The following is a 140,579-nucleotide window of genomic DNA, read 5'->3' as shown; positions in this document are numbered from 1 at the left end:
CCTTAATCTAAAGTTTTTGCCTGACATTCGTCTACAGCTCCTGGAATGAGAGATATAAAGACTGTACTGTCCTTACTTCTGTTTCAGGGCTACAGAGCGGACCATTGTCCTTTTCTAAAGTTGCCCCATTTCTCTTCCTAAGGTGAACTTGAAACTTGTCTGCGGATAATTGTAGGACCTAAACGTACTGATTAGAGATCTAAACTGAGAACGTTTTACTGACGATAAAGGTTCATCAAAGCACAGCCTTGAAAATGTCCAAGATTTGAATCAGAGCCAGGAGGAGCTTTGCATACCCAGCTTGTGTATCCCTCGGGGTCTGTACTTAAACTATCAAAAAAAAATATGTGTACTTTTTAAGGATTGGGATTTTTGACACCACTCAGTAGCTGGCTTCGGTGTGAAAAAGTTAAAAGTTTTGGTTCTGTAGGCACCTAAAATTTTGAAAGAGTGAGTTTAAGTGTCTTATTTTTTGGTGGTTTCAAGTCCCAATATGGTTTTTTTTTTTCCTTCTCAAGGGAAAAAAACCAGCTTTTGATATTTGCATTCAGATCATATCTCCCAAACTCTGGCCTTAAAAAGCGTTTCTATCTGGATCCTCTGTATTGTGGCCATTGTTTTTAATATGTAGGGGTGTCTAGACTGAGGAAGAAGCTACTCTTGTTCTTGTACAGTGGTGTTTCTAAACCACTGTAATAAAAGGTGTAACTCGAATGGAATGTCTAAACTTTAATGTTTATTTATTTTTAAGAGAGAGAGAAGGAGATAGAGCACGAACAGAGGAGGGACAGAGAGCGAGGGAGACACAGAATCTGAAGCAGGCTCCAGACCCCGAACTGTCAGCACAGAGCCTGATGCGGGGCTTGAACCCACGAACCGTGAGATCATGACCTGAGCCAAAGTCGGACGCTTAACCGACTGAGCCACCCAGGTGCCCCTCGTATGGAACGTCTAAAAGAGAGTACAAAGTGAACTCACTGATCCGGAAGCCCTTTGCTAACTAAGGATACACGATGATGAGACATCACAGGAGCATTTTCTGAGACTTCCCTAGCCCCGCCATGTTTCTCACTGTGAGCTGACAAAATGCTTTTGGTCAAAGCAGGTTCAGAAAATAGAACTCTCAGAATAGAAGTCCTAAAGTAGCGCTTCGAGGTAGGGAGAGAGCACACTGGCCAAGTGGCTGGAATCCCAGCGGCTCCGTGTTCTCTCACGGCTCTAAAACTTCCGAACGTGCCACACAATCTGTAGGGCTAATTAACGTGACCACTTCGTTGGTAGGAGGAAAATACACGGAACAGCTGTTCTGTGTGTTTTGCTATTGATTTTCTGGGTGGGACCTGGAGATAAAGGTTACCTGCAGCGTGGATTTCCTTCAGAGGGACGCTTTAGAAGTTAGAGTTCCGTGGCAGAAAGGATGGGTGGAGAGCGTGCCGTCGGGGTTCTGTTTCTACACGTTTTGTAACTGGAGAGGTTTTGTGCCCGAGGGAGAGGGAGAGAAAATCGTATTTTCACTGGGAGAGCGGAGGTAACTTGCAATCCGGTCGGTTGACTAGAAATGGGCCCTCAGTCGGTCACACGCGAGGTGGACCTCCTTGGGCAGTGGTAGCAGTTGCTCACTGATCACCTGCTGGGTGCCAGCCAGCAATTTGGACGTGGTGGTACAAAGCCAGGGAACACACATTGGCATTGGCTCTTGAGCGTGGTGGTAGGACGAACGTGTGTGCCCAGAATCCACCCTTAGTCCAGAGAGGCCGGGGCCTGGAAGAGTGGCCAGGAATGAGACCAGCAAGGAGGCCAGGTGCATGGGGTGGGGCTGCAAGTTGTACCTTGAAGGCTGCAGCCAGGGGTCTAAGTGGAGACAGTACTCATCGTCAGGTTTAAAGCGGGAAGTTACGTGGTCCCGTCTGTTGCGTTGGAGCTGAGTGGCGGCAGGAGACTACTTACAAAGTTATTTCAGTGGTTTTTATGAGACCTAACGAGAAGCACAGAGGAGGGGAAAGGTTTGTGAAAGACGTAGGTGATCAACACACAGGAGCGGCAGATCCGGAAGGGCCACTTGGGGCCGACGGGGTGGCAACATCATTCTTTGCGACCTTAAAAATACCAAGATCCTTAGGCCTGACAGCCAACTCATAGACGAATAGGACGTAAGGTGTTGGCAGTAGGGAGAGAAAGTGGCAATGCCGACCAAGGTAAGTTAGACCCGTTTGCGTGGGTGTGCTGTTGACGTCATGGCCCTCCCCTTCCATCCCGATGTATGACTTCATCTCCAGTTTGACAGAAAAAGTAGCGGCCATCAAATGGGAACTCCTCCGCCTTGCTGATAACAAGCCCATCCTTGTGTTTGTTCCCTTCCCCTCCTTCCCTGGTCTGTGGAGGGGCTCTCCTCCCTCCTCCAGGTAGCTTTTCACCCACGCCTGGAGCCCGTGCCCTCTTGCTTCCTCAGCACCCTGTTCGCATCCTCTCCTGCACTCCTTCCTGTTGGTTTGCACCCCTACCCCTCTTTTAGCCCCTTCCACTTGGCCCTCCCGCCTCGAGGGGTCGCCCTGACACTGGAGCACATCACAGCCGGCGCTCAGGGGTCATCTTTACTTTCTCACTTGTCGCTCTTCAGGCACCTTCATCCCACTGAAGAGTTCTTACGAAGTTAACCGGATGTAAGTCAATCCCGCTGGCCTTTTTCCTGTCTCCTTACTTGCCTTCCCGGCAGACCAAATGCTCTGCATTGCTTTCTGGCTTTCTTCCTCTCTCTCTGGTCCGTCTCCTGTCTCCTGTAGCTGATGAATGGCTGGTTATGGGCTCAGTCACGTGTCCTCTCCTTGCCCCAGGTGGCCCTTCATGCAGCTTTAGTGACCAGCTGTAGGCAGGGGAGGCAGATGCCTCTTTCTGGCCCAGATGTCCCCTGAGCTCCAAACCTATGTACTGCATTTGTTGTCTCTTCTTGGATGTCTCTGTGGTCCCTCAAACTTACCATGTTCGAAACTGAATTGGTGAGCACCTCCTCCCCTGAAAGCCAGCTTTCTTGTCCTATTGCCCGTCTCAGAACATGCTCTACCATGCATCGAGTTGTAAGTCAGCAAACCGGAAGTCCCCTCCTCCCTCTGTCGCCTTTCCAAAATCCAGTCTGTTACCAAGTCCCGTGGATTTCGCTTCCTGAATACCTCTTGAATCCGTCTACTCTCCATCTTTTCGCGTACCTTCACGGTGCTGTCTGGCCATCACACCATCAAGGCCTCTTACCTGGTCTCCTTGCACCCGTCCTCGCCTGTTTCTAGTCCCTCCTCTACACTACAGGCAGAGCGCTCTTTTCGAAACCCGTATCTGGTCTCTTGTAACAGGTGGCTGGTTAGTCCACAGGCTCATGAGGAAACATTTCCGAAACATTTGAACCTATTTCAAAGAGGCTCATTCCCCCGCGGGATAGTTTTGATTGGCAGGCAGTGTAGTGCGTTTCTATGCTGAGCCAGTCTGCTGCTTCTGAACTGTATCAGTTCCTTTCCTGCACCCCCAGCGCATCGTGGCTTTGTTGGCACCCTGGGTAGGCACACAGTACCTTTTTAATGAGAAGCGCCATCAGGAACCCTCTTTATGGTGACTGTAAGCATCTACAAGAGAATACGGATCTAGGGGGTGAGTCACTGAGGCTCCTCCCTGATTGTAATTGGGTGAATTGGGGATATTGAAGCAGGAAGTGTGTCAAGGGTGGTCCTGTTCTCAAGGAGCGTGTATTCTAATGGGGAAATAGAAAAGGGAAGAATGACCAGCTGCTCAGATCTTGTATTTTGCTGGTTGAGTGGCTGTGACCTGGAGACGTGGGTCCCACTTTCAGCCCTGCTGTCCATTGGCCTGTGACTTGGGACCGATCACTTGCCTCTGGGCTTCGGTTTCCGCAGTATCTGCATAATCTCTGCAGCCTCTTCCAGCCCTTGACATTCATGCTTCTGTGAAAGAAGGACGGTAATCACTTTTTCTGGTTCGAAGACAAGGAAACTGAGGCCTGGGGTGTCATGACTTCCCCTAAAGTCACACAGTTATTTGGGGGCACATCACGGGCCTTATCTCCTGACCCCCATGCTTCAGTCTTGGGAAATAATACTGTATAACATGTTCCTTTCCAGAGGCCACAGGTGGGAACTTTGGGAAGTGGGATAATCGGAATATTGAGAACAGCCCAGAAGATGGCACAGAGTCTGAATGCCTGCATTCCACCAGTACGGAAGAGATCGAGGGCTGCCTCCTATTTTAGAAGAAATTCTGACAAGGCTGGTGATCTGGACTCTTGGCCTGTAGCTTAGGTACAGTAGATGAGACGAGAGGGAAAAAGGTGGCCTGTTCGAGGTGGACTTCGTGACGGCACCTAGAAACTGACAGAGCAACTGACAGAGAAGGAAAAGAGGAAAGTGGCGAAACGCAGACAGTCTGAAAGCGGGTCCGCGGCCGATGCCCAGTGACCTCCACCCCGGGGAGGGCCTTCATCTCACAGGAGCTGAGCGCTCTACCTTGTAGGTTCTTGGTTTGATGCCACGTCTCGATGAAAAGATTCCTTTCTCTTCCGCATCAGTTTGAGACATCATAATATTTTTGAGACTGACTGCCACAAAAAAATTGGGATTAGCCACATCTAGAACTTAGGTTACATTTCATTTTCATAGAAAAGTTTACTGATGTGAACTACTTTGGACGATAGGTAAGTGACATTGGACAAAGTTTATTTGATTGGCACTTTTGCAAGACGAGGTTCTTGCAAAAAGAAGTGGTTTTTTGGTTGTCCTTGCTTTTGATTTTCATCTTTTTTTTTTTTTTATGTGAGCAGTCCTCTGATTTATAAAAAGATCCAACAAAATTTAAAATGATACAAAACGTCAGTTTCAAAACAACATCAGAAAGCGAGTATTTAACCGTACGCCGCTCGTAACAGAGCAAGTGGGTAAGTAGGAGAGTTCATGCTGTGGCATATTGCTGTACAAAATGGAAACAAAAGTTGGTAAAGGAAGGCTCAGGAACCCTCTCTTTTAAGAAATAGAACTGAGGGGCTCCGTAATCATCGGGCATCCGCTCAACACGGTGCCTGTGGTTAGAAATGTACGTGATGGGAACTCCAGGGATCTTCCAGATCCTTCCTCTAAGGTCTGGGTCCACTGAGGCCACAGTGTCAAACTTGCACTGAATTAATTACTCCCTGGACGAAGCAGTCCTCTGCATGGGTCCCTTTGTGTGTGCGTGGTCGTCATTCACATCTTGGATCCTTGGCAGTCCTTAGAGCCGCTCGTTCTGCCCGAATTCCTCAGTTTCAGCCATTACACAGTGCGTTCTACAGGGGATACACTTGGCATACACGCAGTCCATCACTGATTGTACTAAGCCAGGTTTGGCTTTCGTGGAAGAGTTGGTAACATTGGCATCAGCCAGGATGTGGTTGCATCACAAGAATAAGCAGGAAGGGTGTTGGGGGACTTCTCCTTGAGTGCACTGAGATCTTTCTTTTCTTTCTTTTTAGGTTTTAATCCTTCTCTTCAAGCCTCTGATCTCAGAGACTGAGCATTCGCTTCATGGTCACGTACTTTCTTGCTTTTGCTTCCCCGTGTTCACGCTGCAGTCTTATTTTCCTTGCTTTTGATTTTCGAATCCACTCTTTGTAATCCTGTTATAAAGTTTCTCATTTGAATAAAATGTTGCACTTCTAGCCTACCGAGTTCTTGATTATTAGTACTATTCAAAATTTGAGAGCAAGAAGATCTTTTTGTTATTTAACTAGTTTGATAGCATTTAGCATCAAATTTCTTAAAACATTTAAACAGATTAATCACAAACTGGGATGTGGGCTCTTTTTTTTTCTTTTTTTTTTTTTTTAAGATTTTGTTTTTAAGTAGTCTCTACACCCAACGTGGGACTCGAACTCACGCCCCTGAGACCAAGAGTCATACGCTGCACCGACTGAGCCAGCCAGGTGCTCCTTGGGCTTGGGCTTTTTTTTTTTTTAAGTTCCTCAAGCGATTCTAACGTACGACCGATGTTGAGAACGTTGGAACTAGGTAATTCCACTAAGTAGCTCAAGAAATTAAGTTGAAAAAGTAAACTAAAACCCAACATAGATTATGATTAGTGTTAAATTGAGGGGAAAAGGAGAGAGAAAGAGAGGAAATCAGCTGGAACAGAGCATAATTAGGTGCTCAAATACTTGTTAGATGGGTGAATAAATTTACAGAATATAGATTTCCTTTGGTTTCTCGTAAGTATGTCAAACGAGTGTGTATATATATATGTGTGTATATATGTGTATATATGTGTGTGTGTATATATATATAGATATATATATACACACACACATATATATATGGAACGAAGGAGTTAGATATAAAATTGATTAAAATAATGTTGGAACAGCAGCAACAAAATGTTAGAACAGTTGTTGCTTAGAATTTAAGTGTTACTATTTCATGATACTTTTAAGATGATCTGTCTATAGATGGTGGAAAGAACTCATTAGCGTATGTTTTTAAACTTCTCAAGCTTGAATAGCTTAGTAACCAAATAAAGTTGTGTTTTGGAGACACAAGTCCTAGGCTATGTCATGTGCCCGTCACCCTGCCACAGTGAGAGATTAGAGGACAGGGATGCGAGGGAAGAGCTCCAGGGACCTTCTTGCATACATGCTGTTCCCTCGGGCAGGAACACTGTTCCCACACTTTCCCCAGGCCAGCTCCGTCGTGTCATTTGGATCTCAACTCAGATGTCTTTGTTCTGTGTCTTTCCTGGTCATGCAAGTTCAGGTACCTCCCTGTCTCATCACTCACCTTCACGGTGTCCCATTTTCTTTGTAACTTTGATCACTATTCATTAGTATCACATTTATTTGTTTACATGTTTGTTTTCTCATTTCTGCATTAGAATATATGTTCCTTAAGAGCGGAGACCTTCTCATGGCTGTGTCCCCAGGTTTTAGAGCAGAGCTCGAGTTGCGTGGTCAATATTTAAGTAATGTTTGGGGGATATACAAGGACTTGTATTCGTCTCTGTTGTCCTCTGGGCTTCGAGAAGGTTGGAAACACACACATGGGCTCACACTAATTTCTTAGGTCTTTTGAGCTGTATTTTATGTAATGTGTGGGTTAGCATTTATTTTGTATTTGTGTCTCGATGAAATGGAATCTGTTTCAGGGCAGAGATCGTACATTTTGTGTGCCTTTGTACCTCCCATGATTTGTAGATGCGGAATGGTAGTGCCTGGGGCGGGCTGGGGGGCGGGGCGGGGTCTCTGGTTCTGTTGTGGATGTGGAGGTAGTGACTTTACACTTCCATGTATTTGGGGGAATGTTCTACTGCTTGGCAGCTTAGAGCATTTTGATCTTTCCACAGTCTTGCACAGTTATCACCGCGTTAAGGATACTGATATTTGGGTCTTTGGTAAGTTTTAAATGCTTAATTCCCTGGTTATTTTGTATTCGTCTTTGTTTGCCGTCCCGGAATGCAAAGGCATTAAAGTAGCTCAACTTATGGGGCGCCTGGGTGGCGCAGTCGGTTAAGCGTCCGACTTCAGCCAGGTCACGATCTCGCGGTCCGTGAGTTTGAGCCCCGCGTCGGGCTCTGGGCTGATGGCTCAGAGCCTGGAGCCTGTTTCCGATTCTGTGTCTCCCTCTCTCTCTGCCCCTCCCCCGTTCATGCTCTGTCTCTCTCTGTCCCAAAAATAAATAAACGTTGAAAAAAAAAATTAAAAAAAAAAAAAAAAAAATAAAGTAGCTCAACTTTTAAACTCTGTTTGGTTTTAAATTTGAGTGATGTCACCGCTACTCTAGTGGCTAATGGTTTTTAAATTGTCTGCAATTGGTCTGTTTTGCTGACTTAATATCCTGTGTTCTAGCACCTCTTGTGATTTCACAACTTCCGGCCTTTTGGGGCATTTGTACTTTACCTGGGTTCAAGTAGGAAATACCGCTGAGTATAAAGAGAAACTATTTTTCTTCTTATTTCAGGGCTTACAGACCACAAGTCTTGACTCCTTCCAGCTTTTCAGACATGGGAGGTTTTAATGTTTATTTACTTTTTTTTTTTTTTAATTTTTTTTTCAACGTTTATTTATTTTTGGGACAGAGAGAGACAGAGCATGAACGGGGGAGGGGCAGAGAGAGAGGGAGACACAGAATCGGAAACAGGCTCCAGGCTCCGAGCCATCAGCCCAGAGCCCGACGAGGGGCTCGAACTCCCGGACCGCGAGATCGTGACCTGGCTGAAGTCGGACGCTTAACCGACTGCGCCACCCAGGCGCCCCTGTTTATTTACTTTTGAGAGAGAGAGAGAGAGTGCGAGCGCGAGCATAAGCTGGGGAGGGACAAAGAGAGCGAGACACAGAATCGGAAGCAGGCTCCAGGCTCTGAGCTGTCAGCACAGAGCCCGACGTGGGGCTAGAACTCATGAATCATATGAGATCATGACCTGAGTCGAAGTCAGACGCTCAGCCGACTGAGCCACCCAGGCGCCCCTAAATTAGTGTTACTTTAGATTTTTTAAAGTATCTGCACATTTGACTTGTTGATGCTTAAGTTGTTTCATTTTTCCTTGAGATGTAATTCACGTGATATAAAATTTACCGTTTTAAACTGTATTCTTCACTGGTTTTTAGTACATTACTCCACGGTGCATCCGTCACCACTGTCTAATTCTAGAACATGTCCTTCCCCCAAAAAAGAAACCTATCAGCTCTGATTCTCCCCTCCCCCCGTTCCTTGGCAACCACTAATCTACTTTCTGTTTTTATGGATTTGCCTGTTCTAGAACATCTCCTATAAATGGAATCATATGATATGCAACCTTTTGTATCTGGCTTCCTTTAACCTTAGAGTAGAACGTTTTCAGGGTTCATCGATGTTGCAGCACGTAACAGTACTTTATTCACCCCCCCCCCCTTTTTTTTTTTGGCTGCGTGATAGGCTTCGCCACCTTTAAAGTATCCTCATCAATGGATGGACATTGGGTTGTTGATACTTTTTGGCTGTTATGAATGATGCTGTGAGTGTTTTTTGTGTGTGAGCATCTGTCGTCAGTTCTATCAGGTATATGCCTAGATGTAGAATCACTGGGTAGTTGTATGTTTCACTTTTTGAGGAATTGCTGAGCTGTTTTCCACATTAGCTGCACCATTTTACATTCTCGCCCTCAATACAGGAGGTTCCAGTTCCTTTGCCTTCTTACCAACACTTGTCTTCTGGGTTTTTTTGGGTTTTTTTTTGTTTTTCTTATTTTATTGGATCCTGGTGGGTGGGAAGTGGTAGGTCAGTGTGGTTTTGATTTGCATTTTCCCTAAAGACTAATGATGTTGAACATCTTTACATGTGCTATTGGCCATCTGTGCGTCTTCTTTGGGAAAATATCAGTTTGAAGTCTGTTGCTTGTTTTTAAATTAGGTTATTTCTCTTTTTATTGTTGAGCTATAAGGGCTTTTGCATATTCAGGTCATTAGATCCTTGTCAGATATACGATTTGCAGATATTTTCTCCCATTCTGTGGATTGTCTTTTTCACTCTCTCAGTAGTATCCTTTGACACACAAAAGTTTTTATTTTGATCAAGTTCAGTTTACCGATTATTTTTTATGCTTTTTGTGTCATGTCTAAGAAAGCATTATGTAATTCAGAGTCGCACAGATTTTCACCTCTGTTTTCTCTAAGAGTGTTACAGTCTTTGCTCTTTTATTTAAGCTTTTGATCCACTTTGAGTTACTTTTTTGTGCATGTGTGAGGTTGGTGTTCCAAATTCATTCTTTTGTGTGTAGATATTGTCCCTGCAGTGGGCACTTGAAAAGACTGTTTCTTCCCCCAGCCATTGGTCTTGGCATCCTTTGAAAAATCAATTGACCATAAGTCTATGGGTTGCAAAGTCTTCCTTTTAAATGTTTAGCAGATTTACACTATAGAGTAAAACCATTCCTGGTAAGTGAAATGTGTCTGTTGCTCGATGCCGCTGTGAGTTTGGGCTTGTTGTCACAGCAAAAGCTGCCTAATTCAGTATTCACAGATTACTGGGAAGTGATTTAGTCTTGTGTTGAGCAACATTTGTTTATCTGAGAACAAATACATAAATGGCAGGTTGAGAACGGATGCTACCTAGTAGCATTTGTTCAAGGGTCTGAGTTACATGATTTAGAATGCCATCGTCAAGTTCAGAACTTCAGAGAATACGTAATGAGGCAGGAAAAATGATCTACCTAAAGGCATACAGCTGGTTAGTAGCACGGCCAGGATTCTGAGCTGAGTTCTGCCTCTGCGTTCCTTCACTGATGTGCTTCATAGCCATGAACGTAAGGTGTTGTCTGAGGTCTCAAGAGGCAAAAGTCCAGGCTGATTCTGGCCCCAGTTTAAGAAGCAGGTGGTTTTTCAGTAGATGGCTGTGAAATTATGGTTTGGTATGAATTCCTCTTCTCTGACACTATCAGGGTAGGTGTTTGGCTGATTAAGAAAGTCAGTTGAAACAAGTAACTCTTAAGGAATGGTGCATATGGTTCTTAGCATTTATGTTAACATTTATGCCAGGGGCACCGAAATGTAATAAAGGGGAAACAAGAGTGTAACTAATCTGTGAGACCAGTACTTGGAAACTGATTATGAAAGATTCTGAACATCTGTTCAATGGAACACTTAACATCCATGTAAAATATTAATACAAATGTATACGTTTTATGAAAAGACACTGAAGTTACATTTTTAAATGGGAAATAACAGTTGAGAAGAACATGAATATTAAGCTGCCGTGTGTGTGTGTGTGTGTGTGTGTGTGTGTGTGTGTGCGCGCGCACAGACGCATAAAGAAGGTCTGGGTTTCAGTTCAAGATGGCGGTGTAGGAGGATCTTGAACTCCTCTCCTCCCACGGATACCCTGAACCTACAGCTACATATGGAACAGTTTCCTCCGAAAAGTACCCAAAACTAGCTGAGTGACTCCTACACATTAGGTGAATAAAGAAACAACCTACACTGAAGTGAGATGCAGTCTTGCCATAAATCCCACCCCTGGCACAGTGACCCACAATTGGGAGGGAGCTCACAATCCAGACTTCGCCCCTAGGAGCAATGGTTTGAACCCCACATCCGGCACCCCAACTTTTAAGACCTGCACTTCAGACACAAGCCCCCAGAACATCTAGCTTTGAAAGCCAACAAGGCTTGCATCCGTGAGACCCACAAGGCTGTGGGGAACAGAGAAACAGTTCTTAAAGCAGTCACGTGAGTGGAGTCCCCCAACTCCAGGACTCAGCACAGAAGTAGCCGATTGAAAAAGGTTCAGATTTTCTGTAAAAGAGGCCCATTTGCTTATCATAGAGCACTGAGGGGCCGGCATCTAATTTAACACTCATCTGGGGCCCACTCTGTAGTCTGCAAAGACGGAACTGGCAGGTGTTACCTTTGTGCCGTCTCTCTGCCTCACCCCTGCCCACTGTATCTCCGGAAAAGGGGCTTGGATGCTCATCTGGTGTCCATGTTTGGAGTCGCCACTAAGGGATTCCTCTAGGTCATGTGGCTCCAGTGACCAGCAAGGCTTACGCTCACAGGCCCCTCATGTTTATTGCAGTATTTACAACAGCCAAGACTTGGAAACAACTTAAGTGTCCATCAGCGAGTGAATGGATGAAGAAAATGTGTGTATATACAGTGGAATAGTATTCAGCCATAAAAAGAAGGAAGTCTTGCCATTTGCAACAACATGGATGGACCTTGAGGATATTATGCTAAGTGAAATAAGTCAGGGAAAGACACATGTCATATCATCTCCCTTATGTGTGGAATCTATAAACAAAAACAAAAAATGAAGTCCTAGAGAACCGATTGGTGGTTGCCAGACGTGGTGGGGAGGCGTGTGGGGAGGGAATGGATGAAGGGGTCAAATGGTACAAACTTCCAGTTAGTAAGATAAGTTTGGGGGATGTGATATACAGCATGTACTTCTAGGAAATACCATATGGTACATTTGAAGGTTGCTAAGAGTAACTCCGAAATGTTCTTGTCACAAGAAAAAATGTGTGTGTGGTGATGGATGTTAACTAGTCTTGGGGTGATCATTTCACAATAGACGAAACCATGAAATCATTATCTTGTACACCTGAAAGATTATGTGTCCGTTGTATCTCAACTTTTGAAAAAGTAACTTAACATTTTAAAGAGAAAAGACCAAAATACAACAAGTCTGGGAGGATGTGAATCACAATGTTAAATAGTAGGTGGGCGGGGGGGGGGGGGGGTGCCGTGAACAGTGCTTATCCGTAGAGCTTCAGAGAGCAGATGATTTTTTACACTCTTTATTTATTATTTCCTTATTGGTTGAAAGTTTGCCATTGAGCATTTGTTACATTTAAAATAAAGAAGCAAAGGCTGTTTCTGTTTTGAGACGAGCCTCTGAAATGTATAATAAAAAAAAAAATCCCTTGTGGAACTTAGGCAGCAGGAGAGAATGCTCTTGGTGGGGCCCCCTTTCCCGCACCTCTGTGACGTGAGCAGGCGCCCTGGTGTCACCGTGTGTCCCTAGACACTACCCCCCCGCCCCCCGCCCCGCGCAGCCGCAGAGCCCCTTCTAAATGAGTAGAATGGCGTTTCTCTCTCTGTCTCCGATTTGATTTTTATACGTAAAATGTGATATCATTGGCGATCATTTTTTCTTTGTGGTTTGATTTTTCAGGAAGATTTCGATGTGGATCACTTTGTGTCCGACTGCCGGAAGCGCGTGCAGCTGGAGGAACTGAGAGGTGACCTGGAACTCTATTACCGACTCCTCAAAACAGCCATGGTGGAGCTCATCAACAAAGATTACGCGGATTTTGTCAACCTGTCCACAAACTTGGTAAGCCTGAAATCCGCAAGGCCCTCTCATCCATATTTATTCTTCAGAGTGGAGTGTAAATTTCTAAAAGAAAGCTTTCATCTCTCTGTCCGAAAAATAAATAAATGTTGAAAAAAAAATTTTTTTTAAAAATAAAAGAAAGCTTTCAGAAAGTCGATTCCCCCTGCGCCACCCCCCCCCCACCAAAAAAAAAACCTAAAGAGATTACTAAGCTCACGAGTAAAATAACTAAACTGTTTGGTGTGCATTTGTTTGGTTTTAGTGTTTAAATTCATTTCAGGCCGCTCTAGCTTGATTATTTTTTTGAAATCGTTAGTAAAGAAGTCAACAGCAGAGGATAAGAATATCGGAGTCGTTGTTTTTGGTAGTTGCTAAGTGATTACCCTGAAGTCTTACTTGGTTGAGGCTGATTTGCAAGAGCAGATACCAACTATTCTGAAGGAAGTGTTGAATTTACTTTCAGGTGGATGCGTTAGCCAGAGCTAGGTTGAGGGGACGTGGGCCAGTATTGATATTTAGAAGGCATGGTTTTATAAAAACATAAGAATGATTTGTAGTGAGCATGTCAAGTGTTTGTGAAAGCTGTTTAGAAATGCTTGGGTTATAATATTTTCAGAAAAGTCTCCTGGTTCTTACTTCATTTTGTTTAAAATCTGCTGAAAGTCGGCGGCTCCGTGAGGATTTCAAGAAGCATTAAAATAATGAGGCATATTTGCTTTTGGGAAATATACCCCTAACATAAATGTTCCAGTGGGATTAGAAACCCAGAAAATTTGATTTCTGTTCTGTTTAATTTCGATTTTTCTCAAGGGTTATAATGATGTTTAGGAGAGACATAGCCCATTGGCCTTTCACATCAACTGGCTGGGTATCATAAATTACGGACAGATAGCTGTGCCCCTTCCGTTACAATTTTTCACATTCATTTAAAATGGCATCTAAAGGCAAATTGTTTGAAGGTTTCATTTATTAGGACATCCCTTGTTTGTATAGTTTCATGTATACCAACAGATTTTTTTCGTATTCTATGAACAACATTGATGGCACAGTAACATTTCTGTTATTTAACTAGTTACTCAGCAAAATACAGTCATACCAAAAAAATAACTTAAGTGTAGTACTGCTTTGATCATTAAAAGATACTTCACTGTTATTCCTGATTGTGATGTGTGTGTGCCAACGTGATTTTGCCTTTAGGTTGGCATGGACAAGGCCCTCAATCAGCTTTCTGTGCCTTTGGGACAGTTACGAGAAGAAGTTCTGGTAAGTCCCTACATGGTATAAAACAAGCTGCTGGAAAGCATGTGGTCCTCGTTTGCCTTCTCCAAGAAGAATTCCTTTCATCTGTCAGTTCGTGGTGCGGTGGTTGTTTTCTCATGGTTTCATGATTATTGTATTTGCCTTCAGAAAAGTTGTAAATGATTTTCTATTTTTGCATGTGGTATTATGACCTAAAAAACATGTTCGATCTGAAGAAGACAGATTCTCAGAGTAGACAGCCTTAAAATGTCAGGGGAGAGGAAGAATATTTCCAAATTCAACTTATTAATGCCACCTTACTCCCATGTAAATGGTTTCCAGCTTCTGAATGGCTCATTTGAACAGTTCCTAATTTGTAAGTATCCCCTCCCCGCCCAGACAGTAATGTACATGTGCTCAGGCTCCCAGACTGGTCCACAAAAGCTATGAAATCCTTCATGTAACCGAAGGATGATATAGATGTAATATCTAATAATGTTTCTCTGAGAAAATCCCTGCTGTGGGAATAGAACTCCCCACTCCCAGACGTTGGGAATGGGAACTCCGCCTGGTGAACAGCGGAGGGGAACTTAGGGCATCACTTCCAACAGAAAACTGTGCCGTCCTGTCCTCCCCCACCCCCCAGTCTGTGTCGATGCCCTGACTCACCCCCCCCCACCCCCCCAACCCCTCTGTTTGGATGCACTGTTGTGAACTTGGTGCTCTGCACCGTCCTGTCCTGGGTATGTCACCCCTAGCTTGAGTGGCCTCGTGCATCAGCCCATAAGACAGCACCTGGAACCTGAGGAGATACTAGAAGTGGAAGATGATCTGGAAAAAACGTGGAGTCCCAGCCAATGTCAGTGCTGAGAAGCCCAGAGGAGGGGTAGGCAGGAAAGAATTCATAGAAGAGGGAAATTTGGAGCCGTGCCTCGAGCTAGCTAATACTCTTCCTTGTTTATGTCTCGTTTGAATGTTACAAAATCTTATTGAGATGCTTTCCCCCGGAAGGGAAGAGCGATTTTTGTGGTCCACTATTGGATTCCACGCCTGCTGCCGCGTGTCTCTCCTGCCTCCTCCCTGGTGTGCGCCTTCCTCCCCCAGCCCCATAGCCGTGGTGTCCCCCGAGCCCAGCCTTCGTTTGGCTTTCCGCTCCTCTCTGAAACCCCTCTCCCCAAAGGTAGATTTGCTCTGCCGACTACTGCTCTCGCCTCGCACACAGGTTCCCGTCCTGCCTCGTCGCCGCGAGCACCGTGTCCCCTTCCTTTTCCACAGCCGTCTTTATAGCTGCTTTTGTCCTAATGAGCCACAGACCTGACCTTCCTTTCTGGTCCCGACTCAGAGACCAGATCTAAGATTCTAAGAGATTCTAAGATCTTTAACGGATAAGACTGTTTCTGTCTTCGTTGTTGTATCCTCATGTGCTGTCACGACAGCTGACATCTAGTAGGTATTTCGTGATGTTTTCTGAGTGAAATAATTCACCTTTCTGTAGAATTTTTGTGATGTGTCCAGTTTATCCCAGCTGTTTCCATGAGCCTTTGTTTTGGCTCTAATTCCTGTCTTCTACTTGGTTTCATCCTCAGCTTCCGGCCCTCTTTCTCCACCTGTGAGCTCTCCCTTTTCCTGGCCATTCTGTTCTTACTCCTTGATTCCTAATATTTCCAAAACATTTCCTACGATAGGTCAGTGCTTCAACAGTCTCTAGTTCTCCAGAATGTGTGGAATCCCGTCTAAAGCCCTCATCTGAGTGAAGTCCTCCTGAGTTGACCCCTCCCTTATTTCTACTTCTCTCCAGAACGAAGCCAACAGCGCACCCGGGTGCATGGCTGCGACCCTGAGTGTGGACGCGTCTACACCTTCTTACCTCTTGTCTTCTGAAGATCCTCTCTCCGCCCATGCACGGCTTCAGAGCCGGGTTTGAGTCCCACCCCTTTTCCAGACTCTTCTGTACTTTGCTTCAGACTACCTGTTCTCCACTCTGACCACCCATGACATTCACTGTATATGTATTATTATTCTTCTGGCCGTTAATACAGTGCGACCCTGGCTTTATGTCATTTTGCCCCTAAATCATGAGTACCCTCAACAACATTTGTGTCTGATATTTCGTGTTATTGTCAGTGTCTGCATAATACTGGTCTGCAGGTATTAAGTTCTGTGAGGTTGAATTAAATGTATAAACCTGATCATGTTACAGAACAGTTTCTGCAGTATACTTTGTTTATGCTTTTAAAGAGCCTCAGGTCATCTGTCAGTGAAGGCATTCGGGCAGTGGATGAACGGATGTGTAAGCAAGAGGACATCAGGAAGAAAAAGGTATCCCTCAGTAGATTTCCCACGTTACGTGCCGGTTACATGTCCCCTCCTCGTGTCCCTTCATGCTTGTCAGTACTATGCAGCTTTGTTTTCAAAGCTCTTTTGCATGTGCATATTTCACATTATAATGTCACGTTATCTACTTGAAATAGTAAGACGGAATTTTAGAGGTACCCACATGGTCTCAAGGTCCCTCACTTTTTCCAGAACAAGAAATAATAACTGATGTCAGTGGAGCACTTGGTGGTTTAACAGCCATGTAAGTGTTCTCCACCCCTGTATTCTACTGCAGGTTAGTTGTTCTAGAAAAGGCGGAGTGTTGCTGTCTCATGCTCGGCCATGTTTGTTTCTTTTTTCGTTTCCCTTCTTTAAATCACATCTGCGTGCACTGCCTTTACTGTTTAGTGGCCCTGGATTTTAATTTTATTTTCTGATTTTTTTCTTTATGCTCTGGTTTTCGCTCTTATTATTGGTTTTTGAATCCCAGTTAGTCAACATACAGGGTTATATTAGTTTCAAGTGTACAATGTAGTCATTCAGCACCTCCGTACGTCAGCCGGTGCTCATCACAGCAAGGGCACACCTTCATCCTCGACACCTGTTCCACACAGCCCTGGTTTTATTCGTGATCGTAAGGATGTCAGGGCAGAGTTGGAATTGGGATTCCAGACTTCTGACTCTATCCAGTGTTTTGTACATGTATTTATTAGCATATTTTATTATTATTATTTTTAGTATTTTTTGAGAGAGAGAGGGAGCAAGTGAGGGAGAGAGAGAGAAGTGGGGCTTACCCGAAGTGGGTCTCGAGCTTACCCAAAGTAGGGCTCGTGCTCACCCGATGTGGGGCTCGAACTCACGAACCGTGAGATGCTTAACTGACTGAGCCACCCAGGTGCCCCCTTATTAGCATATTTTCTTAAATCTCACGGGGGAGAAAGAAGCTTATTTTAGAGACTGTCTATTTCTCCTTTACATCTTCTCCCAGCTTTTGTCCGAAGAATTCATGTGGTGTGTTTCTAGACAAGACTGTAAGCTTCATGAAAGCAGGCATTTTTCTAGTTTTATTCACTGCTGTCCCCACTGTCTGGAAGAATGTCTAGCTCCCAGGAAGGGTTCTCAGGTACTCTTTGTTTAACGGGTGACTTTGTATTTTTCATTCTTTTAAGGATAAGAGTTCTTATAACGTCCCTCAACCTCTTGGCAATATTTGTAGCATAAAATGTCTTCAATGAATTGACACTAGGACATATAGGTGTATCGTGCACATGTAAACCGAGAGGATAAGTACGATCAGAAACTGAAAAGGTGAAGAAAGGGCCATAAGAAAATAAATGGACTGCCCATAGAGAGATTCAGGATGGGAAAAAGAAGAAATAAGAGTACAGAGCGTGAGAAAGCAAAAGTCTAGGGGTTTTTCGTTTGTGTGTGTGTGTGTTTTTTTTTTTTTACTACTAATTTGCAGTAGAATATTGAAATATGCTTGTTCCAGAAAGCCAAAATTAAGATTTCCATTCTTGGCAATTCAGTGTTTTATAGAAATATTCAAAATGTAGGATGCTCTATATATTCAAACTTGACTTTCGGTTTTATATTCTCTGGCACTTAGCATGGAAAACAAGATGATTAAGGTTAAACATTATAATAACTTTTTTTGTTTGCTTAATTTTTATCTTTATAGATGTGCGTGTTGAGGCTTATACAAGTTATTCGATCAGTTGAAAAAATTGAAAAAATCTTAAATTCTCAAAGCTCTAAAGAAACATCTGTACTAGAAGCAAGCAGGTAAGTATTTTTTTTTACTAAATAGCACGTAAATTAATACTTCACCTCCAGTTTAAATATTGTTTTGTTTCGTTTTAGTTAGAATTCATTTCTGAATAAGGAGAAAATCCACGTCTGTAGCTTAGCGTTTTCGAACAAAGCTCCGGGAGAGTAGAGTGCATGAAATGGTAAAGTTTATTATACGTCATTTTAAACCCTTTGTGGCCCTAGGCCATCTAGTTCCAACACTGGGGGTCAGAGGCAGTGTGCCTCCCGTGGAAAGTTTTTACATTTGGAATCCCCTTCCCTAAAGGGCTAGCAAAATCCTTGTTGATCTTCAAGGTATAGCCTTCATCTTTCTCAGATTTTCTCTAGACCTGCCCAGAGTATTAACCATTGATATGTTTTGCACCAGCATTATATCGTTAACGGAAACAGTATAGGGCACGTCTAGGTGAAATGCACAAACGAGGAAGAAAAAGCTTCTGAAATCAGAAAAAGATGACCGCTCTCTGTGTTACGCTGCGACTTACCGCCTGCTTAGTGTGAATTTTCAATCAGCCGGGTAGATGAGGGACTCGGAAAATGAGTTGTCAGAGCACGGCGGCACCAGCGGGACGCGCTGTGGAACAGTGGGAAGAACGCAGGCTTGGGGAGCCCGAGTCCAGGTCCTTTGGTGCCCTGTGTCCCCTGGAGTGTAAGGCTGACAGCAACCCCACGTGCAAGGTTGTCTCAGCCAGTGAGGGACTGTCAGCCATACCTGGCATACACAGGCCCTCCCCCTTAGGCAATCTGGGTTTAACGTGAGCTGTCTTTTTGAAATCACCCTGATAGCTATAACGTTTTTCCACGAGGAATACTGGATCATTGAGGCAGCACCACCCACAGCCAAACTGAATATACCTAGAGTTCAAAGGCTTGGTCCCACCAAAAAGGCATGGGGGATTTCTTAGTTTTAGGAACTAATGTTTTAGATTCGGAAGGGTCCCCAGAGACCCCACGCTCCACATCTCTCGTTATGGAGTAAAGAAAGGAGACATCCCAAAGGAAGGGGGTTCTCGGGTCCTCCGTCTCTGCCTCCTTTCGTGATCCAGACATGGAAATGGGGACTCGCCGCCTGCCGGGTGTGTTTCTTCGGCCCACTGCCCTTGTGCCCCTGACCCCTTCGTCACTTATCAGAGACCCCGGGAACGTCCGTTCCCATCCGTCTAGTGGAACCAGCTCGTCTTCAGCTGCTCTGCTCTGCTGACGGCCCCTCTAGCCGCATCCTCATTCGGCCTCTCTGTTGCTCCGATGCGCGCCTTCCAGTTTTCTTTGTTTTTGCCCGTTCCTGCTGTGTTCCTTTGATAGAAGTCCCTCAGTGGTTTCTGTTTCTGTAATACTGTTCCTTTGGCAACTCTGCCTTTAATGTAATAGATATTATGCTCTTTCTTGCTCAGAATCACCTTTGAGGCTTTTTTCTTTCCTTTTGAACAGCAGCTTTGAGCTGTAGACAAAGGAAAGCCAGAGCCATGTTGGCGAATAGTAAATAGATCGTGCTTCCTAGGCCAGGAGACGTTGAGATAATTGGTAAACAACACGTCCACGCTAGGTTATTCAAGTCAGAGGTTAAGCTTCGGGGTTGGTCACGCTGGGCACTTTCCCGCCACGCTCGTTCGGATGCTGCGGAAACAGGGCCGGGTGGATCACTGCTGGTCTGCATATAGCGTTTTGTATTTCCTGATGGTGTGGGTTTTCCCCTCACTGCCTGCTTGTGCCTCGTCGGATGTGGGATGCCTTAGAAAAGCCCAGCAGGTACTTTCAGTGCCTTTATGGTTTTCATCTTTCACTATTCAGCTTCCTCTTAAGTGATGTTGATGCTTTGTAATGTGTTTGGAGGGAGGGGGAGTACATTTATTACACGTGGTAGCCGATACAAATGCATGTTTTCTCGGTAGGACCCGGAGCATGTAGATTGCTCTTTCTGCTCTTTGGTACACGCAAATTTAAAGTAAGCTACTTTGAGGTGTTTCATTTATTGCTGCTGGAGGGCCAATTTTATTTTATTGAAGGGACAACAGGATTTGGTGCCTGAGACGTATTAGAGGTCTTTTGGAAGGAGGGAGAATGAGGCAGGTAGAGAAGAGGAGGATTCAGCTATGAATGATGGGAAAGGGCAAGAGAGAGAAGGGGGTTAGAGATGAAGACCTCATGAATGGGAGAGCCTGGGGAACGTGGTGGAAACACGCAGTTGCACCCACACTCCCCCGGTCCAGCTCCTGCTGCTCGTGTGGGCCCTGTGGCTGGGGCCAGGCAGTGTCAGTGGCTTGCTTATACGTGACGACCTCCCCACCACACCTAGAACATGCTATGCTTACGGCTTGTAGTGAAAATCCACGGCACGGAAGGTACGTTAGCTTTCACCTTGTGACAAGGGGTCTGTGGGAGAAAACACCCTGAAGAAAAGTTACGACACCGTGGGTGCTAAAGCCTCCCTGTTGCTAATTGGGTGATATCGTCTCTTGGAAGTTAAATAACTCTGGGAACTAAATTTCTGTAACTGTCTCTACTAGCCCACTTTTGACTGGACAGATTTTGGAGAGAATTGCCACAGAATTTAACCAGTTACAGTTTCACGCTGTTCAAAGCAAAGGCATGCCTCTTTTGGACAAAGTAAGACCGGTGAGTGTTGGTTTAGATTTTCACAGTTTGCTGTTTGGGAATTTGCTGAATGATTTTAGTTAAATCTCGTATTGCCCCTGATAATTGTTGCCGTAGAGGACTTTGAAACCAACGTTGAGTTTTTTCTTTCAGTTTTTGTTTCTGGGGACCCTGCTTCTCTCATGTCATGTTAGAGAGATTTTGCATAAAGTCACAAGCATATTCTCCAAATTACGCGAGTAAAATGAATTCTGAATTTCATGTCACTCGACACATTGTACGAGGTAGTCAGAATTAATTTACCCAAAGCCCTTGGCTGGGTTTAAACACATTTGTCGGATTTACTCTGTAGCTTAAGAAGAAAATAACTTTCTTTGTCATTTCTTAGATGAAGCAAAGATTTACTTGTAAAGAAATCGTGGGGAGAAGAGATTTCACTGTTAACTCTCCAGAAAATGTTAATCTTTTAATCTTACGTATATTCTAGTAGAATAGGAGGTCTGTTATATACATATTTGAATTTTTAGCAATTGGTCTACCTGGAACTTTCCTTACAGCTGTTTTTGCTTGCAGCGGATAGCTGGCATTACAGCCATGTTACAGCAGTCACTGGAAGGCCTGCTCTTAGAAGGTCTCCAGACTTCCAACGTTGATATAATACGGCACTGCCTACGGACCTACGCCACAATTGACAAGACACGGGATGCCGAGGCCTTAGTCGGTCAAGTTCTAGTGAAACCCTACGTGGATGAGGTGTGTGCACTCGTGTCTTCGTTCAGATGCTCCTAGAGCATCTACTCGGACTTGGATTCTTCACTGGCTGTGGGGGGATAGATCAGAGATCTTTCTGTACAGTCTCATAGTTACCACACTCTCAGTTGTAGGTAAAGCTCGGTCCCCCCATTGGTTACAGTCAGAGTGCCAGGAACCGAGCATGCTCTCCAGTATTCTCTAGTGATGTCATAACCCAGGGATCATCCTAATACCATAGGGGTGAGGGTCTTGCCTAGGGAGAAGGTCCAGATCCGAACATTTGCAGGTCAGTTTTAAGTTGTGTCAATTCTACGTCAGTGAGGCTGTGAAAAAGCATTTTTGCACTGCCAGGGTAGAGGAGTAGAACAGTTAGGCCGATGACCGCTCCGCAGCACGTGCCTGGTGGCGGAGTGTGTGGACGGCCCCGTGAGCTTGGAAAGTCCGTGAGGGAGGTGTCTTCCCAGAATAGATTGGACCTAAGTGTTGAAAACCATGGGGGAGTCTGCCAGGCCAGGAAGTGGGAAGGAGGGAATGTTCAAAGATGAAGGGCTTTTCTGGGCAGATTAGTACCTTAAACCCGAACGTGGTTGTCCAGGACCCTTCACCTATCGGGGTACAGTTAAGTTACAGGCGGGGAGTATATCCTGCCTTTGAGGAGCCAGAATATAGGTCGTATCATACAAGGTTGCCAACACTCAACAATTTCCGGCTTAGAAAATGGCAGTTCCGTCTGGTTCAAACCGATAGAAGCCATAAAGCCAGTCCTCAGTGTTTGAAGACCCTCTTGCAGTCACCTGTCAGTGTGAATGTTCTTCCTGTCCCAGTAAGTACAAAGCTTCCAAGCCCTGTGACTTCAGGGTGAAAGCCTTCCATTTTTAAAATGGGACAGTGAATCCTGTTGGTAAAAGTGAAATTTAAGGCTTAATTTCAGTAAGCCTCTCAACTTCATTAGGATCACTAAAAATAAATGATCTGCCAGTTCCCTGTGTGTATCCTGTTCTATTTCATGGCTATTTCTGTGGGGATGAAAAAGACCGATTAACTACGTTATGCTTTATCCGTAAGTGAAAGTAGGGTAGTTCCTAATGTATGCCTTTTTCATTGAGCCGCATCTAATGTGCCAAATTAAGAAAATATTTTAAGTTTCAGTGGCATATTAAAGGGACGATGGCCACGTTTGTATTTTAAGTTTGTGTGCTTGTCCTTTCTTTACCTCTTGACTCTCAACCTTCCCACAAAAAATAAAATAATAAAGTAAAATAAAATGTGTTTTCTTCCGTCGTTCTCTGTCCCAACCCTTTCCCTGATCTGGTGGTGGCCGGCTAGGCCAAGGTCAAGGCAGTACGAGCTGTTGTCAGGACACACATATTTTGCTTTCAAGCTCAAGACGGGAAGCAGATGAGTGTGTGTGGTGTTTCGGCTCTAGGCCAGTCTCTGTCACCCAGCCTGTGTCTCCCCCGGATCAGAGCTGTGTCCCCTAACCCTAGGAGCCGATGTTGAGTGAAGGTGTGCTTTACCTTCTGTTTCGAAGGCATGTCAGCTGGGGAGGAGGGTGGGCAGAGAGGAATTGTGTTTTTAAGGTTTTCTCTGTTCTTTCCTCTGTAGTATATAGTTCATACTTCTCTTTTAGGTGCTTTAAAACAAATGATGCTCCTTTTGATAGGTGATTGTAGAGCAGATTGTTGAGTCTGATCCGAACGGCCTTCAGATCATGTATGATAAGCTCCTGGAGTTTGTTCCTCACCATTGCCGCCTTCTTCGAGAAGTCACAGGAGGGGCCATCTCCAGGTAACTGAAACCGCTGAGCTTCCCGGTCAGCTCAGCTCCGCGATTGCACTTGGTGGCTCCCAGTGCGTACTGCTTACTGGCTGTCTTGTCTGAACTGGGAACGAGTGCGCTTTCCTATTTAATTGTTACCAATGCCGTGAGGCGGGTGTTGTTAGCCCGGGTTTCTAGCTAATGGAACTAATAGTAGGAGCCAATCTACTCTTTATTTTCAATACCCAATTTCATATCGCAATGTAGCTACAAATCAAAATTGGTTTCCTTCCATTATTCTGATGTCTATAAATATCAATTCAGCTTTAAATCAACAAGTTGGGTTTTTGTTTTTTTTTTTAAGTTTATTTTAAGGGAGGGAGAGAGGGGGAGAACGAGCGAGCGAGCGAGCATGAGCAGAGGCAGAGAGAGAGAGAATCCCAAGCAGGCTCCGCTCTGTGCTCTGTCAGAGCAAGCCCCACGCGGGGCTTGAACTCCGGAATTGCGAGATCATGACCTGAGCTGAAACCGAGAGTCTGACGCTTAACTGACTGAGCCACCCAGGCGCCCCTCAGCTTGATTCAATAAGTTTTATGCTAATAGTGATTAAGGTTATCTTCAGTTTCCCCACCTTCTTTTACTTAATTTCCATGACTTTCCAGTTCTGCTTCATAAATATCCCATTCCACTTCACCATCGCCCTGGTCCAGGCCTTTGTCATGTTTTCTCTGGAATAACAGGCTCTCCCCTCCTGGCCTCCCTGGCTCCACCTGTCCCTCTTCATTGCAGCCCTTGGCTGTCATATCTGCCCAGAGCTCTGCCACCTTCGTAAGTCTTTAATGGCTTCTCGTTGCTTCTAGAGGAACATCCAGTCTTCTTGGCACAGCCCGTGAGGTCCTTGATGCTCTGGTCCTGGTGGTTCTCCACTGTAGACCTTTCTACTGTGGAACTCCACCCCCACCCCCGCCCCCGCAACCCCACCTCGTACCACTATGGTCCCTGGCCAAACTGTAGCACTTGACCTTCCCTAACACAACTTGTACAGAAGATCTCTGATTTCACAGCGGTTCGACTTAGGACTTTTTGGCTTTACGATGGTGCAAAAGCGATACGCATTCAGCGGAAACCATATCGCAGACTTCGAATCTGGATCTTTTCCCGGGCTAGCAATACGCAGTAGGATCCCCTCTTGTGATGCCGCGCAGTGGCAGCGAGCGCAGCTCCCAGGCACCCACGCCATCACGAGGGTCCGCAACCGACACACTGAAACCCTCCGGATTCTCACTTTGAGTATAGGCTTCAGCAAGTTGCGTGAGGTGGCCAACACCGTGTTGTAAAATAGGCTTTGTGTTAGGTGATGTTGCCCGCCTGCAGGCTGCTGTGAGCAGTTCTGAGCACATTTTAGGTAGGGTGTGCCGAGCTCTGATGTTCAGTAGGTTGGGTATATTTTCATTTTCAGCTCATGATATACTTACGAGGGGTTTATTGGGATGTAACTCCGTCATAAGTCAAGGAAGATCTGTACTGGGGGCTTCTGTGGTTTTCCTCGTTGCCTCCTGCACTTCCCGTTGCCTGCGGCTTTTGGTTAACCTGTCAACTCCCTCTGAGCTCCCGCTCAGATACCACTTCCTTCAAGAGACCGCTTTCCCCTGGTGTTCAGCATTCACCGTGTCCTCGGTTCCAGTACATGCTGGCTCTTAACCTCTGTGGAGGGGTCATTCCCGGAGGCTGAGGGTGTGCTCTCCTTCCGCGCTGCCCACACCTTCCTCACCTGTCACTGTGTCTTGAAGATAGCGACTTCCCCATGTTTGCAGAATGAAAGACTTGGTCCATTTTCATCGTCAGAAAGGCAGAGGAGGTCTCAGATCTTTATGAAGTAGGCAATCAGTGCATTTGGTCTTGAATTTTTGTTCTTTGGAAAGAAAAGGAATTTTTGTTCTTTGGAAAGAAAAGAAAAAGAAAAACTATATGCCACCTGACCTTTGAAGTACCCTCTCTATTCCCACCGCATGATTTCGGCCTGGTTTTGCCGCTTGTGTTTAGTCATCATGAAGACTTAGTTGAATTTGGATTTGGGGTAAGAATTCAGTAGAAGTCGTGATGTAAAACTAAGGAAGCCGCAATTCCGAAGCAAAACAGTCATTAGATTCGACAAGGCCAGTCTTGGTCCTGAAAATGCCGAGTTTCAAAGCTTTGCGAAGGCCTTTCCATAGTTTTCAGCGTGGCAGAATTCACGTCGAAGCCTCGGGGGGTTGGGGAATCTAATCCGTGCGTTGGTAGGTCGTCACTTGCTTCAGGCACCTTTGTCCTGCTGGCCCTGACCTGCCCTCGCTCGGCTCCGGCCTCCAGGATTCCCCACGCTCGGTGCTTCCCTCGCACGTTCTGTTCTTTTTCCCTCGTGTCGCCCTCTGTATGTGCCTTTTATATCTGTAGTGCTGCCAGCAGCATGCAGGATCTGTCTTCCAGAGAATGTGGATTCGCTTTTCTCATTAGCCGTCTGTTTCAGCTGTTAATCTTGTAGATGTAAGTTTTCTCTTTGGGGCTTTAAGTAGATATTTGCTTTGGGGACGAGGGGATCTTGTCATTTGATATTGCTTATATTCTGTGCATCTGTAGTTTTCAAATTCCCAGTTTTATTCTTCTCTTCTCCAGGTACCTTAATAGAGCTCGTTCTTAGCGTGGCTGAAAGTATAGACTGCGAGGTGTGGAATTGGGTATGTGGGAAATAGACATGTTGTCGGCCCTCCCCAGCCCTCCTCCAACCGGCCAGTGATTTCTTACCAGTACTTAACTATAGTAAGATTGTTTGGTAGCCAGTACCAAACTGGCTTCCTGGATAATCTATCTTTCCTGGCAATTTTTGCTAAGGAGGAAAATTAGGAAAGCTTTTATCTCTGTTTTCATTTTTTTTTTTTTAATATTTTAAGTGTTTGTTTATTTTTGAGAGAGTGGGAGGCACAGAATCCGAAGCAGGCTCCAGGCTCTGAGCTGTCAGCACAGCGCCCGACGCAGGGCTCGAACTCACAAACCGCAGGATCATGACCTGAGCCAAAATCGGACGCTTAAGCGATGGAGCCGCCCGGGCGCCCCTTTTTTCTTTATTTTCAATACCCAATTTCATATCGCAATGTAGCTACAAAACTCCCAGTTTTGCCGAAATAAGATCGTATATTGGGGCACCTGGCTGGCTCACTCGGAGGAGCGTGTGACTCTTGGTCTCGGGGTCATGAGTTTGAGCCCCTCATTGGTTGTGAAGATTACCTAAATAAAGACTTAAAAAAAGACCATATATTGAATTGCTGGCCATTGTTAAAGAAAGTTATCTTAAAACTGAGCATTCAGTGAGATGGTATTTACCTAGAAGTTATTTCTGTGTCTTTAAGTGCAAGAGAAAACTTGAGCAATCTGCCTTATTTATTTACTTCTATATTTAAGCCCTACTATCACAGCACTTCCTGTATGCTAGGCACAAGCCTAAATGCTTTACAAATATTAACCCATTTGAAGATGCTCTGATCTCCATCCTGTCATCTCAATTTAAAGATGAAGAAAACAAAACAGAGGGTAAAAGGCCCACCGTTTGAACCCAGGTACTCTGGCTCCTGAGTGAATGCTTTCATCTCAGTGTTGCCTCTCATCTGAGTCTGTGAATTAGAAATCCAGAGTCTAGACTTTTGCTTAAAAAAAAAAAAAAGGCGAAATAAAGCATGGATACACAAAAAAACACGACTGTGACAAGTTTTTTTGCATCAGGATTTGGAATCAAGATTTTACATGGAATAGTCATAGAATTTGAGAACTGAAGGTAATCTTAGAGATAGCTTAATCTTCACAAAGCTGTTAGTAACTGGCAAATTAGCATGATTTACAGGGCTTTAGAGCTTAGTGGTATTAAGATTCAATGCAAAGAGGGGCGCCTGGGTGGCTCAGTTAAGTGTCTGACTTCAGCACAGGTCATGATCTCGTACTTTGAGGGTCCAAGCCCATGTCAGGCTCTGTGCTGACAGCTCAGAGCCTGGAGCCTGCTTTGGATTCCGTGTCTCCCTCTCTCTCTCTCTCTGCGCACCCCCCCCCCCCCCCCCACTCATGTTCTGTCTCTGTTTCTCTCAAAAAAAAAAAAAAGATGAAGAAACATTAAAAAAAGACTGCACGCGAAGATCGCTTTTCTTGTGTTATTAGACTACTTCTTTTCCAAGATAGAGTGTAAATACGATAGCCTGCTTCCAGGGAGAAATCCTGCCAAGGCAATTCGATGTAGTAGTTTTGCCTTATCCTTGACACTAGCTTGCTCTCCTATGTGATAAATACAGGAGTCAGAATACAGAGGGCGTTCAGGTTCAAGGTGAGACTGGGATCAAGGAGTGAAATAGAAGTTGAAGGCTATAAACAAGCTAACTGACGTACAGTTTTTTAAAAAGGTGGAAGTAAGTTTTAGGCTGAGGAACTTTGAGTTAAAATACCACTGTAGAATTTTGCCCTTTGTAAATAGGAGGGTGCCATGTATCTGACTGAAGTGTTGCTGTTTCTTACAGTGAAAAAGGCAACAGTGTTCCTGGATATGATTTTTTGGTGAATTCTGTCTGGCCGGAAATAGTACGAGGATTAGAAGAAAAACTGCCTTCGCTTTTTAATCCTGGAAATCCCGATGCATTTCACGAGGTACTTTTCCTCCATCATCCTGATTCTCGAAGATATTAACCAGAGGCTTGAGAAAAATCATGCTTTCTGCACAGACTTCGTTCTGTGCTTTGTTAAAAATAAAAATCTGAGTTTGTGAGTGAGCATTTCCTTAAAATACACAAAATGTTTCATCCAAGTAGTAGTCCCTGATACTGTTGGGACTATATACTATAATTCTAAAATGCAGGGTAAGATTCAGCCTAGGTACCAATGTGACAAGATGTGTTTGCACGTCATTTTCTCACTTTTTCAAAAAGATCCTCGAGACCATTAAAAGCCAGTCCCTTTGCAGTGGTTTTCTATGGAAAATCAGGTTTGCAAATGTGTACGGTATAATTTTAAAGGAAAACAGGGTATCGATTGGATTTTAAAATCCTCATTAATTTGTAGTGTATAGAGGCAGACGGTAAGGTGTGGTGAGCCTGGGGCCTGCCGGCCTTCAACACAGACGAGAAGACACATTTGGAGCCATAGTGTCACAGAAATACCACTTCCCTGTTCCGACTAATTGTGCGACGTGACAGTATGCTGAATCATGTGATCACGTGGTATCGTTTTCAGTGAATCGTGTGACAGTGATTTTTATTATTTGCAAACAGTAGGGCTTTTAAAAATAGACCCCAGAAGCAGAATGATACAGTGGTCTCAAGCATTCACCATTTAAGACCCTTTACGTTTTGCTGTCCTCTGGAGTTGTGCTGGTCACGTTATGCTCAGGAGATGTTTCAGCTCAGAAAGGAAACTTTCTCGCAGAACTTTGACTTCAGAATTCTAAGCTAGTCCTTAACGTGGCTGGGTCTGTTTCCAGTGAGCACAGCGTCGGTCAGTTCCTTTCACAAAATGCTTTCAGCTTTCAGTCTGGCTGTGACGTGCTTCTCGTGAGGAGAGAAATATCTCGTGTTCTTTTAGCGTCTCGTCGTGTGCAGAGGTCTGTCTACTTCTATCCCCAGAGGATGAGTAATACCTTGGTCTCAACTCCTCAACACCTCGCCCAACCAGTTGAAAGAAATGAAAAGCCTGTAGTGTTGAGTGAACTAAAATTCCTGCCCAAGCGCAGACGTGAGGAAGTTTCGGTGAATGGTTGGGTGACCCAGAAGGATATGGAGTGTCCACACATGTTCCCTGTAGAGCCTGGGCCCTGGGGGGGGGGGGGGGGGGGGGGGGCAGAGGACCCACGGAGGAATGCGCATTTCCGACAGCTGCGGTTCTGCTCTGCTCACCAACCAGGGTGCTGTTTGCTCTATTTCTCAGCTTTGTCTTTGGGTAAATTCTCTGTGAGCCTGAATAGAAGAGGAAGCGTCATCCTCCAAATGATAATAACAGTAGTTAACCTGGGAGGGTACTTTTGTGGGTCACGTTAAAGAATACAGTTTTAGGCACAGCACGCGGGTGATGAATGTTAAGTAAGTTTCAGCCACGGCTCTTCATGGTGTCGGTAGCTCCCCGTCCGTTTTTGTGCTGTCTGGTCTATGGAGATCATGTGATGGCTCACCTGCCTTTTAAAAATGTTCTACTCCTTCCTCTGGAGTGGCAGTGACAATTATACCACTTAATTTACTGGCTCTTCCAGTTCCAGTGGACGAGGTTAGGGGTGCCGAGAATACGAGAGCTGTCGTTTGCAGAGCACCGGGTTTCCAGGGAGGCTTGCCGCGTAAAACCTCGAGCGCGTCACCGACCCGCTTTGGGCAGTACCGAATGTTCAAGTCAGGACCTCGGACGGGCGACCCCTTTCAGGTCACTGTCAGTTCCGGAAGCTACGACTCAGAGTGTTCTCCTTCTTTATCTTGATTACAGTTTTTCCTGTATGTGCTCGTTCCTGGTTAGTTTGCTCACAGTGAAAATTCCGCCTGTTCTTATTTTAGAAATACACCGTAAGCATGGATTTTGTAAGAGCATTTGAACAGCAGTGTGGAACACAGGCCAGCGTGAGGAGATTAAGAGCACATCCCGCCTATCACAGCTTCAGTAATAAGTGGAACTTGCCTGTTTATTTTCAAATAAGGTCAGTGATTTATTCCTCCCCCCCCCCCCCCCCCCCCACCTCCAGCCTTCTGAAATGGGACCAGAATACCAGGTCAGGGTGTTGCCTCCAGGAAACAGTCCTCGGAGATGATCGTGCCGTTCCTTGGGAAACGAGATCGAAAGCGGGAACGTGCAAGAGGTGTCGTCATTGCCGGCGTTCCGGTTGGCATGACAGAAAAACCATTTGGTAATTAAAGGGCTGAGGACCCCGGCCTCGGACCGAGGTGGGCCCCGCGCCCAGCTCCGTCCTCCTGCGCTCCGTCCGCGGCAGCCTGTCCGTTTTGCCCTCCTCCCCACCCGCCTTCGTCAGGCAGCAGGCCCGGCCCACGTGGGTCTGTTGTTGGCTCCTCTGGGCTGGTTTTTCCCTGAGGGTGGGGAGAAGCGTATTCTTCGCCACTGGTTCCGTCAGTCGGTTTATGAGAATCCTAGTTCTTATTTTGGCCGTCTCTGACATCCTTTGGATGTCTTTGACATCTGTGACATTTGTTCTCTCTGTTCTGGAAAATGGTGACACTTCTAACAGATGTCGTGACGATACCACGTACGTAAATGAGTGCTTTCATAAACTGGGGACATTTAGGATAAACTCTTAGCGACATATGTTCTGTTAGAAAAACAGACGAAAACAGCCATTTTTGCAGAGTGTCTTGAACGAGGTCGTGGTGAGTTCCTTCATCGAATGACATTAACTAGAGCGTTTTAGTTAGGAAGGTCTGGAAAGAGTTGCAGGCTTTTTGTTGAAATCGCTGAGTGCTTTCATTCATTACGATGCAGTCCTTTTCCCTAGAGTTCTGGGGGGAAATTACAGAGGGGGAAATACGTTAAGGATTAGGTCCCTTGATTGTAATTGCTTGCCGTGATTGAGAATGTATGTAATCATCTTCTGATAATGAAATCACAGCCACCAGAATGTCAGTGAGGCGCCCTTGCTGGTACCACACTGTATGTTATGCTTAATTTTGCCAGCGTGACATCACCACGGAGCTTGTCTCTCAGTAGGAAATGAAGGATTTGTTCTTCTGAGGTGTTCATGGACTGCACTGGGAGTGGTTGTTGCAGGGTAATGAAGATCAACCCAGGGCAGGAAGCCCTTTTGATGCAGGAGCGGAATTTAAAACAGTGAAGTATTCTTTCATAGTATAAGACTGCAATAGAGGGGCGCCTGCGTGGCTTAGTCGGTTCAGGCCCAACTTTTTTTTTTTTTTAATGTTTATTTATTTTTGAGACAGAGAGAGACAGAGCATGAACGGGGGAGGGTCAGAGAGAGAGGGAGACACAGAATCTGAAGCAGGCTCCAGGCTCTGAGCTGTCAGCACAGAGCCCGACGCGGGGCTCGAACTCATGGACCGTGAGATCATGACCTGAGCCGAAGTCGGACGCCCAACCGACTGAGCCACCCAGGCGCCCCCAGGCCTAACTTTTAATACCAGCTTAGGTCGTGATTCCAGGGTCATGGGATAGAGCCCCGCATCAGGCTCAGCAGTGAGCATGGAGCCTGCTTAAGATTCTCTCTCGCTCTCTCTCGCTCTCTCTCGCTCTCTCTCGCTCTCTCTCGCTCTCTCGCTCTCTGCCTCTCTGCCCTTCTCTCCTGCTTGTGCCCTTTCTCTCTCTCTAAAAATAAAAATAAAATTGGGGACTAACGTGTATGTATATATGTATGTATGTACGTGTGTGTATATATATGGCCGCAGTGGAGAAGAAATGTCTAGCATTTCTTCTGTGGTCCGGGTTTGGAGTTAGATTGCTTTAGATGTCCAATACTGTCACATCACGTAGTTCCGCCCGCTGCCTCCAAACTCCTCTTCCTAGTCATTTCCCCAGATCCCGTGACCCCACCCTTGGGGATCCTGCACTGTCGTCCCCCTCCCCTCCCTGCCCCTCCCCCCCCGGACTTGCCTCCCTGGAGCTCTGGTGGCTGTTTCGGGGCGTGCTCTGGGCTCGCCAGGCCGGACGCCACAGCGACAGCACAGCCTCCCCTCAGCCGCCTCTCACGGGGCCGGCAGCCGAGCTGGGTTTAAAGTCAGCCACTTCCCTGCATGATTTTGTACGTCCACCAGATTTTAACAGTAAGCAATCAAAAGGATCGGTGAGCCTTTCTCTGTAAACCATTTTACTTAAAATTTGTGAAATTTGTAAAACATCACATCTGAGTTGCGAAGTGTGGAACTTGTATTCACTTATGTTTGTTTTTCCGTTAAAAAAAAAGTAAGTTCAAGTAATACTTTGTGGGACTGCCCTATTGATTTTTACCAGGCGTCACATTGTTTACTCTGAGTGACGACCAGAAGTTCCACAAACATGACTAGGGTCAGAGTTACATTGTGAGGGGATTCACTTCAGGGCCATTTAAAGGAGGCCCAAAACCCGTGGGGTGGCATACTTTGACATGTTCGTAGGGAGGAACATGAACATTGCTCTCTTGGGAACAGGCTTACGCCACTGGTCTGACGGTAAACCTGCATCCCGCCATCCTAGGAACCGAGGTGGCCCTTCCAGCCAGCGCCATCCGGCGGTGCACTGGAACCCCTCACTGTTCCCGATGCCCTGCCTGGCCTTCATGTCACTTGTTCCCGTAGGCGTAGTAGAAAGCAGGTTTAGGGGCGCTTGGTGGGGGGCTCCGTCGGTTAAGCGTCCCACTATTGATTTAAGCTCAAGTCATGATCTCGCCGTTCATGAGATGACAGCATGGAGCCTGCTTGGGATTCTCTCTCTTCCTCTCTCTCTGCCCCTCCTCTGCTCACGCTCGCTCTCAGAATGAATGAACAAACTCCAAAAACAAGAAAAAAGGTTTACGATTCAGTTTCTCACAGGAAGAAAGTAAATGCAAATATGACCCAGGGGTCTCCAGTGCAGTGAGCCGGTGGCTCCGCAGAGACTGGGCTCAGTCCCTGAAATGCCGTAGGCTAAGTTCTCCGCCATCTTTAATTGAAGTCTTTCTAGAATATTGTATACTCCCGGAACATTCACTGTAGATGTATTGCATTCAGTACATGCTGAACATAATATATCTCCTCCTAGCGATGTGGGCTTTCTGCAGCATCGACGTGCTTTCCCTTTGCCCCGAGTACGCGTGTGTGTGGAGTAGACGTGTGCCCCGCGACGCTTCGGATACTACAGGGCAGAGATTGCAACGCCCGGCAGTGTTACCTTCACCGCTTTTATTTTTACGGAAGCGCTTTGCGGTGATTGCGTACCTGTGGCATGCGTGGAGGGATAGGTCTAGAGGCCTCCCCCAAACCCAGATTTCAGAACGTAGAAACATCCTGTCTGGGGTCGCCTCTGTTACAGATACCCTAGCAAGCGCCGTGGGCATCACACGTGCGTGGACGAACTCCAGCGCGGCTTCTCAAGGGTCCCCAAGGTGGCCTCTCCCTTTTTGCCATTTTCCGAGAACGACAGCACCTCACCTCAGTCCTGGAAGTTAACTGCCCAGCAGAGCTGCGCGAGGGGCTGCTGCTGGGCTCCCGGCTGGGGAGGCACAGCTCTGCCAAGTGACCTGGGCAGTTTTACTTTCATGGGTCTTTCGGCGTGGTTGCACGGTCAGATGGCTGTGTCGAGCCCGCGACATAGCACCCGTGCCTCTCACTGGCAGGTTCCCCTGGGCAGTAGGAGGGGGCTTCCTTTCCCACGGGAAAGCAGCCAGCTCTCGAGGTTCGGGGCGGTCCGGGGTCTGGGGCTCTGGGCCGTGTTGCACGTTCATGGAGGGCACGGCCGCTGCTCTTGGTCTGACGTGCTGTTCCTTTCACCCTCCAGACAGATTCCTTAAGCTCAGTCTCTGAACTGCTTTGAAAAAAATGTGTACTCTGAAAAACCCAAAAGGCTCAGGGTAATTAATCTTGAGCGGGTGTCAGCATGTATTGCCAGCAAGGGAACTAGCAGGTGACGGGTGTGCTGGGGAAGGTCCGACGGTGGAGGTTCCGTAGTTGGGACCCGATGCCACGTACGCAGCTTGTTTCCAAAACACAGCGTTTTCATGTCACACAGCCCTGAAAACGTGCCCACGCAGTTACTAAAACGGAATTCTGTGACGGGAGAAGGCGCTGCCTGGTGGGCCAGCTGACAACCCAGGAGGACTGACCCGGGAGGCGGGGGCCGGACAGCACGGGAGGCTGGGCAGCAGTGTGAACAGCACACGCAGCAGGCTTTTGTACTGTTCACCGGCTGCTTGCGGTGACTTTTCTCAAACTGCAAACAGATCCGGAGACCAGCCTTCCCATTCCTTGCTTTAGGGACGTTTCCTTTTTTCCCTACGGCAGCGTGAGTCGAGGTGGATCGGAGATCCCGCGGTCCTGTGGCCGCAAGGCGACGACACCGAGTACAGCCACGTGGGACTGGCCTGACACAGGCTCCTTGATGGCGGTCTAACCGGGTGGTTTGTTTAGTTCAAAAAACACGGGGTTGGTTGTGATTCCAATCAGCCGCAGATAACGGAGAAGCCCTACGTGACGGTGGCTTAATCGGGAGAAATTTATTCCTTGCTCAGTTGAAAACAGTGGGAGAATGGGCCTCCTGGGGCTGGCCGGGCATCTGTAAGGGTGTCTTTGGGACGCTCTTCGGGACAAGCCAGCGGAGGAAGTTCCTGCGGCTCAGAAGGAAGGGAGAACGGGGAGGTAAAGGCATGCAGCAGCAGCATAAACCCTAATCTGTGCTCTTGTTTTTCTCTCAGATTTAGAGAGATCGCAGGATCCTTAGAAGCAGCACTTACAGCTGGGTTGGAGGACGCTCCAGGTAATTTCCGTAAAGCGATCAATGGCGGATGTCACGCAAGGGCTTAGTTAAGCTCAGCGCTTACCTAAGCCTTCGTTTTCTGAGGGTACTTTCACCTTCTTCTGTCGCACAGTAGGTGAAAACGTAGCTTAAAAACACGGCTCAACCTCTTTTTTTTTTTTTTCTAAAAGGCTAAAAGTATATTTTTTGGTCCATAGAGCTTCTTTCCTTATAGAGAGGATCAAAAGAACGGACTATTACGCAGCCATAAAAAAAGAACAAAATCTTGCCGTTTGCAACGACACGGAGGGAGCCAGAGAGCGTAATCCTAAGTGAAATAAGGCACTTGGACAAAGAGAAATACAATGTAATTTCACTCATAGGGTGGAATTTTAGAAACGAGACAAATGGACAAAGAAAAAAACGAAACAAACCAAAAAACACAAGACTCTCAGATAGAACAAACTGGTGGTCACCGCAGGGGAGGGGGGTGGGGCGGAGCAGGGGTGAAGTAGGGGATGGAGACAAAGAGCACACGTATCTCGAGCACCGAGCGATGTATGGAAGTGTTGAATCACTATGTTGTACTCCTGAGACTAGGACAACCCTGTATGTTGACTCCACTGGAATTAAAATAAGATTGAAAATAAATGCTTTAAGAACGTAAGAAGCAGACCTCAGTTTTGTCTCTGAATATAACCTGTCATGGGGGATTAGCCCCTGGTGATCAGCGCTTTTTATAGAAAACTGGATTCCGTCTGTTTTCCTCCCAGGCTAAGGTAAAGCGTCAGGATGGCCCTTCCTTCCTGGGGGATGATTTACAACTGGGGCTCCTGCCTCAGGCCTCCTGAGCCCTCGGCCCCAGTCCTGGGACACTGGGCAGGTGACGGTGGGTCGTGGGTTGCAGACAGGTTTGGTTTCCTTCACAGCCTCATTGATCTTGTGTCATGTAGTCACTCCCGGTGGCCACTCACGTAACGCATGGCTGTTTCGATGGCCACACGGGTCTCTAGGCCACTCCCACTTAAGTTTCTGCTCCCTTCTGTGTAGCTAAGTCAGCCTGACTGCACCGTTTTAGGCTCCGAGGTGGTTTTCCGTCTGTCTTTGCAAAACATGGTCCTGTGTGATCGACTTCCTGTATGTAGCGAGTTCCGGTAGAGGAACGGAAGAGCAGACAAACGAAACCGGACAAACTCGGAATTGTAGTTGAGACGCTTGCAGGGGACCACTCCAGCTTGGGTTTGTGGACTTGGTACAAAATACCTGTTGACAAGTGATTGTCGAATGCCATAGATGTTCAATCTCAAACATCCGGGAGGGGGAATCGTGTAAAATTATAAAAACGCACTGCCTCAAAAGATGAAACAGCATGGATTGTGGCCGCGTTCTTCACTCTTGAATTAAGCATCGGAACTATTAGAATTTAGCTGGGAATTGCCTGAGATTCTTTACGTGTCTGTCTATTTCTCTAGCTGGCAGTTCGTTTTGCCTTTTGGCTTCTCACAGAACATGGAGCAGCCTTCAGAGGTGCTGGTCAGACGAGATGTTCTTGCCGGTGCTGGCGCATCGTCTGTGGAGGCTCACACTGCAGATTTTGGCTCGGTACTCCGTGTTTGTCAGCGAGGTGAGGGCTGGCCGCGTAGCTCGTCCAGAATCACGACCGTTGGGAATTAAGGGGGGGGCGCATCTCGGTGGCTCATTCGGTGGAGCGTCCGACTCCGGCTCAGGTCACCATCTCGCGCTTTGTGGGTCCGAGCCCCACATCGGGCTCCGTGCTGACAACTCAGAGCCTGGAACCTGCTTCGGATTCTGTGTCTCCCTCTCTCTCTGCCCCTCCCCCCCTTGCACTCTGTCTCCCTTTTAAAAATAAGTAAACATTGTTAAAAAATATTAAAGAATTAAAGAGGGACACGTGGGTGGCGCAGTTAGGTAAGCATCTGACCCTTGATTTCGGCTCAGGTCATGATCTCACAGTTGGTGGGTTCAAGCCCCGTCAGTCAGGCTCTGCTCTGATGGCACAGAGCCTGCTTGAGATTCTCTCTCCCTCTCTCTCTCTGGCCGCCCTCGCTCATGTGCACACTTTCTCTCAAAAATAAATATTAAAAAAAAAAAAAAATTAAAGATACCTTAAGCTAAATACGCTAAGACTCTTAAAGGCCAGGCTGTCATGAGAGGTCATTTGAAGGACAACAGTCGACTCATTTCTCAAGTCTGTATCCAGTATTTGTTCCCCTTTTCTTGCCGCCGTTGCCTGTGTGGGTGTCTATTATCCCACTGTCCGTGCTTCCTCTTGTGGAAAAGCACTGTCCCGACAAGCTCATTTTCCCGTCTCAAAGCCAGAATCTTCGAGATGCGTCGAAATTAAGACAGAGATGCTCATTTTAATGAAAATGAGTAGAAATAAAAACATACGCGTTTTCATCGTATTTGGAAGTTTTAAAAAATCGTATGATCGTCTGGACTAAAAGGTAATAAAATTAATTAACCTTCCCTTCATTTCAGAATACCCTCCCTTTCTCCTTGTCGAGTAGTTGACTCTCTTAAGTATCCGCATGCCTGTGAAGATGGATTAGGTGTCGCGCACACAGCCGTAGCGGTGATCGTACGGGTCAGCCCTGAGCACCCAGGCAGGCCCCGCGCCAGCGTCTCGTGCTCGGAGAGGCCCTGCCCCCTCCTGGACAGTCGCAGGGGACAGACAGACATGCAGCCTGTTCACTGTGCGTGATGGGCCTAGGCGTGCGGAAGGTGTCAGGAAGGACTGCGTGACGAAGCCTCAGCTATCAGAAGGAATGCAATCTTGAGTTGGAGAGGAGAGCCCGGTTTGTCTTGCAGGGTCTTCTAACGGAAGGAGCACAGGCTTTCACGGCAGACAGACTGAGGTTCTGCCACTTTTTTTTTTTTTTTTTTTTAAGTTTATTCTGAGAAAGAACGCAAGTAGGGGAGGGGCAGAGAGAGAGAGAGAATCCCAAGCAGGCTCTGCACCGACACGGGGCTCGAACTCATGAACCGTGAGATCAGGACCTGAGCCGAAATCGAGGTGGCCGCCTAACCTCCTGAGCCACCCAGGCGCCCCCAGGTTCTGCCACTTTGAAATTTTGTGGCCTTGGGAGACTTAGCTCTAGGGGTCCCAGATGCTTCACCTCTGAAATGGCAAAACGGTTTCCATAGGTGAGCAGTAAAAAGGGGTCTGTTGACCAGCAGATTGTTGACGGAAGTGCCTGGTGGATTCTGGGAGCTCGGTGGAAGCTAGTTCTCTTTTTCCCTTCTGCCTTCCTCTGCTCAGAAGGGTTCTTTTTTTTTTTTTTTTTTTTTTTTTAATTTTTTTAAGTTTATTTACTTATTTTGAGAGAGACAGAGACAGCACAAGTGGGGGAGGAGGCGGGGCAGAGAGAGAGCGAGAGAGAAACCCAAGCGGGCTCCGTGGTGTCAGCTTAGAGCCCAATGTGGGGCTGAAACTCAACGAAATGTGAGGTCATGACCTGAGCTGAAACTGAGAGTCGGACGCTCAACCGAATGAGCCACCCAGGCGCCCCCCCCCCTTTTTTTTTTAATTTTTTAAGTTTATTTACTTTGAGAGCAGAAGGGTTCTTAACAGACCACCCTGTCCACCAAGCGGTTTCTGAAGACCCCTGTGCAGTTGATTCCGGGGAGGCAGCGGGGTTGATGTGATTCTTCAGTTAGGCCTGAGTAGGCTGGGTCCTACATTCTTACCAGCCAGTAATTCTCAGGTCTCTAATAAATTATGTTGCCTCACATGTTCATTATTCCGTTTTTTCCTTATGCCGGGGGTACTTCTCTTTGATTTTTCCCTTGTAACAAATCAGTATGCAAGTAACACTTTTGCTGATACTATTTGAAACATGGTAAAGTTTGGATCGTGCTTTTTTTAGCCTTATTAATTAATTATAATTAACATTAGGTAAATTTACTGAGCAAACCTGGTAAATGATTTACCTAGTTGAGCTAATGAATTTTTTTGTAACTGTGATATTCCAGAAATTAATTTTCGTTTCGTTTAGGGACCTGTTTTGTTTTCTGCCTGTTACTTTTAATCACCAGAAAGCAGACACGAGCTTAAGGAGGACAAATGTCCGTGGGGTTGTAGTTTGGCTTTGTTTCTCCTTGTTGTTCTTTCGTTGGTAAACTTTTACTGAATACTTTGCAGATGGTGGGCCACAAAACTTAATGCTCAGGTATGTGGCAGGTGGAAAAGTAGTGAATCGTTGAAACGGTTTTTCAGCTTTTACTCAGGCCCATCTCTAATGAAAGTGCCAAGGATATGAAAAAGCCTTTGGTAACTGGTGGCAAAGACCCTTCAGTTACCCACGGAAACAGTGAAGACCAAGCAAGTGGCCCCGCGGAAACAAAGCCCGTGGCTTCCATTTCCAGTACGCAGCTTATATATGTGGTCGCCGACCTGGACAAGCTTCAGGAGCAGGTAGGCCTGTGTCCCAGGAGAAGTCCAGGGGCTCGGTTCGGTGTTTTCGTAGAAAGTGACATGTGCGAGTGTCTGACCCCATATGGCCGCATGGGGCTTGGAATCGTGGGGCCCAGGGCCTCCCGGAGAGCACAGGTTCGCCCGTGCTCCGAGCGGTCTCTCCAGCTTTCCCCCGCGGGGGGGCTCTCTGCCTCCTTGCCTGTCAGTCTAGTCTCCTATTTTGTGAACCGGGCGGGGGGGTGGGGAGGGGTCTCTCCTGCCTTTTCAGTGTTCCCGTCACAAGTGACGAGTGAGCCATGCCCCACTGTTCACTAGCTCCGCGTTTTGGCACGATCGCTGGCGGGTTGGATTTTAATGGGTTGTACCCCCACTTGACCACGTATTTCCTGGCAACAGTTAACCTTCGCGTGTACTTTGAAAGTGAACTGTGAAAACGTCTCCCCCTGTTTTCTCTGGGGATGTCCATGTTTGGGGCCTTTATCATTAACAGGGCTTTGTGGGCCGAATTTGTGTTTGAGTGCTCTGATACGTGAGTCTGTTTTCCGCTGGTCTTTGTTTGGTATCGGGGAAAGCCACAGAATAGAAAATGGTTTTGCTTCTTCCCTGGGCCTGTTAATAGCCGGGGACTGCTGTTTCCCGTGTTGCTGGATTCTGTTTTAGTGAAAGCGTTAAGAATTTTGCTTTCTTCTGATGAAAACTGTAGGAAGTCTTGAGTTTAGTTTCATTTTTCATTGATAGTATTTTAGAGTTTATAGGTGCAAGTTCAATTGCCTCTTCCTTTGATTTATAAAAAGTACCTGAATATATAAAGTGCATATATTTATTTCAGCTTCCAGAACTCTTGGAAACAATCAAGCCAAAACTTGAAATGATTGGCTTTAAGAATTTTTCTTCTATCTCAGGTAAAAATGAATCTTTAGACTCAGCACATCTCTGAATAAGAAATAATTTAAAATAAAACTTTAGAGCCTGTAGCATATATTTAAACTACCATTTTCTTTTCTAGTTGTCAATCCTTGGTTGTTTCTATATTCTGTTCTGTGATGATAATTTCTCTAGATGAGATATTTTGTTTAATTCTAATAAGTTGATTTGATTTGGCTTATTGTTGTACACTCTGTAAATACTGTGACAGTGTCTAAAATAAAATTCGCACCCGGGCTTCAGTAAGTGGCTAAACTCAGTCTCTGTGTCTGGACAGCAGCCCTGGAGGACTCCCAGACGTCTCTGTCCGCCTGTGCTCCTGCCTTGAGTGACAGGATCATCCAAGACTTAAGTGAGTCTTGCTTCGGCTACCTGAAGAGTGCCCTAGAGGTCCCCAGGCTCTACCGAAGAACCAATAAGGTCAGCACTGTTCCCTGGAAAGCCTTTTGAGGTGGGGAAATACATGACAGGAAAGCCACAGAGGCAGGGGGTTGTTGAGCGAGACCCAGAAATGAGTCCACAGGGGTAGCCCAAGGCGGGCCTGCCCAGCCTCCTCCCGAGAAGCCTTATTTGTGAGAAGGGGACTCTGCAGGTGGATGGTCAGCTGCTTTGGTAATTGGACTCAGACAGCACGGCCTCTTCCCGGATTCCCTTGGCCTTAAGGAAAGATGGTAGTAATTTGAAAAGAACGTGTTTTAACAGATATATATTTTTAATGTTTTTTATTTATTTCTGAGACAGAGAGAGAGAGCGTGAGCAGGGGAGGGGCAGAGAGAGAGAGGGAGACACAGAATCCGAAGCAGGCCCCAGGCTCCGAGCTGTCAGCACAGAGCCCGACGCGGGGCTCAAACTCACAAACCAAGAGATCATGACCTGAGCCGAACTCGGACGCTCAAGCGACTGAGTCACCCAGACACCCCTTAACAAAATATTTTTAACTCCTATACTTTGATTCTTGTATTTGGAAAAAATTGAATCGACCTTGCTCCCTTCATATCGTCCTAGCAAGTACCTGCTTTCTGCTGTTCTGTAACTCGAAAAGATTCCAAAAGCTGCATCAGGAACATGAAAAGCATCTCTGAGATGAAAAGGGTGCGGGCACACTGGGGTTTAAAATCGAATTCCCCCGTTGTCTCATTTGGCGGAAAGGCGACTTGGGGAATTCGTTTCGACCAGAGCTGTCGTTTCCGTTCCTGAGCCCTTCTTTCTGTGCATTTATACGCACCTTTCCTTCTGGCTACATCTCGCTTAATTTTCCATCGAATTTTCTTTTTTCTCCAGTTGTAGAATTGGGTGTCAGGCAGTTTAGCACCAAAGTGATTTTCAGGACCTGTCGTTTTGGGGCGGTCTCTGTGTGCCGAGCATGGGCGTCTTGCCCCCACCCCCCACCCCCGCCTGCGTGACTCGGTGCTCTGGAGGCAGTGAGTGCTCATCAGAGGTGGACAGAGTCTCCCTTGTGGCTCTTCTTTTCCTTTTCCCAAAATCTGGGGCGTGCAGTAGGATTACCGCTTCCAGCAAGAGGACTTTGCCACCTGATTTTCCCTTTCTGGTCTGCCTTGAAGCTCCCACTTCAGAGCGGGAGAGAGAGACCTCCTCTGTGTTCCTAGATACATTCCTTTTCTTTGCGGAAGCTACTGGCTTTCCCGTCTGGGGTATTGACCAAGTGCTTGCGGGTCAGATCCGGTGCGCTGGCGGTCATATGCTGTCGTTTGCTCTTCTCCAGAGTAGGCACCAGTGTCCTTGTGTGCAGACGAAGAAGCAAAAACAGAACAAATTACTCGCCGTAGATCCTTGCGTCTCACTCTGTCGACCAGCAGCATTAGCATGACCTGGTGGGAGCCCGTTAGAAATGCACGGCCTCAAACACAGCTCTCCCGGCCCCCGTAACTGCGCACTGCAGTACTTGTTCTCTCTGTCCTTTTCTCTCTCTCTCCCTCTCTCTCTCTCTGGCTCTAAACATTATTTTCCCTTGCTGTATTCTTCCTGACCCCTGCTGTTCTCAGATATCTTCCGGGAGACAACCTTACTGTCACTATTGGGGAGGGATGGGGTTCGTTCATGTCTCCAAACTGGCACATTAGTAACATCCTTCCGAAGTTGGAATAACTCTTTTTTTTTTTTTCCTATACATTTTTTTTCAACCCCTACCATCATTACTCCAGGAAGTGCCAACCACGGCCTCCTCTTACGTGGACAGTGCCCTGAAGCCATTTCGCCAGCTTCAGAGTGGGCACAAGGATAAGCTGAGACAGGCAGTAATCCGACAATGGTTAGAAGGCGCCCTCTCTGAGAGCACTCATAAGTAAGTACCTTAGAAGTAGGCCATCCCGGACTTGCTTAGGGAAGCCCCGAGTCAGAGACCGCAGAGGCCATCGGAGGGTGGCACGTGGCTTGTTGACGACGTCAGATGGCCGCGTCGCTGGACGGGTCGGGTGCAGGCGCTCACACCTGAGTTGGTGGCTGAGCTGCTCTGGCCCCCCCCCCCCCCCCCCAGAGTGCGATGGGCCACCTGCCCCCCAGCCGCCCGGGGTTCCCCTGGCCCCGCACCTCCTGGGTCAAGGACTTCTTGGGGGTGCAGGCACATCCCCCGGCACGCCCAGCTTTTGGTGCGCAGGGTGCGTTTCACGCGGCCCTCTTTCTGCAAGGCCAGGCACACGTTTTCCCGTAAGATCCGCTCTCTCCTGTGTCCACAGTGGCTCTGCTCGCGCCAGATAATTGAAAGCACAGACTGGCGAGACCACTGCGGCCAAGGAAGAGAAAACACATGTTCTGAAGCCTGATTGTAACTGATAAGCGTTCAGTATCTAAAACCCTGCCACCCGTGAAAATCTCAGGAGGTCTTCGGAATCCCTTTGGTCGAATGTCTCTTCGTTTCTCATTCAATAGACTTTTCCCCAAATGCCGGGATTGAGTTATGTCAAAAGCATCTTACTCAATTTTGCTATTGGATTTTGTTTATTTTCTGATGGTACTTGATTTATTTCAATTACTTCTGAGTTCAGGAACATTTGTGGGTTAATTTAGAACATAACAGTGAATTAGAGTCTTGTTTTTGTGGGCAAATATATACCAAGTGCCAAGTAGCCAGCTTGTAAACAAAGTTTTGAAATACAACTCCTTTATAATTTGCAAATTATATTGAGAGCACAGTGAAGGTAATTAGTGTTATTTAAAAATTTGAAAGCTTTCTATTCTTAAGATGAACTGTTCCTAGAACCGACCGTAAATGAATCTGTTACTTGCACTTGGGGAATGAGCTCCAGCTGTTGCCCCCTTCGAGTAGGAAATATCATTTGGCCTTCGATGTTCTCTTGTTGGTGTCCGGGACGAAAATTGTAAACAGAGTCCACATGTGTATTTCATGAGTTCTGAGGGATTGTGATGCTAGGGTGTCAAGGCTCCTTTTTTTCAGTCTTAAGAAACATTGGTAAGTTCACCATGGCCGATTTCTTTTATTGGAAATGAGTGTGGGTCTCACGAATCTCTTGTGTTGGCCCACCAAGCCAGTCGGTCTGGGGATGCACGCTAGCCCCTCGGTCTCACCAGTAAGCGTATCTTGTGCCCAAGGTACTACGAAACCGTGTCCGACGTTCTGAACTCGGTGAAGAAAATGGAGGAGAGCCTGAAGCGGCTGAAACAAGCCAGGAAAACCACTCCCGCCAACCCCATCGGTCCCGGTGGCGGCATGAGTGACGACGACAAAATCAGGCTGCAGCTGGCCTTGGACGTTGAGTACTTGGGAGAGCAGGTAACCGCCGAGCTGTCGTCAGGTGCCTCACCTGAGCCCGGGGGGTGCTGCCGAGGGCGGGCGTGTCCTCCCGGGGCTGGAGGGAGGGGTCAGGGCCCCAGAATACTTGAGGGGAAAGGATGTGTGTAACGAATACCGGAAATTGACCAACTGGTCTTTGGTGCAGTTGGCATCCACTTGGCTCACGGAGCCCACTGGAGGGGCAGCTCCCAGACGGAGGCGGCGTCCTTTCTGTCCACCGCCGGGGAAGTGCCTGACACGTAGTCAGGCGGTTAGAATAAGTAGAGAAGCATTAGCCCGTGGATCTCTCAGTGTGGCCCCTGAGAGGTCGTCTAAGCCTGACCTCTTTGCTTCCCTGGCCGAGTCTCCTCTGTTCCCATAAAACACAGGTTTTGGAGTCCCAGCAGGTGCAGGAGCATTGCTGGACATGGTGTCACTTAGGAGGCAGACGTGGGTTGCGTGCCAGGCCTCTCTTCACACAGGTGACTCATTCAAGGATCAGGAAACTTCTCTCGTTCTTGAGAAGCTGGCTTTCTAAACTGTTTAGGGTCCCTGTATAGCACACACCCTCCAGGAAAATCTTGCAGCTGGAGGAGAATTTCCATCCGGAAGTGCTTGCTTTTCTAGCTGACTGAGGACTCTTGCACGTCAGGGTCCTCCCTGGAGATCTAAATTCTGCTGCTTTGATGTGACTTTAGAGATCTATCCCGGTGGAAGTCCGTTGCCCTATTTCTCTCTCTCATAAGAGAAACCTGCAGTCCTTTTACAAACCAGACAATCTGGTAAAGAAATATGAAGAACAAAGAAGCCAGAGAAAGCGGGGGGGGTGCAGGAAAAGAGACGGCACTCCTTGGCCGCCAGCCCCCAGAATGAACGGCAGCACGCCGACAGATGCCAAATGCTTGGTGTGGGTTTTTCCAGATTTTCCTGTGCGTGTGTGCGCGTGTGTGTTGCCGTTAACAAAAGCGGGCACGTGGTTTGTCACGACTCAGTTACCACGGCAATCCACGGTAGTTGCTCTGCCACAGCAACCACAGTCCATCAGATTCTAAGAAAATCTGTCGATGACCCGTGAAGACATTAAGTGCTCAGGCCAGCGCTTTTGTGAAAACTGTCCACTTAAAAAATAGTTCGCTTGGTGATTTCTTTTCGTGCGCCTCCTTTGCAGTCCACAAAAGGGGCTCTGCCCCTGGCAAGAGCCTGATCTGATGGACTGAGATAAATGAACATACTGGCGTCTTTGAATGCGCAGGGTTTAACCCCCAAAAGCGAAGCTCTGCAATAAGCAGATCCTTCCTGTGAAGGGAGAAGGCTCTGCCAGCCTTTGGGGAGCTGCCCTTTTCAGATTCCAGAGAGGATGGGGGCGACATCCCGTGTGTTCTTTATGAGGCTCTTTTGTTCGCGCTCAGCTCACACCGCGGTGCCTTTATCCGCTCTTGTGGCCTTTGCAGATACAAAAGATGGGCCTGGCGACAAAGGACATAAAGAGCTTCCCGGCCCTCGCCGAGCTGGTTGCCGCCACCAAGGACCAGGCAACGGCAGAGCAGCCGTGAGCATCTTGGAAGAGCCCGCGGGGTGGGGAAAGCTGGACGTGGAGCCCGAGGGGAAGAAAGTGGCTCTGTCCTCGGGCCCAGTCTCCGCGGCCAAGAAGTGCTTCCACGGCGCCCGGCGTCTCGAGCAACACGCCAGGGCAGCTTCTCTCCGCACACTGGGGTCTCCTTTCGCCCAGGACAGAACACAGAAGCCTTTTTCCGTTGTATGGAAGATAGTTTTTAAGACACTTGAAACTTTCTACTCTAGTTTACAGAGCAAATTATTTTATTTTTATTGTAAATCTTAGCGCGGAAGAGCTGATTTCTAAAATACGACTAAAGTGAATATATACGTAGGACTCTGGAAAGCTGGGCCCGGGCCCCGACCCCGCTGTCGGAAGCGCCCGCCTGCTGGGGGTGGGGGGGCGACCGTGTCGGATGGCTCCCCCTCCTCCGCCGGGAAAGCCGGTGCGCGCGGTGACGCCTCGTGACGCCCTGAGAGAGGCGGCAAGGGGCGCCCCCTCCGTTCTCCCCCTGGGTGCTCAGCGAGAGTGCTTCTGGTCACGCTGTCCCGGCAGGAGCTGGAACCTGTAGGAAGATGCATTTCCTGAATAAAAAAAGTGTCTGCCAGAAGCACGTGGGCTCGTGTTTGTGAATCCGGTGCGGGTTGAGTGCTCTGGCCAGGGGGTGGCGTGTCGGGCACATTTCCTCGAGGGCACCTGCCTCTCGCTCTCCTCAGCGGGTCCTCCTCCTGCAAGTGTGGGAGGCGACAAGGCCGCGGCCCTCGTGTCGGGAGAGGCTGCGGGGATGTTGGGAAGAGGTAGGCGCCCGACACGGGCCGCCGAGGCAGGGGCGCTTCTCCCTCTAGCCTGTGTTTCATTGCATCTCCGTCTCCTGGCCCGGAGGTCAGCTCCAGGGAGAGCAAGGAAAAGAGTAAGCGATCGGCAATCAAGAAAGCAGATCCGGGCGCTAGCAGAGATTTTGTCTGTATGTGTGTGAGCGCAGTGATGAGGCAGCGCGGGGAAATAGGGAGCGTGAGAGGAACCCCCGTAAAAGCGGTGAGAGCAGCGGCTTCGGGCGCGTGTCCTCCCGCCCCTGCGGCCGTGCGGCCCCGCGAGTGTTCGGGGCTTGCACGCTGGGCCTGCCTGTGCTCCCCTGGAGAGCCGGTGTCCCGGCCTCAGCACTGAGCCCTGCCCCGGCTGGAGCGGGACTGACGGGTCGGTACTGGGAGCCCGTGGGTGCGAGAGCAGAAGGGATTTGGCATCAGGCTTGGACCTCGCGGTGCTGGGCTCGTAGGCGGCAAGGGGCAGGGGGCAGTCAGGAAGGAAGCCGGACGTGAAGTGAGAGAGGGCAAGGCCGACCTGGAGCCAGTGGGGATAGATTGGCACCCACGTTTGTCTCTTGCCGCCCCCACCCGCGTCCCCCAAGTTCAGCGATGGGCCTGCAGAAGTTGAGCTCGCGCCCCTGGCCCAGGATTTGAGGGAGGTCCAACAGGGCCCGCGCGTCGTGCCGGGAGCCGTGTGAGCCACCCGGTGGCTGGGCCTGCGGGAGCTTCTGAGTGCAGACATGCCCTTGTGGGCAAGGCAGACCTCCCTCCTTGCCCAGCGGGGAGCTCTGGGAGCTCTGGGAGCGGAGACCCAGCCCTGCCAGGGTGGCGAGACCTGCCTACCTGCCGGTGGTCCCCCGAGTTAGCCACATGGCTGAGCGCCTCCCTCCAGCCCGCCGCTGGTCAACAGTAGCCCCAGTGTTTCCTTTCTCCTTGACTGCTCTTTCTCGTTTGTTTCAAAACATGGTTGACCAGGATACAGTGTATTAGCTCCTCCAACTCCAGCCGGCTTATCCCCATTATGGAGACGAGGAAACGGAAATTAAGGAGTTAAAATAGTTAAATGGAATTTAAATCTAGGGAAGATGGTTCCAGAGTCCAGGTTGCTCAGCATCAGGTAATTCTCCCTCCTTGATATGAGCATCGGAACAGAGGGGCTGATTGGGCAGGGTTGGGGCCGAAGGCATCCATTTCCCGGACACCTGTCAAGCCCCACGCTCGGCCTGGGTTCAGTAATACCACATTTCTGGGCTTGTTCTGGGCGACGCCCGTGGTGTCCCACTCCTGTTTCTAGGCTGAAGAAACAAGAACTTTTAGTAAAAAGCAGAACGTTCCAGAACACTTATCCCTGGCTCCCCAGAACGTCTCCTTCATTTAACGTGTGTTTTCTGAGCTTTGCCCTGAAGAGTCATAATGGAACAAAGTTTATGAAGACGAATAATACATTTTTACAGTAAAACTATAATAGTGTTTTACTTTATAGCCTACAGAATCTAAAAGTCTCAAGCAGAGGAGTCTTTCTGGCCAACTGGTCATATGGTGCCAGGGAGGCAGGGGATGAGTGGGTGGGGGTGCTCCCAGGCTGCCTGCAAGGCGCCACCTCCATCCTGTGGCTTCCGTGCCCCCCCCCCCCCCTCGGGGTCACTTCCTGTTAGTTCCCTGTGGCTGTTGTAACAAATTACCGCAAACGGGATGGCTGAAAACGACAGAATTCTCTTCCCTCCTGGTTCTGGAGGCAGAGTCCAAATCAGGTGTTGGCTGGGCCACACTTCCTCTCCCCCTTGCCCGTCCCACTTCTCGTGGCTCGAGGTGTCCCTCGGCTCATGATGGCACAACTCGGCCTCGGCCTCGGCCTTCGCGCGGCCTCCTGCTCTTCTCCGTGTCTCCTCCTCTGTCTCCTACAGTAGCACTGCCGTTGGATTTAGGACCCACCTGCGCAATCCGGGAGGCTCTCGTCGTGAGATCCCCAACTTAATCGCATTTGCAAAGGTCCTTTTGCCCAGTAAGGTCACATGCGCAGATTCCAGGGGCCGGCATGTGTGCGGACCTTTTTGGGGGCCCACCATTTTGGCCTCTGCTGCAGCCAACCAGGAAAGGAAAAGCACATGAGGGCCACCCGGGGGCGGGGGGGGTGGGGGGGTGGGGGCCGCGGCCCCGCCGGGGAGAGCTCCGCACGCTCCAGGGGCTGGAAATGGGTCTAGCTGTGTGTCCAGGAAGAAGAGAAAAAAAGCAGATTTTAGAGCTGCTTCAGTTACACCACCCGGTGTCCTGTTGGGAGTCTTTGCCAGTGTTTCTTTGCAGCTCCCTGGGAACTACTCTGTGGAGTTGCCCTGTGAGAGCCACTCAGCCACGAACCTGCCTGTGGTAAAGGGGGCCCCTGGGTCTGCATGCCTCGCGGGCTAAAGCAGGGCAGCCCCGGACCTCCAGCATGGAGGAGGCCAGCGTCGAGCTTTAAGGACAGCAGCCGTCCTGGCGGTGCGATAATGGGCGTCCACGTGACCCTCCCGTTGACCTTCCCGCTCAAGTTCATGTTTCAGAACCGGAGAATGGTGCCGGACTTCAGATGTCGAGCTAACGGTAGAGTCTTTTTTTTTTTTTTTTTTTTTTTTAATTTAATGTTTTTATTTATTTTGAGAGACAGAGCAGGAACAGGGGAGGCACAGAGAGAGAGGGAGACACGGGATCCGAAGCGGGCCCCGGGCTCCGAGCTGTCAGCACAGAGCCCGACGCGGGGCTCGAGCCCGCAAACCGTGAGATCGTGACCTGAGCGGAAGTCGGACGCTCAACCGACGGAGCCACCCAGGCGCCCCGAGCTAATGGTGGATTCTGAAGCAAGGCCTGTTGGGGGTTCTTACCTGAAGGCACCATTCACGTTATTAGCGCGTGGCATCCTCACCCGTGAGAGAGACCTCTCCTCGTCAGCCACCAGACATCCCAGATGGAGCCTCCACCATCTGAGAGGACGCCGGCCTCTCCTGGTCCTCCTCCCGCCACCTCAGGTTAGGCAGCTGTGAAGGAGACGCCGTCTTTGGCCCAGGCGAGCCTTCCCGGCACTGCCCACCCCTCTTGAAGAGCCGCCGGGTGTCCTGTCGGATGGCGGCAAAGGCTGGTCTGGACCAAGGGAAGTCACACCTTCCTGTGACTTTGAGAAATGCCTCCACGCGCCACTCGCCCCGTCGCCCCTGTCACACGGAGTCCCAGAACAATCCAGATTCTCCTCTCCTCTTTCCCTCACTCTCGTCAATGTTGGACTGAAATGTGTTCTTGATCTTTGGGGTGGCGTTTTGATTGTGAAGTAACCCGGTAACGAGGACCTGAATCTCTGTCCCACCTTAAACAACTGAACACCAACGCAAGTGTCTGAAACGGCACCGTGCGGACGCTGGACAAGAGCAGTGTAGGATCCCAGAGAGAAGGGAAACAAGGTGGGCTGTGTGGACAGTGTCCAGGCCCGGGCACAGGGGGACCCGGAGCTGGTGACTCTGATGTGAGAGAGTCTGGAGTGGGGAGGTGGTGGCGGGGTGGGGAGGGGGGGCAAGGAGTCTAGACCTTGGGGGGCAGAGTATGGAGAGGAAGGTGGCTCACTTTGTATAGCCGGGTGCTGGTTAGCCGCTGGTGGGGCAGGAGGCCATCAAGGCGAGGAAAGCAGTCCTAGAAAGGAGCGGCTAGAATCATCCTCCAGGCTCAGGGGACCCCGGCGTGTTCCCGCTGGCAGGATGGAAAGGCTCTGACAGTGGCCGCAAGTGGCGCCCTCAGAAGGATCGGCCTCAGGAGCGGCACCAGATTGGCCTAAACCAAAGGCTGGTCTGGACCCGCTTAACAAAGCTTCACAGCGAGCCTCAGAGGGTAACTTTGCAGGTAACTCCACGGAAGCGTAGAGTAACATGGAGTGTAGGGAGGTGGGCTGTGGGACCCCCCCCCCCCCCCGCCAAGTGTTGCGAGTCACTGACATTCACCACCCGCGGTGTTTGTGAGAGCCTCTCAGAGGCACCCAGAACGTCTGCTCGTCCTGCAGCTTTAAAAACCACATGGCGAGCCTGTGTCCACACAAAAACCTGCACACGGATCACTGCCCACCCCCCACCCCCCACCCCCGCCCCAAATTGGAAACAACCAAGTTGTCTTTCATGGACGGATAAATAAACGGTCCATCCAGACAATGGGATGTCGTTCCGTCCTGAAAAGAAATGAAAACATCTGGGGGAATCTTAAACGCATATTGCTAAGCGAGAGAGAGGCCAATCCGAAAAGGCTGCGCGTAGATCCTAGCTCTACGGCCTTCTGGAAGAGGCAAAGTTACGGAGACCGAGAAAGACGAGTGGTGGCAGGAGTTGGGGGGGATGAACAGGTGGGGCACACAGGATTTTTAGGACACCGGACGTCTAACCTATCATTTGCATATGGGAACTACTGTGTGCTCGGTTTTGCCGGGAGCCTAAAACTGCGCTAAAAAAAAGCGAATTCTATCAGGAACCAAACAGACAAACCAACCCACACGGGATGGTCCTCAAGTCCAAAACCTGTCCCAAACCTTCAGTACGTGTTTCGGTGCCTAGAATTTTTCAGATTTTAGAAAGGCAAAGTGGTTTGCATCCTGCGTGCCATGTGGCGACCCAGCGGGCTCCGGAACAGCACCTGGGGGTCACCCACGTCGGTGTCTCTGCAGCAAGGAGAGGACGCTTCACACTCGAAGCTTCTGAAGCGGGATTGTCTTCGGCAGCCTCGTGTCTGTTCGGGTTGGGGGTTGCCGCGCGGATCTGGCAAAAGTCGTGTTCAGGTCCTGAACTCCGTACAGGCTCGGGATCTGGTGAGCGTCCTGGGTGGGTGGGCCGTGGGAAGCTCTAGGTCCTGAGCAGAAACCTGAGGCCAGAGGGGACGGGAGCTGCCGAATCATTCCCCGGCCCTCCAGGGAAGCGCTTTGCAAGCCCAGGACGACTTGGAACTTAGTGAGGAAAGATTTCGGAGAAACAGACCCCCCCCCCCGCCCCCCAGAATTAACACAGTGGTGTTAAGTAATCTGCCAAACGGTGGCGTTTTGTATCATCCTGACCCACTTCCCAGTTTATAAAAGAGCCGAGGACAGAGAACAGCAGGGGGTCGTTGGCAACCGGGTACTGGGTACCCCTAGCAACTGCTCCAGCCCCAGCAGCCTGCTAGGTGGGAGAAATGGGAGAAATGCGCTCACCCCGGCCAGTCGCTTTCTGAAACGAAGTTAGGATCGCACCGTGTTCTGTTCCCCCAGCCGCAGTGGGACGGTGCTGTCTCAGGTCACTGGGGACGACTTCAAAACCACGGTGCACGAATCATGAGGACGTCGGTGGTGGCGCCTGGGGCTCCGTGCTGGCCCTGGGCACCTCACAAGTGTGTGTCCGCGCGGAGAGGGAGGTGCTGGGACGGGGTCGGAGGAACGGCTCTGAACCCATGGCGCGCACACAGATGGACCATTTCTCGTTTGCGGTCGTGTTAGGACTTACAGGGGGAACCGCCACGGCTCCGGTTCCGATCGAAGACGTGGCATCCCCCTGAGAGCGGGAATCCAAGAGGGGGCGCTGCCGGTTGTGGCCCCGGCTCTTCTCGAAGCCTGTGGCTGGGAGCGCAGATTCCGGGCCAGCCTCAACCCTGACCCGAAAGTCTAGTGTGCGTTCCTGGGCTCCCGGTGACAATGCAGATGCTGAGGATGGCTCTGGGTGGGGCTGTAGATTCTGCACCAAGGGCCACACGGAGTCATGAGACTCTGATTGTGCTTATTACTTCTTTAGAGAGAGAGAGAGAGAAAGCGTGTGGGCAAGAGGAGCAGAGGGAGAGAATCCCAAGCAGGCTCCATGCTCAATGTGGAGCTCGATCCTACGACCCTGGGATCATGGCCCAAGGCAAAATCAAGAGTGGGACGCTCAACCCACTGAGCCATCCCGGCACCCTGGGTCGTGACTCTCTAACGCGCTCCTGCTTCCTCAACTTCCAGTTCCCCCCCAGAGACCTGGCATCCAGTGGCCGTTTCCAAAAGCCCAAACCAGCGAGGAATCGGATGCCAGCTGTTGTCCCCCCGCTGGGCCTCTGAGAAGAGAGACCCAGGGAGGGCAGAGCGTGATGGGAGGTAAACCCAGGTGAAAGCGGGGCTGGGCTGGGGGTCTGGGGGGACAGAGTCCCTGCCAGCAGTGAACAGGGGGACCCACATCGACACCCACAGTTCAACAGGGCTCCTGGACTGCTGCCTATTCAAAGCGACCAAACAAAGCACGGGTGCTGTTGCTGTGTCTGTCCCGCCGGGGCCCTTGTCGCTCAGCCTGACACCGGGTGAGGTACTGATGTTTGCGGGGAAGCTCTTGCCCGGGCTCATTCGCTGCGCATTAGAGCCTCAAAGCAGCCGTCCATAGCTGTGTGCCATGCGGCGGGGGCCCCTGTGCGGTCAGGGAGCAGAGGCTGATCTGGGGAAGGGGAGGCAGGTCTCCAGGCACTGAGATCTTCACCCGCAGCTTCAAAGGCAGGGAGGGGTTTGCGAACTCGAGGCCCCCCCCCCCAGAAGCTTCCCCTGGGACATTTCACCTCCTCCGCCCCCCAGGTGCCAGCTGGTCCCTGTATGGCCAGTGATCCTCTTTAATGGATGGGGGGGACCATCAGCTCTTGAAGAGGTTGGAATGTGGGGGGAGAGCCTTGAGGGTCCCCCAGCGGTGCCGGATAGGAGACGTGCCTGAGTGTTGCCTTTGGCCGCCATAGCACATTGCCACAATTCCCTGACCGCTCTAAGGCCAGAAGTCAACGATGGTTGTCACTGGCCAAAATCAAGGTGTTGGCCAGGCAGTGCTCCCTCCGGAGGCTCTAGGGGAGGACGCTTTGCCTGCTGTACGTTTATGGAACAGGACTTCAGACAGGGTAGAGTCCTGACTTCACTGTGGACTGACTGCCGTTGACATGGTTGCTGTTACTCTTTTATTCATTCGGGTATTTCCCACTTTACACAGAAGGGCAGCGCGGCCCAGAGGGGCGATGTCCCCTGCTCCGGGTCCCAGCACGTGTTGGATCTGGGCTTCCTGCTCAGCCCGCCCATCTCTGGCACCCACGTTCCCGAGCACCCGCCAATGCTGCCTCTCATGTGCCTGCCACCGCCACAGAAGGGCGGGGGGGTGGGGGGGGACCAGCTGTCCCCTTGACCTTGACATCAGAGCAGGGAGCTGCGTTCCAGTCTGGCAGGGCGCTTGGGAACGTGAGGGGGACACTGGGGCGTGGAGGGCGTCGTTCCTGTTCTGTGTTCCTGTTTGGTCTGAGCCTCAATCAGAGGAGCAGGCCTGCCTCTCACAGCACGTGCTCAGTTGGCCCCAGCGCCCTGGACTGTGGCTACGAAGCCCAGGAAGGGGGGTGGGTAGGGCCTGGGCACCAGTGGGCAGCGCAGTCACCACTCAAGCAGAACACGGGATGCTTCTGCTTACGCCTCTGAACGCGCATACCGGCAAGAACTGGGTCGCCTTTGAAATCGTCATCCCCACTCTTACCCCCCGGTGACTGTCCAGCAGCCGTCGTCGGTGGTTACCGTATTACGGAGCCTGCCTGGTTACTTCAGCAGCTGTGGGAGGGAGGAGGAGACGGGGCTTTGTGCACATCAGGAAGCATCTTCACCGTTACCAGCAACAGCGTGGGCCTCCGGGTGCCCACCTCCTCCCCAGTCCCCGCCCGAGCTTAGGAACGCGGGTGTCTAACCCGCTCAGAGACACTCAGCAGATGGAAGGATTCGTTTCTCTGTCTTCCAGTCCCTGGGTGATGGGAGCAGCGATCCGACCCTGTGTCCCCAGAAGGGAAGAGGTGCCCACCTGCCCCGTTCCTTCGCAGCTGCATGTCGCGGCATGGGGCCTACCCTCCCCTCCCACCCCCATGCCCATCTGCCATTTAGGGATGGAAGCGTCCAGAATAAAGCATCATCTAAAACCTCTCCAAATGACGGCCAAGTACCGGCCCGCACCTTCCAGGAAAGTTCCATCCAAAATATGGCTCAAAGCCCTCGAACGCGCTTAGCATTTGTACGGTCTGGTAAGCTAAATGGCATGTATTTGTTTTGCTGCAGAGTGAAAAGAATTTTCCTCTTTTGCGTGTTGTTACAAGACATTTATTAAGAACACAAGGGATGACCAGCCGTGGTATTAACATTCTAACACAAATTCAGACGCTTGTGTTTTTCCAAGATCACAGCATCCTGGGGAAGACAACCAAGAAACCAACAAAAAACTAAGGCATCGTGGAGACCGTATGCAGGTCGTTCGTTCGTATTCCGTAACCGAGTATAAACCCAGGGCCGTGAAAACTGTATAATTTTAAAGCCCGATTTCTGTTCTCTGATAAAAAGGAAAGCAGTTTTTGGTTTCACGAACCGGTTTTAAGTCTGTTCGTACTTTTTCCTGAACAGTCGTCCTGTGCTAATAAACTCTGGTTCTTGGCACCGCCCCCCCCCCCTTCATGTGGCCCAAGATAAACCTAAGAACCCGGGAGGCCTTCTTCCCAAAGGTTCCGCTGCTCATGATACACAGTGCCACGTTTACCAGGGAGAAACAGCTTCCTTCCCGTTCCGCACTGACTCACTGGAAGGAAAAGTGGAAGACGGGTGACAAATCGGCGTTACTGTGTGCCTGTCGCTCACGGTGACAGCCGCGGCTCCGTGGCGGCCCAGGCCTCACGCCGCGCTCAGCGGGTTGGCCACGCGGCCCAGGAAGTGGAGGGCGGTGGAGTCTTGCTCATAAATGGCGAACAGGAACGGGCTGTTGAGGGTCACCTCCAAGGCCTCGGGCCCGTCAGGCTGCTGGGCGGACTCCGTGGGCTCTTCTCCCTCGTCTGCTTTTAGTTCGAAAAGAACGCTGTTCAGCACCTGCAAGGCAGCAGCTGTTGGGACGGCTCCCAAAGGCCCTCGGGGCCCAGCTGTGTAGTGCTGTCGCTGGAGGGCGTTTCTCCAGACCGTGCACGCCCCGCCCCTCGGTGTAGATGACCCCCACTCGGCCCAACCCACCTGACAGCTCCTCCCCAGAGTCCCTCCACTTCCCACCTTGCTGTTGCCATCCAGGGCAAAACCCCGGACCCTCGGCTGCGGGCCCCTGTGCTCGGTTCATCCCAGCCACGTCGCACAGGGGCTCGTGCCCCCCAAACAGTGGTCTCCAAGGCCAGAACTGCAGCCCTTCTCCCCAGCAGAGCGTCCAGGCGGCCCCGCTGCAGAGGTGCGTCATTCCAGGCAGCAGAGCCACAGTCTGCCTACTGCTGAGTGTTTCCCTGAAGCAGGTGGCCCTCTGGCAGGGCTGGCACTGGGCCTAAGGGCACTCACTGTCGTGGCCCAAGTCCTGGCCCTGCTGTAGGATCTGGGAGGGACCCTGAGGCTAGACCAGGCTGGGCAGAGCCATAGAACACATGGGCTCTCCACCTGTCCCCAGAAAGCCCTAGAAGGCTCTGGTCACTTCTCTCTCAACCTGGGTGCACACTTACCTGGCCATGCTCTCCTCTCCTACCCCGCCCGCCTCCCGGGAGCTCCCCCTGTGTCCCTCCTGTCCACGCCTCCCACCCTGCGAACCCATGGAATCCGCTCCGACACAGACAGACACCTCCCGCACAGTACCTTTCCGACTCTGAGCTGGTCGTCGCTGATTTTGCCCAGGTTTGCCTCCGCGCCCAGCAGGGTGGGCAGCCTGGCCTGGGCCAGCAGGTCCTGAAGATCATAGGAGCCTTGCAGTGTCAGCTGGGGCATGGTCAGGCGGATGGCCCTGGGAGGGTGACACACACTTAGGGAGGTCCCGGTGGCCCCCACCGTGAGGCCCTGGGCCCCCCTCACCTGGCTAGGCCATCTTGGGGAAAGTTTGTCAGCAGCAAACATAACAAGAAACTTCCGTGTCCTTGGGAATACGGTGAGAAGGGCATACATTTAACAGCGGTGCTCTCTGGGTGTTTGTGGACAGTCTATGCTTCCATTCTGGGTTTAGGTTGGCTGCACTGAAGGTGTATCACCTGGAGAACTTTAAAATGCTATTCTCTGAAATAATGTATCCTGTCTTACTAGCTACCTTTCAGTGGTGTTCTTGACATAGAAACCCCCCACCGTGGGGGGGTGGGGAGAGAGAGATAGGAGGGATGTCCTGTCACTCTCAGTGGTGGGCACGTTCCTTACATCAGCTCAGTTGACCTTCCTTTGGCATCCCTGAGAGCCCATGGATGTTTCCAGTGACGTACCAAACCCTCACAAGAGGTGACAGTGGACCCACGTCCCTAGTAGCATTATTCACGATAGCCAAAAGGTGGAAGCGGCCCAAGTGTCCACTGATGGATGAAAAGATACACAAAGCACGGTCCATCCATATAATGGAATGTTAGCCTCAAGGAGGAAGGAAATTCTGACGCAGGCCGCAACGTGGGTGAACCCTGGGGACAAGATGCTAAGGGAAATAAGCCAGTCACAAAAGGACAAATACCGTATGCCTTCACTCCTCTGAGGTCCTAGGATAGACACATTCAGAGCCCGGAAGTAGAAAGATGGTGGCCAGGGGCGGGGGGAGGGGGAATGGAGAGTTAGTATTTAATGGGATCAGTGTTCCAGTCTGGGAAGAAGGAAAGATCCTGGGGATGGGTGGCGGTAAGGGCCATGCAACAGTGTGGATGTGCTCCGTGCCCCTGAGCCGTGTACCTAAAAGATGGGTCATGTGGTAAATGTTAGGCGTTTACCAACCACCACAACCAAAAATGATCTAGAAAGGAGAGCTGACCTCAGGAGGCCACTGGGCCCCCCCCCCGAGTGCCTGTCTCGGGGCAGATTTCCGAACCCCACTGCCCTGCGCCTGGGTGGTAGGTCAAGTGTAGCGCCCCCAGCGGAGAATTGCTTTCTTCCCCACCGCAGGAGTGGAGCAAACCAGGGGGCCTGTGGGGTCAAGGTCAGCTTCGCGAGAAAGCCCCTCCCCCGGGTCTCTCGGAAGGGTACGAACCCTTCTGGGAAGTCGGCCCCCCAAAAGCTCTTGGTTTGCAGCAGATTGTGTGTGTTGGGGGGGGGACGGGGTTGGGGGGGGTGGCGTCAAAAGGGGCAGATTGAAACGCGGGCCCAAAACCAGTGGGTGAGCACAAGCCCGACGAAGGCGTGCTCCCCACTCGTGCTCCCGGAAGAAGCCGGTAAACCGAGAGCCACGTCAGTGGATGGCTGGAGGGGTGATGGGGGGATGCCCAGGCCCTCCAGCGCAGAACAGCAGGGGCCGCCCGGCCCGCCCCTGCTCACCCCACACCCCCTCCTGCCTCGCCTTCCCCCACCCCCTCCCCAGCTTCCAGGGGGAGCAGCCCCAGAGGTGCCGGCGGTTTCCCAGGAGCCGTACCGGGGAGAGAGATTCTTCAGCCACGTCAAGAAGTTGTGCTGGAAGCTGAGGGTTTCCACCTGCTGCAGTCCCGACATGCATTGCGGCTGCACCAACAGCAGGCAGGCGCTCCTGCCCAGGGGCACGCGGGTCATGGAGATGTTGTTCTGGGCGTCGCTCCAGTGCTGGAAGGTGCCCGTGCCCGAGAGCATGGGGACGGGCACTGCTGTGGTGTTGTCCACCCAGAACTCCTGGAGCCCCTCCAGCAGGGAGAACCCCTTCAGCTTGCCTGCGGACCCGGATGGGAGACAAGAGGGGAAGGGTCAGCTGGGGCAGGGGCAGGCGGGTGGGCTCGGGGCGGGGTGCCGCTGAGCAGGGGTGGGGGGGTGGCGAGGCCTGGAGGTCAGATCCCAGAGGCGAGGCGCAGCCCGGGCAGGGGGGCATTCTCCCCGCCCAGCGCATCACCAGCCCCACGGCCCCAGGGGCCCGTTCAAGTCCTCCTCCTGCAAGATCACCGCGGTGACGCCAGCCGCCAGCGGTGAAGACGTTGCACCCGCCAGGTGCCACCCTGGGACTTTAGACCTGTCGCCTTAAGGCCCACAAAGGAAGGCGGAGAATGGAGGCACCTTCCACCACGACTGAGTGACTAACTCACCCCAGATCTGCCCTGGCCCAAAGCCTGTGGGCTGCCGTGCTCACTTTCTTTTTCTTTTTCTTTTTTTTTTGAGACAAATTCAATTGTTGGGTTCACAGCAAAAGCTAGAGGAAGGTATAGAGATTTCCCGTGTGTCCCCCCCCCCCACTCCCCCGACACGCACAGCCTCCCGCCCCACCGGCACCCCCGCCAGGGCGGGACGTCCGTTGACGCTGATGAAGCGACACGGACACATCGTCATGACCCAGAACCCGTGGTTGACAGCAGGGCCGTACATTCTCCGGGTCTGGACAGACGTGCAGTGACCTGTATCCACCATCACCGCGTCATCCAGAATAGGGTCACAGCCCGACACGCCCCCAGTGCACGCTCACTCTCCAGCCCGCGAGCAGGGCCGCCCGTGACAGAGACTCCCTTTCTCAAGTCCTAGGACGCGGAGTTGAGCACACACCTCCTGTCACGAAGGCTCCACATCTCGGGCCCCTGTGCTGCCAGGGACACCCCTACGACCCGGCGTGACCAGTGGCTCTGAGCAGAGGCGCTCCGTGCAAGCTGGCACCGGGACTCGCCGGCGGGAAGTGAACCCTCTCTGGTGCCCTCGCTCCCACAGGGCTGTGCACGTGGTGGTGGAACTGAGCTGCCACTCGGCTCAGCTGTCCTGGGAGACAGGACGGACGCCTGCCGAAGGCCCTGTCCCTGGGGGCCTCCCTGTGACCGGAGCCCCTGGCACAGCCCCTCCCCCCTGCAGTCTCCTCGGTCACCGTGGGTGGCCCACGTCGGGGTTGTTTCTGGGGGAATGAGGGGAGGGTAAGGGTGAGTCTGTCACAGAGCAGCTGGGGGTCTGAGTAAAGGCAGCTTCAAAAGCCACGGCTCCCTCTTCTGGGAACAGAGGTCTCCGAAGTGGAGGGGCGGGGGCTGGAAGGACAAGGGTGCCTTCCCAGAGCTTGGGTCTGGCAAGAAGGGACCGCCAGACCCAGCCTCTCCCTCCCCCTTTGTAGTCGGGCCTTGGGGAGACAGGAGCGACAAGCCATGGTGTCCTTCCTCCCAGGCTCCCCCAGGCCTGGCAGGGGACTCGTTAGTTCAGGGGAAGAAAGGACTGACTCTTTTCCCACCAAGACAGAAAGACGTGAGACTCTGCACCGGAGGCGGCTGCCCGGTCCCGTCTGCTCATCTGAAAAGCACAGCACACCGTCCTCGTCCAGAGGTTAAGTAAATCCCTCAAGGTTAAGTCAGCTGGCGTCGTGGAACCTGTCAGGGCCAGCACCCAGCTTGGGATGACAGCAGGGCCTGGGCAAAGGGTGCCCTGGAGCTCGAGGGCTCTCAGCCCCCAAGTGCTCACCAGTTGGGAACGTGCACCTGACCTCCGCTCAGGTCACGGTAATAGAACGTCATTGCCAAAGGGGAACACAGAGCTCCCAAGACGTAAGTGGACGCGCCGCGGCGGACAGGTGCGTCTCTGTTGGATGGAAACTGAGGCACAGAAAGGTCAGGGAGGGAGATGAGAAGCGGGGATGTGGTGGGGCTGGGTGACCATCCAGGGCATCGGAGTCCTGAGCGCGGTTCTGCTTTTCTCTTCGTGGCTTTCCTCACTCCCCTCTTGTCCAGCCCCATCATGTGAACGCGTGCACGGGGGCTTTTCCAGAATGAGTCCCCATTTCTGGCACCTGTGGCTCCCTAGCTTCGCCTTTTGGGGGCACGACTTCCTCAGTGAGCTCTCCTCCTGGGGCTCCTCTTAGGAATGGCGAGCTGAGCCCACGAGTCCCCTCTGTCCTCCATGGGGTGTGACGCCCCCCCCCGCCCCCCGCTCAGCTGGATGGCCCCAGAGCTGGACTCTGTTCCCACGACCTGTGAGCACTGGGACCTGAGCATTCCCGGGTCTGCCGTCTTCCTCCTGCACCCAGAACAGGCTGGAGGTCCTTCCCCCTTGCGGTTTACAGGCTTCCAGAATGTTTTCAGAGTAACAAAGTAGCCATGCTCTGTTAAACCTCTCTCTCTCTCTCTCTCTCTCTGTCTCTCTGGCTCCGGTTTGGCTGCTTGCTCGCTTGGCTCGCAAACGCACCCTCCCCGGCCCCTCAGTTTGCGGAGTCACTACCTTAGCATGTGCTCCCGGGAGGGTTTGCCTGCCCCGATGACCAGCCTTCCCGGGAGTCCCCCCCCCCCCCCCCCCGCATTCAGTGCACATGGCACAGGCCGCCTGGGCGACCTCTGAACAGAACGCTTTGCCCGCTCCAACACCCGCCAGCCTTCCCAACGTCAGATTCCAAGTCGGAACCCGGCCTGTCTTTCCGGCCCCACCTTGCACCAGCCACACTCGCTCATTCCCAGCTCTGGCCAAACAGAGCCGCCCTTGCCCTGGTTCCTGGCCCCGAACTCGCTAGCCTTTGCTCACATGTTTGTTCTTCTCCACTGCAGCCCCGCTCCCTGAGCCGCCCCCAGGCCTCTGTCCTCTTCCCCAGTGACCCTCCCTCCTCTGGGTGCTCAGCGCCCCAGATACCTTCCTCGGGCACTTTTATCTGCAGCTCTGTAGCCTGGGCATTCACCCGTGGGACCTAGCTGCCCTGTTGAGGCTCGAATAGGCAACCTGGGGTCGGGACGTGTGCGTTCTTCCTGCCTGGCCCCTCGGAGACGCCCCACTCGGGGAGTTTGCATGCGAACCTCTTTCGTGATTATATATTGAATGAGTGAACTGTCTTCGTAGGGATTTTTTTGTGGGGGAGGAGGGAGTAATGGCCCCTCCCAACATGAAGGGGATGTAAGCAAACAAACGGGCTATGTTTGCATGGACATTGACCTTCTCAAGAGACAGGAACCCCTCCCTCCTGAGCGTAGAGCTGGGCCCCAGGGCCAGGAGGTGGGGGCTTGGGTCCTGGGACACCCGCTCGTGCCTGTGCCTTCTTGAGGAGGCCACCGCGTTGCTGTGTTTTCCTCTAGGGGCAGTAACACCTCTCCACCACACCTCCAGGGGATTGAATGAGAAAAGTGGAAGGATGTACTTTAGTAGCTGCACAGAGTAGGGCAGCAGGTAGGTGGGCTGATAGTTCCGCCTCCTCGAGAGTGACTCCTGGGTACTCCCTCACATGCGCCACCCTGCCCTTCTCCAAGGCCTGGCCCTTGCTGAGCTGAAATGTTGGGCATTACAGCCACAGACGCAGGGAACTGTCACCCTTTGGAACCGGCCCGGGGGTAGAGCCCACCCCACCCGCAGGGTTTGCCTTACCTTGGAAGCGGACATAGGTGTTGAAAAGTAGGGTGCTGCCTGGGCCGACTCCTGACGGGGGGCTGTTCATTTTCCACCCCGTCACTGCCTGCATGAACGCGTTGATCTTCTCGGCAGCAAGATCTGGGTCCGTGGACAAGTCCAGAGAGCGCTCGAGGGTGATGGGGGCAAAGGGAGCCAGGCCCCGCACAAATGGCTCCTTCAGGCGCAGGCCGGGGGCTGTGAACAGGCCCACCACCGTGGAGAGGAGCAGTCTGGGCTGGCCGCTGGCCCCACCCTGGGCGACCAGAAGGCCCTGGATGGTGTGCAGGGCAGAGAGGACCTTGTGGCCATCCAGCCGGGACGTGCAGCCCTGATCCTCCCCGGGGACGCCCAGGAACGCCTGTAGTCTGCTGGCCGTGGGGTCCAGGGCACCCAAATAGAAAGAGGCCAGGGTGCCAAAGAGAGCCGTTGGGGACAGGATGGCCGCCCCGCTGGCCGTGCTCCACGACTCACTCAGCATCCTGTACATGTGGAAGCCCAAGAAGTTGAGCATCATCCCCACCTTCGCCGCCCTCAGCCTGTCTTCCTCCTCCAGCCCCTCGGTGGCCAGCACGAGCTGCTCTCGGAGGGACTCCTCGTCCACAGGGGTTGTCTTGGCCTGAATGGGGACCGGTGTGAAGGTCGGCTCTTTGGGCGCCTCCGCGTTGGACTTCTCCAGCTGCTCACAGCTGCTCTCGCTGTAGACGAGGAGGTGAAAGGGGTGTATGTACACCCGGTCGGCAGCGGCGAGGCCGGCCCAGGCCAGGAGGCAGAGGACGGCGGCCCTCAGGCTCGCACCAGCAGGAGCCATCGCTGACGGGGGCGCTCACTTCCGCGGACCCTGCAAAAATGTCCTCTTGTCAAGGGTGACAGTTCTACTCGGTGTGGAGGTGCCCTCTAGCCAGACTTTTAGCCGTTCCAATATTCCCTGCGATCGTTCAGTCCAGGAGAAATCTATCGAAGTCTACACACGTCGCAGAGAAGTGGTAAATTTCAAAGCTCTGGGGAAGACACTGCGCGGGTGCAAAACGCCGCTGTGGGCTGGGCTGTGCTCTCACGGGGCTTATTTTGGGGTGGGCTTTGTGTTTTGTTGTGTCTAATGTTTAAATTTTTCTTTTAATGTCTATTTATTTTTGAGACAGAGAGACAGAGCATGAACGGGGGAGAGGCAGAGAGAGAGAGAGAGGGAGACACAGAATCTGAAGCAGGCCCCAGGCTCCGAGCTGTCAGCACAGAGCCCGACGCGGGGCTCGAACTCACGACTGCGAGATCGTGACCCGAGCCGAAGTCGGACGCCCGACGGACTGAGCCACCCAGGCGCCCCGGTTGTTTTGTCTAATTTTTATAGCGGTGGGGATGTCTTGGGATTAAGACCTCTGGAGAGTTTAAACAGAAATAGGAAATCGTCCGTGAAATCAAGGAAAAATGTTCACAGGCGTTTTCACAAAATACTGGAAGCACTTCTCTCCAAGGATATATGAGTGGCTGATATTAATTTTACGTTATGTTAATCAGTGATCTTCTGCTTCCATCAATAATTATATGTTTAATAGAGAGTAATACGGAAACACCCAAGCTGATGTTTAAGGGACCACTTTTGGCAATAACGTATCATGATATTAAGGCAAAAAATGTTTTAAGCTATTTGTTGAAATCCCAGTCCCTCAAAATGTACTATACTTGGAGACATAAAGAGGTAATTTAGGTGAGATGAGGTCATCGGGGTGGGACCTACTCCAATCTGACTGGTGTCCTTCTAAGAAGGGGAGATTCAGGGGCACCTGGGTGGCTCAGTCGGTCAAGACCGACTCTTGATCTCATCTCAGGTTATGACCTCACGGTTCGTCAGTTTGAGCCCCACATTGGGCTCCATGTTGACAGTGTGTTTGGGATTCTCACTCTCTGTCTCTCTCTATGCCCCACCCTCTGCTTGTGCACTCTCCCCGCCGCCATCAAAAATAAATAAATAAACTTAAAAAAAAAGAGAGAGGAGATTAAGACACAGACACATCCAGAGGGAAGACACTGTACAGACTGAGGATGGCCACCTATCTAGAAGCCAAGGAGAGAGGCTCCGAAGAAGCCAGCCCCACTGACACCTTCATCTCAGATGGGTAGCCGCCAGAATCGTGAGATAACATGTCTATTAAGTGACCCAGTCTGTGGGGCTTTGATATGGCCCCTAAGCAAAGTCATAGCTTCACGCGCCCCTGGCTGTAAGTTTTCCCCTCGAAAACCAAACGTGGACTAGACCACCGGTCTCTTGGAGGCCTCTTGGCCCCAGGGTAGGCGGTAAACCAGTTTGGAATACAAAACTAGCACACACAGGGGCACCTGGGTGGCTCAGTTGGTTGAGCGTCCGACATCGGCTCAGGGCAGGATCTCGAGGTTCGTGAGTTCGAGCCCCGCGTCGGGCTCTCTGCTGTCAGCCTGCCAGCGGCTCAGTCAGTCAAGCATCTGACTCTCGGTCTCGGCTCAGGTCACCATCTCACGGCTCGGAGGATCGAGCCCCGAGTCGGGCTCCACGCTGACAACATGGAATCTGCTTGGGATTCTCTCTCTCTGCCCCTCCCCACCCCTTCAAAAAAAATAAATTAAAAAATAGAAAACCTGGACCGCACTGAGTTATCAGGAAAGCTTGTGGAAGCAGAGTGCCGGAGAAATCTTGCAGTAACAGGCACCCCGTCCAGGGTTGGGGCCAGGCAGGTAAGCACAGCCCCCTCCCTGCTCTACCCCTCCTGCACCGTCTCTTCTTGGCACCGTCTGGCGGTGGGGGGGGGAGGGGGGAGCAATTTCATGGATCACTGTCGTTGCTCTCAGCTGGGATCAGTTGCTGCTGCCCCGGCTGGTCCTAAGTCAGCACGCAGCAGAAGCCTGTGATTCTCCCCTCCTCCACCACCCTCCCCCTCAGCCTCCCTCTCCCCTCCCCTCCTCCAGGTATCCCGACTCCTCCTCGTGGTTCTGTGGCCTGATGAAATGGTGAGATCGGCAACCGACACTAATACAATGCTTATCATTGCCGGGCGGTGTTCTAGGGCTTTCCATAGACTCGTCTCATCCTGCTGAGGCTTCCTTGACCCCGCGTTTCACACCGCAACTGTCCCCCCGCCACGCCTGACACTCTGGGCTCGCTGACCCTGCTTTACTTCCTTTTCCCTTAGCGCCGATCACCCTGTAACCCTCTGCAGCATGTATCTGTTTATTTTTCCGTTTTCAGTTCTGTCCCTTTGCACACGAAAGCAAACCCCATGAGCGCGGGGTCCTCGCTCGGTTTTGTTCGCTGATGCATAGACACCGCGGTCCCAGAAATGCGCCTGGGACCTCGTAGGTGCTCGGTACATCATTGGCAAATGGAGAGCACTTACCGCTGGTTTGCAGAGGAGGTCCGGTGATTTGCTCTAGGCCACACAGGTCACGCAGTTCTGTCGGAGAGACAGAACTAGCATTCAAACCCAGGCCCTCCCCCCTCCCCCCTCCCCACTCCCGGACGCCATAGTCCACACGCTTCAGCACCAGTCTGTAGTGCCTCTTGAACAAAACAATAAGACTTTGTCTTTCTAGTTTATCCTAAAGTTTAGAAAGCACTCTCACGTTAGATGAGCTCTAATGATTTTCATGCGCCCTGGTTCAGGAGCAAGGAAGGCCCGGCATTGCCATTTGTCCCATTTTATGGCCGAGCCACCCGAGGCTCGGGGGTACCGCGTGATGAGTGCACAGAACACAGCCTTGAACGCAGAGACGGCGCTGCCTCGAGGGAGGGGCGGGGAGTCAGACGCCGGCCGCTCCTCATCTGAGCCCCGTGGGGACGCGGCCCCGGGGGCCAACTGAGTCAGCCTCCCCCAGCTGGGGGAGTCACCTCCCCCAGCTCCGCCACCTGCACCGCAAGTTTGCTCTTCCTTCTGCTGGCAGGGGACCCAGGGGACTCTAGGCCACCATGACTCTGCTCCTGTGCCAGCCCCTGAGGCCCCAGCCCCGCTCATGGGCGGCAGGAGGACCCGGCCACTCTCTTCCCTTCTGCCGGGGAAGGCACGGCTCCTCTGATGGGAGCTGGGGTGTGCTGAGGGAGAGGACAGCCCCCACGTCTGGATGTCTGCGGTGACAGGAGGGGAAAGGCAGCCTGTGTGTGAGTCTTCCATGGTGATGTCCCCGTGCTGCAGGGACCCCTGGCTTCTGGCCCTCAGCAGCTCTTTTCACCTCCCCACAGAGGCCCCCCACCGGCTTCTCCTCCCTGCATATGACTCAGCTGCCCCGAGAGAGACAGGGAGGGGTGTGTAAGGAGAGGGCCTCCCAGCTTACCTTCCGCCTTTAGTTCCCCCAAACAGAGGCAGCCTCTTCCCCGGGCAGGGCTGCGGAGGCCCTATTTATATGGGAGGGGTGGGGAGGGCGCCGTTCCCAGAGCATTCTGTGCCCAGGCTGGGGAGGAGGGGGAGTGACATCACTTGGCCCAGCGGTGGGGGTGGGGGGCCTCAGGCAGCCAGGCTGGGCTGGGGGACAGGCGCCAGAGCGACTCTCATGCAGGGGCTCCTTCCAGGAAGTCAGGGTGATCGATAACACACTTTCACTGCTGAACAGGATGAGCTGGAATGCCTTCGAGTTACACATTTACTGAAGTTTTCCTGCACTGGGGCCGCAGGTCCGGAACACAGGAGCGTCCCACGTAGGGGTGTGATGTGTCTCTGCCCTGAGGCTTGGCAACCCCAGGCCAGCCACCCAAGCCTTCTCTCTCTCTCTCTCTCTCTCTTTTTTTTTTGTTTAAGTTTATTTATTTATTTTGAGAGAGACAGAGACGGCGTGAGTGGGAGAGGGCAGAGAGAGAGGGAGAGACAAAGAATCCCAAGCAGGCTACGCATTGTCCACAGAGTCCCAAGTGGGGACCGAACCCACGAAACCATGAGCTCGTGACCTGAGCCAAAACCAAGAGTCGGACACCCAACCGACTGAGCCACCCAGGCGCCCCTAACCCAAGCCTTCTGACGGAGCCCTGTTTGGGGTGTGCTTCAAAGAGGCCCCAAGAGTGCTCTTGGAGGCCCCGTGGGCAGGGGAAGGAGGGGCAGCCTGGGGGTGACATCTGACCCCATGGCCTTGAGCAGCTCAGGCAGCCTTTAGCACCTGCTCCATGAGAGGCCCTCTGACGGGCAGGGGGAGGAACACACGAGCAAGCAGAAGCACCTTCTAGAGACTCGTGATTTAGCTGGGGAGATGGTTAGACACCAGCAATGATACAGCCAGATGGAAAGGCACCAACAAAGAGCTTTCAGATCACGGGAGGGAACAATCCGTTAAAACTGGGGAAAGTTTCAGGCAGAAATGTCATTTCAGTCATGCCTTGAAGGGTAAATAAGCTGGACTTAGAAGCTGAGGAAGGGATTTTAGAGGTTTATACGATGGGAACAGAGGTGGGGAAGCGTGGAGCCTGTTTGGGGGACTCCTGCACCCCTAAGGTGCTACAGGGGAGGGCAGGGGTGACAGAAAATTGCCGCTGCTTCCTGTGCTTGTCCCCAGGGACCACGAGGGTGCCGAGTCTCTCGTGGGTGTCCCCGGATGCAGGGCTTCAGGCCAAACTCTCCAGGATCGGAGCCAACCGCCCAAGACGAAACACACATGCACCCCCAGGTCTGGGGCGTGTGACCGAGTGATGTGGAAAGAAGGGACACTGGTTGGAGCCTGCACACCAGCTCAGAGGTCAAAGTCGATGCCACAAGAGGGAGGGACTGAAGATGTCTAAGCAGCGGAGTGCCATGAAGCCGGACTTTAAATTTTTTTTTAATGCTTGTTTATTTTTGAGAGACAGAGAGATACAGAGTGCGCGTGGGGAAGGGGCAGAGGGAGAGGGAGACACAGAATCCGAAGCAGGCTCCAGGCTCTGGGCTGTCAGCACAGAGCCCAATGCAGGGCTCGAACTCACGAACTACGAGGTCATAACCTGAGCTGAAGTTGGACGCTTAACCGACTGAGGCACTCAGGCACCCATGGACTTCTTTTCCTTCTTCTTTTTTTAATGTTTGTTTATTTTTGAGAGAGCACAAGCAGGGGAGGGGCACAGAGAGGGGGACAGAAGATCTGAAGCAGGCTCTGCGCTGACAGCAGAAAGCCTGAGGGGGGCTTGAACTCACCAACCACAAGACCATGACCTGAGCCCAAGTCTCATGCTCAACCGATTGAATCACCCACGTGCCCCCAGACTTCCGCTTTTATAAATGTCCTCTCACTGCGACAAGCATCCATGTGCCAGGTATCAGTCAAATTTCCAAGCTCAGGCCCCGGAGAGAATGATGAAACCAATAACGAAGATGAGGACAAGGTTAGATTGAGCAGCTGGTTAAAAATCAAAATTCTACCAAGCAAATGTGAAGACCCAATGATTCGTGAGCCGGGCAGCATCCCATCCAGCAAAGAGAGGGGGGCCCCACTGAGCCAAACAAAAGATCTTGAAGGCAGAGAGAGGGCATACAGACAACTAATAAAGGAATTTATTAGCAAGGAGTTCACTGTTTAGACAACATTGCCCTCCGAAGGGGAGCCGAAGGGTCTATGAGTAAATTTCCTAGGGTCGACCAGAAAACTCCACGTTGACCAACGAAAGGTTATGTCCTTGGGAGGCTGAAACTGCAGTTAGGTTAGCTATTGAGTCTTGGTTTGCCGAGTTAGCCTAAGTGATACCATTTGGGGCCCATGGTTTTCTTTTTAACATGCTGCTACATGCCAGGTGCATAAATCTTCTTAGAGGTCTGCAATACAAATGTTAGCATGCCCACCATCCAAGGAGAGAACACGGAGGCCCCAAGAGGTTCAGCCATTTGCGAAATGTCACCCAGAAAGAAGGTGGTGAATCCAGGTCTGTCTGACATCAATGCCTACTCTTTCCTTACCACAGTCATTCTTGTGTTCAATTTATTTTCTTTTTATTGGGGAGGGGGGGAGAGAGTGAGAGCGAGAGCGAGAGCGAGAGAGAGAGAGAGAGAGAGAGAGAATCCCAAGCAGGCTCCATGCTTGATTTCATGACCCTGAGATCATGACCTGAACCTAAATCAAGAGTTGGGCAGTTAACCGACTGAGCCACCCAGGCGCCCCTGAAGTTCAATTTCTGATCATGAGTCTTAGCCCAGCTCTCCAAAGGACAGCAAATATTTCACAGTATTCAGGGGCAGGAGGACATCTGCTGTCTAGACAGACCATAGTGCACACATTTTTATTAAACTAGTGAAGTCTGGGGAAGGGTCCCTGAACCCAAAATATGTATAAAATAGGTTTTACTGTATTATTTCAAAATGGCCCCAAACAGTGGGTAAATTAAGGCATGAAGAGCTGAATCACGGGACCATAGAACCGGAAGGGGCCTCCCAAGACTACCACCCCTAGATTCTGCCAACTATGCCCTAGAGCACCTTCTTTTAACCTTCTTAAGTCCTCTGGTGCCTGGACTGGTAGGGAGACAGGACCACAGCCTGTGTGGTCTCTGTCCTGGCTCTCCCCTTTAATGCAACCCCCCCCCCTTCTACTCATCCCCCACGTTGCATCAGGAGGTGACCAGATGTCTGAGTAGCTCTCAGACTCCTGCCTATGGAGCATCCCAGGTCTCGGAGGGCAGTCTGCTAATCAGCTCACTCTTGCCGACGGGCACGAGTTTCCTTCACTGACATTAAAGAGCAGGGTCCCCGTAAGATTGGGCTGCCAGAATGGTACTGACATGCTCCTCTTTGGAGAACTCTCAAATCACACATGGGACTTCAGGGCTCTGAGCTACCAAGAGCCACTGCCAAACCCTGGGCTTGAGCTATGTGTCGGTCCATGTATCTGCTCTCATCCATCTCTGTCCCATGTATCCTTCTGAGGGTGACTGCGGGCATCCTTCTTCTTGTGGACCCCCTGCCTCTGGCCCTCAGAATGCACACCCTACATGCTCCACAGGCTCTGGACCAGTCAGGCTTGCTAACTGATCCGTCTGACCGATGAACCTCAAATCAGTGCAGTGACGTTGTGCCCTCCAGGGTGGTCTCCAGCTCATCGGCTCATCGCCCATCCACCCCGGCCCATCACCCATCACCACGGCTCATCGCCCATCCTCCCCGCGGGTGTTGGGTGCAGAAGGCAGGTCAACGCTGGAAGAGATGATGCTCTAGGAACGCACCCTTCCTGCCTGGCCCATGGAGCTCAGGAGAGGACACGATTAGAAGACGTGTTATTCTGTTTATGCCATAAAAATCCCAAACAGTTGGGGTGCCTGGGAGGCTCAGTTGGTTCAGCGTCTGATTCCCGATACCAGGCCAGGTCATGATCTCGTGAGTTGTGAGTTCAAGCCCTGCAGAAGGCTCCACGCTGACGATGGGGAGCCTGCCTGGGATTCTCTCTCTCCCTGCCCCTCCTGAATGCTCTCTCTCTCTCTCTCTTTCTTAAAATAAATACACTAAAAAAGAAATTGCAAGCAGTGAAGTTCACATGACCAGAAAAAGGATTCTAATTCAGACTGCCCCCTTGCATTTGTCATCATCAACCAAGTGCAGGGCAACCTTGGTGAGTCGTTGGGAGCCAGCATCCCCAGATGGTGCCACTGAGGACACAGCTTCCAGAGTGACGACGTGGTGTCGGGGAACTACAGAGGCGGGAAGGTCTGTGCTGCCTCAGCACAAACAGGCTTGAGGCGCTACCGATGTGCTGCGGCGGGTAGGAAATTATCCAGTAATGTCACACTTGACAATAAAGAACACGAAGAACCTTTGCATTCACTGATTAGACAATAGAGCCATAATTGCCTCTCCTGTAACCACCGTGCTAAGTCTGCATTAAAAAAAAGTCACTACCTCTCACGGTGGCCCATGAATTCTGGGATGTAATTCTGTCACATAATTTTAAAATTAATTTGCTTGTATAGATAAGTCCCCCTCAAAAGTGACTTGTCTGTGGCCCCACATGGCTCGGTGGTGGCCTGGCCTCAAGGGAACATCCAAAGCGTCCTGCCTCTGAGTGCTCACCGGCTCCCTAGACCCGGGCCACCTCTGCCCCGCCCTGTCAGCTAGCTTCTGCAAACCATGCCCTTGAGTCCCTTGGAGCGATTCCCCCCTTCTCGCAATTTCTTCAGTCCTGAGAGTGCCTGCCACACAATTACAGGCTTTAGTGTATTTGAAAGCAGCGTCTCAGAGGTTCCAACACACGTCAAAGTTCATTTCAGACTTGTTGCAAGGTGGAGAGAGGTCTCTAAGCAGAAATTTCGCTCTTGGTAATGACAGGTTATTGGGGAAAAAATAAGGAAGCAATCATTGTTAAGCTGGACACAGTAAAGGATGTCTGCGTCAACTTTTTTCGAGATTGGTTAAAGGCCATTAATCAGCTCCCAAGGCTGACCATCGGCTGGGTGAATTTTCGATGCCGGGCTTTTAAGCTCATTAAAATAAATCAGAAAATTGCTAGAGCATTTTATCCAGACCGTAAATTATTCCCAGAAGAAGTAGCCACTCAAACAGGCTATCAACTTTTGACCTGGTTCAGATTTAGAACAATTTCTTTTCGATAGTACAATTTCTCTCTTTCTTTCTTTTCTTTCTTCCTTTCTCTTTCTTTTCTTTCTTTCTTTCTTTCTTTCTTTCTTTCTTTCTGTTTCTTTTCTTTCTTTTTCTTTCTCTTTCTTTCTTTCTTTCTTTCTTTCATTTTCTTTCTTTTTTCCTTTCCCCTTTCTTTCTTTCTTTCTTTCTTTCCTTCTTTTTCCCTCTCTTTTTCTTTCTTCTTTCTTTCTTTTAATAACAGGTACAATTTCTCGTGTGTTCACTCCATCAGTGGAAGTTAGGTACAGTTTATCTGTGGCTCCAGGAAAGCTGTTGAACAAAGAGGAAATACTGGCCATGAAATTGAGTAAGCCATCCCTCAGAACTGGGTCCATGAAGGGAGCCATGGATAGCAGGCAGCGTTGGCCACAGCGATGCACTCAGGCTGATGCCATCTGGGGGTCAAGGCCACTCTGTGGTGAGGACTGAGCTGAGGATCAGTCTGAGTTAAAACTCCCCCTCTCCCCGCTCCTGACCAACCAGCTAGCCAAGGGACAAACACAAACTCCTACTCTAAAGCAAAACAAAGCCAAACAGGGAAAGTAGGAGATGCTTTCTTTATGTCCGTGATGCAATCGGACTCTGAACCAGGTAGAATGAAGTAAGGAACGAATGAGGGGTAAACACAGGAACTGGGTTTCTGTTTTTGCTTCTCGGACAAAACTAATGATTTCACGGGGGACTTGTCTCTGCCTGCATCAGAGCTCTTGTCCCGCGGATGTGCCTGGTCCGGGACACATGACTACACAGCACGTCATTTACTGGAACCAGGGAGGGAGCCGGGAGGCGGGCCCTGTCCCACGTCCAAGTTTTTCTTTTTATGACAAGGACACGTTCCACGACTTGTGAGTCCTCCTCACTGCTCCTCTGTGCCAGGAGACCAGCTCTTGGGGCTCCCAGTTTGTAAAATGGGCTCATTAGGGGGAAGTCCGTCTCCTTCCAATAAAGAGTACTCAAATGCGAAGACGGGTTTCTCAGCTCACGTGGGCTTTAGACTCCTGGTAAATAAAACAAAATAGTCCCCCTCCCCCACCTCACCAGGAGGCATCTGCTCTCCCTGTTAGGTCTCCCAGACATCACAGGATGCCCTGGACCCTGCCCCGCACACCTCCGTACGCAGCCTTTGCATGGTGGGTGCAGCTGCTGATTTAGACGCAGCAAAGATCGGGCTGGAGGAGACGTGGATTCGAGATAATGAAAGTCTGAGAAATCTTGGGACTGGAGCGTATTTCAGAGATGACAGCCCAACAGACGGCTTTTCCTGGTCACCGATGACTGTTGTACACATAAGCAGTGGGTTATTTATTCCTACCCGGTTCAATGTTAAGTGACACAGCAAGTGAATCCAGTTCCGGGTTGTTGTAAAAAGTAGCAATGAAATTTATGCCAAACACTGTTGGATGTGGACCTCTCCTCTCCCCTTACACCGTTGTCCTTTGTCCACATCCGCGTGGAAATTGGGAAAAGTAATGAGCCACTTTCGTAGCCTCCTCGATAACCATTAATTACATCAGTGGTCAAGTAAGATGGTTCTGGCTGGTAAGACACGAACAGAAATGTGAGGGCTTGCTTCTGGGAGTCTTTTTTGCTTTCCTTGTGTAAGCAGACTCGGTGGCTCAGACTTTACCCCTTCTTCCTCCCTCAAATGTTGGGTAACGTCCGCGGACAGGCCGGCCATCTTGCAGCCGCGACACAACAAACATAGAGACCAAAGGCCGACAAACTAAGAATGTTAGAGAAAACCTGAGCTTTTGATTGGCCCAGAGCTGCCCAGCCAGCGCCAACAATTGTCTGTCTCTGGACCTCTGCTTGTTTGAGCACAATAGTAGCGTTTGTAGATGACAATGTGTAGTTGTTCAGCTAGTAATAGGGACTTCATCCCTAATAACATAACCTTCATTCCCACCTAGAGGCCAAAAATTTAATTCTGCCGAGTGCAGTAAATTTCCCATCAAACTTTAGCCTCTTTGTAATGGGGTTTCCTTTTCACATTTGTTTGAGTTGGATATTTGGTTTTTCTTTCTTCTTCCTTCCTTCCTTCCTTCCTTCCTTCTTTCCTTCCTTCCTTCTTCCTTCCTTCCTTCCTTCCTTTTCTTTCTTTCTTTCTTTCTTTCTTTCAGTACAGTTGATACATGGGGCACCTGGCTGGCCCGGTTGGGTAGAACTCGCGACTCTTGATATCAGGGTTGTGAGTTCAAGCCCCGCGTTGCGCATGGAGCTTTTGTATTTACGGGAATATTCTAAGTCTAGAGTGTAACAATTTCCCAGTTAAATTCAGAACCTCATCTGTTGTGCCCAGATGAGGTTCATGAAAACTCTAAGCCTGGGATGAATAACAAGGCTAGCATCATGCTGTGCTTTGCAATTAATTTTTATTTTGTCGTACAATATGCTCCATTTGTAATTAACCCTGTGATGAAGGTCTGGAGGATCATTCTGCCTCCATTTTTTTTGGGGGGGGGGGATGCGGTGCAGAGGGAGAGGGAGAAAGAGAACCTTAAACAGGCTCCGTGAGCAATGCGGGGTTCGATCTCCCAACTGTGAGGTCATGACCTGAGCTGCAATCAAGAGTCAGACACTTAACCAACTGAGCCAGCCGGGTGCCCCTGCCTCCATTTTCAGTACGATGGGAATACGATTATCTTCCCTTTATCCCTCCCCAGGAGGTTTTACGGTTCTTGACTTAATTCCACAGGGTGATGAGCTCCTCTAAGAAAACTGGGTATGAGGGGCGCCTGGGTGGCGCAGTCGGTTAAGCGTCCGACTTCAGCCAGGTCACGATCTCGCGGTCCGGGAGTTCGAGCCCCGCGTCGGGCTCTGGGCTGATGGCTCGGAGCCTGGAGCCTGTTTCTGATTCTGTGTCTCCCTCTCTCTCTGCCCCTCCCCCGTTCATGCTCTGTCTCTCTCTGTCCCAAAAATAAACGTTGAAAAAAGTTTAAAAAAAAAAAAAAAAAAAGAAAAGAAAACTGGGTATGACCCTGCTGATACACATATTGCTGGTGTGCGAGGCTCTGATCCTGAGAGGCTGGGCGAAGAGAAACCATTTCTAATGTGCATTCCAAGAGCTCTCTATCCATCCTAGTCTACGGTCAACCCCAGCAAGTCAAGGATCTTTTGATAAAATAAGTAACAGAACAACATTAACCTGTTCCAGGGAGTGGCAGGCAATGGCACACGGGCCAAATCTGGAGCACAGCTCTATAGATAAAGTTTTGTTGGAGGTCAGTGCGCTGTCACTTCACACCAGTCACAAGGGCTAGAATCAAAATACAAAATCTAGCAAATGGTGGCACGGATGTGGCGAGAAGAGAACCCTCGTGCACTGTCGGTGGGAATGTCAATTCACGCGGCCCCTGTGGAAAACAGTATGGACATTCCTCAAAAATATTAAAAATAGAGGGGTGCCTGGGTGGCTCATTCGTTAAGCCTCTGACCGGCTCAGGTCATGATTTCACGGTTCGTGGATCTGAGCCTCTCGCATCAGGCTCTGCGCCCTCAGCACAAAGCCTGCTTCAGATCTTCTGTCTCCCTCTCTCTCTGCCCCTCCCTCCCTCCCTCGCTCACGCTCTCTCTCTCTCTCTCTCTAAGTAAATAAACATTAAAAAAAAATTAAACCTAGAGATGTCATCTGAGGCAGGGTTTCCACTACTGGGTATTTACCTGAAAAGAAGGAAAACACTTCTTTCTAATTCAAAAGGATGCATGCACCCCTATGTGTACGGCGGCATTATTTACAATAGCTAAATTATGGAAGCAACTCGAGTGTTCATTGATGAGATGAGTGCGTGAAGAAGATGGGGTGTATCCACACAATGGAGTTTAGGCACAGAATGAGATCTTGCCATTTGTGACAACCTGGATGGGTCTGGACAGTATCGTGCGAAGTGAAATACGTGCGGCAGAAACAGACAAATACCGTGCGATTTCACTTACGTGAGGAATGGAAAAAATACAACAAGACAAAAACCAGACTCTTAAACACAGAGAACAAACGGGTGGCTTTAAGGTGTTGAGCGCTGAGTAATGTAGAGAGTTGCTGCATCGAGGTCAGGCACCTGAAACCAGCATAACATTGTATGTTAATTACACTTCCATAAAAAAATATAAATAACAAAGTTTTAATTGAGCCCAGTCACGCTCATGAGTTTGCATACAGTCTATGGCTGCTTTCAGGCTGCAACCACGGAGTGGAGTGGCTGCAACAGAGAACGTATGGATGGCCCTAAAATATTTATTACCTGGCCCTTTGCAGAAAAAGTTTGCTGAACCTAATCTATGTCGTTAATTCAGATCGTCAGTGACAAAGGTAATAGATCTATACTTGTCTGTCATCCTTTTCTTTGAATATTAGCATTGGAAACATCTACTGTGCTTACAGAACCTATTTTGTGTATAATTTTATTATTTTATGCCGGCATGAATGGAGGACTATCCAGAAAATTCCTAACAAAATGACTCAAAAAAAGTTGGATGACCTATTTTATCCACCCCATGATGAAAAGGACAGGTAGAAAGGATTTACATAACCTATCCAGACGATGGCTAGAACTCCCCATTACAAACTTTGTCATCGACAGAAAATTTTTAAAAAATACCATTGGCAAATTCAGATCTGCCTGAGACATTGGACTTGACCAAAGGGTGAGTAGGGGAGAGAAAAACAAAAGGAAACTCTGGGTAGCAGCTGCCGTAATCAAGACAATTTGATGAGGACCAAAGCGAATTGATTAATCAGCTCTTCACGATAAATTTTAAATGGAAAAGAATTTATCCTGATGAAAATCCCTTTTGAGAAATAAAAAAGGAAAATGTTTCATTAACTTAAGAAAAATAAAGACGATTTAACGACGCTATATAATAGAAATTGATTAGTGAATTACAATGGGCTTAATGGCTTTTATTCCAGAAAATATGTTTTCAATGAAAAGTCGCCAGTAGTCACAGCAGTTTGACTACAGTATTCTTATTGAAGAGGGAACATTCTCGGGCGTCCTAAGTTTGTTTTGTGGGCTCCTCTGCGTTTCGGAGATGGTTCTGGACAGGCTCCATTTCTGTGTCAGTAGACGGAGGTGCCATGAACGAACATGCAGGTGGTATTACTTTCTAAGTCTATTTTCTCCCTGCAGACCGTCTTGCGCCTATGTTACTGCAGCGATGTGGCCGGACTCCAGTGTTTTTTTTGGCACCCGTGTGGTTGGGAAAAGTCTACAGAACCCAGTACTGCTCCCCATTTAATAAGTTTAGGTAACGAATGGCTGTCCAATGGAAAAATGTTGTCACCCTTTTCCCACCAAAGCTCCAGAGCTATGATGACAGAAATGCTGTCCTTCTGGGCCTGAGACGTATCTCTTGCGAAAACCGAGTGCCAGAAATAGTATTTGCTTAATGATCAGCTTTTCTGCCATGGAAAACTTCGCAAAGAAATTTGGGAAGAGAACGATTAGGGAGCGACTTCCAACTGCAAACAGGAAGGAGGGGAGAAGTCAGAGTGTGTGTGGGGGGGGTGGTGGCGGGGGAGTCAGGCACTGGAGGAGCGTGGGCAAAGGCTGCTGGCCAGAGCCAGCCCTACAGTGGAGGCCGGGACCCCTGGGTCACCACTGGGGCCTCCCCCCCGGCTGTCGTGGAGAGAGCTAAACCTCCTTAGGAAGAGACGTACCGACCACAATTGCTTTGCCCATCCCACCAACAGCGGGGCCAGTGGCCTTGTAAAAATAGCTCCCTGGCAAGTGGTCAAGCTGTCTGGACATAAGGGCTTGGTCTAAGATGTCATGCGACTTGCCAAAGAAGAAGAGGGTTCGGTCTGGTTTGTACTTACAATGTTTACAAACAAACAAACAAGAACATTTCGCTGGGCGGACCACTTCCGTTACTTTGTTGTATCCTTAGTCAACAGTAGGGAGTCTGACAGGTGCATGAATCTCTTCTCACACCCTTTCCAAACATCCCTGCTCCATAACTCAGTCAACAGTCACCTGTGTCTGTTCTTCAGACTGAAGGAATCACAGAGCTCCAAGCAATCCCCAGGACCAGCCATCTCGTTTTCCCTCTCGTCTTCAGTTTTTCTCCCCTGCCCATCCCACAGAGCCTTACTGAGGGAACTCAGCCGCTGTCTCTCCCCCATCCTTGTTTTTCCACCTCATGTCATTCCCTTGGATCTCAAGGCGTTTTCCCAGAAGACGCCATGGCTGTCCAAGTAAGGAATAAGGAATTTGGATCAGGCATCCGGAAGTCCTCCCTTCTCCCTTTCTCCTAGATGGTCATGACAATGGCGGCCTTCTGGAGTCAAGGTGGCATTGTGACTGATGAACGGTCGGACTTTCTGGCAAAGTTGCATGAAATCGGCACCCCTGTGGGCCTCGGAGGGCCCTAAAATCCCACCGTGGTGCTCGGGTATGACTCTGATGCCCAAAAGAGGATGATCTCTCTTCCTCAAGATGGTAGGCCAGAGAAAAATACAATTCTCTTCAACTCCTTGCGCCAGTCTTAGGGATCCCCTGTGCCAAGAACTGCTTCTCATACCTGAACCGGTTTCAGTGATTTCCCAGGCCGGAGCAGAAAGACCATCACATAACACCAAGCATCCAAGCTGTGAATCCCAGATGTCTTCCCCCGGAGACAAATACCCAACGACGCTTGCTGGGTTCTTCCATGATCATAAGCCAAAACTATCGATCAGACTGTCAGTAAATATTGACTGAACACATATAAACAGACTGCAGTTACAAAGGACATCAGGAAATTGAGAGAGAATACTGTATAAGGGTTTATGCCCGGAAGCATAAAAACCTAAGTGATAATGACAATTCTCTAGCAAAATTCAAATAATCAATACAGGCTCGAGAAGTAAGAGAAACCTTAAGTAAATAACTGAGGAGGACATACAAAGTTCTGTTGAACTTTTATCCTCCAGAAAGACACCGTGCTTTGGCAGGGTGGCGGGGGGTGGGGGGTGGGTGGCAAGTTCTAGCCATTTCTAAGGGACCAATAACCCTCATCCTTTGTGAGCAACTATTGAGCACGTATTCTGTATGAGGTCCTGCCCTACCACTGGGAGGCACAATACAGGAAGTTCTTCAGCCTTCAAGGGTCTTATGTCAGGCTGGCGAGGTCCTATTTATGCACAAAGATGTCACCCGTGAATCATAGCAACAACTCTAAGATGTTGCTGCTTGCTAAGCACTTTTAATGTACAGGTCACCCTTCTAAGACTTCACATCTGCCAGTTCATTTCCATGATCCATAACAGGGCACGTGGGAAAAGGATAGACCATATAATACGTGCTGTAGCGCTTAGGGCACCTGCATTATTCTTGCTCTCGTGTCATATACTCTTTACTTAAGGTTAGGGAACATAGCAGGCTGATTTCTACATCCTCTGCCATCCCCAGTAGAAAAATTCCTATCTCAAGAGTCGTAATGAGGATGAAATGGGTTAACATATGTGAGCGTTAGGCACGCAGTGTGCTACCAATCGTGAAAGGGCAGCTGGGGATGTGGTTTTTAAGCCAATAGGCTGGAGAAGGAGCTAACTTGGCTGGGCCGACTGCAAACAGAAACGCAAAGCCAACCTGACCCTCCACCCGACCCGGAGCCCTATAGGGTTTCTGTCTCGTGCACTTTGCCCACCATCTACCTCGCTGGGCTCCCACACTGCCCTTTGACCTCCATTTTCCATCTGTCCCTGGACTTTCGTCCATAGCCAGCAAGAGCCTGATGGCGCCCAACTAGTCCGCAGCCCAGCCGCCCCGTGCTCCTGGGCAGTGTTTCCCACACACCGAGGGCCCTGTAAGGACAAATTCAGATTATAAATGAGAGACCCCATTCTCCCTGTTGAGAATGGGAGAAGAGATCTCCCCACCATCTGTTTTCTAGAAAACTTGTCATTGCCAACACTTTCTCTTCTTTTTGAAATGCAAACATTAAGGGCCACAGAGCCCTGGTCTCCCAGGCCCTGTGTGCAGTCGGAGACTAACGTGCGTGGCGCCTGGCTCCACGTTATGAAATTACCTCCCGTCATACAGACGTGAGAAGCGTGTCTTTCCTTTGGATAAAGCCACTTAGCTAACACAGATGGTCACCCCAGTTACCAGGGAAAGTTAGATGAACTCTGCGTGACCAACAGTGCCATCAAGTCCTCTTACTTGAGGACCAGTTATCGTCTGTCTTGAGAACATGTGTGTAAATGGTCGTGTCTGCTCGGCAATCTTTTCGTGGATTCCCTGTGATGCCCATCACATTCGGGCTTAATGCTTATTCTCTCATCAAAGTATTTTCTTTCTCCACTACTCTGCGGAGAGAATTTCTGGGTTGGGAGAAGACCCTGTTTCTGATTCAGTGTCCCCAGTGGTGCCCCATCACCGCTGGTCGAATGCATGCATGGCTCCCCCGGATGTCCCACTGGCCACCTTCCTAGACTCCCTGCTTCCTGCCATCTGTTATTCACACGGCACGCAGTGAGCTCTTTCTTCCGTGTAAATCACATCGTATTCGCTCGAGGAGCAAGACTCTCCAATGGCAGCCCTTGCATTTAGTGACAAATCAGAATCCTTGCCACGCGGAGCCATTCACACAACCTGACTTCTGCCTTCCTCTCTAAGCCCCACTCACTACATGCCCCACCTTGTCCTCTGGGCTCCAACCACTCTGACCTCATTCCTGAACCCCTGGACACGGAAACCATATATGGCCCACTATCGAGCATGATTTCTTCCTAGATCTGTGAGCGGTGGCTCATTACTCACCTATCAGTTCAAATTTCTCCCTTCGGAGGTCTCCGTGAGCACCCCAGAGAAGCACCCTGGCCCCACATGTCTCTTCCCACCTTATCCCACGACACCTCTTTCTCTCCTTTGTACCAATAAGCATCACATGGAACTATCTTGTTTGTGTATTGCTTTACGTATGATGAGCTCGCTGAGCGTTGATTTTGTTTGTTGCAATATCTCCAACACCTAGAACAGTGTCTGGCCACAGGGAGGTCTTAAAAATCGGTGTGCTCACCAACGGGGATCAGCCCTGGCTTTCTCGGTGGACAGAATGAGCACAAGGAATGCAGAGAGGTACCTAAAACCAACCCGGGGCGTGGGTGGGCTCAAACAAATAGTTGGCCTATTAAAATTCAGCCCTTTTTTTGTGAAAATTCCTTCTGATTGAAATGATAGGATATTTCTGTCAGCTCCTAAACCCAGGTCGTTACTAGTTGTTTCCAAGCACACTTTTACACGTTCACCTAATTTAGTTTAGTTTTTAAAGTTTATTTTGAGAGAGAGAGCGAGAGCACGCCTGGGGTAGAGAGAGAGGGAGAGAGAGAATCCCAAGCAGGCCCCGCGCTGTCAGCACAGAGCCCGAGGTGGGGCTGGAACTCGCAAACTGTGAGATCATGCCCTGAACCGAAACCAAGAGTCAGATCCTTAACCTACTGAGCCACCCAGCGCCCTGTACGTGCTCACCCAGTTTAAAACAGACAAAAGATCTAAAGGCTAAAGCTTGTGAAAGCAAGTACCTGTGAAAAAATGCCATCAGGAAACCCCACGAGCCCCTTTGGTCATAAGGCTGTTGTTCTTACCAGGAGGTTTGTTTGCACCCGCACCCCCAAAAAGCTGTCTCATTCGCGACAAGGTAATAAACCGGGTCATGCCAAGATGGCACCTTTACTATTCTGTGAAAATAGGAAGCATTTGAAGGACCGACTTCTCCTCTGGAAAACGTGGCAACGAGGCGAGACGGGGTGAACTCTTCTGATCACGCGGATTTCCACAACTGCGTCACCCCAGGCTCTGCCCGCTTGTGACATCTGGTTTGGTGGGGCCACTGGAGGGCCACTATGATGAGGACTGGAGTCTTCATCTTGGCTGGCCTCCCACTGGTCACCCCCGTGCCCTGTCTTCTACTTTGTCTATCCGGAGTCCCCCTTCTGAAGACTTATTCTACCAGACATTCAGGGACACGACCCTCACCCTCGAGGTGAGAGGCAGGGCTCAGGCAGCAGCCTGGGATCCACTTCTATGGAGCTGAACTCAAACCCGTCGAAGCTCCGTCATCCCGTCTCTTACACACGCGGCACACGTTTTTTCTATTTCTCTCGTACGGATGATCCTTCGTCGTCGTATGGATGACCCCCGGTGGGGTCACAGGCACACACTGGACTTTGTGTATGAGTGTGTTTGCATTATGTTCGCTTCATTTATATTCCCTGTGCTTGGTTCACAACAGCCAGCAGGCGAAAGCAATCCAGGTCTCCACCGATGGGTGAACGGATAGGCAAAGCGGGATGTATGCGCAATGGAAGATTGCTTGCTTTCAGAAAGGAAGGAAATTCTGAGACAGGCTACGCATGGATGGACCTTGAAGACATTGTGCTGAGTGAAATACTGTCATTCACCAAAGGGCGAATACAGTGTGATTCCACTTATACGAGGTCAAGTTCACAGTAACAGAAAGCGGGATGGTGGTTGCCAGGGCCTGGGGGAGGGGGAATGGGGAGCTGTTGTTTCATGGGCACAGAGTGTCAGTTTGGGACGATGAAACAGCCTTGGAGGTGGATGGGGGTGATGGCCAACACGGCATTTTGGATGCACTTTAGTTTGTTTATTTTTGAGATAGAGAGACAGAGAGAGCAAGCAGGGTAGGGGCAGAGAGAGAGAGAGAGAGAGAGAGAGAGAGAGAATCCCAAGCAGGCTCCGCACTGCTGGCATAGCCCGAGCGGGGCTCGAACTCACCAGCCACGAGATCACGACCCTCTGAGCTAAAACCAAGAGTCGGATGCTTAACCAGCTGAGCCCCGCAGGCGCCCCCTGGTGAATGTACTTTAAAGCCAGCGAACTGTACGCTCAAAAATGGTTAAGACGTTAACTTTTATGTTACACGTATTTTACCACAAAAAGTCTCCGGTGAAGAATGTAACTCGTACATTCTATAAAACAATCGGCTAGGCTGTTTCTCCTTCGTAGAGCAGACCCAAGGCGTCATTGCTTACCTCTAACTAAATGATTTCTAAGCCGTGTTTACTATTTTTAACTTTTTATTTTAAGATCATTGTCAACATTCATCGACGGTCCTTTTGAAAACCTCAGTACAGAGGTTACATGAGGGGAAAGTGCCACCCTTGTCCCGCTCGGCCCCCCACCCAGGCCCTGCCCCACTATCGGAGGCCCAAACCCCTTTGAGCAGTTGGGTCTTGGGCTGGCTGATCCGGTTGTCCCTCTAGATGGACTTTCCAGCCTTTACCGCCCTGCTCTGTCCCCCGAGGCTGATCTACATGGATGGTGTCACAGGGTTCCCTTGGCCAGGCTTCCAGTTGGTCGTTGCCAGCAGGGGAGATGATCATTATTTATCCTGCCCACCACCCCTGCAGCCCCTGATTGCTATAGGAGTCCCTCCGGGGAGTGCACCTTCTTCTGTCAGCTCCTGCCTAGCCCCCACCCCCATCCTGGAACTACCCCCCTACCAACCCCCCCCCCCAGATGTGGAGGTTCCAAAGGTGCCTCCGCTGCTCCAAGGTTGAGCCCCAGCTCAACCTATTGTGTTTTCCCTGCCCACAGCTTGGTAAATAGTTCATTGATTAAACTCTTCTCATTGGGTATATCGCCTATTTCTTCCCAGGACCCTGACTTTACCATTTAAAAGAAAAATGCCACGGGGCATCTGAGTGGCTCAAGTCAGCTGAGCATCCCACTTCGGGTCAGGTCATGATCTCATGGTTCGTGGGTTCGAGCCCCACGTCGGGCTCTGTGCTGACAGCTCGGAGCCTGGAGCCTGCTTCGGATTCTGTGTCTCCCTCTCTCTCTGCCCCTCCCCTGCTCGTGCTCTGTCTCTCTCAAAACTAAATAAACATTAAAAAAACTAAAAATAAAAATGAAATAAAAATGCCTCATGTACATGTAGGGGAGTTTGGAAAAGGGTATCAAAACTAAGGGGCGCCTGGGTGGCGCAGTCGGTTAAGCGTCCGACTTCAGCCAGGTCACGATCTCGCGGTCCGTGAGTTCGAGCCCCGCGTCGGGCTCTGGGCTGGTGGCTCAGAGCCTGGAGCCTGTTTCCGATTCTGTGTCTCCCTCTCTCTCTGCCCCTCCCCCGTTCATGCTCTGTCTCTCTCTGTCCCAAAAATAAATAAACGTTGAAAAAAAAAATTTTAAAAAAACTCAAAGAAAGACGATACCCTAAATCCAAAGGTTTTGCGTATCTTTCATCTATTGACACAGCTGAGAAAACATGTGTGTTTAGAAATACTCAGCCCCTAAAATAGTTTTCGGCCTCCGAACTCTGAAACAGATTCTTTATATGTAAAGGTTTAACGCAAAGTTGTTGTTTGGTTTTTTTTTTTAACTTGATTGATTTCTCATTGTTTTGGTCTCGATCAGAAAAACTATTTCAAACATTTCTGTTTCCCCAGGATTTTCACCACATCTGGAGCATGAACACTGGTCCAAAATACAAACAGGGGCTGAGCAAGGAGGGAGTATGTTACTCGCGTATTCAGGGTTTAATGAAATGTTTTCTCTGCTCCGGATTTATTTTTCCTAAGTCAGCCACACGCCTCTACACTATCTAATGGGATTCTGCGAGCAGTACTTTGGGGCCAAATTGCAAACTCTGGAAGCTCTACTTCTTGATGGGGCCGCAAGTTTCGCCCTGGACCAATGCCAGCCATTGTCCATTTTCTGGGCCTCCCGAGCTCTGCTGGTAAACGCTTTTCTGCCTGATTTACATGCACTGATCTGCATAACTTGAAGGAGAACGTACAGGACTGCGTGCAGGGGATGGCCAGGAATCCTATGTGCTGGTTATTGCTTGTACCGCTTTTACTGTTGTTATTAAAACCTAAATCAGATTTGCAGCACATAACTTTATAAAACAACATCAGGGGCAAAATGAAGCACAGAAGTCACACACACCTTCCACAAACGGCTTCAGTGAGATATAATTCACCCATTACACAATTCACCTACTTCAAGGACACAATTCAACAATGTTTATTAGGTACGTGCAACCATCACCACAGCCAGTTTCAGCACATTCTCATCACAGCAGAGAAACCCCGGATCCTATAGTTATCACCCCACCCCCTGCTCTCTCCTAGCCCCGGGCACCCGCTAACCTATTTGCTGTCTCTACAGATTTTCCTATTCTGGTCATCCACGTGAACGGAATCCTAGAATATCTTGGTCCACTTGGGCTGGTAACAAAAATGCCGCAGACTGTGTGGCTTGAACAGCAAACGTTTGTTTGTCACAGATCTGTAAACTGAGAACGTCCCAAGTTCAAAGCACCGCCAGATCGGGTGTCTGATGAGAACCCATTTCTTGGTTCGCGGATGACCGTCTTTTCACTGCGCCCCCAATGGTAAAGGGGATGAAGAAGCTTTCTGGAACCTCTTGCAGAGGACAGTGATCCCATTCATGAGGGTTCCACCCTCATGACCTAACCACCCCCAAAGGCTCCACCACCAAATACCATCGCATCGGGGGTTAGGTTTCAACACATGAATTTGGCAGTGGGGGGCGGGGGACACGCAGACGTTCGGTCTATAGTATATAATATGTGGATTTTTGTGACTGGCTTCTTTCAGTTGGCACAACATTTCCACGGTTTCTGCAGTTGAGCATGAAGTGTCCTCACTTCATTCTTTCTTATGACCTGCTCATATTCTACTGTGTGGCTACACCACATTTTGTTTATCCATTCAGCAGTTGATATGGATTATTTCTATCTTTGGGCTACTGTGAATAATATGGCTATACCCACTCATGAACAAGGTTTCGTGTGGACATATATTTTCATTTTGGGGGGGGGGGGAGATGCCTAGGCATGGGGTGGCTAGGTCCCACGGTAACTGTGTTTAATCGTTTGTGGAACTGCTGGACCATTTTCCGAAGTTTTACGTCCCCAGAAGCTCACGCATTTTTTAAATTACCTAAGTTAAGCAGGAACCTCTATTTATAAATCAGACATCGTAATCGAACTTGTTACTGTAGTAGCTCCTGCCACAGTACTCTGGTGACAAGAACCCCATCAAAAAGAAGCAATTATTATATTCTTTTATGCCCTTATAGCTAGGACTGACAGTCAGCGACTTTATAAATTATCTTTCCATGGGAGCCTGAGCTAATAAATCCCCTTTGCAAGTTGGAGCACAAGGATTGCTCTGAGATTTTATGAAGGCCATTAGCTCAGAGGAGACAAATAGTTCTTCTCCTGAGCCATTCATCCTGCGCAAACGTAGCATGTGTTTGCTGCCTAATGGCGCCTTTCCCAACGTGGGAGAATACAACTTACGAGAATCTGAACACGATGTGTCAAAAGACGAAACGAAAAGTGACGAAAGATGAGACGCAGGAAGATAAACCTGTACCACGGAAAGAGATGGGCATTAAATCAAATCCGTGCCAATTACTCAAGATGCAGCTGGGTGTGTGATGTACGAGAGGGCGCAAATGGGGGTCTTTTCAATTAAATCAATTCTCTTAATAAACGCGGCAGCATCGTGGAAAATGTGCAAATGCCTACGATGAGAGGATTTTTCTTTTTTTTTATTCCTTCCCTTTCAGCTACAGAAAAGCTACACAAGCTTTGACCTCTGGTAGCAAAGAACCTTGTTTGTCAGCAGTAATTCACAAGAATGATGCTCTGGTCACTATGCTCCTGCTTCTCTCGAGCCATGATTTCATCAGTGTTCCCTGTAAAACAGTGAATGCCCAATCAGATGATATCATTGATAATAATAAGATAGATGTGAGGCGAAAGTATCTTTTTGGTTCTGATTATCGTTTTGTGTTACTGAATCTCAGAAATCACAACAGCAGTAGACGTGGATGCCACATTGGAGATGAGTGGTTTTTAACTCCAGGGCAACAAGCTCATTGGGGAATTCGGTGAAAACTGTGGATTTTCAGCCTAGAAAAATGAGCAGGGACCATAGATTATTTCGGGGTTTCCGGTTTGGCGTCCCTGGGCCAGCCTAGCCGGCAGGGTTGCGAATGACAACCAGAGAATCTTAGCTGTAGATTCTCACACAACAGATGTCTTTGGACTCTGCTGACTGGGCAGAAAAAAGTCCCAGGTGACAGGAACCTGTAGGACAGGCACGAAAATCACCTCCTGTGGCTACCGATGACTGTCCTTCCTCCTACACGATGGGAGATGCTTTAGGACATTCCCGACTCCGCATTATTCATGCCCAGAGCCATGTGACTTGTTCTCAAAGTCCCCTGGGGCTTCGGGCCTCCCTTATTCCAGTCTCCCTAAAAGTGAGCTCAAAATAAAATCAAGGCTCATGATGTCTGACGTTCCAGTAAATCCAAGGGCTCCTCAAAGCTAAGCTGGACGCATCCCGGGACCCTGGGACAGGCTGTGTAAGTACTTGTGAGGCGTCCTGGATTGGGGACGATCGAGGACAGTTGAGTGTTCTGCCTGGATGTTCTGGGATAATTCCTCTGGTGCATCAGAGGGTGCCCGATGTGGTGCTTGGACTTAGGATAAAAGGATCCTTCAGATCCTTGCAGAGCAAATCCCCCATAGTATCTCTGGAAACGAGGGAAGGAATCTTCCAGACTCACCCCCATCCATGTTTCCGTTGGGTGATCCAGCGGAGAATCGGGGCGGGGATTAACATCTGAGATAAGGGATCTTACACAGCGGAATTAGGGTCAGGACAATTTACACCCTCACAGAGCCAAGGGGATCAATGCCACAGGGGAGAGTTTCTCTAGCTCTGCTGTTCTGCTTTCTCATCCAGGCCAGGAAGCCCCAGCGGACTGCCCTGAGAGACCCCCGGCCATCCTGGGTCGACCTGGAGACCTTGTACAACCCTTAGCAGAGCCCTCCCCAAAACGAACTGAACTGACCTTTCTCATCAGATCTGCAGACTGGGAGCTCAGACCAAATTAATTAATTAATTAATTAATTAAATGTTTATTTATTTTTGAGCGAGAGAAAGAGAGTGAGCAGGGGAGGGGCAGAGAGAAAGGGAGACACAGAATCCGAAGCAGGCTCCAGGCTCCGAGCTGTCAGCACCACAGCCCGCTGCGGGGCTCGAACTCACGTGAGATCATGACCTGAGCTGAAGTCGGACGCTTAACCGACTGAGCCACCCAGGCTCCCCAGACCAAATTGATCTGATTTAGAAAATGATGCGTAACAGGGATTTTTCAAAATTATTTATTCACTTGTTTTTTTTTTCTTTAGCTAGAGAAAGCACGTGAGTCAGGGGGCGGGGCAGAGGACGAGAGAGACGCGAGGCCCAATCCCACGCGCCTTGGGATCGTGACCTGAGCCAAAATCGAGAGTCCGATGCTCAATCCATTAAGCCACCCAGGCGCCCCCAGGGATCTTTTTTCAATGCTAAATCCCAAACCAGTGGGTGTTTACCACCCCTCCCGCCTGTCATGCTGAGCTCCTGGCTACCTCAGGATGACGGGCCCCCATATTTATTGTTTCCTGGGAGGTGTATCAGTTAGCTTTCGCTGCGTAACAATCCACCTCCAGCTGAAGGGCTTTAAACAGCACATTGTCCTTCATGAGTCCGTGGTTGGTGTTTCACATCGGGCTCAGCCGGGCTTCCTGTTCTGGGCGGGCTCTGCTCTCTCCACCAGAGCTGGCTCGGAAGGGCACGGCGGAGCTGGGATGGCTCTGGGCAGCCGAGATGGCTGGACCCTCTCTCCCTGCGGCCCCTCGCGCGGCAGCACGCTGGCCAGGGCTTGTGGACACGGTGCCACAAGGGTTCTCAGGACCGGGCAGAAGTCCCAGGGTGTCCAGGGGCCCGGGGACTCACACGTCCGTGCATCTGCAACCGTGTCCCGGTGCAGACTAGCTCGCAGGCCGGGCCCAGACTCAGGGCGGGAACACAGACCCTCCTCTTACCAGAGCGGCTGCAAAACCTCCGTGGCCACGCTGACAATCACCTGACAAGGACAGAGGCCAGCCGAGGGCCCAGCCCTGAGCTCCCAGACAGAGATTGTAAGTCCACAGTGAGGAAACAGTCCGAAGCTAAGCACATGTAGTCAGTTGAGAAAGCATTTTCTCTAAACTTCCTGAGCTACCTTACGTACCTAGAGCCAAACCTGGCATACTAAGGTCATCGAACCCCCTCTCTAAGTCAAAAAGTCCAAGAGAAGGAGTGTAAGGGCATAAGAAAAGTTCCCACAGGGCACGGAGAGGAAGTGGGAAATGTTCCTGGTAATGGGGTGGGGTGGGGGTGGGGGGGGGCGGTGGGGAGAAGTCAAAGGTGAGAATGAGTTCCACCTCTGAAGTCATTGCCTCCACCCACCCAACACTCCTCTGGGTTCAACCTGCAGACGGAGCGCAGTAGACAACCCCAAACGTTTGTAGGGGACTCTGCAAACAGTGCTCTCTGCGCCGGGTGCCGTTTGCATCGGTGGGAGCAGACAGCTTCACAGGGGGCCTGTGTGGGTACCAGACAGGAAGGGGCACCGAGGCTGTTCAGGCAGAGGGGGGCCTGCGAGCCCACCCAGGTTCCGGGACCCGGATACCACGTGCAAATAAGCCAAGGGTTTCCACCGGCCCCAGGATTCCTAGTTGCAAGCCACAGCGGCAAAAGTGGGGCTCCCGGTGGGCTCGGACGGTTAAGCATCCGACTTCGGCTCAGGTCATGATCTCGCGGTCCGGGAGTTCGAGCCCTGTGTCGGGCGCTGTGCCGACGGCTTGGAGCCTGGAGCCTGGGTGGGACTCTGTGCCTCCCTCTCTCTCTGCCCCTCTCCTGCTGACGCTTTGTCTCTTTCTCTCAAAAATAAATAAACATTTTTTAAAAGTTTTTAAAGAAAAAAAAAAAAGCAAAAGAACGTTGGTTAAAGGGTACAGGGAACAAAGCCGGATGCGATGGCCAGCGCCATCATGAGGCTTCTTTATAGAAATGTCACTGGCCGGCAGAGACCTGGTGTCGCAGGCTGACACGCTGGAGGCTGACACAGGATACCAAAAGCTTGCCGCACACAGGCCATCAGGCCCAGAATGCCTCCACCAGTGCCAACAACACACATAAAACAAATTCCTTCTCTCCTGCTTCTCCACCTGTCGCTCTGAATCAGTCTCTCCCGGGGTGGGGAGGGGGGGGCATCTGAGGTGCATCTGAGCTTGAGTTATGTAGCCTTGGGCATCGAGGAAGACCTGGGGATCAGGTCCAGGAAATGGGGTTTCTAAGAGGGGAAACTCTCTAGTTGCCAGAAGGGGGTTCGAATGACGCTGGACAGCCCGGCCGTGACCGTTTCCACGGCTGAGAAGGAAGGGTCACCTTTGCCACCGAGGCGTTGCCCTGACCAGGGGTGGAGGCGGCAGAGCTGAGAGACCAGCCAGGGTTCGAGCCCCACAGACGGTTCCGTGCTGACACTGTGGAACTTGCTGGTCTCTAAAGTCAACAGCGTGGCGGTGAAATGAATAAGCGGGCAGCGTCTTTCCCTTTGCATGGGTGTGGGTCTATCTGCTGGAGAAGTTGCTAGGAGGAAATGGCTGGCTCAGGGGGTCTGGGCGTTTGTAATTTTTTTTTAAATTTTTTAAATCTTTATTTATTTTCAAGAGAGAGAGAGAGAGACAGAGCACGAGCCGGGGGGTGGGGGGCAGGGAGAGAGAGGGAGACACAACCTGAACGGGGCTCCAGGCTCAGAGCTGTCAGCACAGAGCCCGATGCGGGGCTCGAACTCGGGAACCGGGAGATCATGACGTGAGCGGAAGTCGGCCGCTCAACCGACTGAGCCACCCAGGCGCCCCCTTTGATGGAGTTTAATAAGCCACAGTCCATGGGGCGCCTGGGTGGCGCAGTCGGTTAAGCGTCCGACTTCAGCCAGGTCACGATCTCGCGGTCCGTGAGTTCGAGCCCCGCGTCAGGCTCTGGGCTGATGGCTCAGAGCCTGGAGCCTGTTTCCGATTCTGTGTCTCCCTCTCTCTCTGCCCCTCCCCCGTTCATGCTCTGTCTCTCTCTGTTCCAAAAATAAATAAACGTTGAAAAAAAAATTTTAATAAGCCACAGTCCAAAGTGCTTGTAACAGTTTACACCCTGCACTCCCACCAGCAAGGAGGAGGGCGTTTTCCTCCCATCGTATCCAAAGTTTTGAACGTCTAGGTCTACCCCTCATCCGTTCTTGTACTCGGGTCGGGGTCCCAGCACCCCACGAGGAAGCCCTGACACTACTAATCCTCCGAAAAGAACCTGTCCCTTCCCACCAGTCTCTCCCACCGCCCCTGGCTGGCGCAAGCCACGCCCCTCCCACCTGCACACCGGGCACGCGCCCCGGCTCACCTGCCTTCTGGTGTCTTCCTCCACCCCTCCCCACACAGCAGGTGGCCGGCCCTGAACGGCACCCATCGCCTGCTGAGCCAGGTGTGGAAAACAGGACAACCCCCGGTACAGGATCAAATCTGTTTTGTGTACTTGTGACCCGTTTGCCCTGCGGTAATGTCCGAGCCCACTGGAGTCCGAGGACCAAGTGGCTGCACCCAGGTGAGGGTTCAGACCATTGGTTTTTGAGTTTTGCCCAGAGGCGTCACAGACACCCCCCGCCCTCCCCCCCCCCCCCCCCCCAGATATGATCCTTGGATCCCTCTGTCCCACGCACGAACACCCGGGCTTGCTCTGGAGAAAGGAGAGCAAAACGTATTCGTTGCAGGCCAAGTGTGAGGAGGGAGGGACTGGAAGGCCCCCCGAGGCCCCACTAAGGATCAATTAATTTAGAATTCACTTCAGCAGATTGTTCTGCCAAGGGGAAGGAAATACAGCTAAAATGACGAATGGGCCCTGTGCGGCCTACGGGGCTCAGAGCCACCCGTGTCTCTGGGCTGGAGACCGGCAGACAGAACTTATTACAAGAAACGTACAAACAAAACGAAACAAAACAAAACCCAAAAGCACAAAACTGGTTCTTTCAGTCCACGGGAGAGATCCAGGCGGAAAGACCCCTGTCCAGAGACCCACGTAATGGGAATGGAATAAGGACCCAAATTCCTGGCGCGCGGGGAAGGCCCCACATTAAACGGCGTGGTCGGTGTTGAATTTCACTTCCCCTGGGGCATTTGAAGGGGAAATTCTCAGAAACCTGGGCTGGTGATCATTTCCTTGACGGAGGTGCCACCAGAAATGGATGACCCTCATACTGTCAACACCCGTCTGCCTGGCTGTTGTCCTGACTCCGAGAAAACAGGCACGGACTGCCCAAGGTCACCCTAGACAAAACTGGAAGTTCAAGCCACGCGTCACAACTTTGAGGTCTACACATTCCCTGTACAGCAAGAGGCAGGGTCCACCCGACAGAAAGTGTGTGGAACTAAGCTGAAACTCCTGGGAACTGGGGGGTCCTGTAAAAACCCTCGTCCCGGGCTTTTAACGCAAGACCCCGTGACTCCAACGCCGACCGTGACTATATCGAGAATCGCAGAGAAATCCTTGTAAAGGGTTTAGAAGACCAGGGGCTTCACGCAGCGGCCCTTTTGCCCTCTCTCCCCATAACACAACCCTCTCTCTCCCACGGGGTCTCCCCGGTGCATTCAGCAGAATCGGCCCAGGCTCACTGCTCCCCCTGGGTCTGCAGGCGCCCTGGGAGGGAGGGCAGAGAGCCCTCTCCACAGTTTGCCATCAGGGCGTGCCTCCTTTCCGTGGTGACGGGGAGGTTCCCAGGCAAACAGGTGGAGGCCAAGGGCCACTCAGCCCAGGTGCCCCCGAGCTGGCTCCTTCCTGGCTGACACAGTCCCCTTGCTTCTTCCCACCTATCGGGAGCCCACCCGCCAGGGGAGCAGCCATGCCCTACCTCTATCGGGCCCCAGGGCCCCAGAAGCACCCGGTTCCCAAGGACGCCCGCGCCACCCACTCCTCGGGCCAGAGCTTCGAGCAGCTGAGGCAGGAGTGTGTGCAGAAGGGCATCCTGTTTGAGGACGCAGACTTCCCAGCCGACAGCTCCTCGCTCTTCTACAGTGAGAGGCCCCAGATCCCCTTCGTGTGGAAACGGCCGGGGGTGAGTACAGCAGGAACGGCGGGTGCAGGCAGGGGGGGGCGCTCAGCAGCCCAGGAGAGGGGGTCCTGGGAGGGCGGGCTGCACACACACACACATCTGCCAGGCACATCGGCCGAGTCCACTGCTGAGATGCTGGGCGGTTTGCACGGGAAACGACACACAGGGGGCACATATGGGCAGGTCAGGGATGCTCCCGGGGGTCTGGCTACACCCCACCCTCAGCTCTCTGACTCCCACCCACGGGAGCCCGGGACTGGGCCCCGGCTCCAGAGAGGGGCCTGTCAGTCGGCCGCAAGTGGGGATCAAAACATATCCAAGCCAAGTCTCCGGTGACACGTTCTCGCCGCATGGGCGCACGTGACGTGCCCGTAGCTTCTGGCCACAGCCGGGGTGCTCGGTGTGGATGGACAGTCGCTCAGCAAGCAAGTGCTCAGTAAGGGACGCTCGGAACACAGGGCTTCTCTCCCGGAACCACGCATCTGCCTTCCCGGAGGGGAGCCGGCGTCCGAGCTGCCCCACCCCCAACAGTCTGGAGGAGATGGTCCCCAGGGGCGCCAGCACGAGGAGTCAATATTTGCTGTGCTGGTTAGTCAGGCCTTGACCTCTGCCCGGGCGCCGCTGGCCGTCATTCCCTCTAGGCGGGGACTGGCCTGGGAGCGGCTCCCGTGGGGACGGGTCGCCACGGGCAGGGCGAGCACAGAAAGGGCTGGGCTGAGACGCTGGGTGGACCCCCCCCCCCCCCCCACAAAGAGTGCCCGCAGGACATTTGTCAGTTTATCATGGGTGCCCTTGGGGCCAACACCTGTGGAAAGACGAGCAGGGGTGGGCGGAAGGAGCCCCGGGGGGCTGGGATAGGGCCCCACGAAGGCCTCGGCCAGCCGCACGGGGCACTCTGGAGCTGGGATGGGTTCTCAGAGTCGCCTGGTGTGGGGGTGACAGGCCCACCTGTGTCTGTGCCCTTCACCGATGAGTCACGGGATGCAGTACCCCTGAAAGCCATGACCTTTGAAGAGGCAGCTTTTTCAGCACCCCCAACCGGGGGAACAAGACCCTCCCGGCTGCTGGGGGGTCTTTTGTCTTCCACAGAAGCGGGGGGTGGGGGGTGGGGGTGGGGGTAATGATGCTGCTTCCCATGCTGAGCTGTTGCAAGGATTCCTGTGCTAACGTGTAGGGCACGCAGAAAGGGGCCTGTAAATAAGTGTCACTGTGATCGCTGCCCTCTGTCACTGTACCCGGACACCATCACCTCCCGGGCCCAGGAGGTGCCCTGCCCCCGCAGTCTGCCCCTCCACCCTCTGGCATCACCTGTCATTCCGCTGCCTACAACTCCCCTTCTCTTGGCCAGAGCTGGACTTTCTCCAGCACGAAAGCTTGATGCGCACAGGCCAGGGCGGGGAACGCCTTTGTTCCCATTCCCGGAGGCGGGCCCCCCGCGGAACAAGGGCCACCGGGACCCCCGAGGGATTCCAGAGTCCCAGAGCTCAGCTCTAGGAGCTAGTCGTCTTCGCTGCTGATCTCCCTTGGGATTGCCCCAAATGATGGGTGAGGCCGCCACCCACAGACCAGAGCCCCCCGGCACACCCCAGCCCCTCTGCCCTCGGCCGAGGGCCCCAACGACGTCTTTATTTATCTTAACTCAGGTCGACTGGGTTGCTGTCCTTCCTGTGGACTCAATCTCAGAGTCTGTTCTGCCTTTCACTTCGCGTGCACCTGAGACAGACCTTCCCTTCTGTCCTCATTCCCAGAAACACACCTCTCCGCTTCCTCTCCGAGGGGTTTTGCGGACTTGTGTGAAATCGGGAGCAAGGGCCTGGGTGGGGGGTGAGGACTGATATTCCTCTTGCTGGACGGAGGTCCGGGTCCCTGGCACAGGGCCGGGGGCCGGGGGGCAGCAGGGAAATGGCAGCAACGTCCCTCCAGAAGGCCTGTGTGGCTTGGGTGCCGGTGGTGCCTGCTGGGGCCGCAAGTGCGGAGCTGCCCAGGGGGACCGCGGGGCTGGGTGCCCTCCCCAGCACCACCTTCTTGTCAAACACGGCTGTGCTTTGCAGGCCGGGCATGAGCACAGGAGCGGCCGGAATCAGAGAAGCCAGAGGGCGGTCCGCAGCCAGTCTTGCCCTCCAGGGAGCCCAGGGCAAAGGTGCACTGAAGGGGATCACCTGGGGGCCCGCAGTGGAGGTGGGGGGGGGGTGACACGTTCTGCTTGGGGAGAAGGTGAGATCACCTCCAGGGGGCCACCTGGAAAGGGCCGTGAGTGGGGTCTGAGTGGGGAGGGGCGGGTCTCGGGCACGGAGGGCCATGGTGCAGTCAACCAGTGGCCTGTCTTCCTGGGCCCCCCACAGCCCGACTTCCTTAGATCACAAGTGTCTCATCTGGCCTTTTTCTCCTCGATTCCCTGTCTGCCTGCGTCCATCTGCTTTCTTCTTCTGTGATCCCCTCCCTCACTTCGCAGCCTAAACCCCGGGCCGCACCTCCTTGTAAAGATGCCCACACCCCTCTAGCTTGGGTACACTGTGGCATGAGGCCATGACTGCCTCGCCCAGGCGGCTCACCCCTACCCCTGTGCCTCCAGAGGCCGCGGGCTGTCCTGAGACCACCCCCCCCCCCCCAAGCCCCGTGTCCCCATGTACCTCCACGGCCCTGGGAAGCACACCCCTGTCAATCATAGGGCCCGGCCTCTCCGATTTTGTTAGAACTGTGACTTTGCCCCCTTTTAAATTGATTACTTAGTGCAGAAAAGTCTATGCGTGGGGCTGAGCCCCTGATGATGTACCAAGTGAACGAAACAGGCCCCGAGCAAACATGCCTCCGGAACGAACCCCAGGCGCACAGGCAGCGCACCCAGATACACACAGAGCCAGCACGCACCTGAGACGTCCGCACGGGCCATCTGTGCCCCACGCCTACACGGGTCGCACACGTTTCACACGCGTGAAACTCACATCCGTCAACACGTGCGGTCACGCGGCACATGGCATCGAACACTTGGCCGCGCGGCGCCCCTTCCTTGGGCATGCGCATCCTCGGAACCCCCAGGACGGCGCCCGTACCGCCGCCCGCCCCTTGTCCCCGTCCCCCCCCCCACGCCCCGCCCCCCCACCGCTCACGGGCACCCGGCAGGGACCGCTGTCCCGGCCACGCATCCGGGTACCCCCGGGCTTGACACCGGCTGGCTGATGGGTGTTCACTTGGTGACAGTTTCTGAGTCTTCTCCCTTTGTATTTTCCTCCATCAAACCACAGTTTGGATGCAATTCGATAAAAGTCTCTTGGACAACAACAAGTGACTGCAAGATGCAGCCCAGAGACCGCGGCAGCTGCGGGCTAGTGGGTGCAGTGGGGGGGATGGGCCGGCGGGAGGCGGGGGAGGGGGCGGTCGAGAGGGGGAGCAGGCGGGGCCCGTCGCCCACTGCCCGTCTGGCCTCCAGGCGGTCCGGCACCTGCCACAGCCTGCTGGGCAGAATCTGCCAAGCTTCAGTCCATTTTGCATCCACTATGGGAGTGAGCCACCGCGGCAGTGGGGGTCCTGCTTGCTGGGTCCCTATAGCGCCCCCTGATGGCGGCTGGCTGTGCAGGGAGCGCCGTGGGAGGCCCCCGGGTGCCCCTTCGGGGCAGGGGCTCCAATACACGTTCCGTACCTGGCGCCGAATGTCCAAGGTGGAGGAGGGCGGGCTGTGTGTCGCGCGACAGAGGCTGGAGAGGTTAGATGGCCTGCGCCGAGCCCCTCTGCTGATCGGGGAGGGCTACCGCGGGGACCTCACCTTCCCACGGCCCGGCCCTGAGCCGCCTGCAACCCCCCTGGGGAACTGGGCTCACGGAGGGGACACAGCGCGTGTGGGAGGGTCCCCACCGGCCTGGTCGAGGAGCTGCCCCCCACCACGTTGCGCTGCCCTTCCTGCCCTTCCCCTGGCCCGAGTTTCCTGAAATATTGGGAAATGAAGCCAAGCGGCGCTCTCCCCCAGATGTTCTGGGGGTCGTCACTGTGCCAGGCGGGCGCATCCTGCGGGCTGCAGAGAGCACCATCATTGTATACTTTGGCTCTTTGCCTTGAGAAGTCCTCCTCCCCGCAAAGAAATCGCCATCCTCTGGTGATTGTTTGGGACACGGGCCAGAGGAGCAGCAGGGTCCCGGGGAGCTTGAGGAAACCCCTTCAGGGCAGAGCTGTCCCCTGAGGCATCCACCCCGGGACTGGTGAGGACCTCTCCTTCCAGTCCTGTTTCTGGAAATAAGCAGGAAAGCCCCTCACTCGGCCTGCACTCAGATCCAGTTTAAATGACCAAGCATCTGCTGTATGCCAGAACTTTCCTCTCTGTCTCGTGATTTGTTGTTTCCTCTCCCTGGACCTTCACCCGACTCCCTACTCAACGGCCTGCTTCTCCCAGACGCCCTCCCTGACTGCTCCAGCTAAAATAGCCTGCGCCTCACGCCATCACTTTCCATCCCGGTGCTTAGCGCTCCTGAACTTGTACATCTGCTCGCTTGTTTCCGGTCTGTCCCCCCTCACTGGGCAGGGGGCAGGGGGTTTCTCTGTCTTGGTCTTTGCCATAGTCCGTGCCAGGAATGGAGACTGGTGCCCCAGAAAACTGGAAAGAATATATGAGTTTTATACAATTGCTTTCAGATGCCTTTTTGTTCATGTTTTATGCGTATCTCTCTGTATATATAAGTGTATGTATAAATAACTATGTATACACAATAATATAATATGTGAACTATAGAATAGAATATATATAATGCACTGAGGTAAAGTGACATGAGAGATATATGCACATATCTCCCACTATATAGTGTGTATATGCATGTGTATATGTGTGTGTGTGCATATATATAAATGGTAAAACCTTGGACTGCAAGTAACTTGTTCTGTGAGTATTCCACAAGGTGAGCAAACATTTCTAATAAATTTTAACTTTATAAACCAGCAATGTCTTGCAATACAGGTAGTACGTGATGCCCAACGTCACATGACCACAACTGAGCCAATGGTTCTCTCTCTCTGTCTGTCTCTCTTCCTCTCTCTCTGTCTCTCTGTCTCTCACCGCAGGATTGTGGGTGATCGTCTCCCATGCTCAAATGCTCAGTCTCAGGCCATGGTGTTTGGCAGAAATCAGAGATTTTTCAGGATGTTGGAAAGTTCCCGCAACTGGGACTCGTGTATTTTTTGTCGCTTCTAAGCACCTGAGGACAGTCCTTTGTTTTTCCATACAAGAGTGAGCTTAGGAATGCTTTGCTTCATTCTGGGTCATTGGCTAGGTTCCTTGTTAAAGTTGCACGAAACGAAAAGGATTCCATTGGGGCGCCTGGGTGGCTCCGTCGGTTAAGCGTCCGACTTCAGCTCAGGTCACGATCTCGCGGTCCGCGAGTTCGAGCCCCGCCTCGGGCTCTGGGCTGATGGCTCAGAGCCTGGAGCCTGCTTCCGATTCTGTGCCTCCCTCTCTCTCTGCCCCTCCCCCGTTCATGCTCTGTCTCTCTCTGTCCCAAAAATAAATACATGTTAAAAAAAAAAGAAAAAAAAAAAGGATTCCGTTGAACCAACAAACAGCCGTGATTCCATCAGTGATAGTGAAAGTCGTCCTACACAGTAACCCTCCTCTCTCTCGTCTCCCTCACACCAGCCACGAAGCTTTTCAAAGGGAAGTACAGGTTAATTTATTTTTTTCTTTGTATTTTGCATTTTCCTTATTTTGTTATATTATATCACAGTATTGTAATCATTCTTATATGAATATTTTTGGGTTGCGGAACGAATCATCTGAGTTTCCGTGATTTCTTATGGGGAAGTCCGGTTTGATATACAAGTGCTTTGGATTACAAGCATGTTTCCAGAACGAATTATGCTCGCAAACCAAGGCTTTACTGCATATATATATGTACGCACAATACATATTTTAAAAAAGAAAGAAGCTGGGTGGGGAGAGTGGAAATTTGTATTTAATCCTAGACACCAGTCTGTGGTGTGTGTATTACCCCATTAAAAAAAATTTTTTTTAATGTTTTTATTGATTTTTGAGACAGAGAGACAGAGCATGAACAGGGGAGGGTCAGAGAGAGAGGGAGACACAGAATCTGAAACAGGCTCCAGGCTCTGAGCTATCAGGACAGAGCCCGATGCGGGGCTCAAACTCATGGACTGTGAGATCATAACCTGAGCTGACGTCGGATGCTTAACTGACTGAGCCACCCAGGTGCCCCTGTATCACCCCATTTTATTTTTTTTTTTCTTCAACTTTTTTTTTTTTTAATTTATTTTTGGGACAGAGAGAGACAGAGCATGAACGGGGGAGGGGCAGAGAGAGAGGGAGACACAGAATCGGAAACAGGCTCCAGGCTCCGAGTCATCAGCCCAGAGCCTGACACGGGGCTCGAACTCACGGACCGCGAGATCGTGACCTGGCTGAAGTCGGATGCTTAACCGACTGCGCCACCCAGGCGCCCCTGTATCACCCCATTTTAAGATGAGGCATTTGAAGCCCACAGAAGGTGTAATGCCCATAAGCCGGGAGTCAGGATTCGAACTCATGCCCCCCCTGACTCCTAGCCCAGGGCCTGAGAGGCAGTGGGAACCTTTGGTTACTGGTCCTGCTTTGCAGCCTGGCACGGCAGGAGTTGTCTGACCAGAGGACTGCACTGAGGGACCGCGCAGAAGGTAGGACCTCTCCCTAGGGGATGAGGGATGTCTCCCAGAGACTGGCCCAGGTTTGTGGCATCCCTCCGTAGGAAAAGAATCAAATACAGGAAAGAGCCCTCTGCTCCCAGAACGGAGAGAGACCCTGCACCTGCTCCAAGCACACCGGCCCAGGACGTGGCGGGCCTCACTTCAGTAACGCCTTTGTTCTTCCAGGAAATAGTGGAAAACCCAGAATTCATCCTTGGAGGGGCCACCAGGACAGATATCTGCCAGGGGGAGCTTGGTAAGTGGGGGAGATGGGGCATGGAGAGAGGGGGGTTGGACAGAGCACCCGTAGGGGCCAGTAGGAGAAGGCCTCTGAGCTGCCTCCGTGACAAGGGCAGCACGGACCCTGGAAACCCAAGGGGCACAGGGTTTGGGGGAACAGCACTGCTGCCCCCTGCTGCTTCCTCCTCTCCTCCCTCCCAGTCTGCCAGTCTGTGCCCCCAGATGGAGCCCAGCAGACCTGGGCGACTTGTACTCTTGTTCCCTGCGGGCGGATGTGCCTACGGTGTGGGGCTCGCGAGCCAGGAGTTTACAGAGAACAGAGATGCCCGGTGACGCTGGTCTGGCTCCCGGCCCCATGACACAGCTAATACTCGCATTAACTCGTCACCATGTCACCCTCCCAGTGACCCTTCCAATTTTATAAATGAGAACCCGACGCTGAGGGAGGCTAAGTAACGTGAGTCACAGGAGCGATAGCCGGGCGGTCGGGATCTGAACTTGCTCTTAACCATTATGCCGCCCAGGGGCTCAGACTTTGGGGCACCCCACCCCCCACCCCCGAGCTTCACAATCTCCTTCCTACAATTGACCCGAGAGTACCCCCAAGTCAGTTACATTGGACCTTGCATTTCAGGATTTAGTCCAACATTGGACTGGGTTTACCTTTATTCTATTTATGAAAAAAAAAGACCTTCTAAAAAAAAAAAAACAAACCAGTGGAGTTGTAAGCTCATGAGACCCGGATTCACAGCTGATCATGCTCAATGACCCAGCTACCCAAACATTGAACCCAGAGTCACAAACTTAGAGGGATGATAGTTGGTAGATAGATAGATGATAGATAGATAGATAGATAGATAGATAGATGATACATAGATTATGATGATGATGATAGATGATAGATAGATGATAGAAGATACATAGATGATGATAGATAGATAGATAGATAGATACATACATAGAAGATACATAGATAGATGATAGATAGATACATAGAAGATACATAGATGATAGATACATAGATACACAGAAGATACATAGATAGATGATAGATAGATAGATACATAGAAGATACATAGATAGATGATAGATAGATAGATAGATACATACATACATACATAGAAGATACATAGATAGATGATAGGTAGATAGATAGAAGATACATAGATGATAAATAGATAGATAGATAGATAGATAGATGATACACAGATAGATGATAGATAGATAGATACATAGAAGATACATAGATGATAGATAGATACATAGATACATAGAAGATACATAGATAGATGATAGATAAGATACATAGATGATGATGATGAAGATAGATAGAAGATACATAGATAGATGGTAGATAGATACATAAAACATACATAGATGATAGATAGATACATAGATACATAGATGATAGATACAAAGAGAGATACAATGATGCAACATGAGTCCACTTACCCATGGTTTTTTTTTTGTATAAATATAGTATTGTACTGCCAATGGATTTTCTCTTCCTCATGATTTTCTTACTAACATTTTCTTTTCTCTACCTTACTTAAAATTTTTTTAAATGTTTACACGTAACATTACAGAGAGACAGAGCACGAGCTGGGGAGAGGCAGAAAGAGAGAGGGAGACAGAATCCGAAGCAGGCTCCAGGCTCCGAGCTGTCAGCACAGAGCCCGGCGTGGGGCTCGAACCCACGACCCGTGAGATCATGACCTGAGCCGAAGTCGGACGCATAAGCGACCGAGCCACCCAGGCGTCCCTCCAGCTTACTTTATTGTAGGCGTGCAGTACAGGATACATGTAACATCCAAAATATGTGTTAATTGACTTATCACTAAGGCCTTCAGTCAACAGTAGGCTACCGGTTGTTCATTTTAGGGGGAGCCAGAAGTTATACATGGGTTCCCAGTTGTGCCAGGGATCGGTGCCCCTTACCCCCATGTCGTTCAAAGGTCAACTGTACATAGGTGATAGAATTAGACAGCCTAGCTAGAACTTTGACCTTCCGAAACTATTTTACATTCAGATTGGTCTTCATTTATTGAGGGTAAGCCTTCTCCGGGAGACTCTGTCCCTTCCTCATCTTCTCTCTCATCTCACCCCCAAACTCTTCCTCTATCTCCCTTCACTGCCCCCTCGCTTAGAAAGTCATCGTACAGGCTTCTTTGTGTTTCAAAGTTTTGGTTTGTCACAGGAGTGCAAACACCCATTTGGAATTACAACTGCATATTTAACCTTAGCTGGTGTTGATTGTAACTATTATTTTGTTTTCTTTAGTTTTTTAGTGTTTATATTTTTGAGAGAGAGAGAGAGAGAGAGAGAATGAGGGGGGGAGGGGCAGAGAGAGAGACACACAGAATCCAAAGCAGGCTCCAGGCTCTGAGCCATCAGCACAGACCCTGACGCAGGGCTCGAACTCACAGACCGCGAGATCATGACCTGAGCTGAAGTCAGAGGCTTAACCGAGCCACCCAGGTGCCCCTGTAACTAGTACTTTATAACAATTTTATTATTTCCAAATACTGTGCATATGTGTGCACAATGAGGGCTAACAATAAAATGAACAGCTGTGAGTCTGTCACCCAAAATACAAGCTAGAACATCACCATCTCCCACCTCTCCCGGTTGGTGGCCCCCTGCCTGCTATTGTCTGTTCATCCGGCTGCCCAACAAACTGACCTTGAGAGGGTACCCTTATTCTGGGCATAGCGCTGGGATAAGCAATACCCTGCATCCGTACGGGCCCAGCAGAGATAAAGCAATATTGCTCTGCTCTTGAGTCTTCCCTTTGGTTTAAGTTGTGTGAATAGCACCGGCTTCTGAATCTCCTCCCTCAAACGCTCAGGGCATTCCTGGCTGAAGAGACACGATCTGCCACACTCTCAGGAAAAGAAAGGCATTTTCCTGCACCAGGCAAAGCCATAACTTGGAGAAGAGTGGGGAGGAGGTCAGCCCCTCCTCCAGACCCCAGACCCCAGCAGGGGCCCCTCCATCAGACCCCAGAGCTGAAAGCAGGGACCACCTCCCGGGAGGCACTCAGTGAACCTTGCTGAACAAATGATCCTGTGTCCTTTCTCGTTACCATCTCCCCAAGGCCGGACCCCAGGCTGCCAAAGAGCGGCTGAGGCGTTCGAAACCTGTGGCATGTGCCCCCTGGGGGACACCGTAGGGAAAGCCAGAAGCAGAGCGACTCTGGGAGTCATTTCCCTGATGCTAGGCCTTCTGTGAGTCTCTCCTGCCTGTGCACAACAATCAGAAAGGGGTCATGGGGTATATGGTCTTTTCCAGAAATGTGAGCCCCGGGGAATCCCGGCTGAGGGCGACGGGGCCTTGAATTCCAACGACGGTGGTGGTATCTATGGCAAACAGATCTGGGAGAAAACAGAGGGGTTCCCGTTGGTTAAATGGATACTTCCAAATATCTGCTCACCCCTAGTTCCCAAGCAGCAATGAAGAGAGGGGCTCATTCCATTCTCAACGCGGGCAAGTGGCTGCATCCGTCTGGTACAGCGCGGATCAGTACGGTCTGAGATCTGACTGCACCTTGCAGTTGTCCTCTAGATGTGTGTCATCATGAAGACATCACTGCAGAAATCCGTAGATCAGTCAGCAAATCTTGACAATGAAAAATAATTGGAGGCACGCCTGGGTGGCTCAGTCGGCTGAGCGTCCGACTTCAGCCCAGGACGTGACCTCATGGCTCGTGAGTTCGAGCCCCGCGTCGGGCTCTGGGCTGACAGCTCAGAGTCTGGAGCCTGCTTCGGATTCCGTGTCTCCCTCTCGCTCTGCCCCTAACCCACTCTCATTCTGTCTCTGTCTCTCTCATAAATAAACATTAAGACAATTTTAAAAAATAATAATTGGAGCTACTGCGATCTCTAACTACACGGAGTCTGGGCTGTGGGGAGGCCTCGGTGCCGTAAATATACTCCCCAGGCACTTGCAAGGGCTATTTCTGAGGGCCCCCCAATTTCCTGGGCTGTGCTTATGAATTGCCTATTTACCCAGCGCACGCTGACACTGACATATGGAGGCTTCGCCCTCTGGAGGGGAAGTCTCTGGAACCGCACAGAGCTGATGCATAATGGAGCATATGTCTGAAACCCAAGTGAGCGTATCCCATAACGCTGGCCAGCCGACAACAGCCGTGCGTGATAAACCGGGCAAGGGAAGAGCCAGGAAAGGAGGCAGAAGGTGGCGGGGGTGGGGGGGTGGGGAGCAGAGGTATTTGGTGGTATTCTGTCCGTTTCCTTAAACGCGGAAAAGACGCGGCCACATCTGGAACGCCCCCACTTCTCCTTCTGGCGTATAGAGTTTCCCAATTTACTGTGAACTGGGCGATGAAAACTGTGATTTATGGCCTTCATTTCGCAGGCGACTGCTGGCTATTAGCTGCCATCGCCTCCCTGACACTGAATGAAAAAGCTCTGGTTCGAGTCGTCCCCCAGGACCAAAGCTTTGGACCCGGTTATGCCGGGATATTCCACTTCCAGGTAAGAGGGGGCCTTGGCCGGTAGAGCTAGGTCTTTGGGGTCCTCTTCAGCTGCTTGGTAATCCCGGGAGGAACGCGCCCCCATCTGTGGGAAAGCCGCACCCCAAACTGGGCTTTGTCAAGGGCTAACGTCTAAACGCACTCGAAGGACCGCGTTCGGAATATATCCAGTAGAACTTTGGCAAGTCTGCAGGCCCACGCTACAGGTTTTCGTCTTTGGAATATCTTGTGCGTTCTGCATAAATGGCCTAAAACTCTTAGACCTCTCAGGGACTGGATTATTTCTCATATTTTTCTCAAACCGAGAGATTCTCCTTATTGAAGAAGCACAGATTTGGAGACGTGTGTGAGGGTAAGAAATAGAAACAGAGAGAAGCACTGAGACGTCACCTGCTGGGGTCCCGGCAGGACACGCGTCGCCCCCGTGGGACCCGCGCAGAGCCTCACGTGGGCACGGCCTGCCTGGGAATCGGTTTGCAGCTTTCTTTCCACCCTGTTCCCTCTCCTCTCCCCACCTCTCCCCGTAGTCCCTGTGCAGAGCTGCCCACCCACGGACACCCGCCCGTCCCTGTGCCTATGTGGGTGACCTCAGGCAGATTTCCTAGGGACCCCGGCCTTCACAAGCTGTCTGGAAAAACAAGGACTGATGTCGAGCTCGTGGGGTGTTCACAGAACTAAAAGGATCCGATGAAGGGGGCAGCACGGGGCAGGCATGCATTTCTGTCCCGACACGCCTGGGCCAGCCCCGTCCCCTCCGTCCCCAAGGCCGGCAATCTGAGTTCTGACATGGATGCACTCACACACGTGTGCATGCATGCACACGAATGCACGCGTACACGTATGTGAACATATGCCCTCACACACGTAGCTGGACTCACTTATGGGTACGTGTGTGAACACACAAGAACACGTGCACGCGTACATACGGGTGCACGCACACTCACCTGGTGTCGGCACACCTGGCACGAGTGTGCCCCACCACAGCCTCTCTCTGCGTGTGAATGGCCAAAAGAGATCAGTTATAGAGTTTCCGCCCCCGGGCAAAGAGGCAACTCAAGAGGCAGGGACATCCAAGATAACCTGCGATTGGTGGAGAGAGGGACATGGAGACGCGAGCTGGGCAGGAGCGGAGCAAACCCCACACGACCCCCTTCGCTTGGGAGAGAGGAGCTAACTCGGCCCACCCTACAGTGTCCACGTGTGACCCTGGCTCTGATGGGTCGACACTGGGTCTCCAATCCGCTGCCAGCGGTGGGGTGGGATGCTTGGTGGACAAAGTCCAGGGGACCCATCATGGAACCCACGTGTGAGTTTCCTCAAGACCCTAAGGGAGGTTTGGCCTGAGGGAGGAACTGCCAAGGGAGCCCAGGGTGGGAGAAAGAGCCAAGCCTTTACAGATGGGGCTGGACCTCCCCTGTGCCTCACCCCCATGGTTTCCATCTCCATCCGGCCAACAGTTCTGGCAGCACAGCGAATGGCTGGATGTGGTCATCGATGACCGACTGCCCACCTTCAGGGACCGCCTGATCTTCCTCCACTCGGCCGACCACAGAGAGTTCTGGAGTGCCCTGCTGGAAAAAGCCTACGCCAAGTGAGTGCCCCCTGCAGGGCCAGGCCAAGGGCCAGGCAGGTCCAAGAAGTGGTCTCTATCCCCAGAGCCTTTTCAGAGAGCTTCAATGACAAGGGACACAGAGTTCACAGGTGTGGTTCCGTGTGGCCAACCCTCTTGGGGCTCGGTCAGGCTCAGAGGTGGAAAAGGAAAGTGTGGATAGTTTTCCTGTCATGGCTTAGCTGTGCCCATCCTTGGGCAGAGTGGTGACACATGTCCCTCTTCTCTCCCTGTGTCACGAGTCTGGCCTTCCGAAGAGCTGGGAGGGGAGGTGGAAGAAATTATGGGTGTGTTGACAGATCTTGGCTCTCCCGACTTCCCACCGAGCGCTGTTACAGCTCAAACATCTGAGCTGTGGTAAAATTGACCATTTTAATCCTTTTTCAGTATACAGTGCAGTGGCATTCAGTGCATTCACATTATTGTGCAACCGTCACCTCCAGGGGCCACAGCCTGTGCTTTCCAGGGCTGGGTGGGCATAGCTTCCTTCTCGGTGAGCCCAGCACAGGGAAATCCTCCCCCGGCAGCCCTGGAAAAGGCTTTGGGTCAAGAATTCCAGCTGGTAGGAGTCAGTGGAATATGAAGGGTATTCACTCAAAGAGTGAAGAATAAGTTTCCTAAAAAAGAAAATCTGTGTTTGGTTTTTGGTCATTAGAAGAGGCCCAAGATGAGTGGGATACACCTCACCAGAAAACATGGACAGGGGACAAATAAACACATGGAAAGATGCTCAACATCATTTGTCACTGGGAAATTGTAAATTGCAAACAATAGCGAAATACCACCACACACGTACAGCATCAATTTCTGACAAAGATGTGGGCAACAGGAACTCTCATTCATTGGTGGGGGGAGCCAATGAATGGCCATGGGGGGAGCCATGGTGGCCCAAATGGGTCATCCATTTTGGAAGACAAGTTGGCAGTTTCTTACAAAACTGAACATACTCTTACCTAATGAATCATCAGTCACATTTCTTGGTAGATGAGTCGGGTAAAAAGTCATTTCTACCCAAATGACTTGGATACAAACTTAGGTCCACACAAAAACCTGAACACAAATGTTTTTAGCCCCATCATTTGCAATTGTCAAAGACTGGAAGCAGCCAAGGTGTCCTTCAAGATGAATGGGTAAATAAATGTGGTACTTTCAGGCAATGAAACATTATTTAGTGATTTAAAAAAATGAGCTATCAAGCCATGAAAAGAAATGGATGAATCTTAAACGCATATTGCAGAGTGAAAGAAGCCAGTCTGAACACACGACATATTGTATGATTCCAACTGTATGACATTCTGGAAAAGGCCAAACTATGGAGACAATAAAAAGATCAGTGGTTGCCGGGAGTTCAGGGGGAGGGACAGAGAGGAGTAGGGATGAATATGTGGAGCACAAAGGATCTTTTTTTAGGGTGGCGAGACTATTCTGTAGGATACTGTAATAGTAAATACATGATGCCATTCATTTACCAAGCCCATAACCCTTTACGGCACAAACAATGAAGCTTAATACAAGAAGATTTAAAAATCATCGAGAAGGATGAAGAATCCCAGGATGAAATGCGGGCTATGCATTTCATCTAACTATATCACAAATTTATGAGACAAACTCACTGGAGGGTAGGAGAAAAGGGAGCTAACCTGAGTAACGGTGGAGATGAGTGGGGTCTGTAAGATTAACGGCAAGAGGAGTTATACACGAGCATTCTACTCGGGCTGATAAAGTTGTTTCTCATGGGGCACAGGACAACATTCTGATACCATTATACATATATAATTGTGTGTGTGTGTGTGTGTGTATGATATATGTGCTATATATGTGTGTATATATAATACATATATCATGCATATATACATGTATCATATATATGTTTTGTAATATATATGTTTCATATATAATATGTGATACATGTATATAATTGTGAATTGAACAATTAAGGCAGGTGGTCGAGCTAGGTTCCTCACAGTTAGAGAGGAGGTTACAAAGAAGCAAGGGGAGGAGGCTGGAATAATGCATGTTGTCATGGGTTAGGGCTGGCGACTCAGGCTGAACCCACGTCTTGTTTGAAAGAGATGGTTCCATAAAGATATATGTATATATACAGGGTCAGTGTATATACATTATTTCCCCACTTTGTCAGCAGAGATGGCCTAGAAAGAATGGCAGCCCCACAGCAACAAGCACTCCTACTTCTCGGGTCTTGGTCTCTAAATACCATTTTCCAGTGAAAGGAACCAAGGCTCCGTGGAGATAAGGCTGATTGTAGGACAGGGGTGGGAAATTCATAAGATGTGCCTACAGCATCTTGCAGTAGTAAGGAGTGAGAACACGTTTTAGACACACACGCACACACACACTGATGGGGTTATGTCAAAGGGACCCAGGAGCCAGCTGGAGAAGCTGAAAATAGCCAAACCTAGAACACTGTGAGGAACAAAATAAGTAAAGTTGTATTGGATTATAAGCCAGAGTACGAAGCAAATACCCATGAGTCCATTCTGATATAAACAAATGACTGAATACATAAATTGGAGAAAAGAATAAATCTACCCTGTAGAAGAATTGCAAGTCATCTAAGGTTGAGCAAAACTCCCTGCTCCTTAGGTGCACGTAATGACATCCTTCCAAAGGGGACGACATGGACAGGGGGAGAGAGAGTAACTGTCTAGTGGAGAAACCTAACAGGCACGACCTCACCCAGGTGGTCAAGGCACCATGGGCAGCGATAAGTCATGGTGACGCTATGGACCCTGGATGTGACGTGATGAGAAGGACACCTTCCTTCTGTGGTCTCCCTCCCCCAAACCCATAACCCCGGTCTAACCAATAGATAAACAACAGACAGATCCTAATTGAGAGAGATTCTACAAAACACCCGACAGTATTCCTCATAATTGTCAAGGTCATAGAAAACAGGGAAAGTCCGAAACACTGTCACAGCCAAAGAGACATGAGGACAAAGTGTGATGTGATATCTTGGATGGGATATCCTGTTCTTGGAACAGAAGAAGCATATTAGGTAAAAACTAAAGACATAAGAAGAAAGTAAGGACCTTAATAATAACAATGTATGGGTTCAGTCACTGGAAACAAGTATACCACACTAACGTAAGATGTTAACGCTAGGGGAAATTGGGTGGGGGTAGATGGGAACTTTCTGTACTATGTACAATTTTTTCTTTAAATCTGAAACTGTTCTAAATGGGAAAGTTTGTTTTAAAATTCAAGCAGGATGCCTATATGTGTGTGTATGTGTGTGTGTGCGCGTATATTAATTATATTATATTATATTAACTTATATTAATACAATTTATTATATTAATAATATTAATAAAATACAACTAATATTAATAGAAATTAATATAATAATATTAATATAAATTTATATATAATATATAAGCAGGCATAGGGCTTTATCTTATATGAATTTATATTAATAAAACTTATATTCATAAAAAATACAACTATGAGAAAAAAGGTTGGGATTATGCAAGACCAGAAAGGAAGAAAAAGATCTTCAACTTTGTCTCAGGTCTACATATAGCTGACACCTTCATGGTCAAGCCCTGTTGTGTGTAAGATGAGAGAGAAGGAGGGAGGGAGAGAGGGGAGGAGAGAGAGAGAGAGAGAGAGAGAGAGACTCATTTAAACCTCACAGCAGTCCCGGGAGGGAGCATACACCACCCATCACCCCCATTTTGCAAATGAGGAAACTGAAGCATTGGGTAAGGGAGGTGTCCCCAGAGCACTCAGCTTGTACATTGTGGAACCAGCCCTTGAACCTGCAGCCGGTCAGGGACCAGAGTCCACGCCCTTTACAACCACAGCCAACTGCCTGTCTCACAGAAAGCCTGGATCCTTGGAGCTCCAGGTAAAGCCCTACGCCTGCTTCCCATCTTCCTTCCGCACCACCCACCCAGGGCAAGGCCCTGAACGACGGGCCCTACAAGCTAGAAAATCTTTGGCCAAGGGGCGCCACCTGGTGGTCTTCCTGGTTCCCTGCAACGGTGTCCGTGCTTCCTTGCCGCCCTTCTAGGCTGAGCGGTAGCTATGAGGCTCTGAAGGGAGGCAGCGCCATCGAGGCCATGGAAGACTTCACCGGGGGTGTAGCAGAGACCTTTGCAACTAAAGAGGCTCCAGAGAACTTCTATGAGATTCTAGAGAAGGCTTTGAAGAGGGGCTCTCTCGTGGGCTGCTCCATTGATGTAAGTCGTTCATTGGCTTGTTCACATGCCCCCCGCTGTCCTGGGGCTGGGGATCTGGGCCAGCTGCCCTGGTCCCGGGTGAGGAAGAACATAACTTTCAGGCAGTGGGAGGGTGGTGTCAATGTTTATTTATTTTCATTAAAACAGAGGTTTTAATTTCATGTTTTCCAAATTACAAAGTTGGGGTGTACTTACTGTAGCCAGTGGGACAATCGTGCGATCTATAAAGGCAAATCCCTATCTCCCTCCCCAAGTCCCAGCCCTGTGACACCGGGTGTGTGCCCTTCACGCCCCGCTCTTCTTTGTACACACAGGCATGCACATACATACACAACCACAGCAGAAGTTTAGTTTGGTTTTACTAAATGGAATCTTACTTTATACTTGCCTGAATTTTGTTTTCTTTTTTTTGCTTCGTATATCATTAAAGAATTCGTATCTGTAGAGAGGACTCTGACAGTATTTCTCCAATGTCTTCGTGCGTGCAAACACACACGCAAATAATTTTATCCCAGCTAGTTGCTAGAGTCCTGTTCAAGCTTTCTGTCTCCTCTTGGGTCGACCTTGGGCATGTATTCTTTGCTACTAAATTATCCATTTCGTCTTCGCTCTCAGGCGTGTGACATAGGGTTGTCTACTGCTAAATGCCGGCTATCCTCTCTTGGGTGTATGTGATCTTCTATCTTGTGCCATACTGCATGATGGGGGCGGTCAAGTTGCTCTGTTTGGGGGCAAACAGTGAACTTGTCGCGGGATTCAGGGTCTCCTCACCCTGGTGCGAGGCTATGCTTCAGGCACATGGCTCGAAGGGGCCAGCCCCGGCCTGGAGCTCGGTCTGGGCAGGGAGGGAAGGGTTAAGGTCCCCAATGGGTCCAACGGTGCTCTTTTCATGTTCCAGATCCGAAATGCTACAGAGTCTGAAGCCCGGACACCTTTTGGTCTCATTAAGGGGCATGCCTACAGTGTGACAGGAATTGACCAGGTAGGCGATGTGAACCCCTGTGGACAGGGTATAGGAATAGCTTCGGTCGTGCTAGTCCCTTGTACTTATTTAGTGCGTCACATTATATGTATTTTTTCTTTTTAACATGGTTCCTCAGACACTTAGGCAAAACGTTTTGGAGGATGCATGCCCAGAGGTGGGATTGCGGGATCTGAGGCGTGTACTTAATTGCCTAAATAGTGCCAGATTACTCTCCAAAATGGTCGCAACACGCTACGATTCCACCAGGGCACGTGTCAAATTGTCCCCTCCTCAAATTTCTGCCAACAGCCGGTCTTTGCATTTTGCCAAACAAACGGGTATGAGGTGGTCTTGCGTCATTGTTTTAATTTGTATGTATCCGACTGCCAATGACTTCAAGGGTTTTAAAATTTTATTTTTTCTGTTTTTAATTTGAATTTTAGTTAACATACCGTGCAATGTTGGTTTCAGGAGTAGAATGCGGTGATTCCTCACTTACATACAACACCCAGTGCTCATCGCAAGTGCCCTCCTTAATATCCCTCACCCATCTGGCCCATCCCCTCCCTCTCTCCCTCCCTCCCTCCATCAACCCTTAGCTTGTTCTCTGTCGTTAAGAGTATGATCTCGTTAAGAGTACCCCTCCCATATTTTCATGTTTTGTTTCTTAAATTCCACATATGAGCGAACTCATATAGTATTTGTCTTTCCCCGAGTGACCTATTTCACTGAGTGTAATACACTCTAGCTCCGTCCACATCGTTGCACATGACAAGATTCCCTTCTTTTTGATGACTGAATAATATTCCATTATACATATCACATCTTCTTTATCCATTCATCAGCCGATGGGCATTTGGGCTCTCTCCATAGTTTGGCTATTGTTGATAGTGCTGCTATAAACATGGGGGTGCATGTACACCTTCCAATCTGTATTTTTCTATCCTTTGGTTAAATACCTAATAATGCAATTGCTGGATCATATGTCAGTTCTATTTTCACTTTTTTGAGGAACCTCCATACTGTTTCCCAGAGTGGCTGCTCTAGTTTGCTTCCCACCAACAGCGCAAGAGGGTTCCCGTTTCTCCGCCTCCTCGCCAACACCTGTTGTTTCTTGTGTGGTTAATTTTAGCCACTCTGGCAAGTGTGAGGTGACGTCTCATTGTGGTTTTGATGTGTATTTCCCTGATGAGGACTCCAGGTTTTTTTTTTCTTTTTCGGGATGGTTTTCTTTTTCAGGGGTCCTTGTGGTTCCATGCAAATGTTAGGATCGTTTATTCTAGCGCTGCAAAAAATGCTGGTGGTATTTTGATAGGGATTGCATTAAATGTGTAGATTGCTTTGGGTAGTATTGACATGTTAACGATTTGTTTTTCCAATCCATGAGCATGGAATACTTTTCCATTTCTTTGTGTCCTCTTCAATTTCTTGCATAAGTCTTCTATAGTTTTCAGAGTGAAGATCTTTTGCCCCTTTAGTTGGGTTGATTCCTAGGTACCTTACTGGTTTTGGTGCAATTGCAATTGGGATTGATTCCTTGATTTCTTTTTCTGCTGCTTCATTATTGGTGTATAGAAATGCGACACATTTCTGTAGTTGATTTTATATCCTGCAACTGCTGAATTCATGTATGGGTTCTAGCGATTTTTTGGTGGAGTCTTTCAGGTTTTCTACGTAGAGTATCATGCTGTCTGCAAATAATGAAAGTTTGATTTCTTCCATGCCGATTTGGATGCGTTTTATTTCTTTTTGTTGGCTGGTTGCTGTAGTTAAGACTTCCAGTACTATGTTAAATAGTAACAGTGAGAGTGGACATCCTTGTCTTGTTCCTGACCGTAGGGGAAAGGCTCTCAACTTTTCCCCATTGAGGATGATATTAGCTGTGGGTCTTTCATATGTGGCCTTTATGATGTTGAGATATGTTCCATCTAGCCCTACTTTGTTGAGGGTTTTTATCAAGAATGAATGCTGTGTTTCGCAAGTGCTTTTTCTGCATCTATTGACAGGATCATACGGTTCTTATACTTTCTTTTATTAATGTGGTGTATCCTACTGATTGATTTGTGAATCTTGAAGCAACCCTCAGGGCATCACAGTCTAAACCACACTTGCAGATATTTTTGAGGATGTCTCACCTAAAGGATGAGAGACAGCTGGAATTCAAAAGAGCAAAATAGGAGAGAGAGGGGGAGAGAGAGAGAGAGAGAGAGAGAGAGAGAGAGAAACATGTGATTCCACCAGAGTAACAACCCTGTTTAGCTGGTGTGGGAGCCTGGGCTTTGTTTTTTCTTTTTTTTCTACCCTAATTCTACAAGTCTTGTACTGCTCATAGTTCTCTAGAGAAACAGAACCAATAAGATATAGATAGATGAGGGGCGCCTGGGTGGCGCAGTCGGTTAAGCGTCCGACTTCAGCCAGGTCACGATCTCGCGGTCCGGGAGTTCGAGCCCCGCATCAGGCTCTGGGCTGATGGCTCAGAGCCTGGAGCCTGTTTCCGATTCTGTGTCTCCCTCTCTCTCTGCCCCTCCCCCATTCATGCTCTGTCTCTCTCTGTCACAAAAATAAATAAACGTTGAAAAAAAAATTTTTTTTTTAAAAATAAAAAAAAAGATATAGATAGATGAGGGGTACCTGGGTGGCTGAGTTGGTTAAGTGCCCAACTCTTGATCTTGGCTCAGGTCATGATCTCACAGTCTGTGCTGACAGTACAGAGCCTGCTTGGGATTCTCTCTCTCCCTCTCTCTCTGCCCCTCCCCAGCTCATAGTCTGTCTCTCTCCTTCTCTCTCTCTCTCTCTCTCTCTCTCTCTCTCTTAAAATATACTTTAAAAATAATTTAAAAATATAGATAGATGATAGATAGATAGATAATGAGGAACTGGGTCACATGATTATGGAGTCTGAGAAGTCCTGTGATCTGCCATCTGTAAGCTGGGGATGATGTTCTGGCCCAAGTGCAAAAGACTGAGAACCAGGAGAACCAAGGGTACAAGTCCTGGTCTCAGAGCAAAAGAGGACCAAAGTCCAAGCTCAGCAGTTAGACACAGAGTGAATTCTCCCCTTCCTCCACCGTCTGTAGTTCTATTCAAACCTTCAGTTGATCAGATGAGGTCCACCCACACTGGGGAGGGCCATCTGCTTGACTCAGTCTACCTATCCTAATCTCCTCTAGAAACACCCTCACAGACACACCCAAAATGGTGTATAACCAAATATCTGGGCACCAGTGGCCAAGTCAGGGTGACGCATAAAATTAACCTTCAAAAGTCCTATTCTCTGCAGCTATAGTCCAGGGTGGAACTGATTCCCAGGGGCTTCCAGACCCACATGCACACCACCCTGACTTCTAGTGAGTGCTTGGTTTGGACAAGCGCTCCTGGGGGGACACGTGGGAAAGAGAAGCAAAGGGGATGACCTGGAAGAGGAGGACAAGAAGCCAAGGGCTGTATCCTCTCAGGTTCAAGTTCAACGAAGTCCGAAGGCTTGTCTTTGCCCACTTCATGCTTCTGTTGGACAAGTCTCAAACCCGGTTTGTAGAGGACACCGGCACTTCTGGTCTCCTCCTGTTGCCACCCATGTTTTGAGAAACCCAGTCTAGAGGAGTGGGGAGTAAGGAGTGCAGAAGGAAGCCGGTCCTTCCTCCTCACCAGGGGATACAGTTGCATTCTTTAGAATTAAAACTGTTTGCAAAGTGTTCTTACCTCCTCCTTCCCACCCATAATGCCTGGCCAATCACTCACTTGGGTAGGCAGGTGGTTTTTTTCTTTTTGGCAGGTGATTTTTAATGTTACATCTTCCAAATATTATTTTAAGAAATAGAAACCTTTCATCACATCTGTTCAGTTGTTTTTCCTTTCTCTCCACCAATAAGGGATTTACCTTCCGTGAACAATTCTCTTCATGGACATCTTAGATGATGAGCTGCGGGCTGCATCTTGGACCCTGGAGAGGCTACACTAACTTAATTTTTACACCCCAAAAATATAATTTGTGCCCAGTGCATGAGGGTAAAGAGTTTTGAGCTAAAATTTCTGGTTCACTGATGAACAGAAGTCTTTTACTTCTACTCTCTTTTCTCCGAAATCTTTCTAAATGCACTGGCCCTCTCTCCTGGTCCAGGGCAGAGCATGAAGGCCATGACTGCATCATCCTTCTTTACTGGCCCAAGGGTTCTCCATATGGACAGCAGAAATCTTCACCTGACACCTGGAAGTGGGGGGAGATTGGATTCAGAAGGCTTGCAAGTGGTTTTTGTTTATTCATTGTTTACATTTCCTGTGTGTGCTTGCATACTTTTCACTGACCCATGAATAAGATGTTAAGGATGAAGAAAACTCACTCCATGAGTACTTCTGGCCACTCTTCTTTACCGCTCGCTGTGCTAGACGCTGAGGGTACACTGATAAATAAGACTTGGTCTCCGCGTCTAGGGAGATTCCAGTCCAGAGAGAAAACTCGTTCATCTGAAGATTCGTGTGGACTAGTTTCTTGTTATTTATAATTCTACGTTATTTCCCAGCTGCAGTGCAACCTTCGTGGGTGACTGGTATAACGGTGTTGGTAACGCTAGCCGTTATGTTCACTAGGAACTAGAAAATTCCAAGGGCCAGTGAAGAATTGATGAGTTTCGGGGCGCCTGGGTGGCTCAGTCACCAGAGCAGCAGACTCGGACTCAGGTCACGATCTCATGGTTGACGAGTTGGAGCCCCGCACCAGGGTCTGTGCTGACAGCTTTGGATTCTGTCTCCCTCTCTCTCTGCCCCTCCCCCACCCATGCTCTGTCTCTCTCTGTCTCAAAAATAAATATAAACGTTTAAAAATTAAAAAAAAAAGAATTGATGAGTTTGGACATGGCTTTAGCGTGTCACAGTCAAGAGGCTTTCAGTAAATCCAGCCCGGGCTGGAGGTGAAGCACTCTGAGGTCCACACGTGAATATATAATCTCCCTGGTGTTTTTCCCCTCCAGGTAAACTTCCAAGGCCGGAACGTGGAGCTCATCAGAGTCCGGAACCCTTGGGGCCAGGTTGAGTGGAACGGGTCCTGGAGTGACAGGTCAGTCCCCACCTCCTTGCCTTCTGGGGCACAGAAGGGCCAGCACTGGTTTGTGCAGATGTATGAAGAAGGGGCCCTTGGTCTACAGCTCCCAGTTCCCTCCTGACTCTTGTTCAGGGTCCTGCTTCTGGGTGGCCTTACTTCCTCCCTTTTTAGCCCTCTGGTCCATCATGTAGTCAAAATGGAACACCCTTATAATGGCTTAAAATTTTTTTTTTAATGTTTATTTATTTTTGAGAGAGAGAGGGAGAGTGGGGGAGGGGCAGAGAGAGAGGGAGACACAGAATCTGAAGCAGGCTCCAGGTTCTGAGCCATCAGCACAGAACCCACAAACTGCGAGATCGTGATCTGAGCCAAAGTCGGTCGCTTAACCGAATGAGCCACCCAGGTGCCCCTAATGTCTTTTTAAACTTTCCAATAATTGTATTTATGTCAGTGGATGTATTCCCTCCCATGGAAATAGTTCATATCCCCATGGTATTGTGAAAGACTTGATCTCCAATTATGGTAGCTTTGATATTTGGTATGTATGTGTTTTGGGTGGGGGTGGGGGTGGCAATGAGTATTTTGGGTGTGAGGATCCCTGAAATATCACCAGGCAGGTCATTCCGGGGTTCTCTCTCATTGGTCAGTGACCACCGGCCAGAGGCCCGGTGGCCCAGTGGAGAGACAGAGGAAGCGCGACAGGAAATTCATCCATTACAGAGCAGTCAGCCAGGGTTCTTTATTTGGTCCCCAGTTATAAAGAAAGTTTTGTTTTGCAGGTGTGTGTCCCCTCCTTGTCCCTCGGGAAGCGGCCCAGGTGACGGGGACCAGGGAATGTTTAGATATGCTCGGGCGGGGCCCACCCTGCCCCTGCCCCTGCCGTCTTGGGGTCCTGCTGTCCCAGCCCCGCCCGCTCATGGCTCGTGGGGCCCTGGGGAGACCTCCGGCAAGTCTCGAACCAGAATAGATCTTGAGCTAGTCTCAAACCTGAATAGATCTTGAGCTCGTGTTCGTCCTCTGCTCACAACAAAGCCACCGCGGCACAGTCCTCAGCGCGTCTGTGTCTCCGTTAACCTGACTCCAGCCCGAGGGCACAGCACACGCCCCCGCGGAGGCCAGGCCTCCCATGGCTGCTCTTGTGCCCCTACCTGCCGCCCCGGTTCCGGCTCCTGCCTCCTCAGAGCCGGGGAGCTGTGGCCGAGATGGACTCACACCTGAGCAGCATCACAGGAGGGAAGAGAGCGGCCTCCCTCTCCTGGCAGAAATGGAAAGCACAGAAATACTGAAACCCAAATGAACGAGACGGCTTCCTATCCTGCGTAGACTCATCGCGTCCTTCAGTTTAGAGAACGCGCGGTGAAAAAGAGCAAGGGGCCCCTTTCTCCTTCTCCTGCGAAACACGCAGAGGGCAAAATAAGGAAAGTGCATTTACTGGGGTCAAGGCCAGATGCTCCCGCTCAGCCTTGGGGTGATGGAGGGCAGGTCCCCATCCTGATTCCTGATCCTGACCCCCTGTTACGACGGAAGTGCTGAAAGTGCTCCTTAGCCAGTCTGCCCGCTATTGGGGGGGGGGGGGGGGTGAGCCCCGTGGAAGGTAATGGTTCCAAAAGAAAATAATGGCTCTTAGTTCTGCTGTTCCAACCCTGTTTGAACCTGGAGAGGGGCTCCTTCCTCCTGGGAGGGGCCCATGCAGGGCGTGGGTGAGGTGGGCAGCCTTGGCTGAGCACCACAGTGGTGGTGACTCGGCCTGAACTCTCTGGGGGTGGCTGCGGGGGTCGCGGAGACACAGCGAACTCGGAGGCGAGGTGGAACTCTTGGGTTTGGAGGCAGGTGGTGACGGCTGCCCACCTGGGTGCCCTGGTCCACGAAATGGGCCCGTGAACCTCACAGATCCCCACCTGGCCTCCTAGCACGGTCACGTAAAGAAGGTGTTTGGGGTGTGGAATCTCAAGCCCAGGTGAACATAAGGCATTATTACCATCACTTGTCAAAACGTCGCTTACAAACGAAGAGGCGAGGCCAGGAGGTGCTCCCGGGCACGCATTTCAGTCCACTCGTGGCTTCCAGTTGGAAGTTTCTGCTACCCTGCTGGTGTTCAACATCCTATGACGGCCCCATGAGAATCCCCCATGGAGGAGGTTCAAATGACCCCAAGGGCCTTTTCCATCAGCTGCTTTTGGACGCTCACTTTTCAACCAGACTCCAGCTCCCCTGGGGCATTTCTGGGGCCCAGGGAGCAGTCTCTGACTGGGACCATTCCCCACATGGCCGCATACCCTGCCTCCCCAGGAGGGACACTCCTCTCCACCAAGGCCAGTGTTGTTTCGGCCGCTGTGCAAGACCCTCCACCTAAAGCCTGACTTTGCTTATCCCTAGTTCCTCCGAGTGGCTTTCGGTCGGGGCAGCTGAGCAGAAGCGCCTGTGTCACACCTCTCTCGACGATGGGGAATTCTGGTACGGTGCTGGCCTCTGTTTTCCTTTCTGTATTAACGACATAATGGGTATGAGAGTGCCCTATGGCCCTTGGCTTACTTGCATGTTTCCTTTGTCTGTCTTTGTTTGATTTCTCTGGTAAAGCAAATGCATCTGTCTCAACCCCCTCGCATTCACCCAGGTTGGCAGAGAATTTGATTTGTACGTGCGGCCGAGCCTGGGTCTGCAGCCCGGCACCCCTCCCCTGAACTACCCATCATCCGAGTTTGCACCATGAATTTGAAGGCAGGCAGCCCCACTGCTCCCCGGGCTACTCCTTTGCCCCACTTGATGACAAGGACCCCTGAAGGCAGCGACCTTGAGAGTTGAATATAGACTGAAGTGGGCACAAAACATTCCTAATCTGGACTTTCCACAGGGTAGAATCTCTTCGCGTAACTGAAAGGTTTTTTTTTTTTTTAACGTTTATTTATTTATTTAGAGAGAGGGAGCATGCACTAGTGGGGGAGAGGCAGAGAGAGAGAGAGGGAGAGAGAGAATCCCGAGCAGGAGCCGCACTGTCAGCGCAGAGACCGACGTGGTTTTCAATCCCCCGAAACCGTGAGGTCATGACCTGAGCCCAAATCAAGAGTCGGACGCTTAACCGACTGAGCCACCCAGGTGCCCCTAACTGAAAGTTTTTAATGGACCTTCATCTCTAGAAGCTTTTTTTTTTAATCGTATTTCTTCCTGTGGGGTTCAGAAAACAGTTGGCTCTTCCCCTGTGTAAGACCACAAATTTCGGATTTCTAGCTTTATTCCCTGGTGAGCAAACCAGTCAATTCTTACCTGAGCTCACCTCTTTCTTAGATACCTTCTTAAACACCCTAAGCAAAAACCGGTATGTATGAATATTCCAGCTTTTTCCATTCTCTTCCCCTGGAGCACAGCCTCTGTCTTCCATATTTTTACAGGTTTTATTTATTTGTTTTTTTAACGTTTACTTATTTTTGAGACAGAGAGAGAGAGCATGAACGGGGGAGGGTCAGAGAGAGGGAGACACAGAATCTGAAACAGGCTCCAGGCTCTGAGCTGTCAGCACAGAGCCCGACGCGGGGCTCGAACTCACGGACCGCGAGATCATGACCTGAGCCGAAGTCAGTCGCTTAACCGACTGAGCCACCCAGGCACCCCTATTTTTACAGTTTTAATAAATATATTGCCATTCCTAACATGAATATCCATTTTCTATCTCCAATATGTCCTTGAAACCTGCCCATATGCTAAGCTGATATCACATATTTTAGAATTCGGTCATGGCAGCTCCATGCTTCAAGGCACCAATGACTTAGGGTAACACCAGCTGCTGTCACAAATAGACTCAAGATGTATAAAGACTCAAATTCAATACAGTTTATCTCTCACTCATTATAACAGTCCAGGAAGACACCCTTATTCTGTGGGTGACCCTTTCTGTGCAGTGATTCAGGGACCCAAGCCCCTTCTTCTGTATGGCTCCCCCCTCCCCTGGGGTCACACAGTCACCTGCAGGAAGCCAGCAGAAGAGGAAAAACAGGAAAGGTTGGAGAAGACACCCCCACTCCCAACAGCCTTGACCCACACATCACTGCTTACACCCCACTCTAGATGGAAGGAGTGGGTTGCAGTCCTTGGCCCCGTTTTGATGGGTGAACTTTGGTGGCCTGCTTCAGGAACCATGAGGTCATGAGTCAAAGAAATTTGTGGAAAACTCGTAGGATCCACAAGCTTGAGAGATTAACAAGCCATTCAATTGGAAATTAGAGATACATTTACCTTGAATTTTGAGTACAGAGGCTCTGGGTTTTCCTTACCTTTGTGCATTTTCTGTCTGCCCACACCTGAGTCTTGAGGACAGATGCAGACACTCACTAGTGGTCGGTTAGATGATTAAGCGATTGAGTGGATCATGGCATCACCATCACCTCCTACGCCTTGGTGTCTCTCCACCTTGTTGTAGGATGGCGTTTAGGGACTTCAAGACCCACTTTGACAAGGTAGAAATCTGCAACCTGACTCCTGATGCCCTGGAGGAGGATGCTGTCCACAAATGGGAGGTGACAGTCCATCAAGGAAGCTGGGTGCGGGGCTCCACCGCCGGGGGCTGCCGCAATTTTCTAGGTTGGTCGTCCACCTGTCACTCTCTGTCATTGCCAAGTGTCCAGTCCAACCTGGGGTACGTCAGTGGATCAGGGCCAGGACCCTGGAGAAAGCCTGAAGTGTAGAGTTTAGACAGTAGGATTTCAGAGATGGCCGGTGAGGGCTGCAAAGAAGGAGCAGGAAGTTGGATAAGAATTGCTCGAGGAAACTCCCTTGTTTTCCCACTTAGGTTCTTTTCCAGCACAAATAATAGAAAACACAACTCATGCTAGTTTAGCAATAAAAAGGGATTTTTTTCCCCTACATAACTGAAAAATTCAGAGGAGAAGCAGGGTGGCCTTCAGGCATAGTTCTGTCAACGCATTGGTTTGTAATCCTCTGCTCTGCCCTCTTCCCTCTGTTGACTTTTTCCTCAGTCTGGATTTCTTGAGAGTCACAGGAGGGCTGGCAGCAGCATTCAGGGCTTCCTGAGCCCTCGTTTGCATGAATAGTGAGAGCTCCCGAGGGTCATCCAACAGTAGTCCTCAACTCCCTTCTACTGGGAATTCCTTGAGCCCATATTGCCTGGTGAATGCTACACGCTGGTTGGCTTTGTTCCAGTTGTCCGAGGCAACAGGGGCGAACGTAAATCACTCAGTGTTCACCCTTGGAGCCGGAGTGGGGTGGATTCTGTTCCAGTTGCACAACTCCAAGGGCACCGCACTCTCCTCTGAAATACCACATGGACAAAATAAGACGGAAGGAACTGTAGTTGAGTAGACCCAGAAGAATGTCTTTTAAAAGTTCTGTGGGAAATGGTTCAAGAGAAGGTGGAAATGAAAAGGGAGAGCACTTGGCATTCTCACTGGGATTATGGGAAGTGGGGCACGAAGGCCATCAGAACAGGGAGAGAAGAAATGAATGACTTTCTCGGGTTTGGGAGGTTGTGGTGGGGGTGGATGGTGCGTGTGTGTGTGTGTGTGTGTGTGTGTGTGTGTGTAGGGGGGTGTCCTTTGTGTTTTTCTAAAGGAAGGCGAAATAATTCACTTCTTTCAACGGCAGATACCTTCTGGACCAATCCACAGATAAAACTGTCTTTGATTGAGAAAGATGAGGGGCAGGAAGACTGCACTTTCCTTGTGGCCCTGATGCAGAAAGATCGAAGGAAACTCAAGAGGTTTGGTGCCAACATGCTGACCATTGGCTATGCCATTTACCAGGTGGGTAGGAACCAAGCTGAGCTTTAGAGCCCACCACCTACATGCTGGATTCTCAGCCACATGCCTGAGACTCAATGGTCAGTCCCCAAACTGTGTCCAAATACCCAAGACCAATGGCCCTCCTTATAGAACCACCCTCTTACGTTCCCACTGCAGAGCCCCCGCAAAGACGAACACCTGAACAAAGACTTCTTCAGGTACCATGCTTCCCAGGCCAGAAGCAAAACGTTCATCAACCTGAGAGAAGTCTCCGACCGCTTCCAGCTGCCCCCTGGGGAGTATATCCTGATACCCAGCACTTTTGAGCCCCATCAGGAAGCTGATTTCTGCCTGAGGATCTTTACGGAGAAGAAAATTATCACCCAGTGAGTAACAGGTTCAAGAATCCCTCTTCATTTAGTGGTTCAATCCCCGAGAAGTCACCAGGGGACTGTTGGAGCCTTGACCCCTTTCTTCTCTTCTCCACGACGCACCTGAGAAAGCAGGCAGGAAGGTCTCTTCACCCATTTGCAAAGTGGGATACATTTCTATTTTGGTTCTGCTCCTTCCTTCCCTCAAACAGGCCACTGAAAAGCTGCTCTCTCCAACCACTTCCAGAATCATGCTCACCAGACCCCCTCGGGTGGAGCGCTTCATTTTCCAAACCCTATGTCCAAGAAGCTTCTGGAGTGGGACCCACATTTAGAAATGCTAGGACTTATTTCTGAGCAAAGTGAAGGGGGGTGGCTATTACAATGACCAGTTCCTTCTAGAACAGGTTTCTAGAAGTTTCTAGCATGACCTGCTCTTTCAACGTCAGTTAATAAATATTGCCAAGTTGTTTGGGGTCGTCGGTCTCAGTCTAGGGACAGTGATGCCATCAGCTAGGAACATCTGAGGGCACTCACCTGGGCCTGTACTCCCTGTGGCGAGCCCCCCCAGACAGTTCCCCAGCTGGAGCCAACGTTGAGGGCAGACGCATCTCAGCAATGACCCAGGGAACTTGGAAAGGACAAGGTTTATTGCTCACAGGTTCTGGAGGGTACACAGCACCCCTGGAGTCACACAGCAATATCTTGAGGGGAGAGAGAGAGAGAGAGAGAGAGAGAGAGAGCGTGCGCACAGGCCTGGGGTTCTGCCTTTATTGGGGTCGAGGGTAGGAGCCTAGAGTTTCAAAAGGGTCACTATTGGTGAATTAAAATGCTTGAAGGCAAAGGAAGCAGTGGGTCAAATGGTCTACCAGAGCTTTCTAAAAAAAGGGGCAACCTCATGGGTGGGGTAGCTGGGCTTTTTATCTAGCCATGTCGCTCGCGATGTGTTTTTTTGAGATGACGGTCTTTGAAATGGATGCCTCGACAGTCCAGAACGCAATGTCAGGCACTTACAATCACCAAAGCCAATGGTCAAGTGCTTACCTTACCCAAGGCTGCCCTCCATTTTGTACACCCGACTTTCTGCCGCCTCCCCTTTGCAGCGTCTTAGCAAAAAATTAGACCGTATCAGATACTTCTAAGAAAAAATTTCCCGTTGCTGCCCTTTTCGCCATCAGGGCGACGTTCTAGAGGCATTCGAGGGATCGCAGAGAATTCTGTATTTGAGCTAGATGCACCCCCCACTGAGGACCGACCTGAGAAAACAAGATGGAGTCAGCGGTGACTTCGTGGCCTCCGGTTTTATCTTGTGTTTCGTGGCATGGAGTTGGACTGGTGGCGGGCGTTGAGAATACTCTTGGTTCTCAAGTCTGGCTGGGTTTCCCGAGCTGATTACAAAAGGCGTGGTTCTTTCCCATCAGCTAAATAGGGGCAATAAGATCTTAAATTTTTTTTAAAAATCCTGCTGGAGAGCTGTCCTCCGGCCTTCTCCCTACGAGCCCCGTGTCTGTTCACGCAAGAGCACCTGTACGAGAGGCGTGAAGATGGGCGATTTTTGTGGGCAGCCGTAACAAGAGAGGGAGACCAGGCTGTGCCCATCCCACATTTTATGCTCCCTGCCCCAACAGTGGGGTGAGATCAGAGCCCGGGCATTCATAGAAGGCTCACACATGGCAGAACTAGGGTCCATACTCACGTTTGCCCTGAACACAGTACTTTAACTTTCTTTTTAAATATTTATTTATTTTTGAGAGACAGAGAGAGACAAAGTGTGAGCAGAGAAGGGGGAGAGAGAGAGAGAGAGGGAGACTCAGAATCCGAAGCAGGCTCCAGGCTCCGAGCCGTCAGCACAGAGCCCGACGTGGGGCTCGAACTCATGAACCGTGAGATCATGACCTGAGCCGAAGTCGGATGCTTAACCGACTGAGCCACCCAGGGGCCTCCAAACGAAGTACTTTCGTCTGCTGTGATCTCGAGCATACACACCAGCTCTGTAGCTCAGTAACTGAAGAATCACAGTTCTGCCATTGGCCTTCTTCCTCTTGAGAGGATCTTAAACAATTAAAAAGTTCTGAAAGGGTTCTCTTGTGCATGCCCAGGGGATGGCCGGGACCCCAACTGGGTCAGGAGTCTGGCCTCCTTGGTCGCTCTTATCTGCAAAGTCCCACTAATTTAAATTAGTCCTTCCAGACTCTTCCCTGAAGAGCCTTCACAAGGACTCAGTCTGCAGTTCCTAATGCTACAGGCAGCGGCCAGTTCTGCCCGCCCCCCCCCCCCAAATCTGGGCTCCATTTTAATGTTTGATTATGCATCTTCCCTCTGAATTTTTAGCAGTTTTTCTTGGGGAGTGCTTCGAGTTTCCTCTGTAACATTGGATTCTTCCAAATGTTTTCGTCTCACTAAAAGCTGAAGCCCCCTCCTGCTGCCAATATTATTGCTTTCCAAACACTATCGGTTCCCCTAAATATGTGAACAGCAAAATAAACCTTTCCATTAGTTTTCCTCTTTTCCCCAAACATAGGCACGTACACACACAGCCCAACCCTCACTTCATAAATATCCCTTGCGAAAGCGCATCCAGGAAACAGGCGGTGGTAGCTGGTAGTTTCTTTTACTTCTAGAAGTCCAGGATTCACGAGTTCTCCTTGGCTGATGGCTACACTGCCTCCCTCTCATTTTCGTGCTGGGCAGGGTCTCAGTGATAGGGGAGAGAGAGGGAGGTCAACGCAGGGGGTCTGCAGACCCTGTGACACATAAACATCATGGAAAAAGAACGGCTTCAATGGGCCAGAGCCTTCCAAGCCCTCTGGGCCCCCGTTAGTGCTACAGATCCTAGGGAGGAAGTGAATCCACAAGTGACTCGGTGTGTTTTCTGCCCCCCTCCCCGCCCCACCCAGGGACATGGATGGAGATGTGAACATTGACCTTCCCGAGGTGAGCCTTCTCATGTTACTCTGGAGGGTGGGATTCAGTGTCTGTCCTGAAAGCTTCCTTCAGTCACAGCATCATTCAAAACTTTGGAGTTTGGGGAGTGTCTTATCTGCGATCAGGTAAGTACCTCGATTCTAACCTCCTGGAGAAGAGGCTTTGTACCTTCTAAGTCTTTCGTATCCCACCAGGACCAGGCACGGGGACGAGGTAGGTGCCCGGAAGGAAGCTCTGTTTGGACCGATCTTTCTCTGTGCTGACCAACTCGCTCTGTTCCCTGAGAGGTGGCTGCTGCCTCCGAAGGGGATGGATTATCTTTAAAGCGCATTCAGTTTAAGAAAAATAAGCGATAAGAGGAAAAAGAGAGTAGCTGGTAGATTCTTTTACAGCGGACTTAGGGCAACACGTTACTTCTTCCTGATGATACGTGTGTGGGGAGGGGGAGAGGGAGGGGCGGGTTTTATACTTGTCCAAGGGCTCTGAGACTTTCGAGAGGTGCTGAGGTGTAGCCAGAACAGTCTGACGCTTCCCAAGTCAGCTCGGATCCGCACAGGACAAAATACCCAAAACATTTACTGAGCTCTTTCCACGCACGAGGCCCTGGGCTCCCGGCTAGAGACAGACTCCTGCCCTCAAAGAGTTTACCACCTGTCAACACAGATGGTGAAGCAAGTAAGAGTCAAGCAGTCAAGAGTGGTGAGGGTCAGGCAGGGGGCCGTGACCACCCTGGCCGGGACCCCAACTCGGTCAGGATTCTGGCCTCCTTTGTCGCTCTTACCTGCAAAGCCCCACTAATGAGTCCTTCCAGACTCTCCCTCTCAAGAGCCATTGCAAGGAATCAGGCCGCTGTTCCTAATGCCACATACGGTGGCCAGTTCTGTCCCCCACCCCCACCCCGCCCCACACAGCAGCGAGGTCCCAGCGTATCCCACGGGGCCACACCGTCTCCAGGGCGGGCCTCTTTTGTTCTTGCTATCTCTTTGGGAAAGCAAATGCCAAGTTCCTTTCTCGTGGGGCCCAACGTGAGTTCCTCTGGTTGCTTTTTTAGCCTCCGAAGCCTACTCCAGCTGGCCAGGAGACAGAGGAGCAATTGCAGTTCCGGGCCCTGTTTGAACAAGTTGCCGGCGAGGTAGGGCTGGCCGCAAGCTGCACTCGGCCTTGATCCTCTGCAGAGCTCAGGGCCCTGGTTTCCTCCGCCCAGGGATGCAGCAGGGTGCTGGTCAGCAACGCCTCCCGGGGGCCTGGCGGACCTAGTTCCAACGTGAGGCCAGCCCAGGTCACTTGGAAGACCAGCCCCAGTCCCTTGAGAGGCTCTCAGGACTGCCTCCCCCACCGCACTCTCACGCCGGTCTGCCACTGTCCCTGGGGTAATAGCCCAAAGGAGCTCAGCCCAGCCCAGAGGCGTTCTGTGAAAGGCTAGAGACAGCTTGGAAGACGTGGCTCATTGAACTCTACCCATACACCACCGCCATTAAAATGTTCTCTCTGCTCCGGGGAGGGTGGCGCTGCTTGGACGTCACCGTTAAATTGCAGACATGATTTCTGTCCAGTGACATCAGCAGCGTGGCCAGGTTTGGCAGCTCGGGCCGGGGCCAGCCACTGGGGAAGGAGAAGATCTGTCCCTCACCTCCCGCTCTCTGACCCCGACCCCATCCCTGCCCCCTCAGTACTTAGCTTGTTTGTTGGGGGCCCTGGGTATCTCCTGGCCCGGCCCCCTCCGTTCTCCTAGAAACTGTCCCCACCTGTGTTCCCTGGTAGCCATAAATAGAGTTAACCATTTCATGGCCGGAGCTAATGACCTCATTAGCTTCCTGCCCCAGTGGGGCTCCTGAATCGTAAAACCCGTGTGACACCTGCCCCTGGGGTCGAAGCCCTAACAGTGGGATTTCAAGCAGTGCCATAAACGGGAGGTCAGGGAGACCTGGGGACAACAGTCTGGGTGGAGAAAAGTGGGGGCCCGTGCAGGCAAAGCGGCCATCCGTTCTCCTTCCGGGGCTGATTGGCCGGGTGGGGAAGGGAGTGAATGGTTAACTTCTGGCATCTGATGCCATCCGGAGGACGGGCCTGGGTGAGCACCCCCTCCCAGCGTAGGAGGGACAGAAGTTGCTGGAACTGGAGATCCGGGTTGGAAAGGGAAGTGAGGAACGTTGCAGGAGATTCTCTCAAACTGTACTGACGACCAAAAAGCACCTGGGCCTCAGAAGCTCCGGGGTGGAACCTGGGCAGGTGTGTGCGGAAGTAACTTCACAGGTGATTGTTTCGCATGCTGGTTCAACACCCTGGACAGAAGGAGCCCTAAGTCCACGCTGCTCAGTCACGTACAGACACATCGCCTGAGCATCCTGGGAAAATGCAGATTTCCTCACCAGGAGGTCAGGGGCGGGGCCTGGACCTCCCCATCTCTAACCAGCTTCTCAGTGTCCTCGATGCCGAGATTTAGCGCACTGAGCAGACGGCCTTAGAGAAGCGGTTCTGAAATTCACCCTGGAGGTTTTGAAAATAATCCATGGGAATAATCCATGCCCACATTTCTAATACTCTCCAGGCAGTTCTGCTGCACAGAGGCTTGGAGAACTAGACATAAATGTGCTCTGACATAAGCACCTGGGAACTTTAGCTTAGTGGGGAAGCTTGCCTTGTGGGGCCCAGCCTTCCCGTCCTTTCTGGGTTGACCATAGTCCCTGAGAAGTTCAGCGGGCTGCAGTCACTCACGACGTGGGCACACGGGCCCGTGGCAAGGTCCTTGAGGGCCGGGTTATTGCTTGAGCCAAATCAAGCTCAGAACTGGAAGCAGCTCACAAAGAAGGTGCTATGGGCCATCAAAAGCAATTGTCTCCCCTCCCACAGGACATGGAGGTAACTGCAGAGAAACTGGAATATGTTTTAAACGCTGTGCTGCGAAAGAGTAAGTGCTCATACCCACCACCCATCGGGGACCCCAGGGCTCCTATGGAGGGGATGTGTGACCTGTGACTGCATACCTCCTGGCTCTCCTCCAGCTCTCCCAGGTTCCCTGCTTTCCAGGGCTGGCCTTAGGTAGACTTTAAAAATAGCTTTTGTTGTTTCTTTCCTGATTACAAAAACGAAGCCAGTTATGGCAGAAAATTCTAAAATAGTCAGAAAAGCCCCAAGACAATGACCAAAGCCACCAATAATCAACTGCCCATAAATAACCACTGTTAAGATACGTGTGTGTATCTTCATGTATGTGTCGTCTGTATCTCTCAGTGTGTGGATATATGTGCACACACATAATTGTCATTAACTGATAGATCCAATTTTCATTTATTTTTTATTTTTTTAATGTTTATTTATTTTTGAAAGAGAGACAGAGAGAGAGACAGAGCGCGAGTGGGGAAGGGGAGAGAGAGAGAGGGGGACACAGAATCTGAAGCAGGCTCCGGGCTCTGAGCTGTCAGCACAGATGCGGGGCTTGAACTCGTGAACCTCGAGATCATGACCTGAGCCGAAGTCAGATGCTCGACCGACTCAGCCACCCAGGTGCCCCTTGACAATTTTATTTTTTAATGCCACAGCTTTGAGATATAATTCACCTACTATACCATTCACCCCCCACGGGTTTTAGGATGTTCGGAAAATTGTGCAACCACCACCAAGTTTAGAACGTTCCATCACTCCAAGAAGAAACCCTGTACCCAGTAGCTGTCACTCCCCATCGCCCCCATCCCATGGCAACCACCTATCTACTTTCTGTCTCTGTTAGGCTGGCCTATTCTGAACTTTTCATATAAAAAGAATCATGTGGGACGCCTGGGTGGCTCAGTCGGTTAAGCATCCGACGACTCTTGATCTCAGCTCAGGTCTTGATCTGAGGGTCGTGAGTTCAAGCCCCGTGTTGGGCTCCACTATGGGCATGAAGGCTACTTAGGAAAAAAAAAAATCATGTAATAGGGAGTCCTTTTTCATGGGCTTCTTTACTTAGCATAACATTCACAAAATCTATCCACGTTGTAGTATTTACCAGGATCACTGCATCCCTTTTGGGGCCAGATAATGTTTGTTGTAAGAATATACCAGGTGTCGTTTATTCCTCACAGGGAGACATTTGCATTGTTGCCCCTTTCTGTTCTAAATGTTTGCCATTATTAATGACCAAATGATAAAAAAAAAATCTTAATTTGTAATTCTTTGCTTGGGAGTCTTTTTTTTTTTTTAACGTTTATTTATTTTTGAGACAGAGAGAGCATGAACGGGGGAGGGTCAGAGAGAGGGAGACACAGAATCTGAAACAGGCTCCAGGCTCTGAGCTGTGAGCACAGAGCCCGACGCGGGGCTCGAACTCACAGACCGCGAGATCATGACCCGAGCCGAAGTCGGCCGCTCAACCGACTGAGCCACCCAGGCGCCCCTGCTTGGGAGTCTTAGAACTAGGATAAGGAACGGAAAGATACTCCCATTTTTAAGGCATCTTTTTTATATTTAGCAAATTTTCCTCACAAAGGGCCCTGTCAGTTTCCACTGTCACCAGCATCCTGGGAGTGACCACGTGTCCCCCTCACCAGCCCCAGATCTGACCACACCGTAGGACTTCCAGCAGCTGGAAATAGGTTTATCTTATCACATGCCCCATGAATTCTGCTTTCGTGTGTGATTTCAGAAAAGGACGTCAAATTCAAGAAGCTCAGCCCGATTTCCTGTAAAAACATCATTTCTCTAATGGACGTATCCTTCCAAGTTCACGGGCAGAAATAGCTGTGCTTTCCTGCCGTGCGGACCTTTCTAGAATGTGGCCTCCTTCACGGGTAGGATAGGCGTCTCCTCGGGGAACAACCCAAGATGGCCGCCCCTAGAATTGGAACCGAATCAAGAGGCCCGAACTGGCCAGTGGGGGGAAGGTTTTGAAGGGACTTGGGGATCTTGTTACCACTTTGGGGTCCTCTCGAAGAGAATAAAGGGAGTTTTTTTAATAATGTGCTTTTTCGAGCCGTCTGGTGCCCTCCCCATCTCACCCCTGCAGTTTTCATTCTTCAGAGATGCATGGTTTGTAACTAAGCCGCCTCCCTAAGAGCCCTGGATCTGTGTCCCCAGTCCCCCGGGCCAGCCCCTTGCCCCTTCATCTCTGGAGTCCTACGAGGCACCGGGTCGAAGCCAGGCTCACCTGCCTTCTTCCCTTCCTTCCTTAATGCTCTCGGCACAGACCAGCGGCAACGGGAAGCTGGAGTTCGAGGAGTTCAAAGTGTTCTGGGACAAGCTGCAGAAGTGGAGAGTAAGTAACCCGGCCGGGGCCTGGCCTCTGGGGATCGCGCGAGCCTAGAGCAGGAGGGGGTTCTAAACGGTCAAGGTGCTGCCGGCCAGGAGAGGGCAGAAGAGAAGTAATTATGGTGGAATTTCCATTCCCAAGATCAAGATCTCAGGCTTAGCAAAGAACCACAGCGCTGGCGCCCAAATTGAAAAGGGAACTCACAGGGACCCGCCTGTTCTGAAGGCCTCGCCCGACCCTGTGAGGAGTCTGTCCTCCCGCGCGGGCTGGCGCTGGCTGGCGCCCCTGGGTGCCCTCTGGTTCTCAATGCCTCTGCCCTCCCTGTAGAACCTGTTCCTTCAGTTCGATGTTGACAAGTCTGGCACCATGTCCTCCTATGAGCTGCGGACCGCCCTGAAAGCCACAGGTAAAGAAAAGCCTAGAAGAGACTAGAAGCCACTTGCTTCTGGTGCCCTGGAGGGTGGCCGGTCTTTAACCTGAGTTCATGCTTCTTTTTTTTTTTTTTTAATTTTTTTTAATGTTTATTTATTTTTGAGACACAGACAGAGCATGAACGGGGGAGGGTCAGAGAGAGAGGGAGACACAGAACCCGAAGCGGGCTCCGGGCTCCGAGCTGTCGGCACAGAGCCCCACGCGGGGCTCGAACTCACGAACCGTGAGATCGTGACCTGAGCCGAAGTCGGAGGCTCACCCGACTGAGCCACCCAGGCGCCCCTGAGTTCATGCTTCTTAAGAGCACAGCCCTGTCAGTGCCGGAGGCAAGCCTCGGGCTCAGGACTCGCTCCCGCACACCGGGACCCGTGTTTTAAACTGCTGTGCAATATTGGAGTCTTTCAAATGTACCCACTAGGGCTGAACTTAGCCTCACCCCCTCTCTCAGCCTCTGGCCGAGCTTCCTGGCCAAGCGGGGGCACGTGTGGCCCTTTGGTGGCAGGCCGTGGTGCTTCCAAGCCTCTAACTGCACTCTAGGACAGTGATTATCATGGATGATCCCATGGTTGGGGGTCAGGGAGGAGCTCACAGATTTCCTCCGCCATCTGCCACCCTGTCCCTGGCTTTGTCACCAGCAGACTGAATCCAAACCAGATGATTCAGTCCTAACATCTACGAGCTCCCTACACAAAGGACGGGATCCAGGGGGCGTCTCTCATCCCCCCGCAGTCCCCACCATGGCGGTCTGAGTGTCTGGGGTTGGCCGTCCTTTGCACGTAGCCGTGGCCTTGAGGCCACTGCAGCCCACAGCCCCTGCCAAGCTGCGTGGTGCTTCTCACAGAGCATGCCTCACAGACAGGCCCCCGGGGCCCTGCCAGAGTTTTTAATGTGGTTCCCTCCCAGGTAAACCAAACATCCAGAAACATTGTCAGCTAGTGGACACACGCACTGTCTGAGGACGGCGGCCCCCCGCTGGGCCTGAGAACCCGCACTTTGCGGACAGAGCGCAGGGCGCTTCCCAAAGGTGCGCCCGCGGGGCCCGGCCTTTGACGGGCTGGGGTCTCCTCGCTCTTCCCCGCAGGCTTCCAGCTGAGCGGTCGCCTCCTGCAGCTGATTGTCCTCAGGTACACAGACGAGAACCTCCAGCTCGGCTTTGATGACTTCCTCAACTGCCTGGTCCGGCTGGAGAACGCGAGCCGTGAGTGTCGTCGGGGCTGCGCCCCCTGGGCCCCTAGGAGGGGGGCCATGACCCCTGGGCTCCCTTCCAAGAGCTGGTGAGAGATAACCTGCCAGAAATCCTGGCGAGGATAGGCCACAGACGGCTGTCATCGTGTGATCTCTGCGCTGTGTGTGGTTAACTGAGGGGTGGGGGTGGGGGCGTCTTCGTGCATGACCTGTGGGTTATGGGCCCAGCACATTTCCGCTTGCTAAGAGCCATTCTCCTCGAGTGCATTCACAGTGTCCTTGTGGGAGGACAGGGCCACGGGGCGGGGGGGGGGGGGGCTCCTGCCTCTTATCTGAGGAAGGCCCCATCTGAGGTCAAATCTATCACAGCACACAGAACCAGGGGAGTCCCTCCCCTTCTCCCTCTCCCTCCGTCCCCCTCCCTCCACCCTACCTTTGTGTCTTGTACTCAACATTGTCTTGTCCAAACCCTTGTCTGAACGCTGACCCAGTTATCCCAGACAAGAGTCGTTACTCAAGAGATTATGTGCAGGGGGTCCTTGGGGCTCATAGTTTCTCGTCACACTGTCACAAAGTTGAAGCTGAAAGAAACGCATCCGGGGGCTTGTAACCCAGGACCGGGGTGGCTGTCAGGGTTGGGGGAGGGGAGCGAAATGCGCTGATGCACGCTGATGCACCCCTGAGGAGGCCCGCGCTTGGTTTAATGCTTTGATGTCGCCATCTTGAATTTTAATCATTTTTGTACAGGGGGCCCCACGTTTCCATTTTGCGCTGGGCCCCGCAGATCAGGGCCCCGTTCTGCTTGGCATTTTCTAAAGGGTGCTCGCTTAGGTGACTTCAAGGCACACGGAGCAAGGGTCCGTGCTCCTCGGTTCTGGGGTGCTGGGGCTCCCCCCTCGGCTTCTTTTGTGCCACTTAGGTCACAGGTGATTCCCTGCTGAAGCCTGTCTCCACCAGGCTGTCATCCCTGGGAGGGCTGGGCTTAGGAGACAAGCAAGACACTTCTGCTGGCTGCTCGTGTTGCTTTGAGAGAGGCAAGCAGGTCCTTGGCCTTGTACGCCAAGCCGGGAGGTTGCGTCTTCTGTAGGCGGTCACCAGTGGCTGGTAAGAGGTGCATTTTAGGAAGGCGCCTCCTGAAAGATCGTCACTTAGTACAATCACGCAGTGGCCAAAACCGACCTAAAAATGATGAGACTTGGTAGCTTCTCTTCTCTCAACTGCCCCTGTCCTGAGTCCCCTTGAGCTGATCCTTCCCAGCAAGGGGTGCTCAACGTGTTCTTACAACGGAGGACTATTAGGGAGAAGGCACGGTTGCCCCAACACCCTCTACTCCGGGATCCTCACGTTAGATTCACCACCTGGAGACCGTTTTTAAAATATCAAGGCTAGGGTTTTACCCCAGGATCATTTAAACTTTTTACTCTAGAAATTTTTACTCATACATAGGTAGAAAGAATGACGATCGGTCCCCGTGTGCCCTGCACCCGTGTTTCCAAGCTTTGCCACCCACTACAAAGCCCCTCCCCGCCCCCGGGGAAGGGCTAGCATTTTTTGATGACCTGGGAGTGTGGGGGGGACGGGCACAATAGGAGAAGGGGATTAAAAGAAAAAATAATGTTTTGTGATGACCAGGCTGCCCGGGAGGCCAACTGAATAGAATCCGGGGGGTGACACACAGTGTCAGTATTTATAGAAATTCCCCCAGGGAGTTCTAGGGCCTTATACCAGCCTCAGCAATGATCGTTCTGCTGATCTTTCAGACGTCCTTCTAACGCATCCTTTTTTCCTGAATTATTTAATAACAGACCTCAGAAATTGAGTCCCTTCCCCTGTCGATATCTCTGACAGGCAGGCTCTCAGCGAGCCCTCAACCTCATCTAAGACCTGGCCCCTGCTCAACTTCCGCAGGCCGTCTTTCCACGTTGGCTTGCCGGTCTCGGGAGGTACCCAACTGTATTGGGCTGTCGGGCCCTGTCTGTTTTGTTCTAGGACAGCCACCCTTCCCCCCCTTTTGCTGTATTTCTCAAGTTCCCGGGTGACTCTCAGGGGAAGCCGGGGTTGAGTGGCTCGGCCACTTTGACTAAGATGGGGAGACTGAGGCCCAGAGAGGAAAGTAACCCCCAGGCTATTCAGCGCTTCAGCCATGGCGTCCAGCTTAGAGGGCTCTCTGTCTTACCTTTGCTCCTATGTGTGGGAGCAGCTGGGGGCTCATGTTCTTGTAAGGGGCTCATGGAGGCTGAACGGCTCTCAAGACTCAGGCAAAACTTTACGTACGTGTGTTCTTTCTCTGGGGAGGAGGTCCGTAGATTGCAGGGGATCGGTAGCTCCCCAAAAAGGTAGCACAGGGGAGATGTTTGGGGCCCGGGAGCTGGCCGGCTGACTGGCACACTGTAGATGACAACAGGTGCCACCCAATGGTAAGGCCACCAGCTCCGCCATCCCAGGAATTCAAGAGCCTCCCCCAGGCGCGAGAGATCCCCGCGGAGTCAGCCTGAGTCTGGCCTGCTGTTCTAGAAGACCTGTGCTCACCACCAGATGGAGCATTTCCTCCACCAGCAGCCCGGCAGGCCCCAAGGTCACAGGAAACCCTTGAACCTGTTGAAGGAACCGTCCCCACAATGATGCCTTTCTCATGTCTCTCCCCGTTAGGGGTGTTCCAGGCACTCAGTGCAAAGAACAAGGAGTTCATTCATCTCAACATAAACGAGGTACGATCCGGCCAGCGCGAGGCAGAGCCCATGCTGTGTAAACGCTTGCTCAATGCGCGACTGAATGTGAAGTTTACACTGAGCCACGGGGGCAGTGACAACAGTAAACTTGCTAATATGTTTAGGGACCCGTCGGTTAGCAGTCCATGCGATCATTGCCAGAGCCCTGTGAGCTAAGGATTCATAGCATCCCGTTTTGCAGAAGTGGAAACTGAGGCATAAAGAGCTTAATCACCTGAACAGAGTGAGCCAGCAAACCTTGACTGCTTCTCTGCCTTCTGCCATACGGGTTCCTCAGCCTGTCTGCCTTCTAGCCTCCAATTTGTTCACTCCCCCTGCTCATGCCGTCCTGCGGGTCTCATGATTCTATGCACACGCGCGCACACACCTCAAAAACCCTGAGAAAGACACAGCTTGTGCCAGTGACAGGGGCTGACCACAGCCAAAGCGATGGAGGGCAGAAGACGGATCAGAGTTTCAGAGGCTCGGAAGGGGCGCCCCAGGTGTAGACAGTCCTCTCCCCGCTGCCCAGAGCGTGGTCTGCAGACCCGCAGCGTGGGCATTCACCGAGGCGAGCTGGTTAGGAACAGCAGAGTGCCACGTGGGGACGACAGCCCACAGGACTGCCATAGGCCCCCGAGTTGCTAAAAGACACCATCTGCACTATTCTCGCCACAAAAAAGACATGACCGTTACGTGACCTAAAAGGGGTGTTCGCTAACGCCACCGTGATAATCCCCCTGCAACATATAAGCGTATCCAATCAACACGTTGTACGTCCTCCACTCACACGGTGTTCCATGTCAGTTATATGTGGCCAAAATAAATAAAACTAAAAAAAAAAAAAATCACGCAAACAAATAAGAAATGCAGAGGACCAAGCCCCACCCCCGACCTGCTGAGTCAGATCTTGTTTTAGGAGGATCCCCAGGGATTCCTACCCGTACTAAGGTTTGCGAGTGCTGGCTGGTCATCCTCCTGCCCCAAGGCAGGGAGGGAGAAAATTATGGAGCGCTTGCCTCCAATGGTTCCCACGATTTTTATTTCCCATTATTTTCCTTTCCCTCCCCGTGTCTTCCGCTCCAGCTCTGCCTTCCCTTGAACTTAACAGTAGCAAAGGAGGCAGCCTGTGTCTCCTTCCCATCCTTGGGCCCTTTCCCTCCCCTGCCTCTTTCACATTCACACCGCAGACACCCGGCTCCCTTCCAAATTCAACAGCAACTTTGGATTTGGGTTGCATTTTACTGACTATCAAGACGAAGAGGTTGATGGCCGTGTGGGCCGTGCTTTGACGCATTCACCTGCCCTGTGCCTCGGCGTCGCCATTTGCAGAGAGATCAAGGCCTTAGCCTGAGGATTCCAAAGAAAGACGTGCGTACTCACCCTGTGCGTATCACACAAGAGGGACTCCTAGACAGATTTCTCAGTTTCGTCAGGGTTTGGCCTCTGTTAAGCCAAGGACACTTTCCGCCTGTCCCCAGTGCGGGGGGAGAGTGGGCAGGTGTGGTACTCAATACCCTCTTAGCCAAAGGCCTCGAAGCCAAAGGCCACCAGATGCATGATAGAAGCATCCCACTGCCTCAGCGTCAAGGTGTCATTTCCAAACCAAGCGTCCACGGGTGTGGGGGCTGGAATGAGCTCTCTCTCCTGTCTGCCCTCCCCTCGGCGGACCCAAGCCATCTCGTGTAAGTTCCCGCCCCCGGCCCCTTGTTCACCTCCAAGACAACAGGGAGATGTCAAAGATCTTTGAGTCTTCTCCCTCTCTCTCCCTGCAAGCCCATCATCCTCAACTCCGGCTGCACATTAGCATCACCTGGGGGAGATTTCAAAACCTCAGTGGCCTGGCCATGACCCAGACCAAATAAGTCCAAATCTCTCGGGGTAGGGCACAAGCATTGATACATTTTTTTAGAGGGTGGGGGAGGGAGAGAGAGAGAGAGAGGATGGGAGAGGGGCAAAGGGAGAGGGAGACAGAATCTTAAGTAGGCTCTACACTCAGCACAGAGCCTGAGGTGGGGCTCGATCCCAGAGCCCTAGGACCATGACCTGAGCTAAAGTCAAGAGTCAGATGCTTTACCGACTGAGCCACCCAGGCATGCCCAAGCATTGATATTTTTTAAATTCCCCGATGAGTCCAATATACGGCCAAGTTCAAGAGCCACAGTTGGGACCCCCCCCCCCATCCACCTAGGTAACAATGGATCCTTGCCCTGCCTGGGTTGGCCCCACCCACAGTTACTCTGCTAAAAGAGCCTGTGCGTCATCCTTCACCCAGCCGCCTTCCCTGACCCTGGCCTCGGCACGTGCTGTGCCCAGGAAGAGGGGCAGAGAGGAGAGAAAACAATGTCCCACACAAGCACGGTCCCCCACGTCACCATGCTGTGATAGGAAAGCTGGGGTGGAGGGGCGGGGAGGCAGAGGCAGGATGGAGGAAATGAGAATTGCATGCAACTTCTCCACCAGCTCACTTGTAAAGAGCCCGGATGCTGAGCCCGCAGCCTCCACATGATGGAGGACCACCTGTGTCCTCACCGTGAGGGGGGCCCTCGTCAAAGAGGAAACGGCTGAAGAGCCTCAGGAAGGCTGTCTGCTTTGCCAGGAGAAAACACACTTCCCTCTCTCTCACCGTCTGCACTTGACTTGAGCCAATTCAGAACTCAGGACCTCTGGGAAAACAAAGTGCTGAGGATTCTTTTTTTTTTTTTTTTTTTTAATATTTCATGTCAAAGCAGAAGTCCATACTCGCAGGCAAGGCAATCTCATAACAGAGTTGCCATGGATTCAACAAGCCAGTGCTGGCGGGGACCTAGAGGGATAACCAGCCCTTTTCTTTCTTTCTCCTTTTTGTTCCCAGTTCATCAAGCTGACAATGAACATCTGAGGCTTCCCTGGCAAGGACGCACTCTGTCCGGCTGAGTCTTGACTTCTGGACCACGAACTTCAGAACGTTTCTTGGTGTAGAGCCCTCCTCCCATGACCCAACCTTCTCCTCCCCCCGCCCCACCATCTTGATCTTGGAAGAATGAAATGGACACAGCTCTGACCTCGGATTTTATGCTATTTCTCTGTACAATCACTTCCCGAAGATGGCTGGTGCCTTACCTTCAGGTTCAGGCATTCCCCCTTCCTTCTCCACCTCTTCCCACTACTAATTGTCCAAAGTGTAACTCGGTGCATAGAACCCTGGCTTCAACGGAGCATCCATCATTATACTCAAACATCCGACACAGGACAATGTTTTGGTTTTGGTTTTGGTTTGTTTTGTTTTGAAGCTTATTTATTTTGAGAGAGAGAATGTGTGTGCATGCACGAGTGGGGAAGGGGCAGAGAGAAAGGGAGAGCAGGCTCCACCCTGTCAGTGCAGAGCCTGATGCGGGGCTTGAACTCACAAACCCTGAGATCGTGACCTGAGCCGAAATCGAGAGTCAGACACTTAACCAACTGAGCCACCCGGGCGCCACAGGACAATGTTTTTGTAAGTACGTTGGGGATGAGAAGGGACAGGTGTGATGTCATAATTAAGCATTTTCTTCATCCTAGGTGTGTTTGCTTACTGGGGGCAAACATCAGGGAATTCCGGATGCTTACTTGTAGGAGCGGAACAACACGAAAATCTCTATTTCCTCCTCCAAGAGGTGGTAACTAATTCTCCATCCAGTCCAGACGCTCTTTGTGTCTAAAGCTTTTGGGTCAGAAACGCCAAAGGCAATGTTATTTCTTCTCGGGAGTCCAGATTCAGGTCAGACTGGATTGCATTCATTTCCACCATGATGGGGGAAGAACAGAGTGGAGAAGTCTTGTTTTAGCTCCCTGACCCTGCATAGGAAAATCCCACCAAACTGGATCATGGAAAATAACATGATAAGATGTGGCCTCAGTAAATGCTAGGTCTTGCTTTCTTATTTATATACCTGTGGCAGGTGAGGTGGCATGGAAAGGTGTTCAGAGAGGGAAGGAGGAAGCATGGTTGGGATGAACATGAAGGTAGAAACAAAACCTCATCAAGAGCCCTGCCCCCCCCCGGCTGAAGGTGTCAGGGCAACACGGTCTTCTCTCTCGCTTCCCAACCCTTCCCTGAGCTCACCCAGCAATGGATGCAGGACAAGAGCGACGTGCAACAGCCATATTTTCTAGTTTCTGCACTTGATCGTTGACACATTGAGGCCTTGCTGTCCCTGGGGGGACTGCCCCTCTCGGGGCTAGTCAATTCCCAGAGAGAGCAAACAACTTGCATTGACAAGCCACCCAATCCAGAGCCCACCCCCCAACCATCTCCTCTATGGGGCTTTCACACTCCAGGCCTCTACCCAACCCCCCCCCCGCCCTAATCACCACGGGGCCAGGTGCCATACAACTAGGGGCACCCCTATGCCCCAGAGCCTGCTGAAATTACTCTGCCTCACTCATTCTTCCCATGGAAACCACAGTTAAGACTCTTGCCCATGTTTTCCTCTTGCTCCCTCCACTTCCTGAGCAACCCTGGGGGGTCTCTGTATGGTCCTACATGGCAGGGCCCCTCCTCTTGGGATCTGTGAGTATAACAGGTTACCTTTTCAACAGCAACTGTCTCCTGGTCTGCTGGCCTCACACCACATGATAACTTGAATGTGTCAGGAGAAATGAACAGCACTACAAATGGTATCCGTGGGCAAAGACAGAAGACTATACATATATGTTTTCTCTTTTCTAAACCTCTTTTCTCTTAATTTTGTTAAAAGATGTAAGATTATATAAAACAATAATTATAACACTATATCCTTGGGTTTATAGCATTCTTGGAGATATAATAATTACACAAAAGAAAGGGAGGAAATTGAGATATATTGAAACAATATTGCTATATTTTACTGAAATTAAGCAAGTATTAACCCGAGGTAGATGGTATAAGTTATATGCATATCTTAATCTGTAAAGCAACCTCTAAGAAAATAACAAAAATGAAGTAAAGCAACAGAGGAATTGAAATGGTATACCTAGAAAAAAGTTGTTTAGCACAAAAGCAGTAAGGGGGAACATATTTTAAAAATGAGGAATAGAAAACAAAACGGCAGACTGAAATCCAACCACATCAATAATCATATTAAATATAAATGGATAAACACTATAATCAAAAGGCAGTGATTATCAGAATGGATTAAAAAAATAAGATTCAATGGCTACTGTCTACATGAGACACACTTCACACAAAAAGACACAAATAGGTTAGAAGTAAAATGATGAGGAAGGTATACCAGGCCAATGGTAGCCATAAGAGACCCAGAGAGATATTACTATCAAACAAAATTAACTTCCAGAAAAAAGTATTTCTAAAGACACGGATGCATGATCATAAAGATTTTACATGATCATAAAGTGTGAATACATTAGGAATATATAACAATTATAAACGTAACACTACCTAACAGTAGAGCCTCAAAATTTATGAAGCAGAAATGCATAGAATTGAAAGAATAGACAGTCTAACAATTAGATATTTCAATATCCCACTTCAGTAATTGATAGAACAGCTAGACAGAAAATCAGCAAAGATGCAGACGCTTAAATAACACTACCAAGCAACTTGACTAATAGGCATTTTAGAGCACTCTATCTAAAATAAGTACACATTTTTTCAGAAGCAGATGGAACATTCTCCAGGTTACATCATATACTAGGCAATCAAACAAGTTTCAATGCATGTAGGTAATACTCCATACTAAGAGAATAAAGGACAAAAGCTTCATGATCATCTTAACATTTGCAGAAAAATCTCCAACAAAATCCAACATCATTCATGATCAAAACTCTTGAAAGACTGAGAGTAAAAGGAAACTTTCTCAACTTTATAAAAGGCAGTTAAAAGAAACCCACAACTGTCATACTTACTGGGAAGAGCCATGGTAAAAGGCTGAATCCTTTCCCCCAAAGATCAGGAATAAGGCAAAGATATCAGTGCTCACCATTTCTGTTCAACACTACACTAGAGGTTCTACCCAGTGTAACAGAGGCAAGAAAAAGCCATTAAATGCAAACAGACTGTAAAGGAAGGAGTAAACCTATTGACAGGTTCATAGATGACCTGAATCTGTGCACAACAAAAACTCCTGAATATTGTGCATAAAATCTACCTAAAGAACAAAGTAAGAATACTTACTCTGCTTGATTTCAAAACTTAGTATGAGCTATAGTAATCAATAGAGTATGGTTTTGGCTTAAAGACAAACATGCAGATAAATTGAGCAGAAGTCAGGAAATAAACACCTCCATTTATAGTCAATTGATTTTTTACAAAGGTGCCAAATCAATTCGATGGAGGAAAGGATAGTCTTTTCAGCAAATGGGACTGGGATGATTGAATATCCATATAGCTATATACAAAAACAAAAACAGTCATGTCATACCATATACAGAAATCGACTCAAAATGTGTCATACCTAAATGTAAGAACTGAAATGATCAATCTTTCAAAACAAAACATAGGAGTCATTCTTTGTGATCTTAAATTAGGCAAAGCTTTCTTAGATATGGCACCAAAAGCACAATTCATAAAAGAAAACTTTGGCAAATTAGACTTCATTGGAATTAAAATATTTGCTTTTCAAAAGACACCATTATAATAATAAAAAGAAAAGCCACAAACTGGAAGAAAATATTTGCAAATCAGACGTCTGACAAATGATTCGTTTCCAGAATATGTAAGGAACTACAACTCAATAGGGAAACAAACAACCTGATTTTCTAATTTTTTTAAATATTTCTTTCTTTTTGAGAGAGGGTGGGGGAGGGGCAGAGAAGGGGGCACAGAATCCGAAGCAGGCTCCAGGCTCCGAGCTGTCAGCACAGAGCCCGATAAGAGGCTCAAACTCATGAACAGTGAGATCGTGACCTGAGCTGACATTGGACGCTTAACCAACTGGGCCACCCAGGTGCCCTCGCCTTTTTAAAATTTTTTTTTTAATGTAAACAACCCAATTTTCTAAATGGG

At 50.5% G+C, this 140,579-nt stretch overlaps 3 protein-coding genes and 1 pseudogene across 8 annotated transcripts in view; 2 read left to right on the top strand and 2 right to left on the bottom strand.

The window, feature by feature from the left end:
• Positions 1–45,978, top strand: part of COG2 (component of oligomeric golgi complex 2) — a 46,603-nt gene extending 625 nt beyond the window's left edge. Inside the window, exons 2-18 of one of the 4 annotated variants that reach the window (XM_047825358.1) lie at positions 12,663–12,824; positions 14,022–14,087; positions 16,302–16,382; positions 18,061–18,164; positions 20,696–20,804; positions 21,357–21,536; positions 23,200–23,324; positions 27,827–27,953; positions 29,837–29,976; positions 34,663–34,724; positions 36,176–36,327; positions 38,944–39,141; positions 39,971–40,043; positions 40,346–40,485; positions 42,228–42,367; positions 43,633–43,813; positions 45,265–45,978. In XM_047825358.1, coding sequence (XP_047681314.1) covers positions 12,663–12,824; positions 14,022–14,087; positions 16,302–16,382; positions 18,061–18,164; positions 20,696–20,804; positions 21,357–21,536; positions 23,200–23,324; positions 27,827–27,953; positions 29,837–29,976; positions 34,663–34,724; positions 36,176–36,327; positions 38,944–39,141; positions 39,971–40,043; positions 40,346–40,485; positions 42,228–42,367; positions 43,633–43,813; positions 45,265–45,366 — 2,142 coding nt within the window. In that variant the 3' untranslated portion in view covers positions 45,367–45,978. The other 3 variants (XM_047825357.1, XM_047825359.1, XM_047825360.1) reach the window with 3 other exon arrangements.
• LOC125147912 (rRNA-processing protein FCF1 homolog) lies at positions 4,742–5,569 on the bottom strand (annotated as a pseudogene).
• Positions 45,979–54,252: 8,274 nt separating the features above from the next.
• On the bottom strand, positions 54,253–65,685 carry AGT (angiotensinogen). The gene is made up of 6 exons (XM_047825956.1): positions 65,655–65,685; positions 64,724–64,780; positions 61,338–62,199; positions 57,487–57,754; positions 55,755–55,899; positions 54,253–55,019 (listed from the first exon to the last, which is right to left on the bottom strand). Exons 3-6 carry the CDS (start codon positions 62,167–62,169, stop codon positions 54,828–54,830), a joined length of 1,437 nt encoding a protein of 478 aa, XP_047681912.1. The 5' UTR covers positions 62,170–62,199; positions 64,724–64,780; positions 65,655–65,685; the 3' UTR covers positions 54,253–54,827.
• A 25,944-nt stretch (positions 65,686–91,629) lies between these two features.
• CAPN9 (calpain 9) lies at positions 91,630–136,547 on the top strand. 3 transcript variants are annotated; one of them, XM_047825716.1, is made up of 20 exons: positions 91,630–91,842; positions 98,680–98,749; positions 103,111–103,229; positions 104,686–104,819; positions 108,874–109,042; positions 109,941–110,024; positions 114,971–115,056; positions 117,418–117,495; positions 119,453–119,613; positions 120,634–120,791; positions 120,948–121,156; positions 124,039–124,075; positions 125,118–125,198; positions 126,917–126,974; positions 128,688–128,752; positions 129,228–129,296; positions 129,618–129,696; positions 130,804–130,920; positions 133,557–133,615; positions 136,470–136,547. In XM_047825716.1, the coding sequence occupies exons 1-20, from the start codon at positions 91,630–91,632 to the stop codon at positions 136,494–136,496; spliced, it is 2,073 nt and encodes a 690-aa protein (XP_047681672.1). In that variant the 3' UTR covers positions 136,497–136,547. The 3 variants fall into 3 exon arrangements, with proteins under 3 accessions (XP_047681672.1, XP_047681673.1, XP_047681674.1); XM_047825717.1 differs by lacking the exon at positions 117,418–117,495; XM_047825718.1 differs by lacking the exons at positions 98,680–98,749; positions 103,111–103,229.
• The last annotated feature ends 4,032 nt before the right edge of the window (positions 136,548–140,579 follow it).

Source organism: Prionailurus viverrinus, chromosome D2, assembly GCF_022837055.1.
Source record: "Prionailurus viverrinus isolate Anna chromosome D2, UM_Priviv_1.0, whole genome shotgun sequence".
NCBI classification, from domain to species: domain Eukaryota; kingdom Metazoa; phylum Chordata; class Mammalia; order Carnivora; family Felidae; genus Prionailurus; species Prionailurus viverrinus.
Note: the sequence above shows the minus strand (reverse complement) of the source record. Positions and strands in the feature narration are given on the sequence as shown.

Coding starts and splice junctions, on each gene's coding strand:
- AGT (XM_047825956.1), bottom strand. CDS start 62,169: ATGGCTCCTGCTGGTGCGAGCCTGAGGGCCGCCGTCCTCTGCCTCCTG. Junction 55,900..57,486: donor CTGAAGAATCTCTCTCCCCG/GTACGGCTCCTG, acceptor TCACCCTCCCAG/GGCCATCCGCCTGACCATGC. Junction 55,020..55,754: donor ACCAGCTCAGAGTCGGAAAG/GTACTGTGCGGG, acceptor GCTGCCTTGCAG/GTGCTGAACAGCGTTCTTTT.
- CAPN9 (XM_047825716.1), top strand. CDS start 91,630: ATGCCCTACCTCTATCGGGCCCCAGGGCCCCAGAAGCACCCGGTTCCC. Junction 103,230..104,685: donor CCGGGATATTCCACTTCCAG/GTAAGAGGGGGC, acceptor TCCGGCCAACAG/TTCTGGCAGCACAGCGAATG. Junction 125,199..126,916: donor TTGAACAAGTTGCCGGCGAG/GTAGGGCTGGCC, acceptor CCCCTCCCACAG/GACATGGAGGTAACTGCAGA.